Source organism: Bombina bombina, chromosome 3, assembly GCF_027579735.1.
Source record: "Bombina bombina isolate aBomBom1 chromosome 3, aBomBom1.pri, whole genome shotgun sequence".
NCBI lineage: Eukaryota > Metazoa > Chordata > Amphibia > Anura > Bombinatoridae > Bombina > Bombina bombina.
Genome location: NC_069501.1, coordinates 566,856,841 through 567,001,019, shown reverse-complemented (window position 1 = coordinate 567,001,019; position 144,179 = coordinate 566,856,841). Strand labels below are relative to the sequence as shown.

The following is a 144,179-nucleotide window of genomic DNA, read 5'->3' as shown; positions in this document are numbered from 1 at the left end:
CTGGGTACTTTCAGAACCAACTCTTTTTTTTTTACACAAATACAGCTGGATCTTACCAGATCCATGTCTAATTTAGACAGATAAACACAAATTTAAGTGTTTTCCACACAAACACATTCAGACACTTCTGAATCCAACAATATTTTACACAAAAACATCTAGGTCCTTTCAGAATTAACACATTTTGTTTGTGTGTAAATATAGCACTGGATTCAGCAGAAAGTTGGTTCTGGTAGGAACCTGATGTTTTTGTGTACAATAGCTTTGGATATAGGAGTGTCTGGATGTGTTTGTGTTGAGAAGACTTGGATTTGTATGTACCTGTCTAAATTAGACTTGGTTCCAGCAGGATCCAGCTGTTTAGATGTAAAAAAGAGTTGATACTGGTTCAGTTCTAGTAGGATCTATATGTTGTTGTTTTTTTAAAAAATAGCATTAGATCCAGTAGAGTCTGGATATGTTTGTGTGGAAAACATTTGGATATGTGTGTGTCTGTGTAAGTTATCTGTGGATCCGGCAGGATCAAGCTGTTTATCTGTTAAAAAGAGATGGTGCTAGTAGAATCCAGATTTTTTGTGTGAAAAATAGTGATGGATCCACCAGTGTATAGATGTGTTTGCATGGAAAACACTAAATTAGAGATAAATCCAGCAAAATGTGGCTTTTTTTCGTTAAATAGAGATGGTTCTAGAAGTTACCAGATGTGTTTGTATAAAATAGCATTAGATTTAGCAGTGTCTGGATGTGTTTGTTTGGAAAATACCTGAATTTGTGTGTGTGTCTGTCTTAATAGGATATGGATTCAACTGTTTTTCCGTTAAAAAAAAGGCTGGTTCTGGTAGGATCCAGATGTTTTTGTGCAAAATATTGTTGGATTCAGAAGTGTCTGCAAGTGTTTGTGTGGAAAACACTTTAATTTGTATATATCTGTCTAAATTAGATATGGATCCGACAGGATCAGTCTGTTTTTCTGTAAAAAAAAGTGTTGGTTCTGAAAAGACCCAGATGTTTTTGTGTAAAAAAATTGGTGGATCCATAAGTGTCTGGATGTGTTTGTGTGGAAAACACTTAAATTTGTGTGTATTTGTGTAAATTGGAGATGGGTCCGCCAGGATCCGGCTGTTTTTCTGTTAAAATGTTTTGCTTCTGAAAGGACCCAGATTTTTGTGTAAAAAAATCGGTGGATCGAGAAGTCTCTGGATGTGTTTGTGTTGAAAACACTTAAATTTGTGTATATCTGTCTAAATTAGACATGTATCCGGCAGGATCCGGCTTTTTTTCTATATAAAAAAGTGTTGGTTGGGAAAGAACCCAGATGTTTTTGTGTAAATAATTGGTGGATCCAGAAGTGTCTGGATGTGTTTGTTTGTAAAACAGTTAAATTTGTGTATCTCTGTCTAAACTAGACATGGATCCAGCTGTTTTTCTGTAAAAAAAAAAGTGTTGGTTCTGAAAGGACCCAGATGTTTTTGTGTAAAAAATTGGTAAATCCAGAAGTTTCTGGATTTGTTTGTGTGTAAAACAGTTAAAGATGTTTTTGTGTAAAAAATTGGTGGATTCAGACGTGTCTTATTTGTGTGGCAAACACTTAAATTTGTGTATATCTGTCTAGATTAGACATGGATCCGGCAGGATCTGGCAAGATCTGTCAGAATACGGCTTTTACCCACACCCGCCTATCGCATTGTATATCTGCATAAATATCACACATAAATGTGTGTCTGCATTTATGCGTGTGTATCTATCCCTGTATGTTTATGTCTACATGTGTGAGTGTGTTCCTGTATTGCTCCTCTTCATTTTAACTCATACAAGAGGCTACTTTGGCTCAAATGAGTAGGGCCATCTGAGGGGGTGGGGCTTTCTTAAAGGGGCAGGGTCTAGCTCCCCACCATCTTCAATATTCACCCACCACCACCCCTTTACAGTATAACTCACTTTAAATAAAGTTGGGTTTATTTGGCCACCACTTAACTGTGGAAGTTTTTATGTAACCATAGGTATCATTGACATAATGCCAGGGCAAAGGAAATGCCAATGTAAACCAACAGAAGTAAAGAAAAATTATAACAAAAAAGTCACTGCAGCAAGTCTGCAGGAGTAAAAAAAGAAAAAGAACTCCACATCTTCTGAGCCACAGTACAAACTTATGCTCATTTGGTACAAATCAGCTATATGTTTGTGACCTCATAATGACTGGGCAAGCAGCAGCCTCTGTGGGAGCAGAGGAGATCCTATGTGACATCACATATCCCTATGCTACCTGTAACAAAAGCAATCCAGCACATTGCAATTTTAATCGCGATTTTAGGAAAATAACTCAAAGCTAGCAGGGACAAGCCCCCCACCCCCACAAGACAGACAGTTATTCTTACACATCTGATCCTGCAGCCCCTTGCCACTGCCCATCATCTTTCCCTCTTACCAGTGCTGCCTACAGAATAATATACCAGCATTGCCACCCTGAAGTCACTGCTGTGGGTTGTAATGTGCAGCTCCTCACTACACATGTTTTTATTGTGCCTAATGATTCTACTAAGCAGTGAGAATATGAATCTGATGCTTAAAATAGCGCTATATAATTTATCTATAGTGAGAATGTAAATCTGATTGTCAGGGTATCTGTGAATGTCAGTAGACAATACATATATATATATATATATATATATATATATATATATATATATATACACTGCTCAAAAAAATAAAGGGAACACTAAAATATCACATCCTAGATCTGAATGAATAAAATATTCTAATTAAATACTTTGTTCTTTACATAGTTGAATGTGCTGACAACAAAATCACACAAAAATTAAAAAATGGAAATCAAAATTTTCAACCCATGGAGGTCTGGATTTGGAGTCACACTCAAAATTAAAGTGGGAAAACACACTACAGGCAGATCCAACTTTGATGTAATGTCCTTAAAACAAGTCAAAATGAGGCTCAGTAGTGTGTGTGGCCTCCACGTGCCTGTATGACCTCCCTACAACGCCTGTGCATGCTCCTGATGAGGTGGCGGATGGTCTCCTGAGGGATCTCCTCCCAGACCTGGACTAAAGCATCCACCAACTCCTGGACAGTCTGTGGTGCAAAGTGAAGTTGGTGGATGGAGCGAGACATGATGTCCCAGATGTGCTCAATTGGATTCAGGTCTGGGGAACGGGAGGGCCAGTGCATAGCATCAATGCCTTCATCTTGCAGGAACTGCTGACACACTCCAGCCACATGAGGTCTAGCATTGTCTTGCATTAGGAGGAACCCAGGGCCAACCGCACCAGCATATGGTCTCACAAGGGGTCTGAGGATTTCATCTTGATACCTAATGGCAGTCAGGCTACCTCTGGCGAGCACATGGAGGGCTGTTCGGCCCCTCAAAGAAATGCCACCCCACACCATTACTGACCCACTGCCAAACTGGCCTTGCTGGAGGATGTTGCAGGCAGCAGAACGTTCTCCACGGCGTCTCCAGACTGTCACGTCTGTCAAATGTGCTCAGTGTGCCCCTGCTTTCATCTGTGAAGAGCACAGGGCGCCAGTGGCGAATTTGCCAATCTTGGTGTTCTCTGGCAAATGTCAAACGTCCTGCACGGTGTTGGACTGTAAGCACAACCCCCACCTGTTGACAATGGGTCCTCATACCACCCTCATGGAGTCTGTTTCTGACAGTTTGAGCAGACACATGCACATTTGTGGCCTGCTGGAGGTCATTTTGCAGGACTCTGGCAGTGCTCCTCCTGTTCCTCCTTGCACAAAGGCGGAGGTAGCGGTCCTGCTGCTGGGTTGTTGCCCTCCTACGGCCTCCTCCACGTCTCCTGATGTACTGGCCTGTCTCCTTGTAGCGCCTCCATGCTCTGGACACTACGCTGACAGACACAGCAATCCTTCTTGCCACAGCTCGCACTGATGTGCCATCCTGGATGAGCTGCACTACCTGAGCCACTTGTGTGGGTTGTAGACTCCGTCTCATGCTACCACTAGAGTGCAAGCACCACCAGCATTCAAAAGTGACCATAACATCAGCCAGAAAGCATAGGAACTGAGAAGTGGTCTGTGGTCACCACCTGCAGAACCACTCCTTTATTGGGGGTGTCTTGCTAATTGCCTATAATTTCCACCTGTTGTCTATCCCATTTGCACAACAGCATGTGAAATTGATTGTCACTCAGTGTTGCTTCCTAAGTGGACAGTTTGATTTCACAGAAGTGTGATTGACTTGGAGATACATTGTGTTGTTTAAGTGTTCCCTTTATTTTTTTGAGCAGTGTGTATATATATATATATATATATATATATATATGATAAAATAAGTATGCAATCTATCAAATATTAAATTTGAGCATGCTCATTTTATCACTAAATACATTCTGTGTATTGCAAATCTAAGGTCAGACATGAGATGCCTTTTCCTGATTACAGAACATTTGAGAACAAAGGAATTGTTTTTAAAGATTCCCTATCATATCACTAACATATGATCATAGCTGTTCAATACATCTATAGGGTTCAAAAGAGAACATTTGTCTCATTAGATCAGCACAAACCCCTAGGGTGTTGGAGACAAGATTCTCTACGTAAGTCGGATATGCAAACGAAATTCTGAAGATATAGTAATTAGCACAGCCCTGTTAATTGCCCCTGAACCTCAGATACACATCAAGCTGGCTAAGTAGAAACACATGTTACATTGTAACTTTGAAATTCATTTTAAAGTACAACTTATGTTTAAATTTCAATTAAGGTACACCTCAGTATTGTATAAAAATGTATATAATTGGGGATCTGAGATAAAATGCCTGACAATAACATATTAGATTAGTGCTGAATTTAATAAGTAGCTATTTAGTCAATTAAAAAATGTTTAACCAGTTTATTTCAAAATAAATATATGTTTCTTTGTTTTCCATAGATCTAGTGAACACTACATGGAAAAGTCTGATTTGAAGATGTGGTTTCTAAATAAGATACTATAAGCTAATATATAAATGCATAGATGTGGAGCCCATGTCTTAAACACTGTTGAGACATGTATTAATACATAACTATAATACTTATGTATATCTAATTTATAAGATGTGACTAGAAAATGAAATATGTTCCAGTATATCAAATGAGCTGATATACAGAATAAGTCAGATAGACATATATATTTTATTGATTGATATTACTAGAGATATGCTCATGTTTAGTCTCTATAGACACATGTTAAATCATATCAGATGGGATATATATGTTGACCAGATAAGTTTATTAATACAAGAAATTATAGTATATTAAATAAACATTTTAAGGTGAGATATTTAAACTGCAGCAGTATTGGTGGTGAGACTGCATTTCTGGTTATCTGCTGCCACCAATAGTTCAGAAATGGTATGACCAAACAAATTGACTATTATAACAGATGCAAATCCAACTAAGCCAATCAGGGAGGCGTCTCCCAAATAACCAATCAGGGACAAGCTCCGTTAAGGGCCTATCAAAAGACGGCACCGTAGGTGGTATCCAAAAAGGTTCACCAATGATTAGATTAAAAATGTGTGGTGTGTATCACATGATATAACCTCATGCAAGGAGAAAGAAGGGGTCTTTTTGACTGATAGCTTTGCTGCCTTTTGGGACACAGTAACTATAAGCAGAATTAGGCTACCTTTTCATCCATATTGCAAAATACCTCTCTTAATTTATGAGGTGAACTTCAATTTTATCTGGTAACGTATAAAAGGTTATTTCATACTTTTATATTTAAATCAAAGGTATCTTGTTGCTACAGTTAAATTGCAGCTAGTAATTTAAAGAACATACTTGGTGTTTTAAGTTATATCCATAGTCCTGTGTAGTCTTAGATAGTCACATTAATGCTAAATAATATTACTTGCTAGCTAAAGATCTTTTGTATTTTATATCTTTAAGTCAGGCTTATTATTGCTATTTATATATATATATATATATATATATATATAAAATTAGATTTTGCCTTATTGTAGCTAAATAAGAGGTTATTTCAGCTCAGATAAATTGGCATATCAATTGGATGTTAAAGTATTTTGTCATATTGTTTAACTAAGCATTGTTAAGTTAACAGTCCATACTCTGGTATTTTATTGTGGTATTTTAATGCGATTCATTGTAAGGTTAATTTTAAAGGTATATTTTTTATGATCTGTTGTATAGAATATTGTAATGGAATAAGCGTGCATAGTTGATTCAAAGATAGTCTCTACTTAATATATTTCAATGTTTTTTTTGGAAAATTTATTAAAACATTTTTTTATTTTTTTATTAATATTTCAAAATTAATATTAATATTTAAAAAAAAAATCTCTCTTGTTGGTAAAAATTGTATTTGCGTTTTAATTTAACCAAATACTATTCGAAAATAATAATGTCTGTTACTAGAAGTGAATCAAATTAATCTATACTCAGTGTTAACATATGTTCCCCAAAATTACCCCTCACTAAGGGCGATTTCCTTAAGATAGATGTTATAGGCCACATTAAAAAGAGGTGTAATATTGCGGGTGATTTATATGATTATATGGATATGCTTGCAATTAGGGCCAAAAATTTAGCTATTGATAATGGAAGGTGGAATGAAAAAAGTGAATTGTTCCAAGAATTATTAAAAATTAATCAATGCAAAAATCTCAAAAAACGGATGAAATAATACTCAAATCCTGGCCCTAGTAATATGCATTATTGACAAAATGTCCACACTCCTTATATAAAATCAATTGCAAATACAGGGGCTAGAAGATTATATTCACTCATCACGCAAGTGCGAAGAGAGTTTAGAAATGGCCGAAAATAAAATTGTTACATTTAAGCAAGACATGGCCACCTTAGATAAGCATAACCTAAATTTACTAGCCAAAATACAAGAGTTAAATAAACAACTTGCACAAAGCCAGAAAGAATTTAGTGAACTGAAAATGCAGTCTAGCAATAATACGCCCCCTTCTGTTAGCAATGAGGATAATGCAGATACTTTAAAAAAAACCTTAAAGAATTAATGAGAAGTGAATTACAGACCCTTAGGGAAGAGTTTAAACAAAGGATTCCTATCGAGTCAGAAATAAACTTCCCACATAGACAGTCACCTCATATTTTAAATTCAGGGAACTGCTACACTTTAGAGGGGGAGGGCAGTGATTATAGTGAGTCAGAGGGCGAAGCCAGCTACCCAAATAGCCCCCATAATGCTAATATGCGTAAGGGATCTCCCCACAGTAGAATGGCAGATAGGGAACGCTCCAACCCTAACAAGAAGGTATCTAGGAAGACCCAAGATGTGTCTAATAAGGTATATGACACCCCTAAATAATTACTTTCTTAAATGGTGCAGTACCTAAATTTTCCAAAAAGGGAACCACTCTATAGTTGACCACTTAGAAACTTATGAGAATGCTTTATCCATAATGAATGCTAATAGTGAGCAATCAAAAATTAAGTTTCTGCCCTGGGTATTTGAAAGTGAACATCACAAATTCTTTGCTTCACTAAAGGATATAAATGTTCATTCCTGGAGTGAAACAAAACAACAGTGCAAAAAGGAATTTGTTTTTTATCGCACGACCATGGCTGCTAAAGTTACTGTATACGGTTTGAAATGTGGCCCAAATCAAAGCCCAATTAAATTCATTTCTGCACTAAAAAGTGCATACAGTATGGCCGAAGATTACCCCAAATTTGAGAGCTCAGAATTTGTGAATTTATTTTTTGAAGCACTGCCCTCACACATCAAAATGAATCTGGCTAGAGATTTTGATAAGAACTGCTCATAGGACTGGCTGATCAAAGAGAGTACAAAGTTATACTCCATTCAGCAGTCCGGTGAATAGGGGGTTGAAAGGGAACCAAGGCCCAGCCCCAAAATTGTGGCAGAAACTAGGGTGTCACCTAGCCCCCTCAATTTGGAGTCTAAAAAGAAAACTTATGCGGAGGTGGCCCGAGAAAACAGGCCTTCACCAAAAATTTTTACCTCTGCCCCTCCCCCATCCCAGGCCAAGGCGCAGAGAGAATATACTCAAAATGGGGGGCATACCCAGATAAATAATTATCCCCAAAGAGATGAACACCCACAAGGTAATTGGTACCCCCGTAAAAATAAATACCAAAAGTGGCAAAAATACTCTCAGGGTAACCAGACACCCCAAGTAAATAGTGTTCCCCAAGACATTAACATTGAACAAGTTGAACCCCGAAGACAACCACGTCAAAATAGGAATAATAGCTATGATTCTGAGGGATCCCAAGGATCCAGGAATCAATACCCTGGGATATCAAATCGGTCCATGGGTAGAAATATCTTGTCCAATCAAGTGGGCCAACTTAGTATGCAAGTAAGTCAATGGAGTCAGGATTCTCCTAGTGAGGACCTGATCACTAGTCAAAAGGAAGACCCCATTGTAGGCATCTTCTATAAACACATAGACGATCCTGAAAGCAACCCCATCTCAAAAGAGGAAAGTATTGCCAAGGAAGACCTTAGAATCTTAATGAAATCCAAATCACAATTCAAATTACAGGATGGTTTGTTAATTAGAACCTCCAAAACTGGAATCCAGCAATGGGTGGTACCTACAAAGTTCAGAGGTCTCATGCTTCAACATGCCCATGATGCTCCCACATCTGGCCATCATGGTGCTAAATTACATATTAAATATTATGTGACTACGCCTTTTGGCTGCACATGTTGAAGAAAAGAGGGATGGTAATGCCATGGTCAGATAAACAAATTGATTTTATTGGTCCAGTAAGAAGGTCATCAAGAGGTAACAAATACATGTTGACAGTGACATGCCTGTTCACTAAATAGGTAGAGCGCATCAGTGCACCTAATAATAGTGCTAAAAGATGCGCAGCATTGCTCGTCAAACACGTGTTTTCCAGATTTGGTTTACCCCAGCGAATCGAATCCGATCGGGCTACCCACTTCACTAGCGAAGTGATGACCAAAATGTGGAAAATACTAGGGGTCAAAAGAAAGCTCCATATTGCATATAGGGCAGCCTCAAGTGATGGTGTAGAGCGTTACAACCAGTCCATTGTGAAAATTTAAAAAAGTTTGTGAGTGAAACAGGTAAAGACTGAGATGTAAAATTACCTCTAGTCCTAATAGCATTAAGAGCAACTCCAAGTACTGCTACTAAGATATCACCTATTGAGTTGAAGACTGGTAGAAGAATGGTTCTATCTTAACATCTACTGTACCGTACATCAGATCAGAACTTTATAAATGCCGCCAATACAAATCAATATGTAGAGAACTTAAAGGGACACTGAACCCAATTTTTTTCTTTTGTGATTCAGATAGAGCATGCAGTTTTAAGCAACTTTCTAATTTACACCTATTATCAATTTTTCTTTGTTCTTATGCTTTCTTTATCTTTATTTGAAAAAGAAGGCATCTAAGCTTTTTTCAGAACCATGGAAAGCACTTGTTTATTGGTGGGTGAATTTATCCACCAATCAGCATAACAACCCAGTTTGTTCACCAAAAATGGTCCGGCATCTAAACTTACATTCTTGCATTTCAATTAAAGATACCAAGAGAATGAAGACAATTTGATAATAGGAGTCCATTAGAAAGTTGCTTAAAATTGTAAGCTCTATCTGAATAAAAAAATAAAAAAATTGAATTCAGTGTCCCTTTAAGGAAGCACCTGCAATATGCCTTTGCATTTGCTCAAAGGAACATAGAAAAGGCTGCAACTGCCGCTAAAACCTATTATGATCTCAAGACGTCCAAAAAGGAATATGAAATAAATGATAAAGTTTATCAGGTTAAGAAGAAGAAATTTCTTCCATCATGGAAGGGTCCTTTTGTCATTATTGACAAAATTTCTCCAGTTGCCTATTAAATTAGGATACCTAAAAATTATACTTTTATGGATAAAAGGGTACATATTAATCAGTTGCGAACATGCCATCCTAGATCCCAACTACAAGTCATAGAGGGAGAATGAAGTGTCATATCCCCAAATGCACTAAAGAAATATTGTAGTTTAAAGATGCCTAGCTAGCGAGCATTAGGGCTCAAAAATAATGGACTCTCTTCATAGAAGACTGTCTATGATGCATACTGTCAATACACTCACCAAGTACCACTGACTTTAAGCCAATTCAAATACATGTGTCCTACATATATTTAAATTGGAAGGGGGGATTATGTCAGGGTATCTGTGAATGTCAGTAGACAATACATACATATATATATATATATATATATATATATATATATATATATATATATTATAAGATAAAATAAAGTATGCAATCTATCAAATATTAAATTTGAGCATGCTCATTTTATCGCTGAATACATTCTGTGTATTGCAAATCTGAGGTCAGACATGAGATGCCTTTTCCTGATTACAGAACATTTGAGAACAAAGGAATTGTTTTCAAAGATTCCCTATCAGATCACCAATATATGATCATAGCTGCTCAATACATCTATAGGGTTCAAAAGAGAACATTTGTCTCATTAGATCAGCACAATCCCCTGGTGTGTTGGAGACAAGATTCTCTACTTAAGTCAGATATGCAAACGAAATTCTGAAGATATAGTAATTAGCACAGGCCCCTAAACCTCAGATACACATCAAGCTGGCTAAGCAGAAACACATGTTGCATTGTAACTTTGAAATTCATTTTAAAGTACAACTTATGTTTAAATTTCAGTTAAGGTACACCTCAGTATTGTATAAAATGTATATAATTGTGGATCTGAGATAAAATGCCTGACAATACCATATTAGATAAGTATTTGCTGAATTTAATAAGTAGCTATGTAGTCAATTAAAAATGTTTAACCAGTTTATTTCAAGATAAATATATTTTTCTTTGTTTTCCAGAGATCTAGTGAACATTACAGGGAAAAGTCTGATGTGAAGATGAGGTTTCTAAATAAGATACTATAAGCTAATATATAAATGCATAAATGTTAAACACTGTTGAGCCATGTATTAATACATAACTATAATACTCAAGTATATCTATGATATAAGATGTGACTAGAAAATGAAATATGTACCAGTATATCAAATGAGCTGATATCCAGAATAGGTCAGATAGACATATATATATTTTATTGATTGATATGACTAGATATATACTCATGTTTAGTCTCTATAGATACATGTTAAATTATATCAGATGGGATATATATGTTGACCAGATAAGTTTATTAATACAAGAAATTATAGTATATTAAATAAACATTTTAAGGTGAGATATTTAAACTGCATCAGTATTGGTGGTGAGACTGAATTTCTGGTTATCTGCTGCAACCAATAGTTCAGAAATGGTATGGCAGCCAAACAAATTGACTATTAGAACATATGCAAATCAAAATAAGCCAATCAGGGGGTGTCTCCCAAATAACCAATCAGGGACAAGCTCCGTTAAGGGCCTATCAAAAGACAGCACCTTGGTGCGTATCCAAAAAGGTTCACCAATGATTAGAATAAAAAGGGGTGGGGTGTATCACGTGATATAACCTGATGCAAGGAGAAAGAAGGGGTCTTTTTGCTTGTTAAAATTTTGACTGATAACTTTGCTGCCTTTTGGGACACAGTCACTATAAGCAGAATTGGGCTACCTTTTCATCCATATTGCAAAATACTTATCTTAATTTATGAGGTGAACTTCAATTTTATCTGGTAACGTATAAAAGGTTATTTCATCATTTTATATTTAAATCAAATGTATCTTGTTGCTTCAGTTAAATTGCAGCTAGTAATTTAAAGAACATACTTGGTGTTTTAAGTTATATCTATAGTTCTGTGTAGTCTTAGCTAGTCACATTAATGCTAAATAATTTTACTTGCTAGATAAAGGTCTTTTGTATTTTATATCTTTAAGTCAGGCTTATTATTGTTATATATATATAAATATATATATATATATATATATATATATATATATATATATATATATATATATATATATATATATATATATATAAAACAACAATTAAAATTATGGGGAGGCGAAAGTGAGTTTAAAATCCTCCACTAAATACAAAATATAGAGAATGTAACTCATTGTGTAAACCATTTACAAATCTAAACAAGTCAGAAGACTTGCTTTAAACCCAGAAACTCTCTGACTACACTGTTTCCAATGCAGCAAAGGAATCTGGGTAAGATATGCAAATAAGGTTCACAATGACTCACCTTTTTACTTTTAGCCTGCTTTTTAAGACAGACTTCCCTTTATGCCATAGCACTGCTGCATTACACATTGTAATTGTGAACCTCATTTGCATATCTTACCCAGATTCCTTTGCTGCATTGGAAACAGTGTAGTCAGAGAGTTTCTGGGTTTAAAGCAAGTCTTCTGACTTGTTTAGATTTGTAAATGGTTTACACAATGAGTTATATTCTCTATATATTATATATATATATATATATATATATATATATATATATATATATATATATATATTAGAATTTGCCTTATTGTAGCTAAATAAGGTTATTTCAGCTCAGATAAATTGGCATATCAATTGGATGTTAAAGTACGGTCCATACTCTGGTATTTTGTTGTGGTATTTTAATGCGATTTATTGTGAGTAAGGTTAATTTTAAAGGTATATTTTTTAGGATCTGTTGTATAGAATATTGTAACGGAATAAGCGTGCATAGTTGATTCAAAGCTAGTTTCTACTTAATATATTTCAATGTGTTTATAAATTTAAGTAATCTCAAGAATTTAGGAATAAATATTAATTTCAATTGTTTTGTATATACATTTTAATTGGAGGTTGTATTAAAGAATAATAAAAAAATAAATTTTATAAACCTTGTATATACTGACATGATGCTACAATAGCGCTATATGATTTATATATAGTGAGAATTTAAATCTGATGCTACAATAGTGTTATATGATTTATATATAGTGAGAATGTAAATCTGATGCTACAATAGCGTTATATGATTTATATATAGTGAAAATGTAAATCTCATGCTACAATAGCGCTATATGATTTATATATAGTGAGAATATAAATCTGATGCTACAATAGCGCTATATGATTTATATATAGTGATAACATAAATCTGATGCTAGAATCTGATGCCCACCATCTTTCCCTCTTTCCAGTGCTGCCGCTTAGTAGAATCATTAGGCACAATAAAAACATATGTTGTGATGAGCTACAAATTACAGCCCACAGTAGCGGCTGCAGGAAGGACTACAGAATAATATACCAGCACTGCCGCCCTGCAGTTGCTACTGTGGGTTGTAATGTGCAACTTCTCACTACACATGTTGTCCATATCCAGAAGGGGAAGAAGGAGATGTAGACAAGCTCATTCCCCAGCTCGGTGCCGAGCACAAACAAGTAATAGAGCAATGGGTGGCGGACGGTGAAGTCTTAATCCTTCTCGCCCATTAAAGAGTTCTGGCACTGAGACTTCTTTCTGCGGTTCCCAGTGATACCGTTAGTGTCCGCTACAATAGCGCTATATGATTTATATATAGTGAGAATATTAATCTGATGCTACAATAGCGCTATATGATTTATATATAGTGAGAACATAAATCTGATGCTACAATCTGATGCCCACCATCTTTCCCTCTTTCCAGTGCTACCTCTTAGTAGAATCATTAGGCACAATAAAAACATGTTGTGAGGAGCTACAAATTACAGCCCACAGTAGCGGCTGCAGGAAGGCCTACAGAATAATATACCAGCACTGCCGCCCTGCAGTTGCTACTGTGGGTTGTAATGTGCAACTTCTCACTACACATGTTGTCCATATCCAGAAGGGGAAAAAGGAGATGTAGACGAACTTGTTCCCCAGCTCGGTGCTAAGCACAAACAAGTAATAAAGCAACGGGCGGCGGACGGTGAAGTCTTAGTCCTTCTCGCCTGTTAAAGAGTTCCGGCACTGAGACTTCTTTCTGCAGTTCCCAGTGATACCGTTAGTGTCCCCGCACGCCCTGTTAGCCTGGTGACCCGCGCAGCTCTACACCCGCATAGCTGCTGGAAGTGAGCCATGTGACTGGGGTCCTGCAGATAACGGGCCAGATGTCACAGCCCAAGTCTGGCCCCATTCCCGCTCCTCGCAGCGGAATCTTGACCATAGTGGTGCGGCAATTGAAGTCACTGCCACACCCCTCACTCACATGTAGCTGCAGCGGAGCCCTCCTGTAGTGGGCAGGGTTAAAAATTGCATGCTCCCGCGATTTGAAATTGCTGCGATTTAAAATCACAATTAATCGCATCATGCGATTAATCATGCAGCCCTAATATATATATTTTTAACTCCTACTCCTTTGTTTTATAAACGTGGCACAGCATTCAATTTAAAAGAGGTTCTAATAAACAGGCAGTCCATGCCAATCTCTTAGAAATGCCTTCAAGTTACTATCTTTTTACACACTTCTCCAAAGCACCCTTTGTTCTTGCAGTGATGCACACACTTAAAGGGTGGTCCAAAAAGCGTTGTTTCTCTTCACTGCACGACTCTCCCCCTTTCTCCATTTACCTAAATGAACACATTGGAAGAGATATGGAGAGCACCTATATCTTTTGAAAGAGACCAGTATTGAAAAATAACATCCTGAATTGAGTAGTTTAAATATTGTGTGGGATTAAAAAAAAATTACATCTCCTGATAAATCAAAGTGCTTGAGAGTGGGATGGCGAACAGAGGGTGAGGGTTATGAAGGAAAGAGACAGAGAAGACATGGTAAGCCAGCCTCGTCTGCATGCTCCGCTCATTTGTCTCATTAGTTTGAGCGCAATTTTTATAGGCCACTCTAAGGTCCTTAGTGCCAAATACTCAGTGACAACTTTAACCACGGTTTGCAGCCTGTAAGGTAAAACTCATCTGTCTAGCAAGGTGAAACATACTAAATAACATTCAGAACACTACAGTTATGTTGAGTCTACCAAATAATAGGTTATTCTGCAAAACCCAGACTAAAGTAGGAATGTTCATACTCCCTCCACAAGCGAACCCTTACAACCCAACTGATGAAAAGAGCCATCCTCCATTAGCGTAAAAGCAACTCTTAAATTGATTAAACGCTGAAATGCTTTTTATATTTTCTGTTAACAACAAGGAGAGAAAGTATTTTTTTTAAAAAGGCATTTTATTGTGCAGAAAATGGGACTAAAAAATCCTTTATAGTATAAATCACTATAAATAAAGTTGGGTTTATTCGTCCACCACAAGTTTTTACGTAACCATAGGTGTCGCTGACCATAATGCTAGGGCAAAGGAAGTACCAATGTAAACCAACCGAAGTAAAGAAAAATAACAAAAAAGTCCCTGCATCAAGTCTGCAGGAGTAACAAAAAAAGAAAAAGCCCTCCACATCTCCTGAGCAACAGTACAAACTGATACACATTTGGTACAAATCAGTTATATGTTTGTGACCTCATAATGATTGGGCAATCAGCAGCCTCTTTGGGAGCAGATCCTATGTGACATCACATATCCCTTTGCTACCTGTAACAAAAGCAATCCAGCGCAAGCAGTGTTAACAGAGATGTCCTATTCACTGAATATGGAACAGTTGTGAGATACCCGGGAGGATTGTAAATATATATCTTTTTAAAGGGACACTGTACCCAATTTTTTTCTTTTGTGATTCAGATAGAGCATGACATTTTAAGCAACTTTCTAATTTACTCCTATTATCAATTTTTCTTCGTTCTCTTGCTATCATTATTTGAAAAAGAAGGCATCTAAGCTTTTTTTTGGTTTCAGTACTCTGGACAGCACTTTTTTATTGGTGGATGAATTTATCCACCAATCAGCAAGGACAACCCAGGTTGTTCACCAAAAATGGGCCGGCATCTAAACTTACATTCTTGCATTTCAAATAAAGATACCAAGAGAATGAAGAAAATTTGATAATAGGAGTAAATTAGAAATTTGCTTAAAATTTCATGCTCAATCTGAATCATGAAAGAACAATTTTGGGTACAGTGTCCCTTTAACTCCTCCTAATTTGTATTACAAAACGTGCCATGCTATTCAATTTACAAAGAAGTTCTAATAACCAGACAGCCCCAGCGAATCTCTGAGGAATGCCTTCAAGTTGCTGCTGAAAGAAAGGAAATACTTTTTACACACTTGTAGTGATGCACACGCTTAAAGGGTGGTCCCAAAAGGGTTGTTTCTCAGCATTTCATGACTCTCCCCTCTTTCCCTTTCCCTATAAGGAAAAGATTAAGAATTATTGTATAGAAAATTATTACCAAATCTAGGCAAGTATCTCTGCTTGTTTTCACCCGGACCTACTCTGTATACTTTTTTACTAATCCAGCTTCTATCCAAACAAAATGCAACATTTTACAGTTTTTGCTTTTAAAGGGACATGAAACCCAATTTTTTTCTTTCGTGATTTAGAAAGAGCATGTCATTTTAAACAACTTTATAATTTACTTCTATTATCTAATTTGCTTCATTCTCTTGATATCACTTGCTGAAAAGCATATCTAGATATGCTCAGTAGCTGCTGATTGGTTGCTGCACATAGAGGCCTTGTGTGATTGGCTCACACATGTGCATTGCTATTTCTTCAACAAAGGATATCTAAAGAATTGAGCAAATTATATAATAGAAGTAAATTGGAAAGTTGTTTAAAATTACATGCCCTATCTGAATCATGAAAGTTTAATTTTGACTAGACTGTCCCTTTAAGTACTGTTTTAAACCCAGCAATCCCCTTTATGGGGTAGGATGCAGCCAGAAAAACAGTTATGGAAAAAAATGAATATTGGTTTTTGTTTGGATAGAACAAGCAACAAGTTAAAACCTACCTTCTGCTGACGAGAGTAAAAAACTCACTTTCCAGAAGACTGCTGTGCTTAAAATAGTGCTTGGAAGCAAAAACTGTGAGATATTGAATGTCTTACCCAGTGTTCCCTGGTGCATTGGTGACAGTGTATACAGAGTATTTCTGGAATAAAGCAAGCGGGGTAACTTGCCTAGATTTGCTAATTTTCTATTCAATAATTCTATATCACTTACTTTCATATAATGGAGGATTTTAATCTCATGGTTTTATCTCCACCATAACTCAAATGAATGTTGCTTTTTTCCTCTGGAAATAAGCTTCACTAACTCAAAATGGATGTCCAGAGGTGTTTTATTTTGTTGCTGCATCCTATCCCATAAAGGGGATTGCGGTGTTTAAAACAGTACATGGAAGCATAAACCATGAGATATTGTATATCTAACTTACCTAGATTTTCTATTCAGTAATTCTATATCTTTTTAACCCTTATAAAACCTTTTTTAATAATATGAAAAATTATATATTTTTTTATCAATAAGTGTATATACTATATGAGTTTAAGTCTTTATTTTAAAGGGACACTAAACCCACAATTTTTCTTTCATGATTCAGGTAGAGAATACCATTTAAAACAACATTTAAATGTACTTATATTATCTAATTTGCTTCATATTTTAGATATCCTTGTTGAATAATTAACAATGCACATGGGTGAGCCAATCACACAAGGCATCTAATCACAGCCACCAATCAGCAGCTACTGAGCCTATGTAGATATGCTTTTCTGCAAAGGCTATCAAGAGAATGAAGCAAATTAGATAATAGAAGTAAATTAGGAAGTTGTTTAAAATTGCATGCTCTTTCTAAATCCTGAAAGAAAACATTTGGGTTTCATGTCCCTTTAATGTTTTTGATGTGTTTTGACAATTTTTTTTTTAACCTTACATTTTACTTCTCAAATCAAGTGAAATATTCTAGCACAGTTTTGGCTTTTGATTAAGCGCAACCTAAAATTGTCAACTTGCAATATGAGCACTATTTAGCGTGGTCGCAGTATTAATTGAAAGTATAGGTTGCGCTAGAGCGATTTCCCCCACGCTAACCCTTCTCTGGTAAATAAGATTTAACATGGACTATACTTGCAATATCAAGTAACATCAAATAATGCAAAATCAACAATAATAATAACATATAATGATTCTGAATTTCAAAATAACAACAATAAGAATACAATATTATTACAAGAAGATGAATTAGAATTCTGTAGAGATGTGATTGAATTCTGTTATAATCAAATCCAACACAATGATCTTTTGAAAGAAAAGTTTGAAAAATTGCCCAATGCAACAGTTAAATGAAAAATTTGATCAAACAAATGTTTATTTGAAACATATATCTGAATTATTATCATTTATGTCATAATCCCGGAAATCAATAACGGGGATGTTGTGTATGCGTATACGCCTCAGATCCATTTCAGTAAACTTGCAACTCTCTATAACTTGTTATGCCGATTTATCCTGCAATGTGATTACAAAACTAATTATTGTGATATGTTAAAATAACCAAACTGTCTCTCGCTTGATTCTAGATGCTTTCTTAACTTCTCTTCCCTTTTCTGAGAAACTCCTGCACTACCTGAGCAGTATGCTCACCCCAGCTCCCCACTCCTCCTATAACTTAAGGTCCTCCTTTTCCTCTTTACTCTCCATTCCCCATTACAAAAAGGAAGCTGGTCGTCATTGTTCTCATTCAGAGCTCCTCAACTGTGGAATAAACTCCCGGAAACCACCAAATCCTCCAGCAACCTGAGATTCTGAGATCTCTCTATCTTTACGAGCAAATTAATCTTGTAAAGACTGTAATTTATAAATAGACCTAACCTACATTCCTACTGTGTTTTGCGCGGCCTGATGTACTGCCTGCGCTACACAGAGAGGGAAGGTGCGCGGCCGCGCTACCACGCACCTTAGAGGGAACATTAGACCTAACTTGTGTCTGTGTATAGCTATGTAAATATGTAACTTTTTGGACAATGTGTAGTGTATTACTGGCATATCCCAGGACATACTTGTAAACAAAAGAAATCTCAATGTATTTTTCCTGGTAAAACATTTGATAAATAACAATAATTTAGTTAATAATGTATGGTTACAAACTGAAACAATATACAAAAATAAGCAAATAATGTTGAACAGTAAAATGAAAATGTTATTACTGATGAGGTGGTGAATAATGCTAAAGTTGTAAATCCACAAAAAAAAGTTAAAATAATACAAATGAAACATCATGTAATACTTCAGGAAAAAAAGTTGACAATAATGTAAATAGTTTATTGAATGATGAGAATGTATCTAAAAAAGTAAAAAAAATGAACAATGCAATTTAAAAAAAATAATGTTTATAATTGTCAATATAAATATATATTTGCAAACATTTTAAATAATAGTTGTAGTGTTTATTTAAAAAAAAACACAAGTAATAATATAATTTATTATGAAATATAAATTTTAATTTTAGATTTAAAAATATCTAATCATATTCACCATTAAAGATATCATTAAATTTTAAAAATTAAAAAAAAAAAATAATATAAAACAAAAAAATTACAATTTAAAATCTAATAATAAAAAGAGTAATAATTTTTATAAATTTACACATTTATAAATTTGTAAGCTTGAAATTTTAGAACAAAATAATACCTTTAGAAATTTGTATTAAATACTAGAAAATATGGGTGAAAAAAAGGGGATTTTTGTAGACATAACATAATATTAAAATGAGAAACTTTTCTTTGTGACTCTTCCATTGGGAGGTAGAGCTAGCAGGACGTCAACTGCTTTGCGCTCTAGAAGCCTAGAGTGGTAACATTCACCCCAAATGCTGTTTTCCTTGGCTGAGGAGATCTATGCCGGCGTGGCATAGGGAGACAATCTGCCCACATTACAGAAGACACTGTAGCCTACTATTGCTTGCGTGGCTGAAGCAAGGGATTTAACGCCATCAACTCTGCTAAAAGATCTATAGAGATCAGCATCTCCCTAGGACGGCTATTCCATTGGCTTAGGGGAGCGCGTCTCACAAGGTATACGCCTATACAGACGGAGAGCCATGCGGCAAAACCAAGCTGTATACTATTACATGCCAAACGCCAGATATCGCACTGATCACAAATCGGCATTTGGCTGATAACTTTGCCTTGATCCAGGACTCCCTGGTGGCACCAGAGGTCTGTGACACAATAACCCAACAAGTCCAGCCTCAGGTGATGATTGGACGAGGACTTGAATGGTTATCCCCATTGAGGAAGGTGAAAGGTCTGGAACGCTAATCTCTTGATCAGGTCCTGTACACTAGAGTTTGGAGTGAGGAAATACAAAGCCCAAAAATACACGGAGCCTGATAAGGCAGCTATTTTTCCTTTCCTCATTACTAGGAGGGACTTGGTACTATTTGACTGAAGGAATAAGAGCCTCTGGATTCCATCCTTTTACAACGGTGGATCAAGTGAGGTTAATACGGAGCTGATCTCCAGTAACTGTTGTAGAAGCTAGAGCCAGGCTAAACATCTATACTGAAGGTTCCATTTTGCCCCATTTGTAGAACGGCCGATGCTAATGAACCATATACCTGATCTGTAACACTCAGGGAAGAGCAACTGGTGGAATTTACAGGTGGACTGATATGAACTAGCCATATATATAGATATGGCTGGCTGGATGTAGTAAAGCCCTGTGGATAACTATAGCAATAAGGAAGGGGACTGCTCCCATATACCAGAATGGGTAAGAGCTAAGCTACAGCAGGATAGATTAAATCCCCCAGGGAAATATACTTACTGCATCTGCGTGTTGAAATAAAAGGGACAAACTTCTGTGTGTATAGGAAGCGGAGTGCATATCTTCTGAGGGCTTAAAAGCTGGTTTCCCTTCACAATCCATGAGGAGTGAATTCTGATCAGTGTCTATACTATGTATGTATGTATATATATATATATATATATATATATATATATATATATATATATATATATATATATATATACAGTATCTCAAAAAAGTGAGTACACCCCTCACATTTTTAAAAAATATTTTTTTATATCTTTTCATGTGACAACACTAAAGAAATGACACTTTGCTACAATGTAAAGTAGTGAGTGTATAGCCTGTATAACAGTGTAAATTTGCTGTCCTCTCTAAATAACTCAACACACGGCCATTAATGTGTAAACTGTTGGCAACAAAAGTGAGTACACCCCTAAGTTGAAATGTCCAAATTGGGCCCAATTAGCCATTTTCGTCCCTGGTGTCATATGACTCGTTAGTGTTACAAGGTTTCAGGTGTGAATGGGGATCAGGTGTGTTAAATTTGGTGTTATCGCTCTCACACTCTCTCATACTGTTCACTGGAAGTTCAACATGGCACCTCATGGCAAAGAACTCTGAGGATCTAAAAAAAGGTTTGTTGCTCTACATAAAGATGGACTAGGCTATAAGAAGATTGCCAAGACCCTGAAACTGAGCTGCAACACAGTGGGCAAGACCATACAGCGGTTTCACAGGACAGGTTCCACTTAGAACAGGCCTCGCCATGGTCGACCAAAGAAGTTGAGTGCACGTGCTCAGCATCATATCCAGAGTTCTGCCAGCATTGCTGCAGAGGTTGAAGGGTGAGGGGTCAGCCTGTGAGTGCTCAGACCATACGCCGCACACTGCATCAAATTGGTCTGCATGTCTGTCGTCCCAGAAGGAAGCCTCTTATAAAGATGATGCACAAGAAAGCCTGCAAACAGTTTGCTGAAGACAAGCAGACTAAGGACATGGATTACTGGAACCATGTTTTGTGGTCCAAAAAGACCAAGATAAACTTATTTGGTTCAGATGGTGTCAAGCGTGTTTGGCGGCAACCAGGTGAGGAGTACAAAGACAAGTTTGTCTTGCCTACAGTCAAGCATGGTGGTGGGAGTGTCATGGTCTGGGCCACCTGCATGAGTGCTGCCGGCACTGGGGAGCTACAGTTCATTGATCATGAATGCCAACATGTACTGTGAGTTAGTGAAGCAGAGCATGATCCCCTCCCTTCAGAGACTGGGCCGCAGGGCAGTATTCCAACATGATAACAACCCCAAACACATCTCCAAGCTGACCACTGCCTTGCTAAAGACGCTGAGAGTAAAGGTGATGGACTGGCCAAGCATGTCTCCATACCTAAACCCTATTCAACATCTGTGGGGCATCCTAAAACGGAAGTTGGTGGTACGCAAGGTCTCTAACATCCACCAGCTCTGTGATGTTGTCATGGAGGAGTGGAAGAGGACTCCAGTGGCAACCTGTGAAGCTTTGGCGAACCCCATGCCCAAAATGGTTAAGGCAGTGCTGGAAAATAATGCTGACCACACAAAATTTTGACACTTTGGGCCCAATTTGGACATTTCCACTTAGGGGTGTACTCACTTTTGTTGCCAACAGCTTAGACATTAATGGCTGTGTGTTGATTTATTTTGAAGGGACAGCAAATTTACACTGTTATACAGGCTGTACACTCACTACTTTATATTGTAGCAAAGTGTCATTTCTTCAGTGTTGTCACATGAAAAGATATAAAAAAAATTACAAAAATGTGAGGGGTGTACTCACTTTTGTGAGATACTGTATATAACTCTTTCTTGATCTGGGAATACCGCATTTGACAACTGTACTGGTGGAAATTATATGCCCAGGACTAGTGGCTTCCATAACACATACCGGGTAGGAGCGAAACAGTATTCTGGAAGTTCATACATATTGAGACTGTGTGAAAGTTAACCACACATAAAATAGTGATAACTAGCGGTATTGCCAGTACACTGGTTGAATAGTGGTTGTCTAGAGTTTAAATATGGATAATGTTGGAAAAGAATTACATTTTAAACCATCTGCCTAGGAGTATCTATGTTGTTTAATTGCTGTTTGCTTTGCAGGTTGTTGTTATAAATTTAGGTTGAATCTTTGAAGTGAATCGGCTACTAGAATATACCAATAACTCTACTAAATATTCATTGTAATTGTTGTACAAATAATTCCATTGCTACATAGAACTTGCTGTGTGCATAGACAGATATTTAAGCCTAATTTTTGGACGTCTGACAGGACAAAGCTATTAGGGAATCTTTTGTGCACCTGCACATTGCATCTACACTATTTTCACAGTTTGAACTTTATATTTACTGTTGTCACTGTATTTTTTTCCCCCTCTCATAATTAAGTAGACACAGATTTGTTACATCTTATAAAGCATCATTTATAAGGTTTACCACGCTTCTTTTTGGCGCACTACACTAGGCAGGCAATCAGCTGTGCCCCTCAATCTTGCCTTGATACACATGTATATACACACTTCTAGCTATAGTAGTTATTTAGATAATTATTCATCTACTGGTGAATAGTCACTCACTCATATATTCATTCATTTATACTTCTATTTACACATTTATTTTATCTACTCGTCTTTTTTTTTTCTCTACCCTGTCAGACCACAATATTTATGGAAAGATTAATTCCACATGGTAAAAGTAATTCTCCTGTTATGCCGCCCAAACAGCAAGAAAAAAAGACAAGACAAGCACAGTATAGAAATGTCACATGATCGTAGTGAGACTGCTACCCCTAATGTAGATATATCTGAATTAGTCACGCAGATCTCAAAGATGATTATTCCACAACTAGACTTGGTAAAAGCAGAAATTAAACAAGATATTTCTGGGCTAACAAATGAAATAAGACAATTCTCTACACGATTGAAAAAAGCTGAGACTAGGATCTCGTCCCAATCACAGATTAAGATAATGGGGCCTATTTATCATGATGCGAGCGGACATGATCCGATATTGTGGATCATGTCCGCTGCACATCGATAAATGCCAACAGCATACGCTCTCTGCATTTATCATTGCACCAGCAGTTCAGGTGAACTGCTGGTGCAATACCGCGCCCTGCAGATAGCAGGGGGTGTCAATCAACCCGATCGTATTGGATTGGGTTGATTTCCGGCGATGTCTGTCCGCCGCCTCAGAGCAGACGGACAGGTTATGGAGCAGCGGTCTTTACACTGCTGCTTCATAAATTGTGTTTATGGTGAGCCTGAAGGCTCGCCAGAAACTCGGGGCATCAAGCTCCATACGGAGCTTGATAAATAGGCCCCAATATCTAGTTTGCAGTTAAGAATTGAGGAACTAGAAGACCGCTCAAGGCAGAATAACGTTAGAATTATTGGCCTCTCCGAGACTCCTGAATATGAGGATTTGATGTATTTCACAACACATAAGTTACCTCAGGTACTTAATATCCAGCCATCACCGCATACAGTACATATTGAGAGAATACACAGAGTTGGACCAGTGCGGAAAAATTTAGAGGGCAATAATAAACCAAGACCAGTGGTACTGAAATTCCTGAGTTTTCAGGACAAAATGAACTATTTTAGACAATATAGGAAGGCCAATCAGATAATGATAGATCAATATAAAATCTTAATGTTTCAAGATTTTTCAGGTGAGACGCTAACAAAGAGAAGGGAAATGTCACCATTCTGTTCTAAGCTTATCAAAGCTAAGCTGGATGCAAGATTAATATATCCTGAAAAAATTGATAGTTGTGACAGATGGTGAGATAAAAGTTCTCAATTATGCAGCCAAGGCTCTTATGTTCTGTAAAGCACAGGGTTTCAAATAGTTGTATGTATTAAGTTAAGAGTATATCTTTTTAAAGTGAAATGGAATGGTTTTATTCACAATTTCTTAGTTTGATGTATATTTTTTCTTTTTTCTTTTTATGTTGGTTTTTGATATTGTAGATTTCTGTGAACCTGTTAAAAAAGTTTTCTAATGTCAAGATGTTGTGTTTTTTTTTTCTTCTCATGCCTGTATCTCATAAGTAGACCTAATGAAAGTAGATACCCTTAGAATATTGTCATGTAAAGTGGGTGGCATAACCTCTCCAATCAAAAGGAAGGCTATTATTAGACAACTTGGCAAACACAAACCAGACATTGCTATAATTCAGAAAACACATCTGAAGCAGTCAGAGCTTAGTAAACTTAAATCAAAATGGGTTGGAGAGGCTATAGCCACCCCGATGCGAGAGTAGGAAGAAAGGAGTTGCTATCCTTATAAACAAGAATTTGTCCTGCAACATAATATCAACAGAATTAGACCCAGATGCTCGCTTTCAAATGATTAAATTAAGGATAAATAAAACTATCTTTACTCTATGCAATTTATATGGTCTGAACGCAGTGGATCATAAATTCTGGGATACTCTAACATTGAAGTTATTGGAATGTATAGGGCAAAATCAAATTCTCATGGGGTTTTTTAATTTGATCCCGATTCCTAAACTAGATACAATGACTAAACATAATATAATTAGAAAACATAGAAAGACACTTATGTAATAAACTAGGACTCAAAGATATATGGCGAGTCCAAAACCCGGATCTCAAAACATTTACATGTGTAAGGGACAGCAAGCTATGTCAAGGATATATATGTTTCTATTATCAGAAACAATGCTTGGATTGGATAAGAAGGCTGATATTAAATATATTATTTTATCGGATAATGCAATTATCTCATTAGATATTAATATCAAAACCGCTTAATCATCAAACAATTTTAACCTATTTTTCCCTACCTACCTGTCTCAGAATATTACATTTCAAAACTGGTTAAAAGTAAAATGGATGAACTATTGTAATATTAATGCCTCTTATATAGACAAAGTGGAAACATTTTAGGAAGCAGCTAAGGCTGTGCTCCGTGAGATTAGAGCTCATTTAGCATACTTATAAAAATAATTTGCACAAAGAGAAATCCAATTCTTTAACATGGTTAGGAATAGTTACAATGCCTACCTATCCGATCCAAGTAAATAAAATTGAGAAAGAATTTAGGGAGCAGAGAGATATATTTCTATATCAAAAAGCATCTCAAGAGGATTTGAGTCAAAGGGCTTTGTATGGGGGGCATGCAGGTAGGTCTGCAAAGTACCTAGCCAAAATTATTAAACATAAGAGTAAAAATTACATTCTGGCAATTAAAAAGAGGGAAAAGAGGTTTACAAACACAGATAACATCAAAAAGGTTTTCCTAGACTTCTTCCAGAATATTTATAAAGCAGTAGATGTAGATAAGATAAAGGACAAACTGGGAAAATGTAAATCTGCCTAGTTTATTGGAAGGAAACTTGCAAGAGCTTAATAGCCCAATATCAGTGCAAGAGATTTCAGAGGGGATCAAAAAGGCTAAACTTAATAAAGCACCAGGGCCAAATTGCTTACCAGTTGAGTTCTATAGAATATTGCAGGAACAAGTAACTCCCATCTTATATAATCTATTTAATATATATTATGGTAAATCTAAGAAATGTTCACCATACTTTGTGTACTCTAATATATCTTTAATTCTTAAAAAAGATAAAGATCCTGAAGACCCATCCGCCTATAGACCTATATGCCTACTTAATTGTGACTATAAATTAATGACATCAATTATAGCAAATCGATTAAAAATACATCTTGCCAAAACCATTCATGAAGATCAGGTAGGGTTCATGTGTGGCAGGAATCTAGATTGTGAGAAAGGTTATGTTAGTAATAGACCATATGTGGAATAATGCTCAACAAAATACATCTATACTGTCATCTAGCTTAGCGTTGTTAACACTAGATGCAGAAAGTCTATCAATTATATATGCTGGGATCACTTGTTTAATACACTAGAAAAGTTTTGGGTTCTCTATTTATTTTGTCAATTTTGTGAAGTTGATTTATAATGCACCAATCTCTTCTATTATTATTAATGAATCAATAACAGATTGGTTTACACTACAGAGAGGCACTAGACACGGGTGCCCACTTTCATCTTTACTATTTAACATCTGTGTAGAACCACTGGCTATTTTACTTCACAAATACATTACAGGTATTCAAATGGGCAGCCGCAGCTTCATATTTTCCCTTTACGCGGATGATTTACTGATATTTCTCAGTAATCTGGAAACTGATTTGCCAAAACTATTACATCATATCAAATTATTTAGCGCTTTTTCCAGATATAAAATTAATTTAACAAAGTCTGAACTTTTCTGGTTATTTAAACCATTGACTTGCCAGATAAATCATCCGTTCAAATAAACCACCCAAATTAAATATTTAGGAATAATGTTAAGTAAAAACCCCAAAGAATATTACGAACTAAATATTAGGAAGTTGTTTGAAGACGGTAAAAAGAAGCTAAATGAGTAGATAAATCTCCCATTACCATTAACTGCACGCATAATGTTAATTATTTTACTGCCAAAATTATTATTTACTACAAAATGTCCCAGTCCTGCTACATACAGTGATGTGCAGTCACTAGAGGCAGGTGAGGCAGTGCTTCACCTCTCATATGGGCAAAAATAAATATATTTTTTTTTATTGGCTTTAAATAAAATAAAAAAATTGCTATTTTTTTTTCCCCAGCATTTTTTTTTTCACAGCTACATGTTGTGCAATGGAGAGGCACAAGCAGGTCTGCCCACCATTACACAACATGCTGCGCCATCTACTGGATGAAAGTGGTTAAGATCATTGCATGGCCCATTATCTGCTTATTTGAGGCAGTCCCATTTGGGCTGACCCAATCCAGTGAGAGGCATTAGTAAGTGGAATTTAGGGTTGGGGCTGGATGTTAAATCATATAAAATAAAACAAAAACGGAAAAAAAACAACTTTCATTTAGTTTGTTGCTGTCCTGTGAAGCTGACAGCTTTGCTAAAGTGAAAAAGAGAGTTCTGTTCTTCCCCTCTAAGTGCAGTGGAATGTTCCACTGTCACTTCCTGAATCCTTACAGAGCAGGAAAGGGAGAGAGGCAAAGAGAGCAGTGTTTCACCCACATTTTATTGTAGTAAGTGCTGCAGCTGTAGATTTTACTGAAATTGATTCTGTTAGTGAAAATGATAATTTAATGAATGTGGTTTAGTGTTTTGTTGAATTGTGTTCAGATGCAGCTCATTAACAGGGGTGCAGTAAGTGAGCATAACCCAATGCTTACAGTAAGTCAAAGGGGCAATTCAAATTTAAATCCATAATTTAAAACCCAGAGCTTGAAGTTAAGTGTGCAGTGTCCACATTATTTAAATTAAAGTTTTTGACATTGAATATTGCTAAGCCTCCCTTTTTCATGGTTATTTGATTTAAGTAGGTACAAACTCCATATATGTTATGTCTGTTCAGTCAGAGGATGCAGTATCTATTTTTATTTTTCTCTGTGTCTCTATTTATTTAAAGACTGCTGATAACTTGTAATTCACAAAGCAATTGAAAGCTGTTGCATTGTGTTTTTAATATGTGCTGCTTTTATACAAGTTTATATTAATAAAAAGGAGATAATGAGTCATTTAAAAAATATATGTAATTATTGCAGTTAAATGTTTTTAGAAATAATGCCACTGTAAAGTAACTGGTTAAAGACATAGTCAAAGGGAGACATTTAAAATTAAACTTTCATGATTGAGGTAGAGCATGCTATTCTAATAGACTTTTCTAGTTATTTATATTTTGAGAATTAGCATCAACTGTTACTGGCCCCATGTCAGCAAATCAAATTAGTTTTTGAAAGGAACATGAAAGTCATAATTACATTTCCATCATTCAGATAGAAATTGCACACAAAAAAACAAAAAAACTTTCTATTTTATTTTTTTTATTATGTACTTCATTCTTTTGGTATCCTTTGGTGTCCTTTGTTGAAGAGCATACCTAAGTGGGATGTGCACGTGCATATGAACACCATATTGCAGCAGCTGTGTTGGCAGTATTGATAACTTTGTGTAAAACTTCTATGGTAAATTATTTCTATTTTTACATTACAGTAGTGAGTAGAGAAGAGATTGTGTATCATTCTAATTGCTTAGTAACTGGCACTGTGCCACAGAATTGTGTGAGTGTGTATGTGAGCAGAGTGTGTGTGGGTGTCAGTGAGCAGAGTATGTGTGCTTTATTCTCCATGTAATCAACACATTTCCGATGAACTGGTGCTTTAGTGCAGTGCTTCTCAACAATGGTCCTCAAGTACCCCCAACAGACCAGGTTTTCATTATAGCTGAATCAGTGCACAAGTGAAGTAATCAGCTGATCAGTAACTCAGTGGTTACTAACTTGCTCTCACCCATCACCTGTGCACTGGTTCAGCTATCATTTAAACCTGCCCTGTTGGGGGTACTTGCGGCCCTCTGTACATGTGTTTCTCCGGCGTATCATATCTAGTGCCTCACCAGCCTCTGACCTCACTGCACATCACTGGCTACATATATCTGATATCAGAACTTTTAACCAAAAATTGTTCTAAATTTGTATGGAAAGTGTCATATTACAGTTTGTGGACTCTTACCCTATTCAATGCAAACTCCTTCACACCTGTAATTGGATCATCGCTTTTGCTATAAAGCTCACCTTGCAACTCTCATCTTTGCTTGTTATTGTGTCTCCATCGAGCTCCGTGTCAAGCCCCTCCTCTGGGAGTATTACTGATCTGAATCGTTGGCTATTCTGACTGCCTCCTCATCCTCTGCTCCAACTACCTGCTACTTCCGGCTTCGTTGCTGTGACGTCACACGCCGACTGTTCCTCTCGGCTGCAGCTGCTACTGCCACGCTCTCCCTACCCAAACTTACTTTCGTGCAGGTTTGATTTCCATTTGAGTCTTAATGTTCATAAGCCTTATCTCTGACATTGAATATCATTGTTTGTGAATTTGTGAATATCGATACTCCTTATTTACGCCATCCTTATTAAGTTTACCGGAGTCTCCTTGAACATATGATGTTATCCTTACTTTGTTCAGCCACTTTATCTCCATCTCTGATTCAGTATATGCTCAAAAAAGTTATATATGCTAGTTGCTATAATATTTGTCCTTACTTATTTTCACATGCCATATATATATATATGTCTTAAATTTATCCTCATATGAGAAATTGGCAAGATTATCCATCTGTATATGAGGTAATATACAGATGCATTTCAGATGCCATAGAATAAAATTGTAAAATCTTCTGCGAAGTATTAAGTACTTATATGTTCAGTCTCCGCCAACCTGCAGGAGTTATTACAAACATACATATTGTTATGTTAGGAATGAGATCTGCAACTGTGATCCTCATAATCATTAAGTTAACTATCTTTCACAGGGCGTATATGATAGAAATAACAAGCCACAACATGGATCCAGCAGACCTTGTTAAACATGTTCAGGTTCTCACAGAAAGAGTAGAGACACTCACACAAGGTTATAATAGTCTACACCAGGAAAATACAAACTTAAAATTGTATATAAATGAAAAATTACAATCTTTGAGCTCCTCAAATTTAGCATCAGATCCACAACCCAGTCCACCAGAGAAATTCTCTGGAGATAGAAGGCAATACAGAGAATTTAAAAATGCTTGCCTTTTGTATTATGCACTAAAACCAAGATCATATCCCAATGATCACTCTAAGGTGTTAACTACAATTTCCTATCTGAGAGGAGAGCCCCGTAGCTGGGCTAACACATTTTTTGAGACTGATGACCCAATCTTGTATTCTTTAGAAAATTTCTTCAAAGCTATGAGTCAATTATATGACGACCCAAATAAACAACTCACAGCAGAAAACACTATGAGGTCATTGAGACAAAATAAACGACAGGTGGAAGAATATATTACAGACTTTAAAAAATGGTCAAAGGATACACTCTGGAATGACCTGTCGCTTAGAAATCAATTCCGGTTAGGGTTGTCTGATGCATTAAAAGATGAACTGGCGAGAGTTCAGCTACCTGAATCTCTTGAAGATTTAATTAACCTCTGTATAGTTCTTGATAGAAGAATTAGAGAAAGGAGAGTAGAGAGGTATCAGTCAGATCACTCAATAAGAAAAACATACACTCCAAGTTATTCAGAACATAGCATGAAAGTTACTAATAAAGATCCACCTGAGCCAATGGATCTAGGATTTATTAGAGGACCCTTGAACCAACAAGAGAAACTAAGAAGACGCAGCAACAACCTGTGTATGTACTGTGGAGCGCCAGATCACACAGTTAAAGACTGCTCTCAATTGCGCACAAGGAAGGGTAAGCAAATAACTACTGCTAACTGTTTATCAACATATAGTAAACTATCATCTCACTGTCTACTATCTATTCTTTTACAGTGGGACCAACATCAACTACAAACCCAGGCTATCCTTGATTCTGGGGCTAGTTTGAATTATATTGATGTTGATTTTGTTAATCAAAATAAAATTCCATTAATTAAAAAAGCAAACCCCACTGTGTTACGTTTTATTGATGGAAAGTCTATCTCCTCAGGTCCTATACAATACCAAACTATTCCACTAAGAGTTATTTCTAAACAGAACCACACAGAATATATAACATTTGATGTTATACCTTCACCTCTTTATCCTGTAATACTTGGTATTACCTGGTTATCCTTACATGACCCTAATATTATTTGGTCAAACTCTACAACTGAGTTCACTTCAGATTATTGTAAAAAGACTTGTTTCCACTCTCATGTTCTTCTAACAGACACATCCTTTATACCCCCACAATATCAGACATTCTCTGATGTTTTTGACAAGAAGGAGGCAGAAAATTTGCCTCCTCATAGAAAATATGATTGTCCAATTGATTTACTACCTGGAGTGGACATCCCATACGGGCATATATTCCCTTTATCGGATTCAGAATTAGAATTCTTGAAAACATATTTGGAGGACAACTTAAAAAAAGGGTTTATTAAACCTTCTACTCCTCCTGCAGGAGCAGGGATATTCTTTGTTCGGAATAAAGATCATAGCTTAAGACCTATTGTTGATTATCGCGAACTTAATAAGCGCACCGTTAAAAACCGATACCCTCTACCTCTAATTCCTGACCTGATTGAAAGGTTACAAGGTGCAAAATTCTTCACAAAACTGGACTTGAGGGGTGCTTACAATTTAGTTCGAATTAAATCAGGGCATGAATGGCTGACTGCCTTCCGTACCCGATATGGGTTATACGAATATACGGTCATGCCCTTCGGGCTATGTAATGCCCCTGCGACCTTCCAGTTTCTGATAAATGATATTTTTAAAGATTTACTCGATATATTTATAGTGATTTATTTGGATGACATTCTCATCTACTCAAAGTCTTTCGATGAACATATTCAACATGTAAAAGTGGTTCTTACTAGGTTACGTGAAAACCACCTCTACGTAAAACTTGAAAAATGTGAATTTCACACTAACAAGATAACCTTCTTAGGTTACACTATAAGTTCTGAAGGAATAAACATGGAAGAGGATAAGATCTCAGCGATCTTACGTTGGCCGAGACCCACTAACAAGAAACAAGTCCAGAGATTCATGGGCTTTGCTAACTTTTATCGGAAATTTATACGGAACTTCGCACATATAACAAAACCTTTAACAAATCTTACAAAGAAGAACACACCCTTTCAGTGGGGAATTGAAGCACAAACAGTTTTCGATAAATTAAAGAAATCTTTCACTAGTGCACCCATTTTGCACTTTCCAAACCCAAAACTTCAATACATCCTTGAGGTAGATGCCTCGAATGTAGCAATTGGAGCTATTCTCTCACAAAGAGAGAGTTTGGAAAAACCGTTACATCCAATAGCTTATTACTCACGTACCTTGACATCGGCTGAAGAAAATTATCCAATAGGAGAAAAAGAACTTCTCGCTATTAAAAGTTCTATGGAACATTGGAGGCATCTTCTTGAGGCCACTTTAAACCCTATATTGATTTATACAGATCATAGGAACCTGCAGTACCTTAAAACTAACAGGACTTTAACATCCAGGCAGGTACGATGGAATCTCTTCTTTAATAGGTTTAACTTCCTCATAACATACAGACCGGCTTCTAAAAATCGTAAGGCAGACGCTCTCTCCCGTCAATTTGACATATCTCATGATTCTAACAAAGAGGGAACAATTATCTCTTTAGACCATTTCCTAGGTCTTACTTTTGATCAAAAACAACTATTTTCTGCTAAACAGTTAACTGATTCCAATATACCAAAAACAGAACTTCAACTTCAAGATGACGGGTTGTACTACCATGATCATCAAATATATGTACCAGAATCTCTCCGAGAAATGGTGCTTCAGACTTTACATGATTCAGCTCTTTCTGGACATCCAGGTATTACTAAAACACAAGAACTTGTTAAAAGATTCTTCTGGTGGCCATCTTTAGCACAAGATGTGGCTGAATATGTTCAGTCATGTAAGGTTTGTGTTATCTCCAAAAAAGGGAAGAAAGCACCATTTGGACAGCTTCTACCTTTGCCTACTCCAGATCGGCCATGGCAGGATATCGCCATAGACTTTATAGTGGACTTACCTCCAGCTAACAAATTCAACACCATAGCTGTAATAGTTGATTTGTTCAGTAAAATGGTCCATTTTGTACTATACCATAAGCTACCAACCGCTTATGAAACAGCCAATATAGTTTATAACAACATCTTCAAATTACACGGATTACCCAAATCAATCACCTCGGATCGTGGTACACAGTTTACCAGTAAATTCTGGCAAGAACTTTGTACAAAACTTGGAATCACAAGAAGGTTGTCTAGTGCTTACCATCCTCAAAGTAACGGACAGACAGAAAAAACCAATCAGTGGGTAGAACAGTATCTACGATGTTTTACCACTGCTCAACAGGATAATTGGTCAGATCTTCTGATACATGCTGAATTTGCCTTCAATAATACTTATCACAATTCAATAAAGAATACACCATTTTTTGTAAATTACGGCTTCCACCCAAATTATCACTGGGATAATAGTATTCAAAGTAAATGCCCAATGGTTAATCAAATGATTAACACCATTGCCGATACTTTCACCTCAATTAAGGATAACATTTCGTTAGCTAAGAAGAAACAAAAGTTCTACTATGATACACGTAGATCTACCTCTCCAAATTACGCTGTAGGTGATTTTGTTTGGCTTTCAACCCGTAATCTCAAACTCCACTATCCTTCTAAAAAACTTTCATCAGTTTTCATAGGACCATTTCCAATTTCCAGAATTATAAACCAAAATGCAGTAACTCTCAAATTACCAACTAATATGAAGATACATCCAACCTTTCATGTATCTCTGTTAAAACCATATAAAAAGCTCAGAGACCACAATCCTATCATACCTAGTATTCCTCAACTCTTAGTTCCGTCTAGTGAATATGAAGTTCAAAAGATACTTGACTCTAGAAGAGTTGGTGGAGTACTCCAATATCTGATACATTGGAAGGATTATCCTGATGAGGATGACTCTTGGGAGCCTGCTACACACGTTTCTGCACCTCGTTTGGTTGCTTTATTCCATAGAAGACATCCTGACCGACCCTCACCTGATCTCCGGAGGTGATCTTTGGAAGGGGTGTCCTGTCATATTACAGTTTGTGGACTCTTACCCTATTCAATGCAAACTCCTTCACACCTGTAATTGGATCATCGCTTTTGCTATAAAGCTCACCTTGCAACTCTCATCTTTGCTTGTTATTGTGTCTCCATCGAGCTCCGTGTCAAGCCCCTCCTCTGGGAGTATTACTGATCTGAATCGTTGGCTATTCTGACTGCCTCCTCATCCTCTGCTCCAACTACCTGCTACTTCCGGCTTCGTTGCGGTGACGTCACACGCCGACTGTTCCTCTCGGCTGCAGCTGCTACTGCCACGCTCTCCCTACCCAAACTTACTTTCGTGCAGGTTTGATTTCCATTTGAGTCTTAATGTTCATAAGCCTTATCTCTGACATTGAATATCATTGTTTGTGAATTTGTGAATATCGATACTCCTTATTTACGCCATCCTTATTAAGTTTACCGGAGTCTCCTTGAACATATGATGTTATCCTTACTTTGTTCAGCCACTTTATCTCCATCTCTGATTCAGTATATGCTCAAAAAAGTTATATATGCTAGTTGCTATAATATTTGTCCTTACTTATTTTCACATGCCATATATATATATATGTCTTAAATTTATCCTCATATGAGAAATTGGCAAGATTATCCATCTGTATATGAGGTAATATACAGATGCATTTCAGATGCCATAGAATAAAATTGTAAAATCTTCTGCGAAGTATTAAGTACTTATATGTTCAGTCTCCGCCAACCTGCAGGAGTTATTACAAACATACATATTGTTATGTTAGGAATGAGATCTGCAACTGTGATCCTCATAATCATTAAGTTAACTATCTTTCACAGGGCGTATATGATAGAAAGGGACGCAACCCCGTATTGCACTACAAAGACTAATGACTCCAAGACTTGCAGCTGGTCTTGCATTTCCTAACATTAAGCATTATATTTTGGTGGCTCTGCGGAAGTTTGCGATTGACTGGATCATAGAGAAAGAATATGTGACATTCCTTACATGGGAATCCAACCTGGTAGCACCATTTGAATTAAAAGCGCTTATTCATTGCCCTGTAGCAAATTTACCACCAAATGTTTTTGATTCATATATGATTAAAAACATAATAGTAGAGATTAGTCTAGTCCCGTTCATCTCAGAATTTCTCCCAATTCGGGGCAACCCAGAATTTTATCCTGGCCTTACATAGTTGGAAATTAACAACAAAATATAAGCAATTTCAATACCTTGGCCCATACCCTGGGTAATACTTACCAGTGAGACCCCCTCTCCTGAGGGGTGTGAACAGAGCTATCCACTCCCCTCATTTACATAAAAGCCTAAGGAAAACACCACCCCATCCTCCTCCTAGAGATGTCCAGCCAAAACAGGTGAACCAGACAAAGGTAGGGAGCCTGGTAATTATTACCCAGGGTATGGGCCAAGATATAGAAATTGCTTATATTTTGTTTAATTTCCAATTATCTTGGCCCCCTGATAATACTTACCAGTGAGAGAATACAGAGCAATAATTAAAGAAAGGGTGGGAAATAAATAAAAACATTGATACTAAAAATACAAATCCATAAAAATGAAACTGAAGACAAAATCTTCCAACCAAACCTAGCAGTAGCTGCCAGGCAAACAACAAATTTAAAAAATAGAGACAAAAAGTTCCCTATTTTCTGTAAGCCATATAGAATATCTGTACAACCAAACCAAAGATGATAAGTCCACAAGGAACCTAACCTGACAAGAATATGATGAGCCCTCTGGAACCTGCTCATTCTATAACTTATGTGAACACAAAATAACTTAAATAAAGATGGTAGACCTTACAAATGTCTACCCAAAATGAGGACCTTGTAACAAAACAAAGAGAAAAAACAGCTACAAAAGGAATTGAGTCCTCTAGCATAAATCTTAACAGATCACAACCAAGAGGTTAACAATTAGTTAATTTGATACCGCTGCTTATCAGGACTGAATGAAGGAAAAAAGAATGCCAGAGACATTGGTAACAGTTCTCAAGATTATTCTATCATAAAATAATAAGGTATGACAGTACCATGTAAAGTAACTAAAATTCTAAACATCTCCTGGAAAAATGATTTCAACGAGAGACTAGGTAGAAACAAAACTAAGGATCGAAAAGTAAGAACCCAGGATGAAATTGTAAAATTCTAAGTAAATTGGGTATGAACCAAGACTTGAAAAGATTGCATAACCCAGAGATCTAAAGCCTCAGGTGTTGGAGCACAAAGCATCTTATAAAAAGACCAAAACTTTTTAATTAACTTGAGATATAGGGGCCTATTTATCAAAGGTCTTGTGGACCTGATCCAACAGTGCGGATCAGGTCCGCAAGACCTCGCTGAATGCGGAGAGCAATATGCTCTCCACATTTAACATTGCACCAGCAGCTCACAAGAGCTGCTGGTGCAACTCCGCCCCCTGCAGACTCACGGCCAATCGGCCGCCAGCAGGGGGGTGTCAATCAACCCGATTGTACTTGATTGGGTTGATTTCCGGCGATTCCTGTCCACCTGCTCAGAGCTTCATAAATTGTGTTTCTGGCGAGTCTGAAGACTCGCCAGAAACACGGGCCTACTGTTCGGAGCTTGATAAATGGGCCCCATAGTCTTATTTGCAGAATGCCAACAGAAAGCAGAATATCTGCTAGGAAAGCATTATATGTAACCATCCAAAAGGAAAAACAGATCAAGAATTGAAAAATACAAAAAGGTGTAAGTTTACAAGAGTGCAAACAAAACATTAAGGCAAAAAAATAAATTGCAGTTAACAGACACTTTTAGCAGTCAAGTCTTAAATCTAAAAACTCTAAATATGAAATATCTATGGGAGTTTGTCGACCTTAGCACTTGTTCCCAAATTCACCCCCAGGCCTCCACAACAGAATAGAAACAGGCTTGTTAAATAATCAGCTGATATTAGACCTGTGCCCCAAAAAATAAGGCCCACTTAGGGAAGCCAGAGAACAGGCCCGAAAATCAGTGCCCCAGAGGGAACTAAAGTCTGCATGGCAAAATAGAAGTATACAAATAATGTTATCTTTTCCTTAACAATTCCCTGGTAGATAAGAAATCAGGAAAAATAGGGCTTGACATCTGGAATCCTAGGGCTTGACATCTGGAAAAAATAGATATATTGTGAATTTGACAAAAGAAACTAGAAGCCATAGATACTTACAAAAACTAAATTGTAAACTATCTGTTGGAAAAAGCTACTCCCTGCAAAGGAAGTCTGTGCTGAAAACATAAAACCTGAAATATGAATGGTTATCAGAAACTTGCATTGAGCCCGCAAAAATATATAATAAAGTTCTCCTTCAGGACTTACTGACTTCTTGTTATGTCATAGCAAAATGAACAAATTTGACTCTAAGAGGACAGGCTTCTGACAAATTTAAAGTTCTGAATTCACAAAAGAAGAGCTTCCTTTATACAAATGAAAAAGGGAGAATGCAGTAAAAGAAAAGCTAGCTTTTACTAGAAATAACAGAAAATGGAAAATATAACCCCCAGCTATTGAAAAACTTCTTATGAACTGAAATTTAGCATTTAATTTCAAAGATTCTTAGGGTGTGGAAATATATCAGAGCAAAAATAAAAATCTAATTGAAAATGTCTCCAAGTTGGAAAGTTGCTTGCAAGCAGAGGCAGGTGAGCAAATGAATGGGATTCACAAAACATGAAGAGCTGAAAAGGCAAACCACCTCTCTTGCCACTAGTTTGGAACAGAAAATCTTAATCTTGAAAATTAAGAGAAAAATAGGCCCTTGCCCTAAACAGGCAGGTTAATGTTGCAATTGAAACCTGCACCCAGTTATTGAAAGTGACAGGTCTGTAAATAACATGACTAGAAAAGAAGTCCCTGTACCAAAAGATACAATAGCATTACAGAAAAATTGTGTACTCTGGATCAGACCACAAACCAGGCTGCTATCTTCAAAATTTACTCATGAAATAATTCTGAAGAAGGAATCTAAATTTTGATTTTCTTGCCTGTAAAGAAAAGTAGTTTTATTTTATTTATGTTTTCAATTAGTTAACAAAACATATTAAAAACACTAGTTTTGTGCAATAAACATTTTTTAGTGGTGTTACAAACACTTAAACCAAATGTATGTCAAGCATAACCAAGGATTAAGTTCATTTCTGAGACATAATCAGATTAAAAATAGTAGAACCTATTTTACCAGATCTGTGGAAACCATAATTTCAGCAAAATTTTTTAAAATAACTAGTACATAGTTTGTCAGAGAAAAGTGTTTTGTTTTCTGAAAATCTGCAAGAGAAGGTAAAAAGATTGTTAACTTTAGAAAAATAATAGTCATTAAATGCATAGCAGGCTAAACAGTTAAAGCATAGCCAAGGTAAAAACAGACAGAAAATACATCAAGAGTATAAGGGGCATATGTATCAAGCTCCGTATGGAGCTTGATGCCCCGTGTATCTGGCGAGCTTGCAGACTCGCCAGAAACAGCAGTTATGAAGCAGCGGTCACAAAGACCGCTGCTCCATAACCTGTCCGCCTGCTCTGAGCAGGCAGACAGACATCGCCGGAAATCAACCCGATCGAGTACGATCGGGCTGATTGACACCCCCCTGCAGGCAGCCCATTGGCCGCGAGTCTGCAGGGGGCGGCGTTGCACCAGAGGCTCTTGTGAGCTGCTGGTGCAATGCTGAATATGGTGAGTGTATTGCTCGCCATATTCAGTGAGGTCTGGCGGACCTGATCCGCACTGTCGGATCAGGTCCGCCAGACCTTGATAACTAGAGGCCTAAACATTTAAAGCCCAGCCAGAGTAGAATATAACTCTGACTCCCTGCTGGAAGCAGGTACTTTTTGTATAAAACAGTCTGACTATTAAAAACTCAAAACGAAAAAAGAGATAAATGCAAATTATATATTCTAACCCATGTGTAAATAAACTTAAAAACTAAAAAGATTTCATACTCAAAAAACATACTCAAAAAAACATTTATTGTTTATCTTTTATCAAGTACCAACAGGAGAAAATCAATCAGGGTGTGTCTCCTAAATACTCCCTAGATAATTAAAGGCAGGTAACTAAAATGGGGCATGAGTTAAAAATTAGACCAAGGAAAAAAACCTACTGCATTAAAACAGAGAAACAAAAAAGGTAAGAATAAATATTATCAGACTTTTAACAATAGCCTTGAAAAAAGAAAACAAAGTTTCCATCAAAAAACTAGATGAAATACATTTTACGTTTGTAATTGTGCTTAACACATTATATTACCACACAATTAATAGTATACAGTTTGCAGTTAGATAGTCCTGCTTATATTATCACATAATGAATAGTATACAGTTTGCAGTTAGATAGTCCTGCTTATATTATCACACAATGAATAGTATACAGTTTGCAGTTAGATAGTCCTGCTTATATTATCACACAATGAATAGTATACAGCTTGCAGTTAGATAGTCCTTCTTATATTATCACACAATGAATAGTATACAGTTTGCAGCTAGATAGTCCTGCTTATATTATCACACAATGAATAGTATACAGTTTGCAGTTAGATAGTCCTGCTTATATTATCACACAATGAATAGTATACAGCTTGCAGTTAGATAGTCCTGCTTATATTATCACACAATGAATAGTATACAGTTTGCAGTTAGATAGTCCTGCTTATATTATCACACAATGAATAGTATACAGTTTGCAGTTAAGATAGTCCTGCTTATATTATCACACAATGAATAGTATACAGCTTGCAGTTAGATAGTCCTGCTTATATTATCACACAATGAATAGTATACAGTTTGCAGTTAGATAGTCATGCTTATATTATCACACAATGAATAGTATACAGTTTGCAGTTAGCTAGTCCTGCTTATATTATCACACAATGAATAGTATACAGTTTGCAGTTAGATAGTCCTGCTTATATTATCACACAATGAATCGTATACAGTTTGCAGTTAGATAGTCCTGCTTATATTATCACACAATGAATCGTATACAGTTTGCAGTTAGATAGTCCTGCTTATATTATCACACAATGAATAGTATACAGTTTGCAGTTAGATAGTCCTGCTTATATTATCACACAATGAATAGTATACAGTTTGCAGTTAGCTAGTCCTGCTTATATTATCACACAATGAATAGTATACAGTTTGCAGTTAGATAGTCCTGCTTATATTATCACACAATGAATAGTATACAGTTTGCAGTTAGATAGTCCTGCTTATATTATCACACAATGAATAGTATACAGTTTGCTGTTAGATAGTCCTGCTTATATTATCACACAATGAATCGTATACAGTTTGTAGTTAAGATAGATAGCTCTGCTACAATGAAATAAGACTCCCTGATGGAGATAAATTCCCTTCAAATTCTACTCATACATCTTTAAAAAGATCCAGTATCATATAAAATGGGAAAATATATCATATTTTGATAATCTAGAGATTGCAGCATCAACCTTAGCTGGAGCAGCAAATTGGTTATGCAAAGAGTTTTTCCAGGGGGAAAATTCTTACATATTTTTAGATCTTGCAAAAATATTTGAATATATAAATTTTAAAGCGTCAGAAATAGGGGAATACTGGTCTGGTGCAAAACTTGAACTACTCCAACAATGAGGTAACAAACAGTCTGTAGACAAACCGGGTAAATCGTTCCAAAAAGTATATTTTATTTGAGTGAACAACAAAAGGTACACACCACTCCTTGGAGTTGTGTGTGCCTTTTGTTTTTCACTAGAATAAAATATTCTTTTTGGAAGGATTTACCCGGTTTGTCTACAGACTGTTTGTTACCTCATTGTTGGAGTGCTTGTTGTTAATACGGCGTTGGAGAAAGCCGTGGAGGTTTTTACAGTCACAGTTCCTTAACTGCATCAACACTGTCCGGTGAGGAGGAGACTGCTAAGATCAACCACCATCCCGCGAAGTGGGGTCGGTTAACAGTTAGTAACCTGGAGGTGTTTTTACAGCACACAAAGTTTATATGCTCGACACCTTGTAAATGTTTTTTTTATTATCTGCAAGTCACCTGTGATACATGATACTATACTGAAATACACTTGAAGACAGAGGTGGTCTCTAGAGTGAAACATTGTCTATTATCATATACTCGATAAATTGTGTGAATGAGAACACTCCAGCTGAACTTGTTTACTTTAACACCGCATGTTACATTTACTATTGAGATTCATGGGTGCTAGCAGTTGAGGAATTTTGCTGAAGTTTTTCTTCCTTACACATTATTACCCGCCAAACAGACTGATTATTATGGTTGTCTCTATCAGCCAAATAAGTTTATGATATTCTGGTTACAACCATTTTTATTATGGACATATCTTAAAGACAACTATACATTTCACAACTACGCATAGTACCTTGGTACAGTATTAGCTCCAGCTGTTGTTTTATTGGCAAAAGTGAAGGGTAATATTATTATGAGCCTTAACATCACAGGTCGCTAAGGCAAATATAAATCAAAACTTGAACTAGACCAATCAGATAAAAAAACCTGAGATAGTTCATTCTCAATGCCCAGAGAAACTAAAATCCCTTTAAAGGGATACTCAGGTCAAATTAAACTTTCAGGATTCAGATTCAGCATGTCATTTTATACAACTTTCCAATTTATTTTCATTAAAAAAAATATGCACAATCTTTTATATTTTCACTTTTTGAGTCACCAGCTCCTACTGAGCATGTGCAACAATTCACAGCATATAAGTATATGCATTTGTGATTCACTGATGGCTATCACATGGTACAAGGGGAGTGGAAATATACATAACTTTGACATTTGTTAGAAACAAAATCTACTACTTATGTGAAGTTCAGACTAAGTGCTATGACATTGTCGTGTTATTGTGCAGTTGTTAATTATGCAAATCTACTGTGTTTACTGGTCCTTTAATAAATTCAAATTTTTTTGCAGTGTCAAATATTATAGGAAAATCAGATCTAGTGTTTTCCCATCAGAGGCAGAATCAGGTGATTCAGAGAAGCTTCCACCTTAAAGGACCAGTCAACACAGTAGATTTGCATAATCAACACATGCAAGAAAACAAGACAATGCAATAGCACTAAGTCTGAACTTCAAATGAGTAGTAGATTTTTTTCTGACAATTTTAAAAGTTACGTCTATTTCCACTCCCCCTGTACCATGTGACAACCATCAGCCAATCACAAATGCATACACGTACCATGTGACAGCAATCAGCCAATCACAAATGCAAATATGTATATGCTGTGAATTCTTGCACATGCTCAGTAGGAGCGGGTGACTCAAAAAGTTTAAATATAAAAAGACTGCACATTTTGTTAATGGAAGTAAATTGGAAAGTTGTTTAAAATGACATACTCTATCTGAATAATGAAAGTTTAAAGGGGCAGTTCACCCAAAAATGTTCTCCCCTTTTAATTATTCCCAATGATCCTTTTAACCTGCTAGAGTGTATTAAATTTGTTACAAGTAGCTCCTTTACTCCTATTTCAGCATTTGAAACAGCTGATTTAGCCTGTGGTATCGCCACCTATACTGAACAAATTAATACTGGAGTATAGGCTATTGAATAGCCTAAGTATACACAGCCAGCAGAAGAGATTACACTCTCAGTGGGATGCAGGATAGTTAAGTAATAAAATGATAATTTTCCATTGTTCTCTCTATGTATTGAGCTTTGGTGTTCCAGCCTAATAAAAGATAAGGAAGCAAGTCTGTTTACACAAAGTTATAACATAATGAGATCTGATATCACCTTTAAAGGGACATGAAACCCACATTTTTTCTTTCATGATTTAGAAAGAGAATGCAATTTTAAACATCTTTCTAATTTATTTCTATTATCTAATTTGTTTTATTCTCTTGATATTCTTTGCTGAAAAGCATATCTAGATATGCTCAGTAGCTGCTGATTGGTTGCTGCACATAGAAGCCTCATGTGATTGGCTTACCCATGTGCATTGCTTTTTCTTCAAATAAGGATATCTAAAAAATGAAGCAAAATAAATAATAGAAGTAAATTGTAATGTTGTTTAAATTTATATTCTCTATCTGAATCATGAAAGAAAGATTTTGGGTTTAGTGGCCCTTTAAGTTCAACCCATTGTAATAGGCTGTGGTTTCAAAGCACAAAATCAGCTACTTCATATACACAAATAAGCATGAAAATGGAATTTCTCAAATATTGTATACTCTGCAGCTGGTATAACAAGTCATTTAAAATACATTAATGGAAAAACAATTTTACAGTGTACTGTCCATTTAATTTTGACTTGTGTCCCTTTAAATCTGCCCAATACACACTTTACAAAGTTTCTTGTCTTGCCAGCAAGGATAGCACAAAGGGAACAGGTCAGCATAGGCTGGGCTGTATCACTAAGAAAAAAGCACAACCAGCCATGAATAAATAAATAAATAGTATGTACATAAGGCATTCAAGATACACACACACACATAGAAACAAATTATACCTATAGTTGCCCCTGATTTCACCTGGGCTGTAACGGCTTGAGGCTGGAGCTGAGACTAATCATTCTCATCCTCCAAGTTAATGCTGAACACATAACAAAATATATTAAGCCCTCCTGGGCTGTAACAGGTTTGGGGCTCAGGCTGACCTGGATCATTTTCGTTTTCCATAATGAGTACTGCATATATAGTTTAGTTGGCATTTAATATAAAGCCCCAGAAGCTTATAAAAAAAACACATTGATATGAACATAAAATTTGCACTTAAGTTAGGGCATAACACTTCAGTCTGTTAGGGTATCAGGTTGTTTGCCAAATAACGAGTCTCTAGCAGGGAGAAGGAGACGTAACTGTTGCAAACCACACCGTGGCAAGCTTCATGCGCACGCACACACAAAGAGGCAGCCCTCAGACACAGTCCCGTGACGTCCATTACCGATGACGTCACGGTAACATGGCGGCCCCCACAGGGATATTGAAAAAACAAATAACCCACCGCCTTCCGCCAATCTGGGTGACCACGGCCACAATAATCGATGGCGCTAGCTGAAGCAATGTCAGCTTAAACATATAGGCCCAAGAAGCCAAGAAAAAAACACTCATAACACAAGCCCAGAAGGTAATGAATGGAGATGGACTCCTAGCCCTGTCCACCAATTGCAGGCTGGACAGAACTAGGAGGAGGATGGGGTGGTGTCTTCCTAAGGCTTTTTATGTAAATGAGGGGAGTGGATAGCTCTGTCCACACCCCAAGGGGGGCCAAGATATTAGGTTTTTAGAAGCTGGGAAAATAGGGTATTGAAACAGGTCAAACAGTTTCTGCTACCAGATTTGACAATAAGAACGTTTGAGGACCTGATTCAGTTATTTGAATTACCTAAACAAGATTTTTTTGCATATCTGCAGATGAGACACTTTATTGTAGAATTAAAAACTAAATATAATGCGGACTGGTCAGCTGGATCTTTATCTGGTAAGATTAAACAATACCAAAATGGTTTACACTCTATTACACCTTTTTATAATATTGTGAATTCCCATAAAAATGAGCTGCAATGGGAAAGGATTAAAAAGAAATGGCAAAAGCCATACATTAACACACAGGATATTCAAGAAAGCCTGAAATTAAGTAATAAATACTGGGTTCAGACAGCATGGAGAGAAAGTCACTTAAAATTGATTAACTCTGTAATGGTATAAGAAGATGTGTCTGTGTACAAGATGTAATGCCTGTACGGAGACATGTACCCCTGTTTCTGGTCATGCCCCAAGATTAATCAATTATGGGGTAAAATGAACTACTGGATTAATAATACCTTGAGTATGGAATTTAAGACTCTTTCAAAACATGTCTTTTTTTTTTGGTCAAGTACTCACCCATTGTTCAGAATTATAATTTAGTTAACACCATAATTTTAGTGGTGAGGAATCTTATTCTAAAGACTTGAAAAGATTCTCAGGCCCCAAAGTTGAAAGTATTTAAAACAGCATTAATTACACAGTAAACATCATAACAATTTAACGTGAAGAACCCAGGAAACACCCAGCTAAAGCGTTCTTTTTATTAAGCTTTTAGCACTTTTATGGCGTTGTATTCCATCCAAACAGCGCTGGGCTTTAGCACCATTAGGGCGTAATACAACGTCATAGTCATGTGGCTGTCCTGAAGCCAATGGCGCTTCCTGGATCCCGATCCCATAATTGAAATCTCGCGATCGCGTGCACGATCGTGGGGTTTCAATTTTTCTACATCGGAACGTTTTTCCGATGTAGACATTATGACCCTGTTATGAAAGGGTTTAATGGTTAACGGTAATCAGCTCATTCCCTGCTGATATCCAAAAGCAACTGGTTAAACCCTTTATTAATTCAGAATATGTACAGTTAAACATCCTTGCCGGTCATTTCCCGCAGGCCTGGAATGAAAAGAGTTACAGGCATCGGGAGTTTTTTTTTCTTTCTGTTTTGTTTTTTTGTTTGTGCAAGATATCTATAACAATATGATGTACTTTCTTTATTGTTTGTGATTATGAAATGGATTTACATCTATGAATATATACCAGAATGAAGATGTATATACAAAAACCTGAATAAAAATTATATTTAAAAAAAAAAATGAGAAACACTCTCAAAAACTCATTCAATTCTAAATTATAAAATTAAATTATGGATCAAAAAACTAACTTAAAAAAATGCAACCTGTAAATTTTATTTTTGTAAATTCTCACTACAAAACAAAAAATATATATAAAGCATTAGAAAAATGTACAGTTCATTATATATATAAAAAAAACTTCTATATTGACCCTGACATTCAAAAATAGATACTATTACAAAACATTAGAAAACCTATATTTTGCAATAGAAAACAATTTTTATAAAGCTTCCTTATGAAGTTAAAACAATTTACATAAATAATTACCCTAAATTAAAACAATACAAGGCAGGTGAAATCAATCTTATAAAATCGCACCAAACATGGTGAACTATAAATAATTTACCTTTAAGGACCACATTTAAGAAAGACCATGTGATCAGGGGTGTCCACCCGGCATTGCGTCTGGCTGGCAGCAATCCCCTGTCCACACTTACCATTGCGCACTATCGCAAGTGTGCATCCCTACCCACGTTTGGTTGAGTGCAAGCAGGGGCTGAAATCTCCTTGTTGGAAATGTCTGGGGGGATTTACAAACACCGCAAACACCACAAAACAGTTAGCTTGATGTGTTAATATCACTACTTCATGTATTAAAAAACCCTTTAGATCCCAACTATATGTCTTTTTTTACCAATAGCATCTATATTAAGGGGGTGCTCTGTATTGAGTTTATTAACACACAGGTTTTAAGAGTGGTGAAAGGACCAACTCTTATAAAGAATACACTGATAGCACTCTAGGGTTTAGAAAGAACCATACAGCTTGATATCTGGTAAAGGTAAACAATTAGCAATGTGGGATCAAATTAAAACTTAACTTTTATTCACAAAATAAAATAGGATGATATACATTAAAAGCACACTTAGGTACCTAAAGTAGAGAAGTGTGTATTGACCAATGGAGTGAGTTGCCAACCGTAGTTTGCAAAATGTACTATAAGCTGGCTTAGCGGTTTCCAGCACACCTAGGCCTAGATTTAGAGTTCGGCGGTAGCCGTCAAAACCAGCGTTAGAGGCTCCTAACGCTGGTTTTGGGCGCCCGCTGGTATTTGGAGTCAGTGATTAAAGGGTCTAACGCTCACTTTTCAGCCGCGACTTTTCCATACCGCAGATCCCCCTACGCCATTTGCGTAGCCTATCTTTTCAATGGGATCTTTCTAACGCTGGTATTTAGAGTCGTTTCTGCAGTGAGCGTTAGAGCTCTAACGACAAGATTCCAGCCGCCTGAAAATAGCAGGAGTTAAGAGCTTTCTGGCTAACGCCGGTTTATAAAGCTCTTAACTACTGTACCCTAAACTACACTAACACCCATAAACTACCTATGTACCCCTAAACCGAGGTCCCCCCACATCGCCGCCACTCGATTAAAATTTTTAACCCCTAATCTGCCGACCGCCACCTACGTTATACTTATGTACCCCTAATCTGCTGCCCCTAACACCGCCGACCCCTGTATTATATCTATTAACCCCTAACTTGCCCCCCACAACGTCGCCGCAAGCTACTTAAAATAATTAACCCCTAATCTTCCGACCGCAAATCGCCGCCACCTACGTTATCCCTATGTACCCCTAATCTGCTACCCCTAACATCGCCGACCCCTATGTTATATTTATTAACCCCTAATCTGCCCCCCACAACGTCGCCGACACCTACCTACACTTATTAACCCCTAATCTGCCGAGCGGACCTGAGCGCTACTATAATAAAGTTATTAACCCCTAATCCGCCTCACTAACCCTATAATAAATAGTATTAACCCCTAATCTGCCCTCCCTAACATCGCCGACACCTACCTTCAATTATTAACCCCTAATCTGCCGACCGGAGCTCACCGCTATTCTAATAAATGTATTAACCCCTAAAGCTAAGTCTAACCCTAACACTAACACCCCCCTAAGTTAAATATAATTTTTATCTAACGAAATAAATTAACTCTTATTAAATAAATAATTCCTATTTAAAGCTAAATACTTACCTGTAAAATACATCCTAATATAGCTACAATATAAATTATAATTATATTATAGCTATTTTAGGATTAATATTTATTTTACAGGCAACTTTGTAATTATTTTAACCAGGTACAATAGCTATTAAATAGTTAAGAACTATTTAATAGTTACCTAGTTAAAATAATTACAAATTTACCTGTAAAATAAATCCTAACCTAAGATATAATTAAACCTAACACTACCCTATCAATAAAATAATTAAATAAACTACCTACAATTACCTACAATTAACCTAACACTACACTATCAATAAATTAATTAAACACAATTGCTACAAATAAATAACATTAAATAAACTATCTAAAGTACAAAAAATAAAAAAGAACTAAGTTACAGAAAATAATAAAATATTTACAAACATAAGAAAAATATTACAACAATTTTAAACTAATTACACCTACTCTAAGCCCCCTAATAAAATAACAAAGCCCCCCAAAATAAAAAATTCCCTACCCTATTCTAAAATACAAATATTACAAGCTCTTTTACCTTACCAGCCCTGAACAGGGCCCTTTGCGGGGCATGCCCCAAGAATTTCAGCTCTTTTGCCTGTAAAAAAAAACATACTATACCCCCCCCCCAACATTACAACCCACCACCCACATACCCCTAATCTAACCCAAACCCCCCTTAAATAAACCTAACACTACCCCCCTGATGATCTTCCTACCTTGTCTTCACCATGCCAGGTTCACCGATCCGTCCTGGCTCCAAGATCTTCATCTAACCCAAGCGGGGGCTAGACATCCACTGAAGAAGTCCAGAAGAGGGTCCAAAGTCTTCCTCCTATCCGGCAAGAAGAGGACATCCGGACCGGCAAACATCTTCTCCAAGCGGCATCTTCTATCTTCTTCCATCCGATGACGACCGGCTCCATCTTGAAGACCTCCAGCGCGGATCCATCCTCTTCTTCCGACGACTAGACGACGAATGACGGTTCCTTTAAGGGACGTCATCCAAGATGGCGTCCCTCGAATTCCGATTGGCTGATAGGATTCTATCAGCCAATCGGAATTAAGGTAGGAATTTTCTGATTGGCTGATGGAATCAGCCAATCAGAATATAGTTCAATCCGATTGGCTGATCCAATCAGCCAATCAGATTGAGCTCGCATTCTATTGGCTGATCGGAACAGCCAATAGAATGCGAGCTCAATCTGATTGGCTGATTGGATCAGCCAATCGGATTGAACTATATTCTGATTGGCTGATTCCATCAGCCAATCAGAAAATTCCTACCTTAATTCCGATTGGCTGATAGAATCCTATCAGCCAATCGGAATTCGAGGGACGCCATCTTGGATGACGTCCCTTAAAGGAACCGTCATTCGTCGTCTAGTCGTCGGAAGAAGAGGATGGATCCGCGCTGGAGGTCTTCAAGATGGAGCCGGTCGTCATCGGATGGAAGAAGATAGAAGATGCCGCTTGGAGAAGATGTTTGCCGGTCCGGATGTCCTCTTCTTGCCGGATAGGAGGAAGACTTTGGACCCTCTTCTGGACTTCTTCAGTGGATGTCTAGCCCCCGCTTGGGTTAGATGAAGATCTTGGAGCCAGGACGGATCGGTGAACCTGGCATGGTGAAGACAAGGTAGGAAGATCATCAGGGGGGTAGTGTTAGGTTTATTTAAGGGGGGTTTGGGTTAGATTAGGGGTATGTGGGTGGTGGGTTGTAATGTTGGGGGGGGGGTATAGTATGTTTTTTTTTACAGGCAAAAGAGCTGAAATTCTTGGGGCATGCCCCGCAAAGGGCCCTGTTCAGGGCTGGTAAGGTAAAAGAGCTTGTAATATTTGTATTTTAGAATAGGGTAGGGAATTTTTTATTTTGGGGGGCTTTGTTATTTTATTAGGGGGCTTAGAGTAGGTGTAATTAGTTTAAAATTGTTGTAATATTTTTCTTATGTTTGTAAATATTTTATTATTTTCTGTAACTTAGTTCTTTTTTATTTTTTGTACTTTAGATAGTTTATTTAATGTTATTTATTTGTAGCAATTGTGTTTAATTAATTTATTGATAGTGTAGTGTTAGGTTAATTGTAGGTAATTGTAGGTAGTTTATTTAATTATTTTATTGATAGGGTAGTGTTAGGTTTAATTATATCTTAGGTTAGGATTTATTTTACAGGTAAATTTGTAATTATTTTAACTAGGTAACTATTAAATAGTTCTTAACTATTTAATAGCTATTGTACCTGGTTAAAATAATTACAAAGTTGCCTGTAAAATAAATATTAATCCTAAAATAGCTATAATATAATTATAATTTATATTGTAGCTATATTAGGATGTATTTTACAGGTAAGTATTTAGCTTTAAATAGGAATTATTTATTTAATAAGAGTTAATTTATTTCGTTAGATAAAAATTATATTTAACTTAGGGGGGTGTTAGTGTTAGGGTTAGACTTAGCTTTAGGGGTTAATACATTTATTAGAATAGCGGTGAGCTCCGGTCGGCAGATTAGGGGTTAATAATTGAAGGTAGGTGTCGGCGATGTTAGGGAGGGCAGATTAGGGGTTAATACTATTTATGATAGGGTTAGTGAGGCGGATTAGGGGTTAATAACTTTATTATAGTAGCGCTCAGGTCCGCTCGGCAGATTAGGGGTTAATAAGTGTAGGTAGGTGTCGGCGACGTTGTGGGGGGCAGATTAGGGGTTAATAAATATAACATAGGGGTCGGCGATGTTAGGGCAGCAGATTAGGGGTACATAGGGATAACGTAGGTGGCGGCGGTTTACGGAGCGGCAGATTAGGGGTTAAAAGTGTAATGCAGGGGTCAGCGATAGCGGGGGCGGCAGATTAGGGGTTAATAAGTGTAAGGTTAGGGGTGTTTAGACTCGGGGTACATGTTAGGGTGTTAGGTGCAGACATAGGAAGTGTTTCCCCATAGGAAACAATGGGGCTGCGTTAGGAGCTGAACGCTGCTTTTTTGCAGGTGTTAGGTTTTTTTTCAGCTCAAACAGCCCCATTGTTTCCTATGGGAGAATCGTGCACGAGCACGTTTTTGATGCCGGCCGCGTCCGTAAGCAACTCTGGTATCGAGAGTTGCATTTGCGGTAAAAATGCTCTACGCTCCTTTTTTGGAGCCTAACGCAGCATTTGTTTGAACTCTCGATACCAGAGTTAAATTTATGGTGCGGCCAGAAAAAAACCCGCGGAGCGTTAACAGCCCTTTTACCGCCGAACTCTAAATCTAGGCCCTAGTATGTTGCTGGTTACCTTAGATTCCAATATCTTTGAATTGCACTTATAAATGACCTGGTCCCACTATTATACCACACATACACCTCCATAATACCAACTAATATAGATTAGCTTGACCTTTATAGAAAAGCTTGTGGTTTACTTGTAATGGGGAAATAAGTGGAGCCGTTGTTATTGGTTTAAACATTCTGATTGATTACCTACACTATACACTAGTAAGCCGCTTATAATACACTTCATTTGAGCTTATCCATTGACACTTACTTATTGTGTATCTTGAAACCTTATTAACTCCTACCGTGCCATTAATCAGCGGGACTTTCAATGAGTAATCCCAATGTCTCAATGTTATAGTATATAATGCACTCACTTATAGGAAAAGATGATCAATACCATATTGTTACAAATATATATATATATGTAGGTATATTTGTAAAAATATGGTATTGATCATATATATTATACTATAATATAACATTGAGAAATTGGGGCCAAATTATCAAGCTCCGAACGGAGCTTGATGCCCCTGTCCTCCTGCTCTGAAGCCACGGACAGAAATCAACCCGATCAAATACGATCGGGTTGATTGACACCCACTGCTAGAGGCCAATTGGTTGTGAATCTGCAGGGGGCGGCATTGCACAAGCATTTCACAAGAACTGCTTGTGCAATGATAAATGCTGACAGCGTATGCTGTTGGCATTTATCAATGTACGGCGGACATGATACGCTAAATTGTATCATGTCCACTCGCACTATGATAAATTGGCCCCATTGGGATAAAAACCTTATTTTATTTTGCAATATTCAATGTTGGATAATGTCTTTGAAGTATACTTGACATTTCATTTAACATATTGATCTCTAAAGCATGTAGCTATATATGACAGGCATGTAGCTTTAACAGGAGGGAGGTGTGTACTTGGTTTTAATTGTTTAGCCAATAGGAAAACATTACATGATATTTAACCTCTTAAGGACACATGACGGAATTTTTCCGTCATAAAACAATTGAGCAAACTGAAAGCTGTGTCCTTAAAGGGTTAAATGTGAATGGTGTAGTGGAACATAATGCTATGATTACGGCTTACAGCTGAAACGCGTAAGTCAGTTCTCATTACACCACATACTCCTGTATTACGAGTTTTGCATTATGAGCCACTCGGTACTCCCCAAGATAGACATCAATGGAGAGAGAAGGCTAAAAAAAAGCCTAACACCTGCAATAAAGGAGTGTAAAGCTCCGTAACACAGCCCCATTGATTCCTATGGGTTAAAAAAAGTTATGTTTACACCTAACACCCTAACATAAACCCGAGCCTAAACACCCCTAATCCCCCACCCCCAACATCACCGACACCTACATTACACTTATTAACCCCTAATCTGCCGCCCCCAACATCGCCGCCACCTACCCATACTTATTAACCCCTAATCTGCCGCCCCCAACGTCGCCGCCACCTACCTACACTTATTAATCCCTAATCTTCTGCCCCCAACGTCGCCGCCACTATACTAAAGTTATAAACCCCTAAACCTAACTCTAAGTCTAACCCTAACACCCACTAACTTTAACATAATTAAAATAAATCTAAATAAAAATTACTATCATTAACTAAATAATTCCTATTTAAAACGAAATACCTATAAAATAAAACCAAAGCTAGCTACAATATAACTAATAGTTAAATTGTAGCTAGCTTAGGTTTTATTTTTATTTCACAGGCAAGTTTGTATTTTTTTTAACTAGGTAGACTAGTTAGTAAATAGTTATTAACTATTTACTAGCTACCTAGCTAAAATAAATACAAATTTACCTGTAAAATAAAACCTAACCTGTCTTACACTAACACCTAACCTTACACTACAATTGTATGTATGTATGTATGTATTGGGTACTTGTAAAGTGTGGCTAATCACCCGTAAGGGTCTCAAGGCGCTGCTCAATTTTATCGACCTCAGAAGGATGAAAGGCTGAGTGGACCTCGCCGGGGATCGAACCTGCAACCCTTGGGTTGCTACAGAGCTCAACCAAATAAATTACATTAATTAAATACAATTAACTAAATTACAAAAAAACAAACACTAAATTGCACAAAATAAAAAATAAATTATCAAATATTTAAACTAATTACACCTAATCTAATAGCCCTATCAAAATAAAAAGCCCACCCAAAATAAAAATAAAACCCTAGCCTAAACTAAACTGCGAGTAGTGTATCCAGGCGCCAACAATGGAGGCTAAGGCTAAAGTTAGAACTTTAATGTTTATTCAAGACAAATCTTCTACACAATAATGATGCTGTAATAAAACACTTTAGACAAATGGTTAAAATTGTTAGTTAAAAAATGCAAGGATCCTCGCTAAAAAAATGTTGATTAAAAACAATAAACTATATTATTACACTTTGTACAGGGTAAATTTTGGTGATCTTGCACTATATACAGAGTAATCAAATATATAAAAAATGGTAGCTAAAAACAGGTAGCTCCAGTTTACAACAATGATATGTGTGAATGTGTGTGTGAGAGCTTGCGCTCCACACTGGGAACTAAATCCAAGTGGTGATAAGTGTGCTTGAAAGAACAGTCCTGTGGGAAAAAAGTCAAAGTCAATCCTGTGACCAAAGATCAAATGTCAATCCTGTGACCAAAAAAATGTCAATCCTGTAACCAAAAATGTCAATCCTGTGAGGAAAAAATAATAAAAAATAATAAAAAATTGGAAGGAAAAAATAATGTCAATCCTGTGAGGAAAAAGATGGAAAGAAAAGGATCCTGTGAAGGAATAATGCTGCAATGAGAGTCGATTCTTTTAGAAAACTCCACTCCTGTGCAGAAAGGTAGAAATCTTCTACGTGAAAAATATCCAACAGCGTGATAAGTGATATAAAAAACTTTATATAATAGAACAGTGCTATTTGGAGACTGGGCTCCAAATAGAAAGCAAAAATAAAAACAACAGTGGGAATAACAAACAAATACTGCCAATCGATAAAAAACCTGTCAATCGATAAAAAACCTGTGGAGAAAGAGAATATACAATGTGTAGATAATACTTCCAATGTACCCTCCTAATGAAATAGAGCTTACCAGGTCTACGCGTTTCGGCCTTGCCTAGGCCTTTATCAAGACTGGTGGTAAGCTATTGTTTCGGGCCTTATATAGGGGAATCCAAGTTGTAACCGGAAGTGTCATTTGTCAATGACTTCCGGTTTACCGTTGCAATGATTTTCTAAATTTATCTGTATAATTGTTATGAATCTGTTTCCTTAACAATTTTTTGTTGTCTAATGGTATAGATGTCATAAGGGGTTTTTTGGGGTTGTTTCTTGGCGTTTATTTAATATATCCTTTACCTCCGTGTTTGCGATGACGTCACTTCCGGTGGGGAATGCATGACCAATTTATTGCACTAGACGCCTATAGTAATTTTGTGTCCAGTTACTTGTATTATGGTCAATTTGATTTATAATTATTAATCAATATTTATTTATTTTAAGTTGTTTAAGGGCATTCAGTATTGGTTCCGATTTTCGATAATCCCCATTGGCTGTGACGTCATCGCTAGTTGGCGCTGGTGATTGGTTTAGCTGAGCAACTTTATTGAATAGGGGATAATGTGTGTAAATAAATGAATTATCGCTGTTATGTCTTAATTTGTATCCATAAAATAAAAACTTCTTATTGTTTTTATTAGTCCAGATGGTTTCCTGTTGCATTATTCCTTTATGTTATGTGTATCGATATGTTCGTATTAGCGATGATATGCTAAATATTTGTGTATCTAATCGTTGTATGTTACACTTCCTTTATCGAAGGTTTGCAATATAGAAGCGATATAGTGATTATTAGCATATCTGCAGTTTAGAGACGATATGTTCGTATTAGCGATGATATGCTAAATATTTGTGTATCTAATCGTTGTATGTTACACTTCCTTTATTGAAGGTTTGCAATATAAAAGCGATATGGTAATTATTAGCATATCTACAGTTTAGAGACGATATGTAAATCATTTACATATCTTTGGATTCGAAGATGTTTGAGATCGTTCTAATATCCTTTAATGGACTTTGGGGAATTTGATCTACTAATTGTCCTATACTGTCGCAACGATAACTGTAGGTATGGGGGAACAAGGATAGGGGTATGGTATCTTAAAGTGATGCTGACTTATCCGTTTCACTGTCATTCATCCTAGGTTGAATTTGGGGAAATCAGTCTACTAGTTGTCCTTTACTGTCGCAACCCTACCTGTAGGTATGGGAGAACAAGAATAGGGGTGTGGTATCTTAAAGTGATGCTGACATATCCGTTTCACTATCATACATCCTAGGTTGTTTTGTACTCCCATTGTTATTTGGACCCAAACTGTATAGGGACTATTCAATTGCCCTTTCTTGCTATCTGTAGAGGGACTATTAAATTTCATGGAGTAGCTGGAGTGCCATTAGCTGCGATTCGTCCTTCTATTCTAAATTTATATAAATTGTATAACTATGTAGAGGGTTTATTGAATTTCCAAAGGGTGGCTGGAGTGCCCTTAATTGTAATCTGTCTTTCGATGTATAAATGGTATATATACCATAAATTGTGAGAACTATAAAGAGTGTATGGGAGAGAATGATGGGGACTGCAATGTATGTATTGGAGAGAGGGAAGGAGATTATATACATATATATATTGATGAAGTCTTTCAGCTAGCCTCTAGATATTTTATATGGAGGCATCTTACTGGTAAGGACGTTAATTATTTGTTAAATATTTTTTAACCCTGTTGGGACTTATACCTAGAGGGGAGAGACTCAGGATATTCTGGGGCGTAAGCTTTGGAGTTTTTTTGAGAGAGTTTATTAACCCTGTAGGACCTATACCTAGAGGGGAGAGAATCAGGTTGTTCTGTAGGCTAAGATTTGAGAGGAGATGGATGTACTGCCCAGTCTAGACTAAATTAGATTAGATGGGATAAATCTTCTTTATTATTTAATCCTTTTGGATGGAGACAATCCAGATTAAAGATCCACTTTGATTCTGCGGATAATAATTTTCTTGTGTAGTGTCCACCTCTCCAATCTTTCACGATTTTCTGGATGCCCATGTAAGTTAATTCTTTGGTGTTCCCTTTATGCTTGGTTGAAAAATGTCTGTACAAGGCTGTGTCCATGTTTAACTTTTCTATCTGTAATAAGTGTTCACGTATCCGGTCTCTTAGGGTTCTTGACGTCTGGCCTACGTATTGGAGACCACATGTACACTGTAGCATGTATATCACTCCGCTATCTTGACATCTAATTAGTTCTTTCACTTTGTATTCCTCTTTAGTTGTGAAGCTGCAGAGTGTGGTCGATTTCTTTCCATGTTTACACGCTTTACATAGTGGGCATGGGAAGAATCCTTTCACTTCCTTTCCGAATGTATCCGTTATCCCTTGCTTCTTATTCTTTTTTATACTTGGGGCCAGTCGACTCTTCAGGTTCTTAGTTCTTCGGTATATGAATTTAGGTCTCGCTGGTAGTTTGTCACCTATTAAGTCGTCCTCTTTCAGGAGTGACCAGTGTTTCTGGAAGATTTTTTCTATGATGTCCTTGAAACACCATGGGATAATGGCTATATCTTAGCCACATGTGATGTGATGTCACTATACACATGCATACCTCATGAGGAGGGGCTGAAAGCAGTAAAATTCTTTTTGGACAAAGACCCCGAAATCCCGGACGATCATAAAACATTCATCTTAGATGGAATACAGTATATACTAACTCATAACTATTTCCATGACGAGGGAAAATACTACCAACAAATCTGTGGCACGGCTATGGGGACCAGGTTCGCGCCCAGCTATGCGAACCTATATATGGGCAAGTGGGAGAACATCTTCTGGGAGGCTTGCCCGGCGGACGCGGACCTGGTCCTATACCGTCGCTACATAGATGACATTATTATCATCTGGAAAGGTACCCAGGAAGATTTGGACCACACCATTAAAGTTATGAATAACAGCACAGACAATCTAAGGTTCACTCACACTTTGAGCACCACTGAACTCATTTTTCTGGACCTTAAAATTGAAATAAAAGAGGGAAAAATTGAAACATCTACACATTTTAAAAATGTTGACAGCAACAACTACATACATAGTATGAGTTGTCATCACAAGAGCTGGAAAAACAATATCCCTAAGGGCCAATTGTTAAGGATCAAGAAAAACTGTTCTACAGAAGAAAAATGGGAAGAACAGGCCAAAACCATCAAAAGCAAATTTCTGGAAAGGGGATATGATGAGAACATGCTGGATCAAAAAATCCAGGAAATTGACAAAACGGAGAGGAAGGAACTTCTGAAATATAAAAGGAAAATATGTCCAGTGGAAAATGACAGTATCAATGTGGCCATGATCACGGAGTACAGCGAGAACAAGGACATCATAGAAAAAATCTTCCAGAAACACTGGTCACTCCTGAAAGAGGACGACTTAATAGGTGACAAACTACCAGCGAGACCTAAATTCATATACCGAAGAACTAAGAACCTGAAGAGTCGACTGGCCCCAAGTATAAAAAAGAATAAGAAGCAAGGGATAACGGATACATTCGGAAAGGAAGTGAAAGGATTCTTCCCATGCCCACTATGTAAAGCGTGTAAACATGGAAAGAAATCGACCACACTCTGCAGCTTCACAACTAAAGAGGAATACAAAGTGAAAGAACTAATTAGATGTCAAGATAGCGGAGTGATATACATGCTACAGTGTACATGTGGTCTCCAATACGTAGGCCAGACGTCAAGAACCCTAAGAGACCGGATACGTGAACACTTATTACAGATAGAAAAGTTAAACATGGACACAGCCTTGTACAGACATTTTTCAACCAAGCATAAAGGGAACACCAAAGAATTAACTTACATGGGCATCCAGAAAATCGTGAAAGATTGGAGAGGTGGACACTACACAAGAAAATTATTATCCGCAGAATCAAAGTGGATCTTTAATCTGGATTGTCTCCATCCAAAAGGATTAAATAATAAAGAAGATTTATCCCATCTAATCTAATTTAGTCTAGACTGGGCAGTACATCCATCTCCTCTCAAATCTTAGCCTACAGAACAACCTGATTCTCTCCCCTCTAGGTATAGGTCCTACAGGGTTAATAAACTCTCTCAAAAAAACTCCAAAGCTTACGCCCCAGAATATCCTGAGTCTCTCCCCTCTAGGTATAAGTCCCAACAGGGTTAAAAAATATTTAACAAATAATTAACGTCCTTACCAGTAAGATGCCTCCATATAAAATATCTAGAGGCTAGCTGAAAGACTTCATCAATATATATATGTATATAATCTCCTTCCCTCTCTCCAATACATACATTGCAGTCCCCATCATTCTCTCCCATACACTCTTTATAGTTCTCACAATTTATGGTATATATACCATTTATACATCGAAAGACAGATTACAATTAAGGGCACTCCAGCCACCCTTTGGAAATTCAATAAACCCTCTACATAGTTATACAATTTATATAAATTAAGAATAGAAGGACGATTCGCAGCTAATGGCACTCCAGCTACTCCATGAAATTTAATAGTCCCTCTACAGATAGCAAGAAAGGGCAATTGAATAGTCCCTATACAGTTTGGGTCCAAATAACAATGGGAGTACAAAACAACCTAGGATGTATGATAGTGAAACGGATATGTCAGCATCACTTTAAGATACCACACCCCTATTCTTGTTCTCCCATACCTACAGGTAGGGTTGCGACAGTAAAGGACAACTAGTAGACTGATTTCCCCAAATTCAACCTATGATGAATGACAGTGAAACGGATAAGTCAGCATCACTTTAAGATACCATACCCCTATCCTTGTTCCCCCATACCTACAGTTATCGTTGCGACAGTATAGGACAATTAGTAGATCAAATTCCCCAAAGTCCATTAAAGGATATTAGAACGATCTCAAACATCTTTGAATCCAAAGATATGTAAATGATTTACATATCGTCTCTAAACTGTAGATATGCTAATAATTACCATATCGCTTTTATATTGCAAACCTTCAATAAAGGAAGTGTAACATACAACGATTAGATACACAAATATTTAGCATATCATCGCTAATACGAACATATCGTCTCTAAACTGCAGATATGCTAATAATCACTATATCGCTTCTATATTGCAAACCTTCGATAAAGGAAGTGTAACATACAACGATTAGATACACAAATATTTAGCATATCATCGCTAATACGAACATATCGATACACATAACATAAAGGAATAATGCAACAGGAAACCATCTGGACTAATAAAAACAATAAGAAGTTTTTATTTTATGGATACAAATTAAGACATAACAGCGATAATTCATTTATTTACACACATTATCCCCTATTCAATAAAGTTGCTCAGCTAAACCAATCACCAGCGCCAACTAGCGATGACGTCACAGCCAATGGGGATTATCGAAAATCGGAACCAATACTGAATGCCCTTAAACAACTTAAAATAAATAAATATTGATTAATAATTATAAATCAAATTGACCATAATACAAGTAACTGGACACAAAATTACTATAGGCGTCTAGTGCAATAAATTGGTCACGCATTCCCCACCGGAAGTGACGTCATCGCAAACACGGAGGTAAAGGATATATTAAATAAACGCCAAGAAACAACCCCAAAAAAACCCTTATGACATCTATACCATTAGACAACAAAAAATTGTTAAGGAAACAGATTCATAACAATTATACAGATAAATTTAGAAAATCATTGCAACGGTAAACCGGAAGTCATTGACAAATGACACTTCCGGTTACAACTTGGATTCCCCTATATAAGGCCCGAAACAATAGCTTACCACCAGTCTTGATAAAGGCCTAGGCAAGGCCGAAACGCGTAGACCTGGTAAGCTCTATTTCATTAGGAGGGTACATTGGAAGTATTATCTACACATTGTATATTCTCTTTCTCCACAGGTTTTTTATCGATTGACAGGTTTTTTATCGATTGGCAGTATTTGTTTGTTATTCCCACTGTTGTTTTTATTTTTGCTTTCTATTTGGAGCCCAGTCTCCAAATAGCACTGTTCTATTATATAAAGTTTTTTATATCACTTATCACGCTGTTGGATATTTTTCACGTAGAAGATTTCTACCTTTCTGCACAGGAGTGGAGTTTTCTAAAAGAATCGACTCTCATTGCAGCATTATTCCTTCACAGGATCCTTTTCTTTCCATCTTTTTCCTCACAGGATTGACATTATTTTTTCCTTCCAATTTTTTATTATTTTTTATTATTTTTTCCTCACAGGATTGACATTTTTGGTTACAGGATTGACATTTTTTTGGTCACAGGATTGACATTTGATCTTTGGTCACAGGATTGACTTTGACTTTTTTCCCACAGGACTGTTCTTTCAAGCACACTTATCACCACTTGGATTTAGTTCCCAGTGTGGAGCGCAAGCTCTCACACACACATTCACACATATCATTGTTGTAAACTGGAGCTACCTGTTTTTAGCTACCATTTTTTATATATTTGATTACTCTGTATATAGTGCAAGATCACCAAAATTTACCCTGTACAAAGTGTAATAATATAGTTTATTGTTTTTAATCAACATTTTTTTAGCGAGGATCCTTGCATTTTTTAACTAACAATTTTAACCATTTGTCTAAAGTGTTTTATTACAGCATCATTATTGTGTAGAAGATTTGTCTTGAATAAACATTAAAGTTCTAACTTTAGCCTTAGCCTCCATTGTTGGCGCCTGGATACACTACTCACACTGAAATCCCCCTAGGTGGCAGCTAGGTACCACCACTCTGGGCATACAAGGTTTAGTCGGCGCTGAGATATACACTCACATTTACAGACCTAAACTAAACTGCCAATAGCCCTTAAAAGGGCCTTTTGCGGTGCATTGCCCCAAAGAAATCAGCTCTTTTACCTGTAAAAAAAATACAAAAACCCCCCAACAGTAAAACCAACCACCCACACAACCAACCCCCCAAATAAAAACCTATCTAAAAAACCTAAGCTCCCCTTTGCCCTGAAAAGGGCATTTGGATGGGCATTGCCCTTAAAAGGGCATTTAGCTCTTTTTCATTGCCCAAACCCTAAGCTAAAAATAAAACCCACCCAATAAACCCTTAAAAAAACCTAACACTAACCCCCGAAGATCCACTTACAGTTTTTGAAGACCGGACATCCTCAACGAAGCGGCAGAAGTTCTCAGCAAAGCCGGCAGAAGTCTTCATTCAAGCAAGCCGAAAGAAGAGGATGCTCCGCGCCGGATGTCTTGAAGATGGAGCTGCTCCGCGCCAGATGGATGAAGATAGAAGATGCCGTCTGGATGAAGACTTTTGCCAGCTTGGATGAATACTTCTGGCTGCTTGGATGAAGACTTCGACCCGCTTGGATGAAGACTTCTGCCGGCTTCGCTGAGGACTTCTGCCGCTTCGTTGAGGATGGATGTCCGGTCTTCAAAAACTGTAAGTGGATCTTCGGGGGTTAGTGTTAGGTTTTTTTAAGGGTTTATTGGGTGGGTTTTATTTTTAGCTTAGGGACTTTGGGCGGAAAAAGAGCTAAATTCCCTTTTAAGGGCAATGCCCATCCAAATGCCATTTTCAGTGCAATGGGGAGCTTAGGTTTTTTAGATAGGTTTTTATTTGGGAGGTGGTGGGTTTTACTGTTGGGGGTTGTTTGTATTTTTTTTTTTCCAGGTAAAAGAGCTGATTTCCTTGTGGCAATGCCCCGCAAAAGGCCCTTTTAAGGGCTATTGGCAGTTTAGTTTAGGCTAGGGTTTTTAGTTATTTGGAGGGGGGGGGGGCTTTTTTATTTTGATAGGGCTATTAGAAGCAGTAGTTGTTTTTTTTTCTGGCAACCCCCCCATTTTCTGGCCCCCTGTATCATGTGGCAGACATGAGTCAATCACCGGCTATACCCTGTAGAGCTTGTTCACATGCTCAGTAGGAGCTCGTTCCCTAGAAAATGTGTACATATAAAAAAAAATATTTAAAAATTTGATAATGAAAATCAATTGGAAAGTGTATTAAAATTGTGTGCTCTTTCTGAATCATGAAAGTTTATTTTGACTTGAGTGTCCCTTTAAAGTCTTACTTTAGATAAAGCTTCAAATATCCCCTTGTACCCCTGTCTATATCATGCAGCAGTAACAGTAAAAAGGTTATTTTAAAATTAATTTTATAAAAGTGAGTATCCTATGTTTATTCATGCCTTGTCTAACTGGCTACAAAAACTAACAATAGTTAAAGGAACAGTCTACACCTTAGTCATCTTAAAGTCTTACCATAGATTAAGCTGCAAATAGCCTCCTGCAACCCTTTCTCTATCATGCAGCAGTAACAGTAAAAAAGTTATTTTAAAATGAATATTGTTTCTGACCACTTTGAAATGGCAGCCAAGTTCCGCCCACTGATGATATCACAATCTGGGCTGCATAATAGTTTCACTAGTTACAAAAGACTCGCTAGTTGGATTACACAGACTGTCAATGCTATTAAGCAGAGTGGCTAAATGTAGTGCTACCCAGGGTCCTGAACCAAAAATGGGCCAGCTCCTACGCTTACATTACTGCTTTTTCAAATAAAGATACCAAGAGAACTAAAAAAAAATGATAATAGGAGTAAATTAGAAATTTGCTTAATATTGCATGCTCTATCTGAATCATTAAAGAAAAAAAATGAGTTTCATATCCTTTTAAGTTACCTAGAATACATTTCTGTGGTTCAAGCTTTTCTTCAAGTTTGTCAGGAATTTTTATGTTTTTACTATATGTTGTTTTTCAGTTATTTGGGATTTTCCTTTATTGATTTCTTCAATCCTTGGACTAGTAGCATCGAACAAGAAAGAAAATTGATTGGTTGATTAGGTGCCTTTTGTGGACAATATGTTCCCTCCCATTGGTCATTCTCTTCATGGGTTGTTTCCGGTATGTTTTCACTGGTCACCTTTTAGCTGGCCATTATTTTATATGCTCATTTTAAACAGTGGTATTTTTCTGTTTTTATCTGATTTATTTTTTTTCTAACGTGCCCTTCCCTTCTGTGTTCTGTACCCATACCTGAAACATCTGTCACCTCCCTATTTGTTACTGGCAGCCAGGGGTTAATTTAATATTACATTAACCTTTGACCTGTTTGTTTGATATGTTGTCTGATGCCCTTTGTCTTGCATGTCACTTAGCATATTTTTCATATGAATTTACAAATGTCTTTTTAGCCTAAACTTGTATACTTATATTTGGTTTCACTTATGATTTATTCCTCTTTATTACCCCAAGAGGAGTTAGGTCAACTTTTAACATCATCATAATTAACTCCTGATAACTTAACTAATTATCGTTGGTGAAATAAACATTATAATTTACTTAAGCATAAGGCAAAGTGGTAGAACAGGCAATGATCAGGAAGTAATATGCAATTCCAGTGCCAGTAAATTAAAAACAAAAGCAAAACCCACAATGGAATTGTTTTTGTAATGAGTTTACATAAGCACTTTCTGCTCAGTACTAACGGTATTTACTTAGGCTACAAACCTCTGGTAATACACTACAGCTTTGAAGGGAAAGTAACCCAATCTCTGCTCACAACTAGCTGTAAAGATGTAAAATTATTGCATAATGTGCTTTTTAACCAATGGTAATCTCTCTCCCACATAATTGAGGGAGGGATAGACTGTAAGGATTTCTATGCGTCATATGGAACACACCCTGTGGTAATCTGCTGTAAGTAAGGACATTCTCATAAGCAAAGGGAAGTCTCATATTTGGAGAACATCCTTCAGATCATGAAGTCCTTAATGCTTTTACTTCAGCTGGTTCTCATTGGATTTACCTGTGCAGAGACAGGTAACTGTAATTTAGAACAGAGAGTGTGTGAAAGAGAGAGTGAAAAATAAATGTGAGAGAACCGAGTTTACTAGTGTAAGAAAATAGGTAAACGTTATAGAAAAAGAAGATAGATCTGGTGGAAAATAGGAGTGTAAACAAAGACATTAACATAATTGTGTTTTTCTTTCTTAGGTCGTTTTTGGCACATCACAGACTTACACTTGGATCCTAACTACATAGTAACCTCTGACCCAATGGGTGTTTGCCCATCAGCAGGAAACCAGCAAGTGACAAATCCAGGGAAATATGGGCACTATCTATGTGATTCTCCTCGTGCTCTTATCAACCTAGCAATCGATACTATGAAGGTTGTTTTGCCAGACCCAGACTTTATACTGTGGACTGGGTAAGGAAGGGTGTGTGTGTGAGCTTGAAAGGTGTATGCAATAAGAATGAATAAATGTGTGATAAAGTAGAAGGCACTACAGATATTGAGTATAATCCTTTTGTATTTCTCTTTTTTTATGTGCAATATATGAAAGACTAAAATGGTTATTACCATTATATGCAACATCTGAATTGCGTATTTTTATACAAACATATAGGGTTTAATATCGGATGCTGCTTCCGACCCTGATCGTTTCTGGTCCGCCTGAAATGGAAGTTAAGAAGCAGCGGTCGTAAGACCACTGCTTCTTAACTTCTGTGTCAGAGTGCAATCATCCTGATCCGATCCGATTGGAATGATTGACACCCCCTGCTAGCAGCCGATTGGCCGCAAATGTGCAGGGAGCAGTATTGCACAAGCATTTCACAAGAAATGCTTGTGCAATGTTAAATGCAGACTGCGTATGCTGTCGGCATTTAGCAAGGTCCATCGGACATGATACGCTACAGTGAATCATGTCCGCTCGCTCATGTTAAATCTACCCCAAACTCTGAATAGCACCATTTTATTTGCTTAAAGGGACATTCTACACCAGAATTGTTATTGTTTTAAAAGCTAGACAATCCCTTTATTACCCATTCCAACATGGTTATATAAATACACCTTTTACCTCTGTGATTACCTTGTTTCTAAGCCGCTGCAAACTGACTCTTATTTCAGTTCTTTTGACAGGCTTGCATTTTAGCCAATTAGTGCTAACTCCAAGGTAACTCCACGTACGTGAGCACAATGGTATCTATTTGACACACATGAACTAACACCCTCTAGTGGTGAAAAAAATGTAAAAATGCATTCAGATAAGAGGCGGCCTTCAAGGTCTAAGAAATTAGCATATGAACCTCCTAGGTTTAACTTTCAACTAAAAATACCAAGAGAACAAAATTTTTGATAAAAGTAAATTGGAAAGTTGTTTAAAATTACATGCCCTATCTGAATCATGACAGTTTATTTTGGACTAGACTGTCCCTTAAAAATGCAAGGATTGTACATTACATAAAAAAACAACCTTTATCTTTCAGTTTCAAGTTACTTTCAAAATTAATTCTGCTTTCTGCATTTTGATAACTTGTTCTCACTTCATTCTAGCCAAGTTAGACCTGAAAAGAGGCAATGAGTGCTTTGCTATAAATTAAAGGGACACTGTACACTAGATTTTTCTTTGCATACATATTTTGTAGATGATCCATTTATATAGCTCCTCTGGGAGCGAGTGTTTTTGTAACAATGTATAGTTTTGCAAATTTTTAAAACATGCTGAAATTCTGACTCCTAACCAAGCCCCAAAGCATTAGATGTATACTGATGTCTACAGACTCATGCTTGTGCAACCTCTGGAACACATTCTGAGCATATGGTTTTCATATATGTATATATATATATATATATATATATATATATATATATATATATATATATACTAGTCCTAAAGCCTGTGTACACATGCCATTTTTTGCAGTTCAGGGTTCCCACCCCTTGCTCTCTTTCTATCCCCCCTCTCTTTTGCTCTCTCTTTCAACCCTCTCTTTTGCTCTCTCTCTCTCTCCCTTCTCTTTTACTCTCTCTCCCCCCCTCTCTTTTGCTCTCTCTCTCCCCCCTCTCTTTTGCTCTCTCTCTCCCCCCTCTCTTTTGCTCTCTCTCCCCCCTCTCTTTTGCTCTCTCTCTCCCCCTCTCTTTTGCTCTCTCTCTCCCCCCTCTCTTTTGCTCTCTCTCTCCCTCCTCTCTTTTGCTCTCTCTCTCCCCCTCTCTTTTGCTCTCTCTCTTCCCCCTCTCTTTTGCTCTCTCTCTCCCGCCTCTCTTTTGCTCTCTCTCTCTCTTCCCCCTCTCTTTTGCTCTCTCTCTCCCCCCTCTCTTTTGCTCTCTCTCCCTCTCTTTTGCTCTCTCTTCCCCTCTTTTGCTGTCTCTCTCCCCCTCTTTTGCTGTCTCTCTCCCTCTCTTTTGCTGTCTCTCTCCCTCTCTTTTGCTCTCTCTCTTCCCCCCTCTTGTTTGCTCTCTACTCTCATTTGCTCGCTCTCTCTCACCCCCTCTTTTTTGCGCTCTCTCCCCCCTATCTTTTGTGCTCTCTCCCCCCTCTCTTTTGTGCTCTCTCCCGCTCTCTTTTGTGCTCTCCCCCCCCCCCCTCTCTTTTGTGCTCTCTCCCCCTCTCTTTTGTGCTCTCTTCCCCCTCTCTTTTGTGCTCTCTCCCCCTCTCTATTGTGCTCTCTCCCCCTCTCTTTTGCACTCTCTCCCCCTCTCTTTTGTGCACTCTCTCCCCCTCTCTTTTGAGCTCTCTCCCCCTCTCTTTTGCGCTCTCTCCCCCCTCTTTTGCGCACTCTCCCCCCTCTCTTTTGCTGTCTCTCTCCCTCTCTTTTCCTCTCTCTCCCCCTCTCTTTTGTGCTCTCTCTCTCTCCCCCCCTCTCTTTTGCGCTCTCTCTCTCCCCCCTCTTTTTTGCGCTCTCTCCCCCCTATCTTTTGTGCTCTCTCCCCCCTCTCTTTTGTGCTCTCTCCCCCTCTCTTTTGTGCTCTCTCCCCCCTCTCTTTTGTGCTCTCTCCCCCTCTCTTTTGTGCTCTCCCCCCCTCTCTTTTGTGGTCTATCCCCCCTCTCTTTTATGCTCTCTCCCCCTCTCTTTTGTGCTCTCTCCCCCTCTTTTTTGTGCTCTCTCCCCCCTCTCTTTTGTGCTCCCCCCCCTCTCTTTTGTGCTCTCTCCCCCCTCTTTTTTGTGCTCTCTCCCCCCTCTCTTTTGTGCTCTTTCCCCCCCTCTCTTTTGTGCTCTCTCCCCCCTTTCTTTTGTGCTCTCTCCCCCCTCTCTTTTGTACTCTCTACCCCCTCTCTTTTGTGCTCTCTACCCCCTCTCTTTTGTGCTCTCTCCCCCTCTCTTTTGTGCTTTCTCCCCCTCTCTTTTGTGCTCTCTCCCCCTCTCTTTTGTGCTCTCTCCCCCCTCTCTTTTGTGCTCTCTCCCCCTCTATTTTGTGCTCTCTCCCCCTCTCTTTTGTGCTCTCTCTCCCCCCTCTCTTTTGTGCTCTCTCCCCCCTCTCTTTTGGGTTCTCTCCCCCCTCTCTTTTGTGCTCTCTCCCCCTCTCTTTTGTGCACTCTCCCCCTCTCTTCTGCTCTCTCTATCCCCCCTCTTTAGAGCTCTCTGACAGTCTCTCACGGCAGTCCGGTCGGCCCGGCATCTGGCCCCATCCGGCCCCAACCGACCCCACCCGGCTCCGTCCACGTCACACCCGGCCCCGTCCATGTCACACCCGTCCAGCCACGCCCACTCCACAACACGCCAGATCAGTTGGAAGGCCAGGTGTGTTTGTCCTCGCGTGCAGTCTCTACTTCGCAAGACCAGAAGTTGGGTAGGAGAGGTAGAATTTTACATAGATATCTAGCCAGTAGAGGGGTTAATAACAGAGCTATATAAAAAAAATATTTATTTATACCATTTTAATCAGTGGTAAAGCTTCCTACACAGAACAGTATTGCAAACACAGACAGCTCACAAGCATAGAAAGCACAGCCCTGCCAACTTTGAGTTTCATTATTTGCAGTCATTTTTCATAATCAGTGACATCACAGTAAGTGACATCATAGGAAGAGATATCACATGAAGTAACGCCGTATGCAAAAACCGACTTTAAAAAAAACAAAAAACTTTACTATGCAAATAGTTCCCACGAGAATAGGTCTCTACATTCCTACTGTATTGGTTTGATACATTTTGTCTTGTCTCTTACAAATATTGTATCTTGTACTTTTATCATTTGTAAGCATGGACAGCGCTGTGGAATTTGTTGGAGCTTTATAAATAAAATATAATAATAATGAAAATTACCCTTCTAGATTTTGAAGCCAAAGTACTTTAGAATTCCTTTACTTTAGTATTAGTACCAGTAAACGGAAAACAGATTGGATTACTACTAGTCAAAATGTATTAGTGTCTAAATTAAACTAATAATACATAAGCAAATATATTTACAATTTTATTATTCACAATCAATATGATTCTTCCAAAAGACCATAAAAAGAGAAGCATTCTTGCACTATTACAGGTAAAATTATAATGAAACATAAACCATCACCAAATCTATTATGTTTAACTATCCAGCACTTAAAAATCAGTTTTATAAATGATCACTTCCCTATAGAATAAACTATTACAGGGCTCGGCTGAGTGCTTAGAGAGACACAAAACTTAAGTGATCAAATTACCTTAGATCCACTGTCCTAATAGCCAGCAGCAACACTTCGTAAATCAGCCTGGGCTAACCATGACACCCTGAGGGCAGAGGCGCAAGGTAGGAGTGTGGCTTTAGTGTTTCAGATTACAATATATGCAGAAAACTTCTCATTGCAGCTTTTCTTTTATGCAGAGCAGCACCGGACTGGGTGAGCTGTTGGGTGCAAATTGATTTTTTCATTATTTAATCTCACAGTAATCCTTTATATTTTTATACTGTGTTAAATAATCAATATTATTGTCAGAGTAAATAACGTAAAGATACGAGCATAAAAATATATACAGCTCTGGAAAAAAATTAAGAGAACACTGCAAAATTATCTGTTTCTCTGATTTTACTATTTATAGGTATGTGTTTGAGTAAAATTAACATTTTTGTTTTATTCTATAAACTACTGACAACATTATGTAACCATAACAAATGTTTAGTATGGGTGTGGAAGAAATAGGCAAATTCAGCTATTTCAAATAAGAAAAGTAAAGTAAATGAGCTATTTGTAAACAATTTAATACACTCCAATAGGTAAAATAGATAATGGGAATACAATAAAAGGGAGACAATATTAGTGTACACTGTCCCTTTAACAACAATCACTCAGAGAAGGTGCATCACTGAGTGATCAAGCAGAGTACTTGCTGCACGTACAGCCTTACCGGCAGCTCCTCCCCATTAACTTGTGCCACACTTGGCCCAGCTGCTCAGAGGCAGCCCACAGGGAAATCTCCTGGTCTCCTGGCCAATTACCGACACAATAGAATCACACCTCTGCTATAAGATAATAAACATTTTCTCTTCAGCACTGTGCCAAATATGACAAATTAACTATTTATGTATTATGCTTAAATCTACAAACTGGTAATTACGTGGTTAATGTTATACAGGAAGTGCTAACAAAATGCATAAACAAAGGGGGAACCTTGGCGCAATGTGTTCTGTTTACAACAGGAGAAAATAATCAAGTCTTTGAGTGGGTTCCACAATATGTTATATTTGCAAATGGTTTTGTAGTTTTGACTTTAAAGATCACAGCCCTTATTGGGTGGTGTCACTAAGCAATCTGAAAAAACTTAAAGGGACATTAAATATAAATTGAAAGCTGCTAAAACTGAAGCTCTAAAGCTGCAAAACATTTTGCAATGAGTAATGCAGTTTTATTTTATCAACTGAGGATATTGCTAACCAATACCAATCATGTATATGAACATGGTAAATTAAAGGGATACTAAACCAAATTTTTTCTTTCATGATTCAGATAGAGCGTGACATTTTAAGCAACTTTCTAATTTACTCCTAGGGGTCAATTTATTAAGCTCCGTATGGAGCTTGATGATTGGCCGTGAATCTGCAGGGGGCATCATTGCAGCAGCAGTTCACAAGAACTGCTGGTGCAATGATAAATGCCGACAGCTTATATGCTACATTGTATCATGTCCACTCGCACATTAATAAATTGACCCCCTATTATCAATTTTCCTTTGTTCTCTTGCTATCTTTATTTGAAAAAGTATGCAGTATGGAGTCAGCCAATTTTTGGTACAAAACCCTGGACAGCACTTGTTTATTGGTGGCTGAACCAAAAATAGTCCGGCTTCTAAACTTGCATTATTGCTTTTCAAATAAAGATAGCAAGAGAATGAAGAAAAATTGATAATAGGAGTAATTAGAAAGTTGCTTAAAATTGCATGCTCTTACTTAATCATGGGTTCAGTGTCCCTTTAATGAGAATTGTCGTTTACACATAGGCATATAAGAAAGAAAGTGGGAACGTTACCGTTTTGTCTTCAATTTAAAGGGACGTGAAAGTCAAAATTAAACTTTCAAGATTTAGATAGATCATGCAAGTTTAAGAAACGTGTCAATTTGCTTATATTTCTTTTTTCATTTTAACTTCAAAACAATTATTTTGTGAATAGGTATTTTGCAATTCAGTATTTCACTTATAATGTCTCTGTGAGAAGTGGAGCCTTAACCCCTTCGTGACCAGACCACTTTTCCATTTGTTGACCGTCTGGGACCAGGGCTAATTTTACATTTCTGCGGTGTTTGTGTTTAGCTGTAATTTTCCTATTACTCATTTACTGTACCCACACATATTATATACCGTTTTTTCTTGCCATAAGTGGACTTTCTAAAGATACCATTATTTTTATCATATCTTATAATTTACTATAAAAAAATTATAAAATATGATGAAAAAATGGAAAACAACACACTTTTTCTAACTTTGACCCCCAAAATCTGTTACACACCTACAACCACCAAAAAACACCCATGCTAAATAGTTTCTAAATTTTGTCTTGAGTTTAGAAATACCCAATGTTTACATGTTCTTTGCTTTTTTTTGGCTAGATTACGAGTTTTGCGCTATGAGGGGTGCGGTATTAACTTGCACGGTATTGTCACCATTCACTTTCCTACAGCGCTGGTATTACAGGTTTTCATAAACCCAGCGTTCTCAGGCAAGAAGTGAGCGTAGAGCAAAATTGGGCTCCATACCGCACTCCAATACCAGCACCAGTATGAGCTGGTTTTACGTGCTCATGTACGATTTCCCCATAGACATCAATGGGGAGAGCCGGGTGAAAAAAAGTCTAACACCTGCAAAAAAGCAGCGTAAAGCTCCGTAACGCAGCCCCATTGATTCCTATGGGGAAACAAATTTTATGTTTACACCTAACACCTTAACATGAACCCCGAGTCTAAACACCCCTAATCTTACACTTATTAACCTCTAATCTGCTGCCCCCAACATCGCCAACACCTACATTATACTTATTAACCCCTAATCTGCCGCCCCGGACATCGCCGCCACTATAATAAACATATTAACCCCTAAACCGCCGCACTCCCGCATCGCAAACACTAGTTAAATATTATTAACCCCTAACATCACCACCACCTACCTTCATTTATTAACCCCTAATCTGCCGCCCCCAACGTCGCAGCCACTATACTAAATTTATTAACCCCTAAATCTAAGTCTAACCCTAACACCCACTAACTTAAATATAATTAAAATAAATCTAAATAAGACCTACTATTAATAACTAAATAATTTCTATTTAAAACTAAATACTTACCTGTAAAATAAACCCTAAACTAGCTACAATATAACTAATAGTTACATTGTATGTAGCTTAGGGTTTATTTTTTATTTTACAGGCAAGTTTGTATTTATTTTAACTAGGTAGAATAGTTACTAAATAGTTATTAACTATTTAATAACTACCTAGCTAAAATAAATACAAATTTACCTGTAAAATAAAACCTAACCTGTCTTACACTAACACCTTACACTACAATTAAATAAATTACCTACATTAAATATAATTACCTAAATTACGAAAAATAAATCTGTTAGTGCGATGCGGGAGGGCCTCAGTTTAGGGGTTAATAGGTAGTTTTTGGGTGTTAGTGTACTTTTTAACACTTTAGTTATGAGTTTTATGCTACAGCCTTGTAGCGTAAAACTCATAACTACTGACTTTAGATTGCGTTACGAATCTTGCGGGATAGGCTGTACCGCTCACTTTTTGGCCTCCCAGAAAAATATTGTAATACCGGCACTATGGAAGTCCCATTGAAATAAGACTTTACGCAAATTGCATAAGTTAATTTGCAGTGCAGCCAAAAAAGTGTGCGGTGCCCCTAAACCTGCAAGGCTCGTAATACCAGCGGGAGTGAAAAAGAAGCGTTATGAGCCTTAATCTAGCCGTTTGTAAGTTATAGGGCAATAATACAAGTGGCACTTTGCTATTTCCAAACCATCTTTTTTTCAAAATTAGCGATAGTTAAATTGTAACACTGATATCTGTCAGGAATCCCTGAATATCCCTTGACATGTATATATTTATTTTTAGGAGACAACCCAAAGTATTGATCTAGGCCCATTTTGGTATATTTCATGCCACCATTCACCACCAAATGTGATCAAATAAAAAAAACATTCACTTTTTCACAAACTTTAGATTTCTCACTGAAATCATTTACAAACAGCTTGTGCAATTATGGCACAAATGGTTGTAAATGCTTCTCTGGGATCCCCTTTGTTCAGAAATAGCAGACATATATGGCTTTGGCGTTGCTGTTTGGTAATTAGAAGGCAGCTAAATGCCGCTGCGCACCACACATGTATTATGCCCAGCAGTTAAGGGGTTAATTATTGAGCTTGAAGGGAGCATGTAGGGTTAATTTTAGCTTTAGTGTAGTGTAGTAGACAACCCTAAGTATTGATCTAGGCCCATTTTGGTATATTTCATGCCACCATTTCACCGCCAAATGCGATCAAATAAAAAAAATTGTTAAATTTTTCACAAACTTTAGGTTTCTCACTGAAATTATTTACAAACAGCTTGTGCAATTATGGCACAAATGGTTGTAAATGCTTCTCTGAGATCCCCTTTGTTCAGAAATAGCAGACATATATGGCTTTGGCATTGTTTTTTGGTAATTAGAAGGCCGCAAAATACCGCTGCGCACCACACTTGTATTATGTCTAGCAGTGAAGGGGTTAATTTTAGCTTTAGTGTAGAGATCAGCCTCCTACCTGACACATCCCACCCCCTGATCCCTGCCAAACAGCTATCTTCCCTTTCCCACCCCACAATTGTCCCTGCCATCTTAAGTACTGGCAGAAATTCTGCCAGTACTAAAATAAAAGGCTTATTATTATTTTTATTTTTTTAAAATATCTATTCAGCTGTGATGGACCCCCCCCCCCTTAGCCTCCAACCTCCCTGATCCCCCCCAAACAGCTCTCTAACCCTCCCCCCACTACCTATTTGCTGCCATCTTGGGTACTGGCAGCTGTCTGCCAGTACCCAGTTTGCCCCCCCAAAAAAAGTTTTTTTATTTTTTTTTATAAAATATGATTTTTTCTGTAGTGTAGCTGCCCCCCTCCCTCTCCCCCTCCCAGATCCTTTGATCATTATTTCCCCCCTCTCTATCCCTCCTTCCCATTCAATTACATTGGTGGCAGTGGTTGCTGCACGAGTGTGCGCCCCTGCAAGCCCCCCCCATGCTCCCAGCACCCGGCGTGCACATTGCTCATACAGGAACCAGATGCTGGGTAGTGATGGGCCGCTCACCCGCCTCCCTGCTAATGCTCCCACCCACTAACGATCAGCACCATCGCTACCGGTGCAGAGAGGGCCACAGAGTGGCTCTCTCTGCATCGGTGTGTAAAATAAATGGTATTGCAGGATGCCTCAATATCGAGGCATCACTGCAATACCATAAAAGCGTCTGGAAGCGATCAGGATCGCTTCCACCGCTTGAAACCCCAGAGGACATGCCAGAAACGTCCTTGGTCACGAAGGGTATTTTCTTGTAGGACGTTCCTGGCACGTCCTCGGTCGTGAAGGGGTTAAAGGGACACTGAACCCAAAATTTTTTCTTTCGTGATTCAGATAGAGCATGCAATTTTAAGCAACTTTCTAATTTACACCTATTATCAATTTTTCTTCGTTCTCTTGCTATCTTTATTTGAAAAAGAAGGCATCTAAGCTAAGGAGCCAGGCAATTTTTGGTTCAGACCCTTTAACTATGTGTTTTGCAGGGTTTAAACACATAGGTATAGGCAAGTGAAACGATACATTGATCTAACATTTCATTTTTGCATTTCAAGCGGTGGAAGCGATCCTGATCGCTTCCACCGCTTGAAACCCCAGAGGACATGCCAGAAACGTCCTTGGTCACAAAGGGTATTTTCTTGTAGGACGTTCCTGGCACGTCCTCGGTCGTGAAGGGGTTAAAGGGACACTGAACCCAAATTTTTTTTCTTTCGTGATTCAGATAGAGCATGCAATTTTAAGCAACTTTCTAATTTACACCTATTATCAATTTTTCTTCGTTCTCTTGCTATCTTTATTTGAAAAAGAAGGCATCTAAGCTAAGGAGCCAGGCAATTTTTGGTTCAGACCCTTTAACTATGTGTTTTGCAGGGTTTAAACACATAGGTATAGGCAAGTGAAACGATACATTGATCTAATATTTCATTTTTGCATTGGTGTATCCCTTTATGGGAATATATGGATGAAGACACTGTTGGGGGCATAAATACTAGTTCATGAAAGAAAGTATATAACAATTTGAGCTACAGCCTTTCTTGGTGAAGTAGAAGAAGCACAGTTTACAGAGGTATTTTACACCAAAAGCAAGGTAAATATATAGTGAATACACATTACAATGCTGTTATATTTTCAATAATTGAACATTTTATGGAGGTTTACATTTTGTGTCCCTTTAAAAAGTAATACTGAATAACTACATCATCCTAACTGACTAGGATTGCCCTTTAATATGTCTGATTGCAGATTAGCAGCAGCATTATGATAAGATACAGCATCACAAGAACAATGGAATTCATTAAATTAGTACATTTAAATTAATTACCAGGTAAAAGAAACAAATAAAGGGACATGAAACCCAAAATATTTATTTTATGATTCACAGAGAACATACAGAGCTAAATAACAAGTGCTGTGGTATATTTTTCTTTGGTGATCGCGAAAACGCCTCTAGAGTTAAAGGATTACTTTCTGTTATAATTTTTAAGCTAAACAACTAACATATTAAAGTTAATAAACATTAATTAAAACCTACTGACCTACATTTTCTCCAAAACGAAGTTTCATAACGTTATAAAAGTTATATCTTTTATTCACCGATGATGTCACGTTATCCTGCCCACTATTTTCAGCACTGCATGTTCAAAATACTTAAACCAATAACTTTGTGTTTAAAGCGCCATTTTGAAACCTAGGTATTGTAAACGGATTGGTACAGAGCAAAGGATACCCACGGAGTGGGTTTGGAAAACAATTAAATTTGCAGAGAAGATTTCTGATATACGGTAGAGATATGTTAATGAAATGCTATTGATAAAAAGCGTATTTGGGGTAGTTAGTTAGTAACAGGCATAGAAAATATTTACTTACAGTGGCCCTTTAAGCTTTTTGTCCAGTTGCACTAATATTACAAGTTAAAAAAACTTATTTTGTGCAAGCGGTAACCTGACTAGCGCAAAAATCTGAACTTACATAATTATCACGTTCACGTATTCCCCCATAGAAGTAAATGGAGAAAAAAAAGTGGGAAAAAAAACACCCTGGCATTCTCATTAGCGCAAACCCGACATGTAATTATGAATATATTTTATATTCTAAAATTCTTTAACATGTTTGTTTGTAATATGCGCATACCTGATCGCATACTGTAATATGCACAAACAAGATCTCATACTGTAATATGCACATACATGACATGAAAATATTAAAAAATATGTATACACACATATTAATGTTTTTATATGTTTATATATGTCTGTAAATACATATATACACATATAAATACATTAATATTAATCTATATATATATATATATATATATATATAGTGAGGGAAACATTATTTGATCCCCTGCTGATTTTGTACGTATGCCCATTGACAAAGAAATGATCAGTCTATAATTTTAATGGTAGGTTTATTTGAACAGTGAGAGACAGAATAACAACAACAAAATCCAGAAAAACACATTTCAAAAAAGTTATAAATTTATTTGCATTTTAATGAGTGAAATATGTATTTGATCCCCTATCAATCAGCAAGATTTCTGGCTCCCATGTGTCTTTTTTATACAGGTAACGAGCTGAGATTAGGAGCACTCTCTTAAAGGGAGTGCTCCTAATCTCAGCTTGTTACCTGTATAAAAGACACCTGTCCACAGAAGCAATCAATTAATCAGATTCCAAACTCTCCACCATGGCCAAGACCAAAGAGCTTTCCAAGGATGTCAGGGACAAGATTGTAGACTACACAAGGCTGGAATGGGCTACAAGACCATCGCCAAGCAGCTTGGTGAGAAGGTGACAACAGTTGGTGCGATTATTCGCAAATGAAAGAAACACAAAACAACTGTCAATCTCCCTCGATCTGGGGCTCCATGCAAGATCTCACCTCATGGAGTTTTAATGATCATGAGAATGGTGAGGAATCAGCCCAGAACTACACAGGAGCATTTTGTTAATGATCTCAAGGCAGCAGGGACCATAGTCATCAAGAAAACAATTGGTAACACAGTACGCCGTGAAGGACTGAAATCTTGCAGCGCCTGCAAGGTCCCCCTGCTCAAGAAAGCACATGTACAGGCCCGTCTGAAGTTTGCCAATGAACATATGAACGATTCAGAAGAGAATTCGGTTAAAGTGTTGTGGTCAGATGAGACCAAAATCAAGCTCTTTGGCATCAACTCAACTCGCCGTGTTTGGAGGAGGAGAAGGAATGCTGCCTATAACCCCAAGAACACCATCCCCACTGTCAAACATGGAGGTGGAAACATTATGCTTTGGGGGTGTTTTTTCTGCTAAGGGAACAGGACAACTTCACTGCATCAAAGGGCGATGGACGGGGCCATGTACCGTCAAATCTTGTGTGAGAACCTCCTTCCCTCAGCCAGGGCATTGACAATGGGTCGTGGATGGGTATTCCAGCATGACAATGACCCAAAACACACGGCCAAGGCAACAAGGGAGTGGCTCAAGAAAAAGCACATTATGGTCCTGGAATGGCCTAACCAGTCTCCAGACCTTAATCCAATAGAAAATTTTGGAGGGAGCTGAAGGTTCGAGTTGCCAAACGTCAGCCTCAAAACCTTAATGACTTGGAGAGGATCTACAAAGAGGAGTGGGACAAAATCCCTCCTGAGATGTGTGCAAACTTGGTGACCAATTACAAGAAACGTCTAACCTCTGTGATTGCCAACAAGGGTTTTGCCACCAAGTACTAAATCAATTTATAACGTTTTTGAAATGCGTTTTTCTGGATTATTTGTTGTTATTCTGTCTCTCACTGTTCAAATAAACCTACCATTAAAATTATAGACTGATCATTTCTTTGTCAGTGCAAACGTACAAAACCAGCAGGGGATATATATATATAGATACATATCCATCTTTCAACATGTATCTGTATGTTTCTCAATGTTAAAGCCCTTTGCTGCCTTTTTTTCTAACACCTGAGATATATCTTTGAGTCCTTATAACTTTTGTGGGCAATATTTTTTTTGTAATCATTTTTATTAGACAGTGTTAATATGAGTGTAACTGTACTTTGTAATTTATTTTTGAAGTGTTTTGTGCAACTTTTTAGTTTCAGAAAACAGTTAACCACAGCTCTGAGATTGCGGTAAGGATTGAAGGGTAAATCGCGATTGTTCTAGCGCAGTCGCGATTTCGTTCAACTTGTAATATAAGCGCAATTAAAATGGCCCGCGAAAACACGATATCGCTTGCGCAAAAATGTTTGTGCCTCACTTGTAATCTAGCCCTAAATGTTTAAATAACTTTTCAATTTACTTCTATTATCAATTTTGCTTCATTATCTTGGTATCCTTTATTGAAGGATCAGCAATGCACTACTGGGAAAGCTAGCTCAACACATCTTTAAAACCAATGATAGGAGGCATATATGTTCAGCCACCAATCAGCAGCTAGCTACCAGCACACAAGCCTACCTAGTTATGCTTTTCAACAAAGGATACCAAGAGAACTAAGTAAATTAGATAAAATAAGTAAATTGGAAAGTAAAATAGTATGTTCTATCTGAATCATGAAAGAAAAAATTTGTATTTAGTAGCAATGCAAACACAGGCACAGATACAATACTACAGATACTGCACAGAGCTGGGGAAGTGAAGTCTGAACGTTCATAAGGAAACATCTATGTTTTAGCCACGGGCTGCTGCTAAAATAGCTGCTATACAAAAGGTGCCAGGACCTGTATAAATAAATTACTATAAAAATATGTCTTCAGCACTTCTAAGGTAGCCAGTGTCAGTAAATATATAGATTAGTCCTACAGACACAATACCCTGGGGCTGTATGGCCTGAATATCAGGGGTGTCTCAACACCATAAAATCGTAGGAGGCAAAAAGTTGTAGGAAAGGCACTACCTTAAAAATTCTTTGTGGTTTGAGGGGGATGCAGTAAAGAATAAGGGTGAATGGTACCTTCCTGCCGCCCTCTAGAGCAACTGTTGACATATTGCTTTAAAGGGGCAGTAAACACCTGGATATTTTAACACAAATAGTAAAAAAAACTTTGCAATATATTTTCACTATATATTTTGCCTACCTCCCTTCTTTCAAGTATTTTAGCTCAGAGAACTGTGACTTTTTTCTTATTCTCAGAGTGGGAAAAGCACCATACAAGCTTCTCAAGGATAATGCTGTTACATTTATTTTCCTAACTGGCTTTAACTAATAACATCTGCAAAACAATGGACTTCATAATAATATAATGGCCATGACTAGCCTTATTCTGTGTAGACTCAAGCTCAGATTAGCTCTACCAAATAAGGGAAGTGGTGGGGGGGGATTTGGCTATCAAACAATGCAGCACAGTTTGTTTTAAACGTGTTTAGACTTGGCTGATATGTTATTCTATAGAAAGACAAAATAAATGTCTTGTAATTACAAGGTGTTTATTGTCTCTTTAAGTAACTTTCCAGTGTCACCTGTTTTTAACTGCAAAAATGGCACCTTTAATATTCTCCTGCATAGATGGCCACTGACCAGTGCATACATAAAACTTGCTTGCATGTCACTGAAGAGGATGCACTGTGCAGTAAATGTAAGGATTAAAATGGTGAATTACAGCATTATTAATGTATGTACAGTCTATTGGAAAGTTGCTTAGGAGCATAGGTGTCATTATAGTTTGTGTGCAAAGTGTCAGGTTTTGATATCAGCTGACAATTTTTTTAAAGGCCCTTACCATATTTCTTCAGCAAATGGTGCACATAAAGGATGCCCTGTAGCACTGTTAAATACTGCTACTTACAGAAAAATGTGTGTCAGGCAGAAGCAGGTTGTATCCCAATGTAGTAAAGACAAAAGGTCTTGAAAATACATGTGTTAAGTGTGAGGTAAGGCTTGGGGCATAACTCATTAAATTAACTTGTAGGCTGCAGCACTTGCTTTTTTTTTGTAAGTTATCAATGACCCTGTTCAGTATAACCTTATATTTCCAAGGATGGTCTGTTTCCTCTAGAGCTTCTATTACTTGACAATGTGTAGCTGGTTAATAATGTGACATACCGAACACATCTTCATCCATACACATAGAAGCAAAACTGCAACATTTCTTAGAGTATTGTAGTGTACGTGAAGACAGGGACTCTGCCAAATCCCCCAATCGCACTGGTACAAAGTAGATGTCCACAGCACATACTATAAAATTCTTCCTTTATTGGTTAACAGACATCAAAAGCTTTTGATTACAGCTGATCTTCCATACAAAGTTAGATACTCTATATGGGAAATAAAAAACATTGTAGTTCAATCCATATTTAATTTTAACCAAAGCCTGAAGCGCTACCAAGTGATCATGCTTGGATTGACCAATAGGCATACCTGGCAAATGCCCAGTGGGCTGATAATTCCCTTAGCCCTGCCCACCTATTAATTACCCACACTCTGCACATATCACTGCTATGACCCTGTGGCTCTTTCAATCCATTAAAAAAGACAGTACCGGCACTTCCACAAAGTTATTATAATTGGTGTCAGCAGCCTGTGATAGAAGGATAAACAGATGCAGTACAACAAGGTGGGCAGATAACAGCTGAATTTATCCTTATAGAATTAACAAAATGTATAATTTCCAGAAAATGCTGTGGGTGTGAGGATGAAGCATGAGGTTTTAAAATATAACTCAATTAGAGCCTATCTCTACAGTGGGTTGTGCACAGCTGAGCTATGCATACCCATCTAGATCCTTAATTTCCTTTCCGCTTCACTGCCAGCTTAAAATGTCAATAAATAGTCACCAAAGTCCTTCCTCAGCTCATTTATACATCTGAAAATGTCAATAATAAAATTAAATATTTAAGAGATAGCATATTTTGCAGAATACATAGTTATATATTTTTAAATTTTACTTAAAGGTACACTGAACCCAAATTTTTTCTTTCATGATTCAGATAGAGCATGACATTTTAATCAACTTTCTATTTTACTTCTATTATCATTTTTTCTTTGTACTCTTTCTATCTTTATTTTAAAAGCAGGAATGAAAATCTTAGCAGCCAGACCATTTTAGGTTCAGCACCATGGATAGCGCTTGCTTATTGGAGGCTTACATTTACCCACCAATAAACAAGCATAACCCAGGTTCTTAACCAAAAATGGGCCGGCTCCTATGCATCACATTCCTGCTTTTTAAATAAAGATAGCAAGAGAACGAAGAAACATTGACAATTTGGGTTCAGTGTCCCTTTAAGGTCCCATGAAAATAAAATGGTAAATGTATTAAAAATGTTACTGGGTTACTCATTTACAGTATTTCTAACAGCCTGTTTCTTGCGTTGACTTTTAGAGATGACACTCCACATGTGCCCAACGAGAAGCTTAGCGAAGCTGCTGTACTTGAGATTGTTGAATTGCTGACAAACCAAATCCGTCAGGTTTTCCCAAGTATGATTCATGAGGACTTGTTTACTATCACTATATATCTTTTATCTTCATATAGAACATTCCTATATGCTCTTTCAACTCTCCATATAACTGTTAACCGTAATTCTTCATATCTCTCTAAACAACCTCCAGTATAACTGCTTTGGCTTTTCCATATCACATTTAACCCATATATCCCCCAGAAACATCTTCTAAGTCTCCCTATGGCCTTCTTATAACTTTCTCTATGTATATAACCTTTCCTATAATACCTGCTGCCTAACCATAAAAACTCTCCCTATGGGTCTCTGAGCTTGCAAGATGCTGTAAGAAATCTCACCAGTACTATGAACCCCCAGCAGGAATTATCTAAAGGCTGTTTTGTATCTTGAAAACAGTGTGTCTCACAATGTTACTTGTATTTAAAGTGAAGATCAATTTTGACGAATAAGTGCCTGGTTTTTAATAATCCTATTAAAAACAAGGGCGCTTTAATTAATAAAAATTGACATTTCAAGTGTTTTCTTAAAAAATTTACCTTTTAATCCTGAAAGCTTCTCCATCGATTCCCCCGGCCTTCAGAAGTCTCTGTTTATGTCAGAAATGACGAATCTGGCTTCCTCCAATCACAGCGTTCCCCTCAGGGGGATCATGGCCTGAGGGAACGCCGTGATTGGATGAAGCCGGATTCATCATTTTGGACTCGCGAAGAGGACTTGTGAGGGGTGGAGGAAGTGCTGCAGCGACTCTCAGGATTAAAAGGTAAGTTTTTGAAGAACACGCTTGAAATGTCAATTTTGATGAATTCAAGTGCCCTTGTTTTTAATAAGATTATTAAAACCGGGCACTAATTCGTCAAAATTAACCTTCACTTTAAGTTTGTGAAGAAAGTGCATATATATTACAAAATATATACATAATATTAAAATAATCTAAAATGAATAAATGAAATATTGAACTAAAAACAAGCAGTAAAAATTGTATTGTTAAATTATATTTGTAATAAAATAGTTCTGCAAAAAACATATTTTATGGAAACATTTAAATTTTGTATTACACAAGAAAAAAAATGAATACATAAAGTAGAAATAGTAACAAAACTACACTGCACATGCAAAAACAAAAAACACTGTGAAATTCTCTGCAAGATCTGGCGTATCCTCTAAATATTTTCACCCCTGCAGATCTCGCAAGATTGTGTCAAAATATGTAAAACGCCTATTCCCATTAAAAAACACATGCATATGTAAACAGAGGTAATAGTAAGATATTATAGGGTAATCTATATCTAATCTATATATTTTTTAAGTGCACCCCCTGGTAACTTTACTCTCCCTAGCAAATTTTCCTTTTTCAGCAAGCTTCATACTTTCCATAGGAGACAACTTGCAGGCACATTTTTTATATAATTTTTTGAGGGCAGGCCCTGTAGAGAGTCAGCATTTTATTTCACATCTATTCCAGGGAATGGTAGATAAGCCAGCCCTATAACTCTTCCTATGCTTGCTATTTCTCAATACAGTGTTTCCCCCGTAAGTCTTCCTCTTTACGTATATACTATTCCTGCATTATCTGTTATCTCTCAATATTGCTCTATCACTTCATATAACTTCCCCCTTTTAACTCTTCTTCTCTTATAATAAAAATGGTTCATATTAACATGCAGAAATAAATAAGAAACGATAAAGGATAGAAGTTTTCTAAATAGATACATCATGTCACCTCTTACATAATTCTAGCATTTAATGTTCTTAAAATAGCATTAACAATAATATTCTTCATTTAAATAAGGATCATTTTCATCAATAAAAGTAAGTGTTAATTATTAAAGCACTTTAATCTGTCTTATACTCAGCAATAAAACAGATCAAATCAATATAATTAGGTCCAACTATTTCCGTATCACTTGGTTTATCAGTTGATTTAAACGTTACAGTCTTGTATATTCTTTAAAAAAAAAAATGGTATCTGAGGGAAATAAGGTAAAAAGAAACCAAACACAGAGAGGACATTTGTTATTTTAAAAAAAAAAAAAAAAAAAAAAATTCTTACCTAAATAAAAGCCCTCTTTATTTTCAGTCTACTTATAAAGCTTTTAAAACTGTAGGTGTTGTGCTTATCACCCCAAAACTTATTAACTGTTTTTCTCCATGCAAAAATTGGTTTAAAATGTTAAATTGATGATGTTTTATATTGTTTTTGTGTTCAATTCATAATGTAATACTCCATTAATTAATTAGCTTATAAAATTAATGAAAATAAAACGTAATCTAAATTCATAATTTAGTTTGCTTGGTTTTGTAAAATATATTTTATCTAATATTATTCTTTTTTCCCCATATGGCACAATGATAGCTTAGAGCAGTGCATAAACTCACTACAGCTAGTGAGCACTGTCAAGGGTGATTAGGTAAAAACACCTACCAGTGTTTTCAAGGGGTTTATTACTTGCTTGAAAAACTCCCCACATTGTGCTTATGAAGTAATGTTTTAACTCCAAAACAGTTCTTTTTTTTCCCTTATCATTTTAACTCAAAAACAATTATTTTTTTTGTAAGGTTGTTACTTTTGGGATTTGCTCCCTAGCCACTAGGAGGAGGAAAATATTCTCTCAAGAGCACTTCATCTCTCCCACCACACTGGTATGCCAGTCTAAATCTTTGCCTCACAGGAGGTGGGTGAAAAATTGAGGCGCTCTAGATTCTTCATTAAAAGGGGTTCTCAGACTAATATAAGGCACGATTAGAGTATGGGGCAATGACACAATTACTCTTGGTGAAAGAAGCTCCTCACAAGCCTTCTGAGGAAAAAGAAAAAATGAATACTGCCTCGCACTATATCGCTAATATTGCTAGGACTCCCCAAAAAACCACCTAATCTCCCTAAGGGTTAATGGAGAAACATAAAGCAAAGAAGGGGAGCAGTGCTAAGAGAAGCAATAGGGTATCTACTATGGTATATAAATTATTAGAGTGTGATACCAAATAGCTAGTGGGTTCAAATGCTGGTATTTGTTATATCAAATAGTGATCTAAAATGAAATAATTATAGTATGCAAATGAATATAAATGATATGTAAAACAATTAAGTATGGGTAAGAGAATGAGTTTATTCTTAACAATACTGTATCACAATAAAATATTACAATAAAATAATGATATGGATCCGGATCCTCTACTCATAAAAAATGACACTATTGCAATAGTCTATGATGGACCAAGTGGTATAAAATATATAATATAGTTTTTTGGAAACTAAAATGGACAAATAGCACTTGGACACTTTTTATATATATTTCATATTTTTTAGATATCGTATATATAGTTTTTAGATATCTTTTATATTTTATACCACTTGGTCCATCATAGACTATTGCAATGGTGTCATTTTTTTATGAGTAGAGGATCCGGATCCATATCATTATTTTATTGTAATATTTTATTGTGATACAGTATTGTTAAATATAAACTCATTCTCTTACCCATATTGTTTTATATATCATTTATATTTCTTTGCATACTATAATTATTTAATTTTAGATCACTATTTGATATAACAAATACCGCATTTGAACTCACTAGCTATTTGGTATCACCCTCTAATAATTTATATACCATAGCAAATACCCTATTGTTTCTCTTAGCGCTGCTCCCCTTCTTTGCTTTATAGTCACAAGCCTTCCACAGGTGTCACAGGAACAGGTCCCTAGCCTCCTCCTGTTGGGTCATCAAGCTACTCCTGATTTATATCCTCTGCTGTAATGTACTTAGCACTGGATGGTCAATCTAGTGGAAGCTGTCCTTATCTGCAACTGGTAAGCTCAGTTGATTGGGTGCTTGGCACCAAAGTATGACTTTTAGCACTCTGTCAGCCCACAGGCCATTAGCAGGTACATATCCATGATACATCATAGCCAGGGGACATTATTTTAGCAGTCTTTACCTTACTAGACTTCAAATGTTATGATTGTCTATGTATTTTTGAAATTATGATAGGCAGTAGTGACCTTTATTTAGTTTGCACACATAAACTCTTAATTCATGGACTTTTGGATACCCAAAAGATTATTTCACCCCTTGTTAATTTTATTTCACTTTTTCCCTCAGCACTAAGGCGCACTCATGCATTACAGAAAAACGTAAAATTGGATTTTCTCCTTAAATTATAGCACGCATTGGCTTATTTCATAACAGAGTGGGAATCCTATGAGTGCTATTGAGGCACGCTCCTGTATTTCTCTGCAATGGAAATTGATTACCAACAACTTTTTTCTCAATATGACTTTGCACTGGAGGTTATGCAAATGCACGCTACTGTGTGCACATTCATATCGGATTAGCGCTTCTGTATATTAAAGGTTCTGCTGTGAAGGTATTAACAGGTTTTCTAGGCCTAATGAAAGACCACCATTTTTACTTTCTCTGTCAGCACGCTGAGCCATTAGTCCGGCTGATTCTTGTTTCATGTCCTTTGGAGGAGGTCAGATTTTTGCAAATTTTCCAGCGCCAGGGTTTAATTTGCCTATCTGTCTTGTGTGCAATATTGATTATAAGGGTCCATATTGTGTTGCCAATATTTTCCACTTCTTGCCTCGGACTTCAGTGTGATAAGTCCCTGATTATCTCACTTTGTGTTGTCTCCTGTTAATCTATATTCAGTGTTTTTTTTACTGTGATATTCTGTCTGCTGAATATGTGTGTCTATAATGGTGCATTCTTTATCTGTCTCCATTAAATTAGATCCTTTAGATGGTAGATCATCTGATAAATTGTTCAAGTGTGTTTTCTGTAAGATTATTCCAGTAACGCCTCCAGTTCAACTATGCAGTTCATGTACAGATCACCTTATGCATTCTAACTGATTTAATGCTCTCCTTGCCTCGGAAGGAGTCTGTTCTCCCTCAGTTTGTATTGTACAGGGGAGTTCTTCAGATTTTGCAATGCCCCCTCCAAGCAATGGCAAGAAAGCCTCTTACAATATTCTACAGAATTACTTAGTACTTCTGCTTCTCTTAATATCAGAACTGCTAGACAGTTACTTGCAGTCTCAGATACTAACTCTAACTAACTCATCAAACTCTTCTTCTGAGGGCAAAGTACTTTCTGAAGATCAGGAGTCAGTTTCAGATCAATAAGTTGAATCCCCCACTTTTATGTTTAAGATTGAGCATCTAAGAATTTTTGTTGAGGGAAGTATTAAAGGGACAGTATACTGTAAAATATTTTTTCCCTTAATGTGTTTACAATTGCTTTTTTTACCAACTGCAGAGTAAAAAATGTATGAAAATTAGCTTTTTAAGGCTTATTTCTGTATATTAAAGCTCTGATTTTGTGTTTTGAAGCCACAACCTAATAAAATGGGTTGAGCTTGTAGGTATAATCAGATCTCATTACTGTATCACATTGTGCACATATACCTGCTTCTTTATCTTATATCTGTCCTTAAAACATTCACCAGTACTTTGAGAGAACAATGGAAAATCAACATTTTATTACCTTATCTCTGCTATATCGCACTGGGAGTGTAATTTCTTCTGCTGGCTGTGTTTACAAAGCTTATCTATAGCTGGTACGCGCGGCCACAAACTTTCAGAATAGGTGGGGATACCACATGCTAAATAAACAATTTAAAATTCCAATATAAGGGTAAAGGAACTACTTGTAAACGATTTAATACACTCCAGCAGGTAAAGTGGATCATTGGGAAGAAATTAAAGGGGAGAAAATTTTTGAGTAAACTGTCTATTTAAGTACCTTAAATGTACAGGATCCTAAGCCAATAGAAGGAAAATCCATGAAAGGGACAGTGTAGTTAAGATAGTTAAAAAGATAGATAATCCCTTTATTACCCATTCCTCAATTTTGCATATCCAACACTGTTATATTAATACACACATAGAGTTAAATGCTCAAGCCGAGAAGTAACAGTGGCAGTCTTCTGCGCTAGCACTTAGTCTGCTGGGTGCCACCAGTAGCACACCCCTGTCCAGGTGTGATAAATCAAAAGTAGAAAACAGGATCCCGACACTACAGAAATAAAGTAGATGCTGCAGGGATGTTGGATCCCCTTTCCTTTTGTTTTTATTAGGGATTCCGATTTTGCCTTGTATGCTTTTAAACTTTTTCAAATAAAGGAATTTCTACTTTATTTCTGGAGTGCTGGTATCCTGTTATCTACTGTTATATTAATACACTTTTTACCTCTGTGATTACCTTGTATCTAAGTCTCTGCAGACTGTCCCTTATTTCAGTTCCTGTGACAGACTTGCATATTAGCCAATCAGTTCTGACTCATAGTTAACTCCGCGGGAGTGAGCACAATGTTATCTATATGACACACATTAACTAGCAATAGCTGTGAAAAACTGTCAAATTGCATTGAGATAAGAGGTGGCCTTCAAGGACTTAGAAATTAGCATATGAGCCTACCTAGGTTTAGCTTTTAACAAAGAATACCAATAAAACAAAGCAAATTTGATGATAAAAGTAAATTGGAAAGTTGTTTAAAATTGCATGCCCTACCTGAATCATGAAAGTTTAATTTTTTTCTTTATCTTGACACTATTTTTGGAAGTATAGTGTATTTTAGGGTTAAGCAGCATTTTAGTGGAGTAGTTTAATTTAATATTGTACACTTCCCCTTAGACTAATCACACTATGAAACTATTTGACACTAACCTAACCTCTCTTTTCTTTCATTTTGACTAGACTGCCCATTTAAGCAATTGGATTTGATTTTTAAACCATTGTCTAAAACCCCAGAGGTTTTTCCAGTTCCTGAGGTGGTATCCTAACTAATCTAATGGTCCAAGCCTGGCATTCCTTTTAATATATCTTCTGCTTTCAAACGTATGTTCCCTTTAACTTTTGCTAGTGTGGAGCTTTGGGAGACAATTCCAAAGGTAGATGGTGCCATTTCTACTCTTGCTAGAATCACTACTATAGCACCTCTTTTAAGGACCCTATGGACTTAGAGTCCATTCACAGAAAGACCTTTATTCAAGCAGGTTATTTATTTAAACCAGTAATTAGTATTGCTTGTGTGGCAGCAGCTTCTACCATTTGGTCTGACAATTTATCTGAACAGTTTTCAGATAATTCTGTTGATAAAGATTTTCAATCTTGTTTGAAGCATGTTCAGTCAACAAATGCTTTACAGACTTTACAAGCAGAGCATTGTGGCTCAAATCTTGGTCGGCTGACATGGCCTCAAAATCTAGACTTCCAGCTCACACTTTGAAGGGAAAGATTTTATTTGGACCTGATTTAGATGCAATTATTTCCATTGTTACTGGGATTAAGTAAGTTTTTTTCCTCAAGACAAGAAGTCTAAGGAAAGAATAGATCTTCAGATCATTTTTGTTTCTTTCATTAGTCAAGGAACCAATATCCTCCTCCTCTAAACAGAAACAGGACTCTTCTGGACCTTCCTGGAAAGCTAATCCTTCCTGGAATAAATCTAAACAGTCCAAAATGTCTTCCAACACTTCTAAATCTGCATGAAGGTTTGGCCCCTGATCCAGATTCACTTCTGATAAAGGGCAGATTATGTCTTTTTCAGAAGGCCTGGTCTCAATCTGTACAGGCCAAGCTTCAGTCTCTATCCAATTCAACTGTAGCTTTTTGCAAGGAAGTTCTAGGTCTGATAATTGCTACATCAGATGCAATTCCTTTTGATCGGTTTCATATGAGACCTCTTCAGTTATGCATGCTACCCCAGTGGTGCAAGGACTATTCTCATTTTTCTCAAATGATCCTTTTGGATCCAACTACAAAGAACTGTCTTTCATGGTGGATAGAGAACCAGTCCATTTCTCAGGGTGCATCTTTTGTCCATCTATCCTGGACAATAATCATGAAAGACGAAAATCTTTCAGGTTGAGGTGCAGTATGGGGGTCCAGGAAAATCAAAATCCTAGAACAGGGTGAACTCACACTTCTTCAGCGATTAAAGAAGTCTCTCTTATCTTGTCTTGGGCAGAAAACTATCTTTGCACAATTTCTGCCATCCATATTCCAGGAGTGACCAATTGGGAAGCAGATTATCTGAGTTTTCAATCTCTTCATCTGGGGGAATGGTCTTTACATCAGGAAGTGTTCAAACAGATTATAGAATGATGGGGATTCCCAGAGAAAGACCTAATGGCTACTCGTTTAAACAATCAGTTTCCCAGATATTGTGCAAGATCCAGAGATCCTCAAGTGGATTCTCTAGCAGCTCCTTGGTCATTTCAACTAGATTACATTTTTCCTCCAATAGTTCTTCTAAACAGAGCAATATCTCGGGTCAAACAAGAGCAGTCATTTGGAATTTTAATTCCTCCAGCGGGGCCTCAAAGAACTTGGTCTGCGGATCTAATACTGATGTCTAGCCATCATCCATGGACTCAAAAGGCACAATCTTCTTTCTGAAGGTATTTCTATCATCAAGATCTTGAGTCTCTCAACTTGAAGGCTTGGAGATTGAATGCCTAATTTTAAAACAAATAGGTTTCTCAGATAAAGTTATAGAAAGTTTAAAGGGACATGAAACCCAAAACGTTTCATTCATGATTCACATAGAGAATACAATTTTATTTAAAAGTTTCTAGTTTACTTCTATCATCAAATTTGCTTTGTTTCTTTGTTGAAGAGATATCTATAGAGATAGTGTGCACATGCGTGGAGCACTACATTACAGGAAATAGTGCTGCCATTTAGTGTTCTTGCTAATGTATAACATTGTTGCAAAACTGCTGCCATATAGTGCTGCAGACAAATGCACACTACTGAACTTACCTTCCTGCTTTTCAATGAAGGATAACAATAGAACAAAGAAAATTTGATAACAGAAGTAAATTTGATAGTTGTTTAAAATGGCATGCTCTATCTGAATCATAAAAGAAAAAATTGGGTTTTATGTCCCTTTAATTCAGGATATAAAGCCAGTTACTAGAAAAACATATCACAAAATGTGGACGTTTTTTCTGTTTTAGTGTGAGAAAAAATATCTCCAGTAGAATTGCTAGACTTCTTAAATTTTTACAAGAGGGTTTGGATAAAGGCTTATCTGCAAGTTCTTTGACAGGTCAGATTTTAGCTTTGTCTGTTTTATTTCACAGAAAAATTGCAAGATCTCCTGACATTCAAACTTTTGTTCAGGCTTTGGTTATAATCTGTTCAGTGATTAAACCTATTTCTCCTTTTTGGAATCTAAATTTGGTGCTTAGAATATTGCAAATTTCTCCCTTCGAGGCAATGCATTCTTTGGACATAAGTATCTTTCTTGATAAGTTTTGTTCTTATTGGCAATTTCATCAGCTAGAAGATAATGCTATTTTAATGACAAAGATGGATTTTTTTTTACCAAAGGTTGTCTCTTTGGATAATATCAATCAAGAGATTGTTGTTCCTTTTCTTTGTCCTAATCCTCAAAATTCATAGGAATGACTTTGGATGTAGTCAGTGCCTTAAAATTTTATTTACAAGCAACCAAAGATTTTAGATAATTCTCTATTCACTTTATATATTTCTCTGACCCCTGTAGAGGCCAGAAAGCTAAATCTGTTACTTTAGCTTCTTTTTTTTAAATGTATTATTCACAAAGTTTACTTAGAGGTGGATAGGTATCCTCCAAAACAAATTAAGACCCACTCTACCAGATCAGTTTCTACTTCCTGGGCTTTCAAAAATGAGGCTTCAGTTGAACAAATCTGCAAGACAGCAGCATGATCATCCTTACATACTTTTACAAAATTCTACCATTTAGATTTTTCTGCTTCTTCTGAAGATGCCTTTAGTAGGCAGGTTCTACAAGCAGCAGTGTCTGGAAAATGAGTACCTGCCTTTTTACGATTTTTGTCCCGCCTATCATAACTTGTGGACTCCACAGCTTGGTTATTATTTTGCATGAGTAATGGATCGTGGACTCTCACCAGCTTATAAAAGAAAACATAATGTATGCTTACCTGATAAATCCATTTATTTCATGGTGGTAAGAGTCCATGAGCGCGCCCAATCTCATTGATATTTTAAATTTTGGTGACAGTACCATTTTGCACCTGTTTTCCATGCTTTGCCTATTCCTACATTTTCTTTACTATTTCTCCTACTTTACTAAATGTACAACTGGCATACCAGTGATGTGGGAGGGATAAAGTGCTCTTGAGAGTTTTGGGGAATCTTTGCCTCCTCCTAGTGGCCAGGAAGTGAATCCCATGCGTAATGGATCGTGGACTCTCACCACAATGAAAGAAATTAATTTACAAGGTAAGCTTAAATTATGTTTTTGTAAATAGATATTTTGTGATTCTATGTGAGAAGTGGAACCATGAGCTGCCTGTTCTGCCTCAGACTATGCTACCAGTGCTTCTAATTGCACAAATAGAAAGGATCCAATTTCTTGTGTTGATTTCTGCTTCTAATGACCATTCAGTAGCCTAGATTCATGTATACAATTCTCTCCAATGTCAGTTATCTTTTAAAATAGTTCACTGTTAATTTTAAAACACCTGTGCCCTTTAATAGGAACAGTAAATGTACAATTAAGTACTCATGATTCAAATAGATCATGCAATGTTAAACAACTTTCCAATTTACCTCTTTTATTTAATTTGCTTTGTTTTCTTGGTAGCCTTTGTTGAAAAGCATACCTAGGTAGGCTCAGAAGCAGCAATGCCCAAGCTGGGGATTGGTGGCTGCACATATATGCCTCATGTCATTGGCTTACCAATGTGCTCAGCTAGCTCCCAGTAGTGCATTGCTACTTCAATAAAAGATGCCAAGAGAATGAAGCAAATGTGACAATAAGTGATTTTTTTTTTTTTTTAAATTGTATGTTCTATTTTATTTTGGGTTTCATGTCCCTTAAATGAATAAGTTCCATAGAACAAAATAAAATAATTCTGTCTAACTGTAAATAATGTTGGTTGGAAATATTGAACTTATTTACTAAACACATTACTTTTTTTTCTCCAGATACTACAGTTTACTCTGCTTTAGGAAACCATGATTTTCACCCCAAAAGTCAGCTCCCACCACACAATAACTCCATTTACAACAGAATTGCACAGTTATGGAGTCCTTGGCTGAAAAATGAATCTTTAATTAGCTTTCAGAAAGGTATGGTCAAAAACTATTTTTTGCAGTATTTTAATGGTTTTATCTGAATTAAGTAATACATATATGATAGTTATTAAAAACAGAACACTGGTCACCAAGGAAATAAAATGACTAAACTTATTTTATTTTTGAAAATATTTTCTTTTAATAATATCAATAATAATTAGTTATGAACGTCTGGTGCTACCTAGCAAGAAGCATAATTAAAAATGATATATTTTAAATATTTGTATACTTAACGGTGTAAAAATATGTGTTTCATCCTACACTGTACCTACACATACAAACATACAATATCAAGTTTGTTATATGCATAGTTTCCAACTCTCCCGTTTTTACCAAGACAGTCAGAGTTTTTGGCTTCCTGTCCCTGTCTGTCCCATGTTCAGATCAGCCTGTATTTAGTTCAATAATATTATTTTTTTCTGAAACCTTATATGTGATCTTCAGTTATGTAGAAGTTTAGTTTTAGTGTGTAGACAGGTGTAAGTTAAGGGGAGCCATGAGATATATAATACCAGGGAGGGTAGGAAGCAACGTGTGATGAAGCAAGGCATCTCAATAGTGTTACACAGTTCAGAACATTTAATTGCCCCCATTTATGTACTGAGGCTTTGCTTAGTAGAGGTTTAAGACATCAGGGGGTCGATCCGATATAAAGCGTCGCCCGCAAAAGCCGGCGATGCCAATATTTGCGCGGATTTGGTATCACATATACGGCGTAACCTAGAAGTTACGCCCGTATATTTCTGCCGTCGCCCGCAGTTTTTTGGGCCATAGGCAGGTATACCAAACCCGCGCAGTTTGGTATCCAATATGCAGCGTAAGGACTTACGTGGCGAAAATGGAGAAAACTTACTCCATTTTCACCTCGCCACAAAAAGCAGCCGTAAGAAGCCTTACGCTGACTATTGGAGCCCCGTAACTCCCTAAACTAACTAGAAAATAAACCTAACACCTAACGCATGCGCAATGTCTATCTCCCTGTCAACCGCGATCTGCTAAAATAAACCTAACACCTAACGCATGCGCAATGTCTATCTACCTGTCAACCGCGATCCCCGCCATCTACCTTATCTATCCCCTAATCTGACCCCTTACACCGCCGCCACCTATATAAAAATGATTAACCCCTAATGTAAGCCCCTTACACCGCCGCCATCTCTATTAAAATGATTAACCCCTAATTTAATCTACCTACCCCGCCGCCAGCTACATTATCTATATTAACCCTAAGTATATTATAGTTAATATAGGTATTACATTATATATATTAACTATATTAACCCTAATTATATTAGGGTTAATATAGTTAATATAGTTACTATAGTATTTATATTAACTATATTAACTCTATCTAACCCTAACTAAATTTATATTAAATTAATCTAATTAATTTATAAACTAAAATGTTCCTATTTAAATCTAAATACTTACCTATAAAATAAACCCTAAGATAGCTACAATATAATTAATAATTACATTGTAGCTATGTTAGGGTTAATATTTATTTTACAGGTAAATTGTTAATTATTTTAACTAGGTATAATAGATATTAAATAGTTATTAACTATTTAATATCTACCTAGTTAAAATAATTACCCAATTACCTGTAAAATAAATCCTAACCTAAGTTACAAATACACCTACACTATCAATAAATTTAATAAACTACTAACATCTATCTAAAAATACAATTAAATTAACTAAACTAAATTACAAAAAAAAACAAACACTAAATTACAAAAAATAAAAAAAAGATTACAAGATATTTAAGCTAATTACACCTATTCTAAGCCCCCTAATAAAATAATAAACCCCCAAAATAAAAAAAATTCCCTGCCCTATTCTAAATTCAACAAATTTCAAAGCTCTTTACCTTACCAGCCCTTAAAAGGGCCTTTTGTGGGGCATGCCCCAAAGAATTCAGCTCTTTTGCATACAAGAAATACAATAACCCCCCCCCCATTACAACCCACCACCCACATACCCCTATTCTAAACCCACCCAAACCCCCCTTAAAAAAGCCTATCACTACCCCCCTGAAGATCTCCCTACCTTGTCTTCACCACACCGGGCCGAACTCCTGATCCGATCCGGGCGATGTCTTCCTCCAAGCGGCAAAGAAGAATTCTTCCTCCGGCGATGTCTTCCTCCAAGCGGCAAAGAAGAATTCTTCCTCCGGCGACGTCTTCCTCCAAGCGGCAGCAAAGTCTTCATTCTTCCGGCGGCATCTTCAATCTTCTTTCTTCGCTCCGCCGCCGCGGAGCATCCATCCCGGCCGACTGCTGAACTTGGAATGATGTACCTTTAAATGACGTCATCCAAGATGGCGTCCGCCGAATTCCGATTGGCTGATAGGATTCTATCAGCCAATCGGAATTAAGTTAAAAAAATCTGATTGGCTGATTGAATCAGCCAATCAGATTCAAGTTCAATCCGATTGGCTGATCCAATCAGCCAATCAGATTGAGCTCGCATTCTATTGGCTGTTCCGATCAGCCAATAGAATGCGAGCTCAATCTGATTGGCTGATTGGATCAGCCAATCGGATTGAACTTGAATCTGATTGGCTGATTCAATCAGCCAATCAGATTTTTTTAACTTAATTCCGATTGGCTGATAGAATCCTATCAGCCAATCGGAATTCGGCGGACGCCATCTTGGATGACGTCATTTAAAGGTACATCATTCCAAGTTCAGCAGTCGGCCGGGATGGATGCTCCGCGGCGGCGGAGCGAAGAAAGAAGATTGAAGATGCCGCCGGAAGAATGAAGACTTTGCTGCCGCTTGGAGGAAGACGTCGCCGGAGGAAGAATTCTTCTTTGCCGCTTGGAGGAAGACATCGCCGGAGGAAGAATTCTTCTTTGCCGCTTGGAGGAAGACATCGCCCGGATCGGATCAGGAGTTCGGCCCGGTGTGGTGAAGACAAGGTAGGGAGATCTTCAGGGGGGTAGTGTTAGGCTTTTTTAAGGGGGGTTTGGGTGGGTTTAGAATAGGGGTATGTGGGTGGTGGGTTGTAATGGGGGGGGGGGGGGTAATGTATTTCTTGTATGCAAAAGAGCTGAATTCTTTGGGGCATGCCCCACAAAAGGCCCTTTTAAGGGCTGGTAAGGTAAAGAGCTTTGAAATTTGTTGAATTTAGAATAGGGCAGGGAATTTTTTTTATTTTGGGGGTTTATTATTTTATTAGGGGGCTTAGAATAGGTGTAATTAGCTTAAATATCTTGTAATCTTTTTTTTATTTTTTGTAATTTAGTGTTTGTTTTTTTTTTGTAATTTAGTTTAGTTAATTTAATTGTATTTTTAGATAGATGTTAGTAGTTTATTAAATTTATTGATAGTGTAGGTGTATTTGTAACTTAGGTTAGGATTTATTTTACAGGTAATTGGGTAATTATTTTAACTAGGTAGATATTAAATAGTTAATAACTATTTAATATCTATTATACCTAGTTAAAATAATTAACAATTTACCTGTAAAATAAATATTAACCCTAACATAGCTACAATGTAATTATTAATTATATTGTAGCTATCTTAGGGTTTAATTTATAGGTAAGTATTTAGATTTAAATAGGAACATTTTAGTTTATAAATGAATTAGATTAATTTAATATAAATTTAGTTAGGGTTAGATAGAGTTAATATAGTTAATATAAATACTATAGTAACTATATTAACTATATTAACCCTAATATAATTAGGGTTAATATAGTTAATATATATAATGTAATACCTATATTAACTATAATATACTTAGGGTTAATATAGATAATATAGCTGGCGGCGGGGTAGGTAGATTAAATTAGGGGTTAATCATTTTAATATAGATGGCGGCGGTGTTAGGGGCTCACTTTAGGGGGTTATAGATATAATATAGCTGGCGGCGGGGTACGGGAGCGGCGGTTTAGGGGTTAATAACTTTATTAGGTTGCGGCGGGGTACGGGAGCGGCGGTTTAGGGGTTAATAGCTTTTTTATTGTTAGGCTAGTGAGGGGGGATAGCGGATAGAGGGTTAGACAGTGCGGGCTATGTTAGGGAGGCGTGTTAGACAGTGCGGGCTATGTTAGGGAGGCGTGTTAGACAGTGCGGGTGTTTTAAACTTTAGTCAGGTTTTATAGGCGCCGGCAGTTTCTAACGTGCCGCAAGTCACTGGCGACGCCAGAAATTTGTACTTACGCAGATTTCTGGACATCGCTGGTTTGTGAGACTTACGGCACGTTAGCATCTGACGGCGACCTATATGGGATGGCTCGAGTTGCGAGCTGAAACTGCGGGCGACGCCGGTTCCCTCGCTTGCGCCGCAAACTGCGATCGATATCGGATCGCGCCCCAGACTCTTCATGTGCTGGGACTGGAATTCACAGTACAAAAAAAAAAAAATACTGATGCACTGTGGAATTTCTGGGTTTTTTAACATATTGCCAGCAAACAATGCATCTGCAAACATCTTAAAATTACTATTTACCTTATAAATTGCCACCTACTAGTGTTTTATCAAAAGTACAACATAAAAAACATCCTCAGTATATCTACACATATTATGCAGCCCAGCGGCAATAGTAAGCAGATTAAATATATTAAAGGGACATTGTACACTACATTTTTCTTTGCATAAATGTTTTGTAGATCCATTTATATAGCCCATACGGTTTTTTTTGTAAAAAAAAAAGGATAGTTTTGCTTATTTTTAAATAACATTGTGCTAATTTTCAGACTCCTAACTAAGCCCCAAAGTTTTAGAGGTAGGGGGGAGGGGGAGTGTCTACTCTTTCTGCTTTCCAGCCCATTTTAGTGGGTTTCCCAGCCTAATCTTTTGAACAGTGCTTAACTGGGAGCTTCTAACTAAGTTTTTAAAAGGTTTTTATACTGAATTTTTAGATCAGTAACTGTGCATATTATTCTTTATAGTAGTGTCTATTAGATGCAGTTATATGAAAATTGGTGTATACTGTCCCTTTAAGGTAATATCACTGTCTAAGTTCAGGCTGTGCAATATCTATATAATCTTGTGAGCTTTGTGGTATCTTGCTATACAGATGCTGAATGGTTAATAATCTGCTAATTTCTTCTTATATCAGCACATAATGAGGCTGAATTATCAAAGGTCTTGCGGACCTGATCCGACATTGAGGATCAGGTCCTCAAGACCTCGCTGAATGCGGAGAGCAATATGCTCTCTGTATTCAGCATTGCACCAGCAGCTTACAAGAGGCGCCCCCTGCAGACTCGCGGCCAATGGGCCACCAGCAGGGAGGTGTCAATCAACCCGATCGTACTCGATCGGGTTGAATTGTGGCGATTCCTGTCCGCCTGCTCTGAGCTCTTTAGACCGCTGCTTCATAACTGCTGTTTCTGGCGAGTCTGAAGACTCGCCAGAAACACGGGCCCACAAGCTCCATACGGAGCTTGTTAAATGGGCCTCATAGGATCTAATGCAAGTTTGTTTTCATCATTTTTGATTTATTGGAATCGAAAAACCTAGAGTAATCACTACCCCAAACTGAACAACAAGCATCTTTAACACAAGTATTCTGGATCTTGTGCTTTAATTTAAAGTGTTTCCTGCAAATAATTCCTTTTTTCTCTGGCAGGTGGATTTTACACGGAACAGATTGTTAATATAGGAGCTGGAAGCCGTATCGTTGTCTTGAACACTAATTTGTATTATGATACTAACAACGCTACAGCCAGTATGTCAGATCCAGGAAATCAGTTTCAGTGGCTGGACAATATATTAACAAATGCTTCCCAACATGGAGAAAAGGTAAATGCACTGATAGAGTTATCTTTATTTTATGCTTTTACTACGTGCATCTTTCAGTTAAAACTATTACATACTTTATTGCATGCACAAATCTAGTGTACTATGTTTGAAGCATGGGGATGTTATCACACATTATTTTGCTGCAGTGCAGATATGTAAATAAAATTGGTCAACATAAATAAATCATCTTCATCTGACAGATTATAAATGATTTTACTTGCAAAAATAGACAAGACCACTAGGGGCGCTGCTAATGAAATATCTATGAGGGGCTAAATTGTAAAGTGTTCTGCAGTATGTTCAATACTTTACTGGGGTCCAGTTACATTAAGGAAGGACAGTGTAATTTACTTATTTTCATCTTCAGCCTAAAACGATAGATTACTGGTATTAATTGGTCCGTAGTGTGACTCCAGGTTGTATATTGGTTTTCTGTCTCTTAGACAATTAATGTGGAATTTGATTAGGGAAAATTGTGTTTTACCTTTGGCTCTAACCCCAGATCTTTATGCAACCTACCAATACCCCTAGAGGACACTCTTAAATGCACATAAAATGCTTATAGTAAATGTATCACTTTTTCAGTGAGAGCTTTTACTGTGCATGGACATATAAAGCATATCTAGATATGTTCGTGCATAAGCACTTTAAATGGTGTGTCTGCTCACACAACCTTGGTGCCTTGTATTGTGCTGGCAATGGCTCAGTTTACATTATACAAACCACCACTGGCTCTCTGAGCATACATACATACACATATCTAATATGCTAATACACCGTGTATTAATGTGTTTATGTGAGTGTGTATGAATGTGTCTAAGTGTGTGTGTGTATGTGTGAGAGAGTGTGCATGATTGTGAGTCTGAGTGTGTTCATGTATGAGTGTTTTTGTATTTGTCTGTATGTATGATTTGTATGATTGTGTGTGTATGTATAGGTGTATGTGCATATGTATGAGTGTGTGTGTATGCATATGTATAAGTAAGTGTGTGTATGTATGAGTATGTGTGCGTATGTATGTGGGTGTATGTATGAGTGTGTGTTTGTGTATGTATGAGTGTGTGTTTCTATGAGTGTGTGTGTGTGTGTGTGTGTGTATGTATGTGTGAGTGTGTGTGCATATGTGTGAGAGTGTGTATGTATGAGTGTATGTATGAGTGTGTTTAGATGATAGCTTGCCTGAGGCTACCGCTTGTGCGTCACCATTTTCATTTTAACTTAATATGAATATAAAAGTTAGATGCGCCTAAAATAGTGTCAAAAATTGTGATAATAACACTTGTGTGTCGCAATGCAACTGAGTGTATCTTAACAACCAGATAAATAATTACATTGTGATATATATAAATACTAATAATACAGTGCAGTAAAAAAATGGATGCTATGCCGCGTCATCAATCTACGGCTGGAATATACCAGAAATCAAAGCAAAAGTGAGGCTCTAAGTGATCTCTGACCACAAGATAAGGCAAAAATTATTATATTAGCATATATATCATAAAGATACTAATTATTAGATGCTACAAAGTAAATACCCAACAGCAATTACTTGTAGGAGGATAGTTCATATATGTTGAAAGATCTGTAGATTAGACGTAAAGTCCTCACAAGTAATCCTCAGATGTGTCAGACCCACGGATGCGAAACTTCTTCCAAACACTTGACGGCAATTTAAGTACAACGGATCTATAGAAAGAATAAAGCAGAAGAAGGCACCACAATAGTGCTCATCAGTGTGACTAGGTCTCCACGCACGCAGTATATAATCGTACTTACAAAATAAAAAGCACTTGATAAGTGCCACAAAAGCCTCCTGGACCTTTAGCAGCTGTCCAGATAGCTATCCTCACTAAGAACAGCAGGTCTCCCACAGAATCATACAGCCTGGACCCAGGTGATAACACGTCCTTGAGCATCTTCCTCCACTTAAAAGCGTATGGGAATTCCTATACCCTTGAAACACGCTGTGAAACTAGTGGGAAGAGTAACGCTCCAGCGAACAATGTCCAGCGAGAAATGTCAAATGTTATAAAAAGCCGTGAAGTCAAATAGCTAAAAGTATTTTGGGCTTTAATAAAAACACATAAAATATAAAATACACAACGTGTTTCCCGGTCACACTGACCGCTTCATCAGGTGTATATTGAAACAATGAACATTCACGGCTTTTAATGGTCCCACTCGAAGTCTAATCCTGCTCAGAGCGCATCCGTACAAATATACTCTTGGCCAATGAGATGCAAGGTATAAACCGGCTTATGCTTGATAGGACAAAAATGGGGGAGTGTCAAAAAGATCACAATTCTCCCAAATACATCGGAACTCCACAAGTATTATTATAATAGATTAGCCGAAGACAGAGATATAAATAATGTAACACTCTAAATATTTAGCGTTAATAATAAACGCCAATCAAAAGCTACTATACAGTTTGCTATCAATGCCATATATAGCCAGCTGATATATTATAATAAATAGCGAACATATGAATAAATACTGCCCGCAGTATAGTAACTTAAAGTGTATATAACCAAATACATAGTAATAATTTTTTAGCAAGGCCGGATATTTACCAATAACTCATAAAAAGCCAGAGAATTTATAGGCATTTGACAAAGAAATAAAAAATCAATACTTAAATACTTAATACTTAAAACATAAGTTGAAAATAAACCATATGATAGTAAATCCCTTTCTAGGTAAAAATACAATATATGGATTAACACTACTAAAATAAATTGCAGCACAAATCCTCAAATATGCAACAATAGATAACGATGTAACATAGAAACCTAATAGAATATATAAGATTACTCTATCATAATAAATGCACTGATATTGAACCATACATAAGTATATCCCCTCAAGGATATATATACACAATATATGGACCTACAAAATTTGGTTACAGCACAAAATATACCCTATTATGCAACCATAAATAGCGATGTAACAGAGACCTAATATAATAATCAAGGTAAAACTGTCATAATATTCACTCCAAAATATGCACTTAATATATAGACCAAAGATAAACCATTTATCAAAAAAATCGTTACATATAAAATAGGAAGAGAAAATTAATAATGAAGCCTTCAATTAAAAGCTGCCACATCAATATTTTCATTAAGACCAAATGGATTAATAGTTTTCATTTTCCAAATCCAAAAGGTTTTTTCTCTTTGTCGAAGATGGATGAGTCTATTTCTACCCCATTTGGGAATTATATGTTCAATGGGAAAAATACTAAAAATATAAGTCTGTCCCCCATGACAACACACTCCATGTCTGGGGACACTACAGGGAGTGCAGAATTATTAGGCAAATGAGTATTTTGACCACATCATCCTCTTTATGCATGTTGTCTTACTCCAAGCTGTATAGGCTCGAAAGCCTACTACCAATTAAGCATATTAGGTGATGTGCATATCTGTAATGAGAAAGGGTGTGGTCTAATGACATCAACACCCTATATCAGGTGTGCATAATTATTAGGCAACTTCCTTTCCTTTGGCAAAATGGGTCAAAAGAAGGACTTGACAGGCTCAGAAAAGTCAAAAATAGTGAGATATCTTGCAGAGGGATGCAGCACTCTTAAAATTGCAAAGCTTCTGAAGCGTGATCATCGAACAATCCAGCGTTTCATTCAAAATAGTCAACAGGGTTGCAAGAAGCGTGTGGAAAAACCAAGGCGCAAAATAACTGCCCATGAACTGAGAAAAGTCAAGCATGCAGCTGCCAAGATGCCACTTGCCACCAGTTTGGCCATATTTCAGAGCTGCAACATCACTGGAGTGCCCAAAAGCACAAGGTGTGCAATACTCAGAGACATGGCCAAGGTAAGAAAGGCTGAAAGACGACCACCACTGAACAAGACACACAAGCTGAAACGTCAAGACTGGGCCAAGAAATATCTCAAGACTGATTTTTCTAAGGTTTTATGGACTGATGAAATGAGAGTGAGTCTTGATGGGCCAGATGGATGGGCCCGTGGCTGGATTGGTAAAGGGCAGAGAGCTCCAGTCCGACTCAGACGCCAGCAAGGTGGAGGTGGAGTACTGGTTTGGGCTGGTATCATCAAAGATGAGCTTGTGGGGCCTTTTCGGGTTGAGGATGGAGTCAAGCTCAACTCCCAGTCCTACTGCCAGTTTCTGGAAGACACCTTCTTCAAGCAGTGGTACAGGAAGAAGTCTGCATCCTTCAAGAAAAACATGATTTTCATGCAGGACAATGCTCCATCACACGCGTCCAAGTACTCCACAGCGTGGCTGGCAAGAAAGGGTATAAAAGAAGAAAATCTAATGACATGGCCTCCTTGTTCACCTGATCTGAACCCCATTGAGAACCTGTGGTCCATTATCAAATGTGAGATTTACAAGGAGGGAAAACAGTACACCTCTCTGAACAGTGTCTGGGAGGCTGTGGTTGCTGCTGCACGCAATGTTGATGGTGAACAGATCAAAACACTGACAAAATCCATGAATGGCAGGCTTTTGAGTGTCCTTGCAAAAAAAGGTGGCTATATTGGTCACTGATTTGTTTTTGTTTTGTTTTTGAATGTCAGAAATGTATATTTGTGAATGTTGAGATGTTATATTGGTTTCACTGGTAAAAATAAATAATTGAAATGGGTATATATTTGTTTTTTGTTAAGTTGCCTAATAATTATGCACAGTAATAGTCACCTGCACACACAGATATCCCCCTAAAATAGCTAAAACTAAAAACAAACTAAAAACTACTTCCAAAAATATTCAGCTTTGATATTAATGAGTTTTTTGGGTTCATTGAGAACATGGTTGTTGTTCAATAATAAAATGAATCCTCAAAAATACAACTTGCCTAATAATTCTGCACTCCCTGTATGATTCAACAGGGAATTCTTAACATTTCTAGTGTGTTCCCCCCATCTTTTTTTCAGGGGTCTAGAGGTCCTCCCTATATACTGTATTCCACATTTGCACTCCAATAAATATACTACAAAGAAGGAATCACAGGAAAAACGGGATGTAATTTCAAAATTCTCCTTTGTAGAAAATTATTTAAACTTAATCCTATCTCCAGTAGTATATGCACATAAACCACAATTAGGTTGATTGCATTTACAGAACCCTTTTTTACCTGACAACCAGCTATTTACCTTAGGGAGTTTACTGGTGTTCAACTTTTTATATTTCCTCATCACAACCTTACTATGGGCTAATTTATTTTTTAGCGAAGGTGCTCTTTAAATGTACAAATTGGGTATTCATCTATAAGGCTCTTTAGAATTTGAGTATATACCAATGTTTTTTAAGTATATTTTTTTATCTTATCATAGTTGGTGGTGTACTTTGTTATAAATCTGAGATTATTTTTTTGACTCATATCATATATAGGGTCTTGTTTAGAGACTACATCATAGATTACTGTTTTGGACTTAAAAAATTCTGACCTCTCCTTTTTTCTAGCCTCCAGGTAGCCATTTTCAACCAATTTATCTAGATCTTAAAATCTGGTCTTGTTCATCAAATGTATCTAAGTTTGTGCAATTTCTACGAATTCTACAAAATTGGTTGTAAGGAATATTCCTTTTCCAAGCTTTATAATGGTTACTCTTAAAATTAAGGTAACTATTCGTATCTACTGTCTTAAAATATGTTTTTGTAGAAATACGGCCTTCTATATCCCAATATCATATTAAATCTAAGAAATCAATATTTTCTGTATTCATTTTTTATGTAAAGTTAAGCCCCATTGTGTTATGATTGAGGGATTGTATAAAATCCATAGCTGATACTTCAGATCCTTCCCAAATGAATAACAGATAATCAATAAAATGGCCATAGAACACCAGACTAGCCCCCTGGGGTGAATCGTATATTTATTTTTCTTCAAATATCCCCATAAATAAATTAGCAAAACTGGGGGTGAATCTGGTGCCCATGGCCGTTCCCTTGATTTGCATGAAAAATTGTCCTTGATACACAAAATAATTGTGTTTTAACATAAATGAAATGGCCTCAAGTAAAAAAAGCCTTTGTTTCATAGGTAGATATAAATCTCTTGTCAGGAAGTTATCAGTTGCATCCAAGCCAAGATCATGTGCTATGTTAGAGTAAAGTGATGAAACATCACATGTCAACCAGAGCAAATTACGCCCTGCTTTCTCAATCCTTGATAGTTTAGAGATCAAGTCAGGTGTATCTTTAATATAAGATGGAAGGTCCATTACAGATTTTTTCAAAAAATGATCAACATACTCAGACAAATTACAAGTTAAATTCCCAATACCTGAAATAATAGGTCTTCCAGGTGGATTGGTTGCACATTTATGGACCTTAGGGAGATGGTAATAGTAAGCAAAACTTGGAGAGTTAGGTACCAAATAATCTCTCTCTGTTTTTAGTTAAAATCCCTTCTGTGAATCCAGCATCAATTAATCTAATCAAACTTGCCAGATATTGTTTATTGAGATTAAAAGAAAAAGTGTTCTATAATATTCAGAATCTAAAAGGATTCTATCAGCTTCTTTTAGATAATCAGACATATCCTGCAATACTATCCCCCCTCCCTTGTCAGCCTGCCTGATCACAAAATCTTCATTCTTGGCTAGCCTTGACAGAGCTTTCAATTCATATATATTGAGATTAGACCTGCTGACATTAGTGTCAAGTGAGCCAAATTCCACCAAAACAAGATTCTGAAACTGTGTAATGTTAGGGCTAATTACTGCGGGGTTAAAGGTAGATTTAAGCATCAAATTGGAGTGTATATAATCGTGAAATAATGAATTACATAGATCCTCAGGTTCAAAATATACTATGTCCATATTAGGTCTTTCCAGCATATTGTCATGATAGGAGTCTGATTTTAAGAATTTTATTTTTTATCACAGAAATATCTCTGTAATGATAATTTTCTTATAAACCTATTTAGGTCAACGAATAATTTATATAGATTATGGCTATTGGAAGGACAGAAAGATAAACCTCTGTTTAATACACATATTTCTTCATTAGTTAATACATGGCTGGAAAGATTAAATATACCTTTCATTCTCTTAAGTTTCTCCTTTTTGTGGCACTTATCAAGTGCTTTTTATTTTGTAAGTACGATTATATACTGCGTGCGTGGAGACCTAGTCACACTGATGTGCACTATTGTGGCGCCTTCTTCTACTTTATTCTTTCTTAATTTTAACTTGTATGAGGGCAAAAATAAGGCTACTGTTGATTTAACTTCAGCAGTGTTAGAACTAAAATTTTTGAGTTCCACTAGTAATCTAGGACAAAAATTGGTCAACCACTCTCTTTTAATACTTAGAAAGTGTTTAGACCACCTTGATTTTAATTTCATGCAGATTTTTCATATAAATTGGGACCAGGAACTTCTAGTTAGTGGTGATCTAGAAAGTAATGAAGCTCTCTTTAATGCTCTCAGAGGAGAGCGAATATGACACAGAGCGCTGGTAGCAACATTTTTTTTTTAAACACATTTAAATCAAAGTATTCAATTTTCTATGTATTTTACTTTTCATTTGCTTCTAGTTGCATATACATGTATTTTTCTAGATGTAAAATAAGTACATTGCATATTTTGAAACAAACCCACCAGCTTACATTCAGAGAGGAAAAAACAGTGAGAACTTTAAGTATAAAATGCTTATAGAATACATGAAGCTTGTGAGATAACTTTAGACACCCAAGGAACTGCTTCATTAAAGGGACATGCCACCCACATTTTTTCTTTTATGATTTAGAAATTTACTTTCTAATTTACTTATATTATCTAATTGGTTTTATTCTCTTGATATTCTTTGATGAAAAGCATATGCACATAGAAGCCTCGTGTGATTGGCTCACCATGTGCATTGCTTTTTCTTCAACTAAGGATATTTAAAAAATGAAGCAAAATAAATAATGGAAGTAAATTGTAATGTTGTTTACATTTCTATTCTCTATCTGAATCATGAAAGAAAGATTTTGGGTTTAGTGGCCCTTTAAGATTCATTTTGCAATAGAAAAATCAACTACCCTTTGAAATTTGTACCCTTGGTTATCATTTAATTTCGTATTTTGAAATGATATTGTATGTTAACAATTGTTACTGTGTACATTAAACATGGTGGGCCTAATTCTATAAAGCTCTCTGGGAAATTCTTTAAAAATACTCGCCAGTACTTTTATTTCCCTAGTGGAATTCTATAAAGACACCTTTTACCCTGAAAACAGGGTGTCTCGCGACGCTAAGCGAATTATTCTGCATTTTTGTACGGGAAGGAGATGCATACATTACAAAAGTGCACAATGAAAATCGTAATTTAAAAATCACATAATTCAACCATTCACACAAATATACACAGGAAAAAAATGTTTTGTTAGGGTGCATCAAAAATCGTAACAACATTGTTCACCAAAAATCATATTCTGCAAACAATTTTGCTTGATAGATCTCACTGTTGTTTCTCATAAATTTAAAAGTGGTGAGCTTTAATCAAAATACTCAAAACACAAATCACTCTGAAAGGAAAACCTACGCATATGAAAAAAAAAATTGCTTTGAATTAAGTGTAATAAAGTTTAAACATACGCCGGCTCTTCCCGTTTCCTTTGTTTTCCAATGCAAACGTTTACATAGAAGAGAGTTCTCATTATTTCTATGGGAGTCAGTTCACCACTCACAGGGACTGACCTTTTTTTTTTTTTTAGAAGGCTGCCCCTGCGAGTGTTGGACTGGAAAACCACTCTAGGTCGGAAAATGTTTTTAGAATTGGTCCCTCTATGATTTTGTTCTGGATACTTTTATGACATAATTCAAATTTTTATTTTGTAGCGCATATTATTTACTTTGATTAATATTTTTGCATTGTACTTTCAGTATGTTTTATAAAGTGCTTTTGTTTTCGGTCCTACACTGTCCTTTGCAAAGAGAAATGTAGGTTACACTCCATGAGGGACAGACAAATCTTTTTAGAGAACCTTGAACTGGCTGAAGCAACATGTAAATCACTCTGTTGTGTAAATACATGAACATTACTTTAGCTTTAAGACTAAATTGCCCAAATATTGCCATAATGCCTTAATACAGTATCTATATTGCAGGTTTATATTATGGGACATGTCCCCCCAGGACACTTTGAAAAGAAAAGAGGGAAGTCTTGGTTCAGAAATAATTTCAATCAACGCTATATTGAAATCATTAAAAAACACCATGAGGTAATACAAGGACAATTCTTTGGACACGAGCACACTGACACCTTCCGAATGTTTTATAATGACCAAGGTAATTCTGACTTTATGGTGAGTCCTATTGACAAATAAATACCTACCGTGTATTGCCCTTATACATTGTATTACACACCAATAACAATCATATATGACACAAGCTCTTATTCAAAACAAAATCATCTCTGGTGATTTTGCCATCCTTTACTTAAACATTCCAATCTTTTTGAAAAACTGGAACAAGATGAGTTTATAACAGGAAAACATATCTGGTCATTGTAAAAGTAAAACATATTGTCTAATTCAGGGCTTTTTTTGGGGCAAAAAAGGTGCCGGTACCCTTTGATAGGCATTGCCCCTCCTACCTCATATGCCCCTCCTCCACCATGACTACAGTAGCAATAATACTATTCCTGTTTCTCTAACTAGCTCAGAATTTTTTTAAGTTTCATTCATAAGGGCACACTAACAGGCCATAGTTTAAGGATTTTCTTGGGTGAGAGCACGGTAATAGCCATGCTCTAGTTCAGATATTCTGAAAATATGTGCCCTGCAAACTGGAATTTAGAAACACTTAACTTGATGACTAACTCAGTCATGGTTATAGTATTCTTAATGCCTTTGTCATTTGCAAGAGAATATTTAAAAAGAGAGATGGCGCTAATAGCTATGGGCAAAATATGGACAGGAGCAAACACCACATTTTTATTCTAACAACTTAATACAATAATGTTCTGTAACGGAATTGAGATCAAATCTTAGTGTTCCATAATTTTTATTTTAACAACTTAATACAATAATGTTCTGTAATGGAATTGAGATCAAATCTTAAACCTAGATTTGGAGTTTGGCGTTAGCCGTGAAAACCAGCGTTAGAGGCTCCTAACGCTGGTTTTAGGCTACCGCCGGTATTTGGAGTCACTCAAAATAGGGTCTAACGCTCACTTTTCAGCCGCGACTTTTCCATACCGCAGATCCCCTTACGTCAATTGCGTATCCTATCTTTTCAATGGGATTTTTCTAACTCCGGTATTTATAGTCGTTTCTGAAGTGAGCGTTAGACATCTAACGACAAAACTCCAGCCGCAAGAAAAAAGTCAGTAGTTAAGAGCTTTCTGGGCTAACGCCGGTTTATAAAGCTCTTAACTACTGTACTCTAAAGTACACTAACACCCATAAACTACCTATGTACCCCTAAACCGAGGCCCCCCCCACATCGCCGACACTCGAATACATTTTTTTAACCCCTAATCTGCCGACCGCCACCTACGTTATCCTTATGTACCCCTAATCTGCTCCCCCTAACACCGCCGACCCCTGTATTATATTTATTAACCCCTAATCTGCCCCCCTCAACGTCGCCTCCATCTGCCTACACTTATTAACCCCTAATCTGCCGACCGCAAATCGCCGCCACCTACGTTATCCTTATGTACCCCTAATCTGCTGCCCCTAACACAGCTGACCCCTATATTATATTTATTAACCTCTAATCTGCCCCCCTCAACGTCGCCTCCACCTGCCTACACTTATTAACCCCTAATCTGCCGAGCGGACCTGAGCGCTACTATAATAAAGTTATTAACCCCTAATCCGCATCACTAACCCTATAATAAATAGTATTAACCCCTAATCTGCCCTCCCTAACATCGCCGATACCTAACTTCAATTATTAACCCCTAATCTGCCGACTGGAGCTCACCGCTACTCTAATAAATGTATTAACCCCTAAAGCTAAGTCTAACCCTAACACTAACACCCCCCTAAGTTAAATATAATTTACATCTAACGAAATTAATTAACTCTTATTAAATAAATTATTCCTATTTAAAGATAAATACTTACCTGTAAAATAAATCCTAATATAGCTACAATATAAATTATAATTATATTATAGCTATTTTAGGATTTATATTTATTTTACAGGTAACTTTGTATTTATTTTAACCAGGTACAATAGCTATTAAATAGTTAAGAACTATTTAATAGCTAAAATAGTTAAAATAATTACAAAATTACCTGTAAAATAAATACTAACCTAAGTTACAATTAAAACTAACACTACACTATCAATAAATTAATTAAATAAACTACCTACAATTACCTACAATTAACCTAACACTACACTATCAATAAATTAATTAAATACAATTCCTACAAATAAATACAATTAAATAAACTAGCTAAAGTACAAAAAATAAAAAAGAACTAAGTTACAAAAAATAAAAAAATATTTACAAACATAAGAAAAATATTACAACAATTTTAAACTAATTACACCTACTCTAAGCCCCCTAATAAAACAACAAAGCCCCCCAAAATAAAAAATGCCCTACCCTATTCTAAATTACTAAAGTTAAAAGCTCTTTTACCTTACCAGCCCTGAACAGGGCCCTTTGCGGGGCATGCCCCAAGAAGTTCAGCTCTTTTGCCTGTAAAAAAAAAACATACAATACCCCCCCCAACATTACAACCCACCACCCACATACTCCTAATCTAACCCAAACCCCCCTTAAATAAACCTAACACTAAGCCCCTGAAGATCATCCTACCTTGTCTTCACCTCACCAGGTATCACCGATCCGTCCTGGCTCCAAAATCTTCATCCAACCCAAGCGGGGGTTGGCGATCCATCATCCGGTGGCTGAAGAGGTCCAGAAGAGGCTCCAAAGTCTTCATCCTATCCGGGAAGAAGAGGCGATCCGGACCGGCAACCATCTTGATCCAAGCGGCATCTTCTATCTTCATCCGATGACGACCGGCTCCATCCTGAAGACCTCCACCGCGGACCCATCTTCTTCCGGCGACGTCCAACTGAAGAATGACGGTTCCTTTAAGGGACGTCATCCAAGATGGCGTCCCTCGAATTCTGATTGGCTGATAGGATTCTATCAGCCAATTGGAATTAAGGTAGGAATATTCTGATTGGCTGATGGAATCAGCCAATCAGAATCAAGTTCAATCCGATTGGCTGATCCAATCAGCCAATCAGATTGAGCTTGCATTCTATTGGCTGTTCCGATCAGCCAATAGAATGCGAGCTCAATCTGATTGGCTGATTGGATCAGCCAATCGGATTGAACTTGATTAGGGGTTAATAACTTTATTATAGTAGCGCTCAGGTCCGCTCGGCAGATTAGGGGTTAATAAGTGTAGGCAGGTGGAGGCGACGTTGAGGGGGGCAGATTAGGGGTTAATAAATATAATATAGGGGTCGGCGGTGTTAGGGGCAGCAGATTAGGGGTACATAGGGATAATGTAAGTAGCGGCAGTTTACGGAGCGGCAGATTAGGGGTTAAAAATAAAATGCAGGGGTCAGCGATAGCGGGGGCGGCAGATTAGGGGTTAATAAGTGTAAGGTTAGGGGTGTTTAGACTCGGGGTACATGTTAGAGTGTTAAGTGCAGACGTAGGAAGGGTTACCGCATAGCAAACAATGGGGCTGCGTTAAGAGCTGAACGCGGCTTTTTTGCAGGTGTTAGGTTTTTTTCAGCTCAAACAGCCCCATTGTTTCCTATGGGGGAATCGTGCACGAGCACGTTTTTGAGGCTGGCCGCTTGCGTAAGCAACTCTGGTATTGAGAGTTGAAGCTGCGTTAAAAATGCTCTACGCTCCTTTTTTGGAGCCTAACGCAGCCTTTATGTGGACTCTCAATACCAGAGTTATTTTTATGGTGCGGCCAGAAAAAAGCCGGCGTTAGTTTTTCGGGTCGTTACCGACAAAACTCCAAATCTAGCCGTTAGTGTTCCATAAGTATACTAGATTTCCAAAGAAATTAACCCTTGACTCTATATAAGAAAGGAGAGAGGCTTTAGCCTAAAATTCCAAAATAAATATATTTATTAATCCACTAAAAAGCTATACACAAATTTAAAACATTTTTAAAAAACGACAGGAATCTATATTAATATCCACAACAAACATCCCATTCACACACACATGTAGCCTATATATCCCTATAAATAGCAGGTCATAACTGTAGTTCTTACGTTCCTGTATACACAATGTTCTAGCAGCGCTGATAACAATTTGACAAATAGATAAATATAAATGAATATGCCACTGGTTTTCTGGTAACCGGTTCCCTCCGTACACAATTGTATGCCCTTCTGTATGTTTTAGTAAGCAATAATCATCTCTTTAGTCCCTTTGTAGAGGAAAATCTTTAATATGCAAACCAGTCTTTTTTCTATGTTCTTTGTCATTTGCAAGGCATGGGCCTGATTGAAATTAGAGTATTAAAGAAAAGTGTCCTAAAAGGCCTCAGTTTGAACCTCTGTTTAAAAGGATATTGAAATCAAATTTAAATGTTTATTATTTAGATTTAGAGAGAATTTTTTTCCCTTCAGTTATCTAAATGTACATCTTCCTCTTTTGTCTCCTTGGTTAATATGTGTCCCTTTTACATGAGGACATACTGAAGTAGTCTAAGGAGTGTGCAAGGAATATAAAATCCATTTTTATATATACTTAAAAAATGATGCACTCTGTCACAAAATATCTGCACACAAAATACATTTTCTTAGTAACATTCGCAATGTTTGCAGTCTTGGAACATGTATCCCTTTAAAAGCTTCTTGAGTGTTATCTCCTTAGCTGTGGCCTGCGGCCAATTAGAGACAGATTGTACCAGAGTCACATTTTGTTCCTCCATTAAAGGGCCATAATACCCAAATGTTTAAACACTTGAAAGTGATGCAGCATAGCTGTAAAAAGCTGACTAGAAAATATCTCCTGAACATCTCTATGTAAAAAAGAAAGATATTTTACCTCAAAAGTTCCTCAGTAGCCACCTCCCATTGTAAAGGATTTCTAAGCAGCATTTTAGTGTGTCTGTCCTAGGACAGCTTAGGGGATGAGCCTTGTGAACTCTCATATTATTTCACCAATCAGGTAAAGGAAGCTTACTATGAAATCTCATGAGAGTTAAGTCAAATCTCATGAGATCACAGTAAGAGTTCATGACCTCAGCACTGCTGATGCTGATTGGCTGCTGTTAATTTCTTCATTTTTTTTTTATTTTTACCTGCAGCTGGGAGCAGCTGAATTATAACTTTTTACACAGAACTTACTCTGGTGAGCTGAGGAAATTGTGAGGTAAAATATCTTCCTTTTTTACATAGAGATGCTTAGGTGATATTTTCCTGTCAGCTTTTTACAGTTATACTGCATCAGTTTCAAGTGATTTAGCATATGAGTATTATGTCCCTTTAATATTCTGGTTTAACTTTGTGAATATCTAAAGCCCTCTCACAAACCTTCACCACCCTGTCCACAGAGTGCCACCAGCGATGTGCCAAGTGTCACCAGGCACACCCACAGAGGATCGATCAGGCTATTTCCTATGCTGTTCAATCAACCCTGGCTCCCCATGCCTCTCTTTTTCCTTATACATGAATACACTACAGTGGAATTGAATAATCCCTCACGCTACCTCGCCGACTGAACAGCTATTTCCTCCTCACTGCGCGCAGTCTACTCAAACTTGTATACCTGAGAGTGGGTGGAGCTGGAGCTGGCTGATGAGATCACTAATATGTGGTCCAGAGTCATCCACAACCGGTCCACATATTGCCGATGCAGGGCTCCCAGCTGCATGTATGCCTAGCAAATATCGGCTCCTTCCACTTCACTCGACCCCACTCCACACTCAGTCAGTCTCCACCACTGCACACACTAGAGAATCCCCCAAGTGATTTCAAGTCCAGCCGCCAAGCCAAATAAAAAGAATATATTTAATTGACAGTCCGCCCCTGATCTCCCTGCTACCAGCCATTATTCCATGTGTCCTCTGGGTGCAGTGTCAGAGGCTGTCTCTCAACTCCGCCCCTATACACTCCAATGAAAAATTCCCTGTAGATGTCAATTTTGCTTTGAAGAGGTGCTGGTACGGCGTACCATTGCATACCTGCAGAAAAAAAGCCCTGGTCTAATTCATTCAATTTAGATCATAACTGCTTAAAGGGACAGTTTACTCAAAAATTTTCTCCCCTTTAATTTGTTCCCAATGATCCACTTTACCTGCTGGAGTGTATTAAATTGTTTACAAATAGCTCCTTTACCCTTATATTGGCATTTGAAATTGTTAATTTAGCATGTGGTATCCCCACCTATTCTGAAAGTTTGTGGCCGCGCGTACCAGCTATAGATAAGCTTTGTAAACACAGCCAGCAGAAGAAATTACACTCCCAGCCGGATATAGCAGAGATAAGGTAATACAATGTTGATTTTTCATTGTTCTCTCAAAGTACTGGTGATTGTTTTAAGGACAGATATAAGATAAAGAAGCAGGTATATGTGCACAATGTGATACAGTAATGAGATCTGATTATACCTACAAGCTCAACCCATTTTATTAGGTTGTGGCTTCAAAACTCAAAATCAGAGCTTTAATATACACAAATAAGCCTTAAAAAGCTAATTTTCATACATTTTTTACTCTGCAGTTGGTAGAAAAAGCAATTGTAAACAAATTAAGGGAAAAACTATTTTACAGTATACTGTCCCTTTAAAGGGACAGTAAAGACCTTGTAATTAGAAGACATTTCAGTTCAGTTGTTATAGAATTATCAGCCCTGGGCCGGTGCTACCTATAGAGTCATGCCTAAGGACATATATTTAGTATACTGTGTATATATATATATATATATATATATATATATATATATATATATTTCTTGGGCTGCATAGTATGATCTATATGTTGTGGCATAATGGCTAGAATGGGAGGGGACTCCGCTTAAACATAGGGAGGCAAAGAGTGTAAGTCATCCAGAACAGCTAGTAGCAGCTGAAGCCAGTTACAGCAGTGGGACTCACCTCCACCCACAGCCTAACTGGTGTTACTGGGACTGATGGGAACTCATAGGAGCACTGACAGTCCTCCAACTTTTGATATACTGCAAGATATCAGTGAACATCTTCTGCACTATGTATGTTTTATATATGTAATTATCTTTCTTGCTAAAGTGTCATGCATACCTATACATTGAATTGTATAGATGGATAGCGCTGAGGAATATGTTGCCGCTCTACAAATAACCGATAATAATAATAATAGATGGCCATAATTATTATTCAGCACATGACCATTTTCAGTGTATATTATCTTATTATAAAGTGCAGTGTGTTCATTTTTAGTGTATAAATGTTCAATATTATCATGTAACAAAGAGTGTTCACTATCAGTGTATAGGCACCCATCATCATTATACAGGGCAGCCTGTTCTGTTTCTTTATGAATCCTCAACATGATTATACAGTGCAGCATATACTGTATGTTATCAATATAAAGGTTCTCTGTATTAATTATACAGTGCAGTGCAGCATATATGTTATCAGTATATTGGTTCTCTGTATTAATTATACAGTGCAGCATATACTGTATGTTATCAGTATATAGGTTCTCTGTATTAATTATACAGTGCAGCATATACTGTATGTTATCAATATAAAGGTTCTCTGTATTAATTATACAGTGCAGCATATATGTTATCAGTATATAGGTTCTCTGTATTAATTATACAGTGCAGCATATACTGTATGTTATCAATATATAGGTTCTCTGTATTAATTATACAGTGCAGCATATACTGTATGTTATCAATACAGGGAGTGCAGAATTATTAGGCAAATGAGTATTTTGACCACATCATCCTCTTTATGCATGTTGTCTTACTCCAAGCTGTATAGGCTCGAAAGCCTACTACCAATTAAGCATATTAGGTGATGTGCATCTCTGTAATGAGAAGGGGTGTGGTCTAATGACATCAACACCCTATATCAGGTGTGCATAATTATTAGGCAACTTCCTTTCCTTTGGCAAAATGGGTCAAAAGAAGGACTTGACAGGCTCAGAAAAGTAAAAAATAGTGAGATATCTTGCAGAGGGATGCAGCACTCTTAAAATTGCAAAGCTTCTGAAGCGTGATCATCGAACAATCAAGCGTTTCATTCAAAATAGTCAACAGGGTCACAAGAAGCGTGTGGAAAAACCAAGGCGCAAAATAACTGCCCATGAACTGAGAAAAGTCAAGCGTGCAGCTGCCAAGATGCCACTTGCCACCAGTTTGGCCATATTTCAGAGCTGCAACATCACTGGAGTGCCCAAAAGCACAAGGTGTGCAATACTCAGAGACATGGCCAAGGTAAGAAAGGCTGAAAGACGACCACCACTGAACAAGACACACAAGCTGAAACGTCAAGACTGGGCCAAGAAATATCTCAAGACTGATTTTTCTAAGGTTTTATGGACTGATGAAATGAGAGTGAGTCTTGATGGGTCAGATGGATGGGCCCGTGGCTGGATTGGTAAAGGGCAGAGAGCGCCAGTCCGACTCAGACACCAGCAAGGTGGAGGTGGAGTACTGGTTTGGGCTGGTTTCATCAAAGATGAGCTTGTGGGGCCTTTTCGGGTTGAGGATGGAGTCAAGCTCAACTCCCAGTCCTACTGCCAGTTTCTGGAAGACACCTTCTTCAAGCAGTGGTACAGGAAGAAGTCTGCATCCTTCAAGAAAAACATGATTTTCATGCAGGACAATGCTCCATCACACGCGTCCAAGTACTCCACAGCGTGGCTGGCAAGAAAGGGTATAAAAGAAGAAAATCTAATGACATGGCCTCCTTGTTCACCTGATCTGAACCCCATTGAGAACCTGTGGTCCATCATCAAATGTGAGATTTACAAGGAGGGAAAACAGTACACCTCTCTGAACAGTGTCTGGGAGGCTGTGGTTGCTGCTGCACGCAATGTTGATGGTGAACAGATCAAAACACTGACAGAATCCATGGATGGCAGGCTTTTGAGTGTCCTTGCAAAGAAAGGTGGCTATATTGGTCACTGATTTGTTTTTGTTTTGTTTTTGAATGTCAGAAATGTATATTTGTGAATGTTGAGATGTTATATTGGTTTCACTGGTAAAAATAAATAATTGAAATGGGTATATATTTGTTTTTTGTTAAGTTGCCTAATAATTATGAACAGTAATAGTCACCTGCACACACAGATATCCCCCTAAAATAGCTATAACTAAAAACAAACTAAAAACGACTTTCAAAACTATTCAGCTTTGATATTAATGAGTTTTTTGGTTTCATTGAGAACATGGTTGTTGTTCAATAATAAAATTAATCCTCAAAAATACAACTTGCCTAATAATTCTGCACTCCCTGTATATAGGTTCTCTGTATTAATTATACAGTGCGGCATATACTGTATGTTATCAATATATAGGTTCTCTGTATTAATTATACAGTGCAGCATATACTGTATGTTGTCAATATATAGGTTCTCTGTATTAATTATGCAGTGCAGCATATACTGTATGTTATCAATATATAGGTTCTCTGTATTAATTATACAGTGCAGCATATATTGTTTGTTATCAATATAAAGGTTCTCTGTATTAATTATACAGTGCAGCATATACTGTATGTTATCAATATATAGGTTCTCTGTATTAATTATACAGTGCAGCATATACTGTATGTTATCAATATATAGGTTCTCTGTATTAATTATACAGTGCGGCATATACTGTATGTTATCAATATATAGGTTCTCTGTATTAATTATACAGTGCAGCATATACTGTATGTTGTCAATATATAGGTTCTCTGTATTAATTATGCAGTGCAGCATATACTGTATGTTATCAATATATAGGTTCTCTGTATTAATTATACAGTGCAGCATATATTGTTTGTTATCAATATAAAGGTTCTCTGTATTAATTATACAGTGCAGCATATATGTTATCAGTATATAGGTTCTCTGTATTAATTATACAGTGCAGCATATACTGTATGTTATCAATATATAGGTTCTCTGTATTAATTATACAGTGCAGCATATACTGTATGTTGTCAATATATAGGTTCTCTGTATTAATTATACAGTGCAGCATATACTGTATGTTATCAGTATATAGGTTCTCTGTATTAATTATACAGTGCAGCATATACTGTATGTTATCAATAAATAGGTTATCTGTATTAATTATACAGTGCAGCATATATGTTATCATTATATAGGTTCTCTTTATTAATTATAGAGTGCAGCATTTTGATTAGCGTATAGATGCTTTATATATAGTTCAGTGTTGTGTTTATTAGGTAACCCTATAAATTATCATAACTATACAGTGACACTTGTCCAAAATAATAGTGAGTTGTACTTGCCCCTTACTTGAAAGCAAGTACTCCACTGCCGGTCAATGTAATCTATTGTAGGACTTGAAAAATGTATACTTATGGGATAATTTATCAAGATGCATTTGCAGCTTCTGAAAACTAGCAGTTCATAGTGAGTCTGCAACCACAGATTTAAGAAGCAGTCTCTACTTGGTATCGCAGCTAGTAGAGATAAATCACTTCAAACTCACTTGTTATACTAGGGGTAATTGACAGGTCCTGCTCTTACGCAATTGGTTGCCCAATAGCAAGGTACCAGATTGAACAGCAGAACTGTTCTGCAGTCTTAAATTTTGCCAAGTGGTGATTGCAGGTAGACTTATGTTCCTGCAGCTTGATGAATTGTCCTGTTAGACATGCTAGTATCAGTCTAGGTATACAGGGAGTGCAGAATTATTAGGCAAGTTGTATTTTTGAGGATTTATTTTATTATTGAACAACAACCATGTTCTCAATGAACCCAAAAAACTCATTAATATCAAAGCTGAATAGTTTTGGAAGTAGTTTTTAGTTTGTTTTTAGTTATAGCTATTTTAGGGGGATATCTGTGTGTGCAGGTGACTATTACTGTGTATAATTATTAGGCAACTTAACAAAAAACAAATATATACCCATTTCAATTATTTATTTTTACCAGTGAAACCAATATAACATCTCAACATTCACAAATATACATTTCTGACATTCAAAAACAAAACAAAAACAAATCAGTGACCAATATAGCCACCTTTCTTTGCAAGGACACTCAAAAGCCTGCCATCCATGGATTCTGTCAGTGTTTTGATCTGTTCACCATCAACATTGCGTGCAGCAGCAACCACAGCCTCCCAGACACTGTTCAGAGAGGTGTACTGTTTTCCCTCCTTGTAAATCTCACATTTGATGATGGACCACAGGTTCTCAATGGGGTTCAGATCAGGTGAACAAGGAGGCCATGTCATTAGATTTTCTTCTTTATACCCTTTCTTGCCAGCCACGCTGTGGAGTACTTGGACGCGTGTGATGGAGCATTGTCCTGCATGAAAATCATGTTTTTCTTGAAGGATGCAGACTTCTTCCTGTACCACTGCTTGAAGAAGGTGTCTTCCAGAAACTGGCAGTAGGACTGGGAGTTGAGCTTGACTCCATCCTCAACCCGAAAAGGCCCCACAAGCTCTTCTTTGATGATACCAGCCCAAACCAGTACTCCACCTCCACCTTGCTGGCGTCTGAGTCGGACTGGAGCTCTCTGTCCTTTACCAATCCAGCCACGGGCCCATCAATCTGGCCCATCAAGACTCACTCTCATTTCATCAGTCCATAAAACCTTAGAAAAATCAGTCTTGAGATATTTCTTGGCCCAGTCTTGACGTTTCAGCTTTTGTGTCTTGTTCAGTGGTGGTCTTCTTTCAGCCTTTCTTACCTTGGCCATGTATCTAAGTATTGCACAACTTGTGCTTTTGGGCACTCCAGTGATGTTGCAGCTCTGAAATATGGCCAAACTGGTGGCAAGTGGCATCTTGGCAGCTGCACGCTTGACTTTTCTCAGTTCATGGGCACTTATTTTGCGCCTTGGTTTTTCCACACGCTTCTTGCGACCCTGTTGACTATTTTGAATGAAACGCTTGATTGTTCGATGATCACGCTTCAGAAGCTTTGCAATTTTAAGAGTGCTGCATCCCTCTGCAAGATATCTCACTATTTTTGACTTTTCTGAGCCTGTCAAGTCCTTCTTTTGACCCATTTTGCCAAAGGAAAGGAAGTTGCCTAATAATTATGCACACCTGATATAGGGTGTTGATGTCATTAGACCACACCCCTTCTCATTACAGAGATGCACATCACCTAATATGCTTAATTGGTAGTAGGCTTTCGAGCCTATACAGCTTGGAGTAAGACAACATGCATAAAGAGGATGATGTGGTCAAAATACTCATTTGCCTAATAATTCTGCACTCCCTGTAATAGTAAAAAAAGAAAAGAGGTCATCCTGCCTCCATTTTCCTGTGTTTTATGTATTGTCACAACTGTTTAAATCATTATTCAAAGCCACCACTGATTTGCTATGTTGCGTAGGGTTGTCACTTTGGTAAGTTATTTCATGCAAAAATTATCCATTATATCTATTATAATAATAGCAGTCAAGAATGTGATGTGATATAAATAAAACAGCGGCAAAATGTGTTTTCTCATGTGTAGCCAAAAATCCTAGCAACATCCGTTTTGCTGCAATTATTTATTAATATTTGCACTCACTATTTGCCTTATTTGGAGGAGCCAATCTGGGCTATAGTCTGCAGACAATAAGGCTAGCCTCAGCTATAATGTTAGTACAGAGTGCATTGTTTTGCAGTTGTTATCAGTTAAAACCAATTAGGCACATACATGTTGTAGGGTTAGCCTTGAGAAGCTGTCAGGGAGCACTGGGAATTAGAAATTGCTGAATATTCAGGCTTGAATTATATAAAAAGAAAGCAAAATAAATAATGAAAATATATTGCAAAGTTGTTTTATTACGCATAACTAAACACATATACAAATCTCAAGGTGTTTACTGTCCCTTTAAAGGAACATGAATGTCAAAATTAATCTTTCATGGATGAAACAGAGCATTCAGTTTTACAACACTTTATGAAATATATATATATAAAGTAAAAGAAACATTTTCCAAACCGCACAGAAACTTATGCGGAAGATATTGTGTTCCGTTACTATGGTAACAAGTCTGTTGTCATGGGCACTCAACAAAAAAGCTAGCAAGCTAACAATAGAAGCAACCCACCCACTGAAGGTGTCACAATATATCATACACAAATTAACAAAGGAACAGCTCACCCTTGCTGCAAATTAACTGACTTTGGCTAACCTACCATAAACTTAAAGGGACAGTGTAGACCCAATACATAATTTTGATTACTTATCGTTACATACCAGAGAAGCATCCTGCAATTGGTCCCATATATATAAACTTGCAAGAAGTACATGAAACATTTAAATATACATTTGTTAGGTACAAAAAATGGCGGCCAAACTACACCCACCTATTGTATGTATATTTTGGTATGTTAAGTTTCTCCAATCAGGATCGACTCATGAATATGTTTTCCTACTTGCAAATGCTTATTTGTGCATGTGCAATTTGGAATAGCTAACTGAAAAATATTAAAATGATGGTAAATCCTAGTGTTTGTGAAACGCTAGGATTTACCAGTGCAACAAATAAAGGAGACTTTCAGTCATGAAGTATAAAATACTTCATGCTGAACGTTCCTTTATTTGTCTGCAGTGTATGCCGCGCTGAACACCTCAGGCCGCCCACAGCAGAACACTATTTTCTTAATGAGATGATGTTTCCACCTCTTAGCCAATAGCCGTGTAGCCCAGTATTCATTATGCTGTATGGCTAGCTAGCAGGCTATTGGCTAAGATCACCTCACTGAAAAATAGCGTTCTACCGTGGACGGCCTGAGGAGCACAGCACTGCATATGCTACAGACTAGTTAAGAAGCAGCGGTCTTAATAATCTATGATACCTAAATTAGACAGAGTTTATGAAGACAGGAAAGTTCCTTTGACTTTTCCTGTGCCGGTTAAGATAGCGAACATTATTAAGAACGAATGGGAAAGAATTGGTTCTTCCTTTTCCCTCTCGTCTACTTTTAAAAAGTTGTTCCGGTCCCGGATTCACAACTAGGTTTGTGGGACTCCATTCCTAAGGTGGATGGTGCTATCTCTATGCTTACTAAACGTACTACTATACCTCTTGAGGATAGTTCTTCGTTCAGAGAGCTGATGGATAAGAAAATGGAAACCTTTCTGAGAAAGATGTTTCAACATAAAGGATTTTTGTTTCAACCGGCGGCCGCAGTTGCCGCGGTTGCCGGAGCAGCTACCTACTGGTGCGACTCATTGTCAGAACTCATTGAGGTGGAGTCTCCTCTCGAGGATATTCAAGACAAAATTAAAGCTCTGAGAATTGCTAATTCCTTTATCTGTGATGCGAACATGCAAATTCCTTTGGATTTGCTGTCCTAGCCCACCGGGCTCTCTGGTTGAAGTCTTGGGCTGCGGATATGATTTCTAAGTTCAGACTCCTTTCTCTTCCCTTCAAGGGAAAGATTTTATTTGGTCCTGGCCTAGACTCCATTATTTCTGCGGTTACTGGAGGGAAGGGTGCCTTCCTACCGCAAGATAAGAATAACAAGTCTAAGGGACGACAATCTTCTAATTTTTGTTCCTTTCGTTCTGACAAATCCCAACGACAACAATCCTCCTCCAAGCCCGAGCAACCCAAGAGTACTTGGAAGCCGGCTCGGTTCTGGAATAAATCCAAGCAGAATAAGAAGCCTGCCAAAAGCAAATCGTCATGAAGGGGCGGCCCCGATCTGGGATCGGAATGTGGAGGGGGCAGACTGTCTCTTTTTTCAGGTGCCTGGTTCAAGGACTACAGGAATCCTGGAGGTGGTATCTCAGGGATACAAGATAGGCTTCAAATCTCATCAGCCAAGGAGCAGATTCCTTCTCTCTAATCTGTCTACTAGACCAGAAAAGAGGGATGCCTTTCTAGGGTGCATTCAGGATCTATCCTCCTTAGCAGTTGTTGTCCTGGTGCCTATCAAAGAAAAAGGTTTGGGATTTTATTCAAACCTTTTTGTGGTCCCAAAGAAGGAGGGAACTTTCCGCCCAATTCTGGACCTAAAGTGCTTAAACAAATTTCTCAGTGTCCCTTCCTTCAAGATGGTGACGATAAGGTCCATCCTTCAGGAAGCCCAGTTTATGACCACTATAGATCTGAAGGACGCTTACCTTCATGTTCCAATCCACAGGGAACACTTTCAGTTCCTGAGGTTTGCATTCCTGGACCAGCACTTCCAGTTCATTGCCCTTCCGTTTGGCCTAGCTACTACTCCAAAAATCTTTACAAAGGTTCTTGGGGCTCTTCTAGATGTTGCCAGAACTCAGGATATTGCAGTAGCCCCATACTTGGATGATATTCTGGTGCAAGCACCATCCTTTCGTCTTGCAGAATTCTCGGAATCCCTTCTCAGTCTTCTTCAATCACATGGATGGAAGATAAACTTGAAAAAGAGTTCTCTTATCCCAAGTACCAGGGTGGAATTCCTGGGTACTATAGTAGACTCCATATCCATGAGGATATTTCTAACAGACCAGAGATGTTGCAAGCTAACCGGCATGTCTTGCCCTCCGGACCTCCTTGAGTCCCTCTGTGGCTCAGTGTATGGAGGTGATTGGTCACATTGTGTCCTGCATGGACATCATTCCTTTTGCCAGATTCTATCTCAGACCTTTACAACTGTGCATGCTGAGGCAGTGGAACGGTGATTATTCAGATCTGTGTCAACAGATTGTATTAGACAGCCGGTCAAGAGAATCGCTCTCTTGGTGGCTCTGTCCAGATCATCTGTCCCGAGGGACATGCTTCTTAAGACCACCTTGGGAGATTGTGACTATGGATGCAAGCCTATCCGGATGGGGAGCTGTTTGGGGTGCCAGGAAGGCACAGGGGTTGTGAATTCAGGAGGAGTCCTCCCTCCTGATCAATATTTTGGAACTACAGGCAATTTTCAAGGCCATGAAGGCTTGGCCACTTCTGGGTTCGTCCCAGTTTATCAGATTCCAATCAGACAATATAACCTCGGTGGCTTACATCAACCATCAGGGGGAACGAGAAGTTCCTTGGTAATAAAGGAAGTATCTCAGATTCTGGAGTGGGTGGAGGCCCACTGCTGTTTGCTGTCAGCAATCCATATACCGGGTGTGGACAACTGGGAGGCGGATTTTCTTAGCAGGCAATCCTTTCATCCAGGGGAATAGTCTCTCCATCCCCAGGTGTTTGCAGAGATATGCAGCAAGTGGGGGACGCCGGAGATAGATCTCATGGCTTCCTATCTCAATACCAAGCTACCCAGGTATGAGTCGAGGTCAAGGGATCCCCAAGTTGATCTATTAGATGCACTAGCAGTGCCCTGAAGGTTCACACTCATATCTTTTTCCTCCATTACCACTTCTTCCTTGAGTGGTGGCCCACATCAAGCAGGAGCAGGTATCAGTAATCCTGATTGTTCCATCGTGGCCACGAAGGACATGGTTCATGGATCTAGTGGGGATGTCCTCATCTCTTCCGTGAAAGTTACCTTGTCGCAGAGACCTGCTGATACAAGGTCAATTTGTTCATAAAAATTTAGATTCTCTGAGGCTGACTGCGTGGAGATTGAACGCATAGTCTTAGCCAAGAGAGGTTTCTCTGAGAGTGTCATTGATACTCTTATTCAAGCTCGTAAACCAGTTACTCGGCGTATCTACCACAAGGTGTGGAGGACCTACTTATTCTGGTGTGAAGAGCGTGGTTTTTCCTGGCACAGAGTTAAGGTTGCCAGGATCTTATCTTTTCTCCAGGATGGGCTGGAGAAGGGCCTTTCTGCTAGTTCCCTGAGGGGAAAGATTTCGGCCCTGTCGGTTTTATTGCACAAGAGACTGGCTGAGCTTTCAGACGTGCAGTCCTTTGTTAAGACTCTGATTAGGATCAGACCTGTGTTTAGATCTGGGGCTCCTCCTTGGAGCCTAAATCGTATTCTTCGGGTTTTGCAACAGGTTCCGTTTGAGCCTCTGCATTTTGTTGACATTGAATTGTTATCTTGGAAGGTTCTCTTTTTATTTGCTATTGCCTCTGTGCGCAGAGTTTCTGAGATCTCTGCTTTGCAATGTGAGCCCCCTTATCTGATTTTTCATGCAGATAAGGCAGTTTTACATACTAAATTAGATTTTCTTCCTAAGGTTGTGTCAGATCGCAAAACATCAATCAGGAGATTGTGGGGACTTCCTTGTGTCCTAATCCTTCTTCTTTGAGGGAACGCTTACTTCACAATTTGGATGTGGTTTGCGCCTTGAAGTTCTATCTTCAGGCTACTAAGGAGTTTAGAAAATCTTCCTCTTTGTTTTTTGTCTATTCGGGGAAGCGTAAGGGGCAAAAGGCTACTTCGACTTCCCTATCTTTTTGGTTAATGAGTGTCATCTGCTTAGCTTATGAGACAGCGGGACATCATCCTCCTGAGAGGATAAGGGCTCATTCCACTAGAGCAGTAGCTTCGTCTTGGGCCTTTAAGAACGAGGCCTCTATGGATCAGATTTGTAAGGCAGCTACCTGGCCCTCCTTACATACTTTTTAAAAATTTTACAAGTTTGATGTTTTTGCTTCAAGTAAAGCAGCTTTCCCAGAGAAAAGTTTTGCAGGCTGTGGTGCCCTCAGAATAGGGTCCGCCTCTTCCTTTTTGTTCCCTCCCGTTATTCATTCAGTGTCCTCTGAAGCTTGGGTATAGTTTTCCCAACAGTAAGGAATGAAGTTGTGGACTCTCCCTAACTTAGGAAGGAAAACATAATTTAGGCTTACCAGATAAATTCCCTTCCTTCCGGATAGGGAGAGTCCACGGCCCCATCTGCTTTTTCTTGTCTATGGGCGGTCCCCTATTATTTATTTTATTCTTCTGGCACCATTTATACCCTAATGTTTCTCCTACTTTTCCTTGTTCCCTAAGCAGAATGACTGGGGTAATGGGGAAGTGGGAGGGATATTCAAGCCTTTGACTGGGGTGTTTTTGCCTCCTCCTGGTGACCAGGTGTTGTATTTCCCAACAGTTAGGAATGAAGCCGTGGACTCTCCCTATCCGGAAGGAAATTAATTTATCTGGTAAGCATAATTTATGTTTTTTACCTATGTAATTACCTTGTAGCTAAGCCTCTGCAGACTGCCCCTATTTTAATTCTTTTGACAGACATGCATTTTAGCCAATCAGTGCTGACTCCTAGGTAACTCCACGTGTGTCAGCACACAATGTTATCAATATGCAGGGCCGGCTCAACCATGGAACCAAGTAGCATTCAAGGTGGGACAAGTGCATCTCTTCCATAACTACCTTTCCACTTATTGCGTAATTATGCATAAGCATTGGTTGCATGCAGGTAGGCTGGTGGATTTAGTAAGGTAAGCGGACAGGCTAGTAGTTGATATGCTAATCAGTAATGTTACTACTGGATGGGCTTCATTTCATTCTCGCACAATATCTTGAGCCAGCCCTGTCTATATGGCACACCTGAACTAACGCTCTCTAGCTGGGAAAAACTGTCAAAAGGCCCTAGATAAGAGATGGCCTTCAAGGGCTTAGAAATTAGCATATGAGCCTACCTAGGTTTAGCTTTCATCAAAGAATACTAAGCGAACAAATAAAATGTAATAATAAAAGTAAATATTATTATTTGCATGTTATGAAATTACATACACTTTTATTCTGATTCAAGGTGATCCTATCAGCACTATGTTTATTTCTCCTGCAATAACTCCATGGAAGACTACATTGTCTGGAGTAGAAAATGGAGCCAATAATCCTGGAATCAGACTTGTTGAATATGATAGAAAAACTCTTCAGGTCTTAGTAAGTACTGTATGATGTGTTTTACTTGGTATGACACTAGCAGATGGGCTCTGTCTGTCCAATTCTGACTAATGACTGTATTATAAATTAAAGCAAAATCTGTGCAGTGATAAAAACATATTAAAGGACCTTTAAACATAAATGCTCAATAAAAAGACAAAGCAAAAGCAATACAAAGGCACTTTATTTGAATTTCAAATCAGTAGTAGATTCCTTCCTGACAAATTTTAAAGATAGTTTTATTTTCCCTCCCCCTCCATCATATGATAGCCATCAGCCAATCACAAAATACATATACCTATATTCTGCGAATCTTGCACATGCTCAGTAGGTGCTGGTGGATCAGAAAGTGTGTGTATAAAAAGATTGTACACATTTAGATAATGAAAGTGAATTGAAAAGTTGTTTAAAATTGTGTGCTCTGTCTGAATAATGAGAGTTTAATTTTGACTTAGGTGTCCCTTTAAGTGTCTGTTGGTCTATGGTGTCTATTCATATTAAAGCAATGAAAGGGACTTCTTTAACTGGAAAAAAATACACTGTCATATCTCACTGAAGATATATAAAATATATCAGTCCTAAAAATGCTAAAGCTGTGTATTAAAAATCAATATATAATAACAACATTCATACAAAAAATAATTGATAGATCACAATTCATATAAAAATCAAATAGACTGTCCAGAGGAGTCTGTAAGATATTAGTACTTGCGTATGTCCCAAAGTTTTTTCAAAAACAACTCCAAAGGCACAGTTTTCCTATCCCTCTTTAACCTCCTTGTTTGCTGCTGTGTGGGGAACCCTGGTATCTTGGTCCAAGTTCAATGAAGGAAAACTAAAAATACAAAAAACACACAGCGCAGTACGATTCAAGGTAGTGGGTAAAAAAACTTACAACCCTACGCGTTTCATCTGCAAATAACATGCAGACTTCTTCAGGGGTTAATAGCTAAATGGTATATCCATAATCGGTCTTAGCTCTGTTTAAAAATGCCGGGACCGGAAATGATGTAAGGGCTTCCAAGTGGCATAATTCAATTTCCAGGTCTTAAAGCAATACATATTAGATACATAATACACAAAATACAAATGGACAACTTAATAAATAAACACCGCAATAATCAATACAGACAAATGCATAATTCTAGTGACAGACTAATAGCTAGAATGAACATTCATGCAAACCAGTCGTATTGTTCATTTAAACAGGCCATTTGTCCATTCAGGGTCGGCTCCAAGAGGGGGCATTGGGGGGCAATGCTCACCCAAATGGAATGCTGTGCCCCCTCAAAAAATACCTCCCAGTGGTAGCTCTTCACGGCCCATTTTTTTTTTTCTAACAGTGTTTGTTTTCTTTAGTAATTTAGTCATTTGTAATAGTAGATTTAAATAATTTGAGTAGGGTTAGGGTTTTGTAATATGTAATATAGTTAATTTAATTGCTAGTTTAATGTAATTTTAGTATAATAGTTAGGGTAGGTTAATTAATAATTTAATATAGTTTATTTTAATTCTACAGGTAAGTTTTAATTTATTATAAGATAGGGATGTTGTAATTTTAATGTAAAGTTTGCGAGTTGTTAGGTTTAGGGGTAAATAGCTTTATTTAGTTTATGGCAATGTGGGGGGCTGCTGGTTTAGGGGTTAATAGGTTTAGTTAATGGTAGTGATGTGGGAGGCCAGAGGTTTAGGGGTTAATACGTTTATTTAGGTGGCGGTGGGGTCCAGGAGCGGCGGAATAGGGGTTAATACATTTTATTTAGGTTGCGGCGGGGTCGGGGAGTGGCGGGATAGGGGTTAATATCTTTATTTAGGTTGTGGCGGGGTCGGGAAGCAGCGGGATAGGGGTTAATATCTTTATTTAGGTTGCGGCAATGTCGGGGCGGCAGATTAGGGGTGTTTAGACTCGGTGCTTATGTTAGGTGTAAACGTTACTGGTTTTCAACCATATAAATCAATGGGATATCTGGCAGCATCGAACATAAGCTTTAGCTGCTTTCAGACTCCCATTGATCCCTATGGCATCATTGGCCTTCAGGGTGGTGGATTGAAAACCAGGTATGCTGGGCCGGAATAGCCACAAACGTACCTGTTAACTATTTGATAACTTTGAAAAAGTGTCAAATAGTGCCGAATGTGTATTCGGAACATCTGTAATGATGTAAGCATCGATCTGTGTCAGATTGAGACCGGCGGATCATCTGTTACGCCACAGATTTCAGGTCCAATCAAGCTTGCCACAATTACGCTGCGGAATTCCAGCGTATTTGCGGTTGACGGCTTGATAAATATCCCCCTTAGTATCTTTTTTACTTAGTATCATTTGGAATTATTACTGTTGTATCCAAGAAACCTATTTATATAGGATGTCCAGTTTCCTTCTTCCATGGTCTGAAATAAATCACATTCATGACGTTATAAAAAGCAAATAACAATGAATGAGTAACATATATATTGCTTATAATATGTAATTTATTTTCAGAACTAACATATACACATTTGTGAGTAACAACAACTAATAGACAAATTACCTGTTTAAATTAACTATACGACTGGTTTGCATGAATGTTCATTCTAGCTTGATTATTATGGTGTTGTCAATTTGTATTTTGTGTATTATGTATCTACTATGTATCGCTTTAAGGCCTGGAAATTTAAGTACGCGGCTTGGAAGCTGGCTCCCCTTACATCATTTCCAGTCCCAGCATTTTTAAACAGAGCTAAGACCGATTATGGATAAACCATTTAGCTATTAACCCCTGAAGAAGTCTGCATGTTATTTGCAGATGAAACGCGTAGGGTTGTAAGTTGAAGCTTTGTGACATATCTTTGATATCTTCACGAACTATTCAGATTTGACAGCAGACTGAGGCCATTAAGTGGATCAGCATATTCCAATACAGCCACAGAAGTAACTGGGTATAACAGTTTGACATCACAAAAGATTGGATTCCTGTACCGAATATACCCGAATAACTGGAAGTGAGAAGTGGAGCGGGATCCCAGGCCGTAAGCTGTGCATTTTAGCAGGGCTATGCGTGTATTACATTTTTACCCACTACCTTAAATCGTGCTGGGCTCTGTGTTTTTTTTATTTTCATATCTCACTGAACTGACATTAAACTCAACATTAAAATGTTTACTGAAGGAAAATAAAGCATTGCAATATACATTTATTTTTTATTCAGCCTGCTTTTGCTGTAAAATAGCACTCCCTCCAGAAAGGCTGTAGTGACTCCTTCTCTTTAAAGGGACATTAAACACTAAATACATTTTTTAAGCATAGTATTGAGGTTATTCCCCACCGCCTGCTAGTCATGGGTATCGCCATGTTGAAATGTACCTTTTATTGCATTCCAGTGCTGATGTGTTTGCATATGTGCAGTAACTCTTCTTCAGATACCTTCAGTGTAACCTAAGTTCCAACATGGCGGCAGCACCCATAATTAGAGGGAGGTGCATGAAATTTATTTAGTCTTTAATATCCCTTTAAGTATGGTGCCATTTACCTGAGCCTGTAACATTCTACACAGTGATTGATTAGCTATAATCACAAGCTCACTTCCATCTGTTCCTAATTTTCAGCAGTAAAGGACTCCAGGAATAGGGATTCCTCCAGGCTTTTCATGGAGTGTATCCCTCGGCTGTGCTTGAGTTGCAAAATCTTATAAATATTACAATATAACAAAATCATAGGGGTCCATTTATGAAATAGCCGGATGCTGCTTCCGACCCTCTCCACTTCAGTTCCGACTGAAACGGAAGTTAAGACTTAACTCGTCCGCCACCTCTGAGGTGAACTAGACAAAATGTATTACATGTCAAACTAGACAAATATGTTAATCTATTTGCTTAAATATACTTGCCTGCAGAATTGCTGAATCTAATTGGTCATTGTTCCTAGGCACAGATTCATTAGACCCTTTATGTCTGTTTAAAGCTCATACTATGGGCTCCATTTAAGAAGCTGCAAAGCAGCTGTGGAGCCTACAAACGAGAGTTAAGATGTTTGTCTCTGTCCGTCTGGCCTTTGTTAAATGGAGCCAGTGTGTACACGGCACACTCACATATTGTTATCCAGTCATATAACAACCATTAGAAATCAAGCATGAAGAGGAGACAGTAACAGTAAAATAATAACAGATTTATAATCCATACTGTTCTCCCATATTGTAATTATAAAGGAAAATAATAAATAATGAAACCATAAAGAGATGTGTGCTGAAACTTGGTGGAAAGGATGGCAGTATTATTTCCCAAAACAAAACCTGTGGCTAGAGGTTTAAATTAAGTCACTTGTGTGAATCAACAATGAATGATATGAAGGTCTATTATGCTTTCACATTCAAAAATATGTATGTGTGCTTTGGTTGTGGAGTGATCACATAGAATACAACAGATATTTCATATAGTTAACTGTGTTTTCTGTGAAACATACCATTTACCCTGCCATCTTTATTTTGTACCTTTAGGATACAGTGACTTATTATATGAATCTAACTTTTGCCGATGAAGTAACTGCAAAATGGGAGAGGGAGTATCGTCTAAAAGAAGCATTCTTTGTTCTTGATGGATCTGCACAGTCTATGCACAAGGTCCTTGAAAAAATATCCTCTGACCCTAAATACCTACAGAAGTATTATGAATATAACTCTGTCAGCTATGATTTAGGGAGCTGTGGGCATATCTGTAGAGTTAACCACATATGCTCCATCCGAGAAGTGGACTATGCCAAGTATAATGAGTGTTTAAAGACTGAGAGCTCTTCTTATAGGTCTACTCTTGAAATAAGCTTGATGGGTCTTATGATCAGTGTATGTTTACTCCTGTTTTAAGCAGTACTTATGTATGCATAGGTAATGAATACTATGTATCTGAAACATGACAACCTTTTAAACTTATGATTTGTTGCACATTAATTTGAAGATAAATATGTATTTGTAAAATGTAAATTTGCCTTGTCACTGATATTCAAATTCACACAAAATACACAGATAAAGATATATTGCACATGTACAAACACAATACCCAGATAATAGTGCAGAAAATACAGCCAGATATACTCACAATACACAGATATAGGGCTAGATTACGAGTGATGCTCTACCTGTAGCGCACAAGTGATATTGGGGTTTTCTCTGCTTTTTGAGAGCAATTGAAATAGCGCATGTATTACGAGTTGAAAGTAAACACTTTTGCTCGAGCAAACTCATGATGTTGTTCTCAGTTATGATAAAGGTTATGTTTTAAGTATTAGATATGGTGATTAGTTTACTTAATATTTTTTTCCACACAAATTTAATATTCAATGGTGTCAATATATTATATATGTCATAAAGAAATATTTCACAGTTTGCATATGCAATAATATAAATTATTTTATGTTATTGCAGTAAAATGCAGTATAGTAATAAACATACCTCTACAGCCAAAATATACTTTTGTGGTGTGCTTACCCCTTCCACCGTACCTGAAGAACTGGGTCTTACCTCCTCCAACGCACAACTACCGGGCCACTTAGCGGGAGGGGCACTGTTACAGCAATTTGTGTTTAGCGGTTAAGCTTCTCTCACCACTCCCAGCTTCAAGCCACGGGGTTCCACCAACTCAAGTGTTCCCTTAATTCATTCAGCATCCCCAGCTGTTAGGGAAGGTATGTCACCCGATCACATGACTCAGCTCCAATCCAATAACAACAATTCCAGAGCAAATCACCAGCACCAGTAGGAAGGAGAGTCCAGAGCTCAACCAGTCACTGTAGTTCTGGTAATTTTAAATAGTTGTATGATAACAGGGTGAGTCGAAACATGTAAACGACCATCATTACCTGTTAGCCTTGTCACTTGTTTTGTGAGCCTATCGTTATTTTAAATAATGGAAATAAAACTTTGTTCATCACTGTTTGGCACTCTCCTTTTCTTCAATGTGCATTAAATATGTGACCAACAATATAGATTCATAGATCATTTTGGTTTGACATAGCGTGGTTTTGTTTGCATATTATCAACAAGCCATGTTAATGACATTATAATAGGGGACAAGCTACGGAGCTCCATCTCCAAAAACAGATACAAGATTATTCCAATCGCCAAACTTTACGAAACCTATATTTTACAATGGAAAACAATTTGTATATCGCCTTCTCAATAAGGTTAAAATAATTTACATAAAAAGAATTACACCAAATTAAAACAATATGAGACCGGAGAAACCAATTTTATAAAACCACACCAAACAAGACGAACTATAGGTAATTGTACTCAAACGTGCAGAGAGCTCACTGTAACCAGTGGAGATTCTAGAACTTAAAAGTGGGGGTAAAAAATGTGGTGAAAAACTTGAAAGACACAGAACACATAATATATCATATGGAGGTACTTTTTAGAGAATGCTCTGCCCTTCACAGCTCAACCGGGATTCTACACGTACTTTTGGAGGTGTATAGCACCCCCCAGCTCCCCATAAAACTGGCACTGACTGTAACGTATGACAATGTGAGGCCTAAAAAACTTAATATTAATAACTTTTCCTGTAAACTAGACTTACAACCTTGTGACTAAGATATGAATTTGCAATATGCTTGCAATTTCCACAAAACAATTCTGCAGATCTCTGGTTAATTTTATAAATATGGCCCCAAAATACAGTCTAGTGTATTTTATTTAAAAATAAAGATGGCAGCCTTTACATTGCAGTCTATAGGAACTGTGTGTTCCCAGTAAATATATACAGTATATATATGCTTATATACATATATATTTATGTGTTAATATGTATATATACACATATTAACACATAAATATATATAATCATATACATATATATTTACACTTTGCTGCCATCGCTGCGCTAGTTACCCCCGTTGCTGCACTGAAGTTTTGATACCGTCTATGGAAGCACCCTTTTGCGAGCTTGCATTCACATTGTTGTGATCTTGTAATACCAGTGCACATTAGTGTGTGTGCTAGTATTAAACAGTGGAGCGATAATAACGCTTTCTTTAAAGCAATATTTAGCGCTCCACTTGTAATCGGGCCTTTATTTAGCAAAGGTGATCTGAATATAGCAACCACATGAAAAAGAAGGGATTTTGAGAGAAATCCCTCTTTACGCTTAAGCCTGGGAATCAAAAACACAATCTTACTAGTAACCAAAAGGTATTTTTTAAATAAATCAAACATGGAGGGAAAAGGTGGGTAGGTTGGTGTTTCTAGAGAGGTTTACAAAGAAAAACAGTTTAAAACAATAAGATCAGAGAATATTGTCCTTTTACGCTCTATAAGGTACCTGGCAAAACATAAACATAGTAAAACAGTACCAAACACACTGGATTTAGAGATAGTCACCTAGATTACGAGTTTTGCATCATGAGTCAAATACCAGCGTGGCCCATAACGCATAATTTTCCCTAACGTAGCCATTACAAGTCTTGTCGGTATAGGTGAACCGCAAGCCTTTTAGCCTGTAATGCAACGTCAGTCCCGCACTCCTAAAAATTACATTTTTAATGGGATTCCCATAGCGCCAGTATTACTAGTTTTGCGTTAATGCTAAAAAGTGAGTGTTACAGTCTAAAACGACAAGATCTGTAACGCCATCTAAAGTCAGTAGTTATGAGTTTTATGCTACAAAGCTGTAACCAGTGTTAATTTTGTCGGCAAATTTCAATTTAGTCTTAGTTTTAGTCTTTTGACTAAAATGCCATTTTAGTTTTAGTCGTCTTTTAGTCATCTGAATTGTTTTAGTTTTAGTCTAGTTTTAGTCGTCTTTTAGTCATCTGAATTGTTTTAGTTTTAGTCGTCTTTTAGTCGACTGAATCTCAAGTAGATTTTAGTCGACTAAAATCTAAGGGGTTTAGTTAAAGTGTAATGCGTTATTTAAGCATTTATCTATAATTTGCAAACTGATTATATACTCCAGGAGTAAACATAACACCTGTTAATATTTATGGTATTAAGGTTTAAACATGCAATATAGACAGATTTAGCCGTTGTGATATGTAACATCTTTATTAAACTTAAAATTAAATAAAACCAAGTTTCATAAACAAACAGAAATGTAACTTTAAAATATCAAAAAACAAAAGTGTAAACTGTATTGGCTGTATTGCACATATTACCCAATATAAAAACTTTATCAGTTCTCTGTTAATAATTAAAACAAGTATCAAGTAACTCAACACAGCAAAAAGTTTCTGCAGCTAGCACAGGCACAGCATAACTTAAACCATTATTCGTGGGTTATGCTTATTTCTATAGGAAGAATCAATTGATTGTTCACAGATTTGAAAAATTTTCGGCAACAATATTAGCACTGCTCTAGAACTTCCAAACTCATTATATACTCCTGGAGTAAAGGTTTATTAACCTGTTTTTATTTGTGGTATTAAGGTTTGAACATGCAATACAAATTTAACAGATTTAACTGTTGTGGTATATAACATGTCTTTATATATCTTAAAATTTAATAAAATTAAGTTTCGTAAATTTTACAAAAGAGCAGTAATTGGATATGGATTGATTATAACACCTTGCATAAAATGTTTTTGTCAGCAAATTTTGATTTAGTTTTAGTCATAGTCTTTTGACTAAAATGTCATTGTGATTTAGTTTTAGTCATAATCTTTTGACTAAAATGTCATTTTAGTTTTAGTCGTATTTTAGTCATCAGAATTTCTTTAGTTTTATAGTCATTTTAGTCTAGTTTTAGTCTACGAAATTAACACTGGCTGTAACATAAAACTCATAACTAAAGTGTTAAAAAGTACAACACCCATAACTACCTATTAACCCCTAAACACTATATTAAATATATTAACCCTTAATCTGCCACTCCCGATATCGCCGCCACTTTAGTAAAAAAATATTAACCCCTATTCCGCCGCTCCCTGACATCCTCACCACTATACTAAAGTTATTAACCCCTAAACTGCAGCCCTCCAGCATCGCAAACACTATTAAAATATAATTAACCCCTAATCTGCCGTCCTCCCACATCGCCCCCACTATACTTAAGATATTAAGCCCTACACCGCTGCCACTATACTAAACCTATTATCCCTTAAACCACAAGCCCCCCCCACAACAAAATATACTAAACTAAACTATTAACCCCTAAACCGAAAGCCCCCACATCGAAATAAACTAAATTAAAATATTTAACCTTAAACCTAACAATCCCCTAACTTTATATTAAAATTACAATTAAAATTTACCTGTCAAATTAAAAAAACTAAGTATAAACTACCAATTAAACTAATATAATAATTAAACTAAAATTAAACTAACTACCAATTAAATTAAACTTAACTACACATTGCCCCAAAGATATCAGCTCTAACCTGAAAAAAAAAATAAAAAATAAAAAAACCTAATTCTAAAAAAACCTAAGCTACCAATTGCCCTGAAAAGGGCATTTGAATGGGCATTGCCCTTAAAAGGGTATTTAGCTCTTTTACTACCCAGACCCTAAACTAAACTAAAAAAAACACCCAAAAAACCCTTAAAAAAGCCTAACACTCCGGGGGGCCACCTGTCCCACTTCTGAACAGCCGAATAGATTGGCTAGAGGAATCCACCCTCTCACCTCCTTCCCCTTCCATCCACCCCCTCACCTTTTCCCTTTTCCTTCTTCTCTTATTTTTCCTTTCTCTCTCCTCCTGCCTGATTACAACTAAGTAATTGAAGCTTATGCAGTGGAACACAGTATGACCCATTTGGGTACCTCACAGACACTTCCATGGTCCTAACTTGTATAATGTTCCCTATCGTTCTAGAGGTCAACTACACATTAGGTTACAGCAACTCCTGCAAAGATTACAAATGAGCCTTATAGGTAAAGACGCACAGCATAGAATCATTTTCATTATGCTAAACGCATTTTAACGCAGTTCAGATGTAAAATGAGGTAACTAAGGCTCACGCCTCTTATCAATGTTTTACTGTTTTTGTTTTCAGAGAATCATTTGACGATCATTGTTCATTATTCTTTTTCTTTACTCATACTATGCACATGTAATTGAGATGTCTTCTGTTCCCCCCGGTAACCAAATGGAACAAACGTATTTTTCAATACATGTATGTTCAACATTATTACCTCAATAAAAAACTTTAATTATAAAAAAAAAGCCTAACGCTAACCACCTGACGATCCACTTACAGTTTTTGAAGTTCCACTTGAACGATCTTCATCCCGGAGTTGAAGTCCTGATCCAGGCAATGCCCATAAAAATGCCCTTTTCAGGGCAATGGGTAGCTTAGGTTTTTTAGATAGTTTTTTTTATTTTGTGGGTTTGGGGGGTGGGGGTTTGTAATGTTAGTGGGTCTTTGTCATTTTTTACAAGAGCTGCTATCTTTAGGGCAATGCCCTACAAAAGGCCCTTTTAAGGTAGTTTGTGGGGTGGGGGTTTGTATAGTGTTAGGGGGTATTTGTATTTTTTTTTAGCAAAAGAGCAGTTTAACTCAGGGCAATGCCCTACAAAAGGCCCTTTTAAGGCCCCCTAAAATGCCCTTTTAAGGGCCCTTGGTAGTTTACTCTAGATTAGGTTTTCTTATTTTGGGGTGGGTATTTTTTTGTAAAAGGGTATTAGAATAGGAATAATATTAATTTTTTGGGGTAATTTTTTTTTTTTTGTAATGGTAGGTTTTTTTATTTTTTGTAATGGTAGTTTTTTTTTTGTAATGTTAAGTTTTAGTGTAAGGCAGGTTAGGTTTTAGGTTTAGGTTAGGTTTTATTAACTATTTACTAACTACCTAGCTAAAATAAATACAAACTTACCTGTGAAATAAACATAAAACCTAACGCCTAGATTTAGAGTTCTGTGTTAGCCGTCAAAAGCAGCGTTAAGAGGTCCTAATGCTGCTTTTGGCCGCCCGCTGGTATTTAGAGTCGGCCAGGTAAAGGTGTACCGCTCACTTTCAAGCCGCAACTTTTCCATACCGCAGATCCCCTTACGCCAATTGCGTATCCTATCTTTTCAATGTTATCTTCCTAACGCCGGTATTTAGAGTCTTGGCTGAAGTGAGCGGTAGACCCTCTACCGACAAGACTCCTAACGCCCATGGAAAGGCTGTAGTTAAGAGCTTTATGGGCTAACTACAGTGCTCTAAAGTACACTAACACCCATAAACTACCTATGTACCCCTAAACCGAGGTCCCACCACATCGCCGCCACTATAATAAATATTTTTAACCCCTAATCTGCCGACCGCACATCGCTGCAACCTACATTATCCCTATGAACCCCTAATCTGCTGCCCCTAACATTGCCGACACCTACATAATATTTATTAACCCCTAATCTGCCCCCCCCCCCAACGTCGCTGCCACCTAACTTCAAGTATTAACCCCTAATCTGCCGACCGGACCTCGCCGCTACTATAATAAATGTATTAAGCCCTAAAGCTAAGTCTAACCCTAACCCTAATACCCCCTAAATTAAATATAATTTTAATCTAACGAAATAAATTAACTCTTATTAACTAAAGTATTCCTATTTAAAACTAAATACTTACTTGTAAAATAAACCCTAATATAGCTACAATATAACGAATAATTATATTGTAGCTATTTTAGAATTTATATTTATTTTACAGGCAACTTTGTATTTATTTTAACTAGGTACAATAGCTATTAAATAGTTATTAACTATTTAATAGCTACCTAGTTAAAATAATTACAAAATTACCTGTAAAATAAATCCTAACCTAAGTTACAATTAAACCTAACACTACACTATCATTAAATTAATTAAATAAATTAACTACCAATACCTACAATTATATACAATTAAATAAACTAAACTAAATTACAAAAAAACAAACACTAAATTACAGAAAATAAAAAAATATTACAAGAATTTTAAACTAATTACACCTAATCTAAGCCCCCTAATAAAATAATAATAATAAAAAATAATAAAAGTCCCTACCCTATTCTACATTACAAAGTAATTAGCTCTTTTACCAGCCCTTAAAAGGGCTTTTTGCGGGGCATGCCCCAAAGTAATCAGCTCTTTTGCCTGTAAAAAAAAATACAACTCCCCCCCAACATTAAAACCCACCACCCACATACCCCTACTCTAACCCACCCAAACCCCCCTTAAATAAACCTAACACTACCCCCCTGAAGATCTCCCTACCTTGAGTCGTCTTCACCCAGCCGGGCCGAAGTCTTCACCAATGGGGCAGAAGAGGACATCCAGACCAGCAGAAGTCTTCATCCTATCCGGGCAGAAGAGGACATCCGGACCGGCAGACATCTTCATCCAAGCGGCATCTTCTATCTTCATCCATCCAGAGCGAAGCCATCTTCTACCCAGCCGACGTGGATCCATCCTCTTCAACCGACGCCTACTCGCCGAATGAAGTTTCCTTTAAATGACGTCATCCAAGATGGCATCCCTCGAATTCCGATTGGCTGATCGGAACAGCCAATAGAATGCAAGCTCAATCTGATTGGCTGATTCGGATTGAACTTGAATCTGATTGGCTGATTAAATCAGCCAATCAGATTTTTCCTACCTTAATTCCGATTGGCTGATAGAATCCTATCAGCCAATCGGAATTCGAGGGACGCCATCTTGGATGCCCTCATTTAAAGGAACCTTCATTCGGCGAGTAGGCGTCGATTGAAGGGAATGGATCAGCGTCGTCTGGGAAGAAGATGGCTCCGCTCCGCTCCGGATGGATGAAGATAGAAGATGCCGCTTGGATGAAGATGTCTGCCGGTCCGGATGTCCTCTTCTGCCCGGATAGGATGAAGACTTCTGCCGGTCTGGATGTCCTCTTCTGCCCCATCGGATGAAGACTTCGGCCCAGTGTCATGATTCGGTGTACATGCGCTCAGGAAACAGACCCTCGGGGCAGTGGTAGGGATTTGAAGACACCGACCCCTGACCCAGGGAAGAGTATCCTGGACGTGGATAGATGATATTCTATGATTCATAGTTGCTAGAAGTTATTGAAGAATTAATGGAGGGTGCAATATTTGTTTACAATATATTCTGGCTTCACTGTGACTTATAGTTAGTTAATAGAAGTAGCTGCAGGATCCAATGAGAGAAAAATATAGCAATGTGGAATGTTCAGGTTTCAGAGTAAACTGGTAAAAGATTGACACTTAGATGCAAACTAGGTTTGTTGCAGGTTCACAGTACATAATATTATATAAAGCTGTATGTCAGAGTTAAGCACAGCTGCACAGGTAGTTAGACAAGCTGAAAGTTTAGGCATTGTTTGTGCTTATAAATGCAAACTTGGTTTGTTGCAGGTTCACAGTACATAATATTATAAAGAGCTGTATGTCAGTAATTAGCAGAGCAGCACAGGTGATACACAGGTTGCAAGTCTTAGGCATTAATTACTGTTTTGTGCATATATTGAAGAATCACATGAAAGCTTTTAACTGAACATAAAGATGCAGAGTTCTGAATAGCAGCAGGATATTTCAGCAATGACAACTTGTAGCAGAGAAATAGTTATAAAGTTCTGAGTAAGATGCTGTTGTAATTAGAGAGTGATGGTAAGCAAAAGCATAGTTGATTTATAATAAAGTTCAGAGATTGTTAAGTAGCTGTGTCCAGGAAACAGAATGGAGATATTTTTGATACTTGCGGTTTGATGATATTTTGCATAGGTAATAGAAAATGCTGTATCTTGGAATAGTTGCTAAGTTCATGCAGGAAACAGTCACAGACCTCTTTTGTTCAGGATCACAACTTCAATGTTAATGCAAAGCACATTAGACCTGAGAAGGCTTAAAAAGAGGCTGAGGTAATCAGGTGCATGAATGATTAATCAAGCAGGCAAGCAAGCTGAATGTGAATACTGCCCAAATGCAGCAGTCAGAGAAGGAAGTCTTAAAGGGATAGTGACATTAGGCTGAGATATGTTACAGATCGCCCTCCTTAAAGGCGACCTCTGGGCACCCAATACAATCCAAAAGGAGAGGGAACAAAAATGATATGGAGAACCGGTAGTAGGTGTATGGAGGTAGTGAGTCCAATCGGAAATCAAGAAAGGAGGGTTGGAGATCTCTTGAAAAAGTTAAATGACGAAGTAAAGGCCATGTAATTCAGGTATCAAAAGATCTTGAAAATGATGAGAGCAAAACTTGAAGTCAACTTTTTTGTAGTCATCGTGAGAATGCATGAACGTAACATACAATGAGGTTCCTACCACAGAATCATCCTGAGGGTAGATAGGCGGATGTTCTTCATGATAGATGACCATGTACATAGCCAATGAAAAGGCAGCCAGTCCTAGAGATATGAATAGGCTTTCCCCAGCTTCAGAAATAGAGATGCAGTATTCTTGATTGATAACCAGATTAACCACCTTTGGGTCAGAGATTTGAGTATCCGCAGAATTAACCTCTTGGCTGAGGATTAGATATACTCCAAAAGAAAAAGCTATAGCCACTTCTAACGCAATAGCAGGGCTTTCTTCAAAGTAGGAGATAGGAGTGTAGAGTGCAAGATTTGTCCAGTTCTTGCCATCTTCTAATTCAATATGAAATGTCTCCTTACTGGATTCAGAATCAAAAGTGTCCTCACTAAGAACAGGTATAGGAATGCCCACACCAGGGCAAGGTTCAGGAATATCCTCAATAGGATCAAGTGTAGGAATGCCCATGCCAGGGCAAGGTTCAACTATAGAGAAAGGAAAAGAACCCACTTTAGAGCCAGGAACCATACTCTCTTCTGAGCAGAGGGCAAGGCTTTCTTCAGTGTTCTTAAACGAAGAATTAACAAGACCCACTTTACAGCCAAGAACCATACTCGTTTCTGAGTAGAGGGCATGGCTATCTTCAGGATCAAGTATTATTACACCCATTTCTGGGTTAAACAAAGGAATACCCATACCAGGGTCAAAAACAGGAGAGTCCACCTTGATGTCAGGTTTAGTAGTATAATCATGGAAAACAGGAACAGGAATGGGCACAGGGGAATCTTCATGAAGAACTTTTGTACAAGTTTCAGGTTCAAGAATGTCCACTTGTGAACTTGGTTCAAAGTTGTCCTCACAGGATTGAGTATCAGGAATTCCTGTACAGGAAACTGATGTAGTAGAAAATGTAGGTTGGTGCAAAGTATCTCCCAAGGGAAACAATTCCTTAGATGCAGTAACAGAAGAATTTTTAGAAGGTGAAGTGTACTGAAATATGCCACACTCAGGTAGATGCGAAGGAATTGTGACACAAGATTCTGACTGAGAAGTTGTCTGGGGTTCAGCAGGCATACTTATTTGAGTTTGAATATCAGAGCTAAATTCTCCAGGGACTATCTCTGGTAAACTGTTAGATTGTATATCTGGAACAAAATTATCTTTTGTTTCTAGCACAGGATTTATAGACATTGAGGCAGCATGAGTGGGATGCAAGAAATCAATAGTTGGAAACAGTTTTTGTAGTTGCTGTAGAGTCTGAGAAGAGATACCATTAGATGCTTTAAGAACAGACAGATGGTGACTAGAGACAACATCCAGCTTGGTGTTGACAGTGTCATGAGGCAAGAGAGGGTCTGGTACAACAGAAACTAAAACAGGGGAATCAGGCTGAGTTTCCTCTTTGCACTTCTGATTTTCTGTGGGCAGAAAGACTTTCTTCTTCTTCTTCTTCTTCTTCTTTTTCTTAGAGTGCTTAGATAACTGATATTTCTTCCCAGTATGAGGCTTCTTAGGTTGCTGCCATTGTGGCTTGTAGTAAGGTTGAGAACAGAAATCCTCCTCATCACTGGATGCATAATTCTGATGTGATAAATCAGCATAGTAGTTGAGGGGACCTTTACTCCTAACAGCAGTCTGTAAACCAGATGTCTTTTCTTCCAGCTCTGAATCTGTCCAATCTAACGAATCCATGGTAATATCAGAAATAGGAAGATCAGTATTTCCATGAGAGGTTTCATGATGGGAGCTGTCTGTATCATCCATGTTGTAAATATAACAACCAAGGATGTCATTATAGCAAATAGGTTGAGGTTTTGTCTGAGTTTGTGACAAATTAAAGTTGCGCTCATACCAGTCTAATGCCAATTCAGCTGGATCTGTGAAGTCATCCTCCTTGTTGACATATACAGACTCAGAATCAGTATCATCAGGATAGGAATCACAAACAGGAGGAGTAGATGGTATTCTGGAACAGTAGTCCTGTCTCTTTAAATCTTTAAAGGTCTGAATTTTTTCTGCTGAATCTATGAATGCATCCTCTTCAGTTACATAGTCAGACTCAGAATCAGTTTCACCAAAATGGAAATCACGAACATGAGGAACAGATGAAATTCTAGAAAAGTGGTTCTGTCTCTTTAAATCTTTAAAGATCTGAATTTTTTCTGCTGAATCGATGGATACATTCTCTTCATTTTCATAGTCAGATTCAGAATCAGTTTCACCAAAATGGTAATCACGAACATGAGGAACAGATGACATTTTAGAAAAGTGGTTCTGTCTCTTTAAATCTTTGAAAGCCTGAATTTTTTCTGCTGAAGCTATGGTTAAATCCTCTTCATTTTCATAGTCAGATTCAGGATCAGTTTCACCAAAATGGTAACCACGAACATGAGTAGAGGATTGTCTAGAATGGGAGTAATGTGTATCCCAATCTTCTGTTTTTCCTTTAGGGATTGCTTGGGTCTGAGTTATGTTGTAATTTTTTATTTTCCTTTGAGGGTCGGTGCATCCACTACCACTGCAGATCCCTTTCTTAGGCATTAACATTCTGTCATGATCCGGTGTACATGCGCTCAGGAAACAGACCCTCGGGGCAGTGGTAGGGATTTGAAGACACCGACCCCTGACCCGGGGAAGAGTATCCTGGACGTGGATAGATGATATTCTGTGATTCATAGTTGCTAGAAGTTATTGAAGAATTAATGGAGGGTGCAATATTTGTTTACAATATATTCTGGCTTCACTGTGACTTATAGTTAGTTAATAGAAGTAGCTGCAGGATTCAATGAGAGAAAAATATAGCAATGTGGAATGTTCAGGTTTCAGAGTAAACTGGTAAAAGATTGACACTTAGATGCAAACTAGGGCCTAGATTTGGAGTTCGGCGGTAAAAGGGCTGTTAACGCTCCGCGGGCTTTTTTCTGGCCGCACCATAAATTTAACTCTGGTATCGAGAGTTCAAACAAATGCTGCGTTAGGCTCCAAAAAAGGAGCGTAGAGCATTTTTACCGCAAATGCAACTCTCGATACCAGAGTTGCTTACGGACGTGGCCGGCCTCAAAAACGTGCTCGTGCACGATTCCCCCATAGGAAACAATGGGGCTGTTTGAGCTGAAAAAAAACCTAACACCTGCAAAAAAGCAGCGTTCAGCTCCTAAAACCCCTAATCTGCCGCTCCGTAAACCGCCGCAACCTACGTTATCCCTATGTACCCCTAATCTGCTGCCCTAACATCGCCGACCCCTATATTATATTTATTAACCCCTAATCTGCCCCCCTCAACGTCGCCGACACCTGCCTACACTTATTAACCCCTAATCTGCCGAGCGGACCTGAGCGCTACTATAATAAAGTTATTAACCCCTAATCCGCCTCACTAACCCTATCATAAATAGTATTAACCCCTAATCTGCCCTCCCTAACATCGCCGACACCTACCTTCAATTATTAACCCCTAATTTTCCGATCGGAGCTCACCGCTATTCTAATAAATGGATTAACCCCTAAAGCTAAGTCTAACCCTAACACTAACACCCCCCTAAGTTAAATATAATTTTTATCTAACGAAATAAATTAACTCTTATTAAATAAATGATTCCTATTTAAAGCTAAATACTTACCTGTAAAATAAACCCTAATATAGCTACAATATAAATTATAATTATATTATAGCTATTTTAGGATTAATATTTATTTTACAGGCAACTTTGTAATTATTTTAACCAGGTACAATAGCTATTAAATAGTTAAGAACTATTTAATAGTTACCTAGTTAAAATAATAACAAATTTACCTGTAAAATAAATCCTAACCTAAGATATAATTAAACCTAACACTACCCTATCAATAAAATAATTAAATAAACTACCTACAATTACCTACAATTAACCTAACACTACACTATCAATAAATTAATTAAACACAATTCCTACAAATAAATACAATTAAATAAACTAGCTAAAGTACAAAAAATAAAAAACAACTAAGTTACAGAAAATAAAAAAATATTTACAAACATAAGAAAAATATTACAACAATTTTAAACTAATTACACCTACTCTAAGCCCCCTAATAAAATAACAAAGCCCCCCAAAATAAAAAATTCCCTACCCTATTCTAAATTAAAAAAGTTACAAGCTCTTTTACCTTACCAGCCCTGAACAGGGCCCTTTGCGGGGCATGCCCCAAGAATTTCAGCTCTTTTGCCTGTAAAAAAAAAACATACAATACCCCCCCCCAACATTACAACCCACCACCCACATA

The 144,179-nt window shown here is 37.3% G+C and overlaps 1 protein-coding gene across 1 annotated transcript; it reads left to right on the top strand.

Moving 5' to 3' along the window:
• Positions 1–63,876: 63,876 nt before the first annotated feature.
• LOC128651799 (acid sphingomyelinase-like phosphodiesterase 3b) lies at positions 63,877–131,649 on the top strand. Its single transcript, XM_053704784.1, has 8 exons — positions 63,877–63,976; positions 64,151–64,364; positions 80,984–81,081; positions 92,016–92,159; positions 97,757–97,929; positions 107,013–107,193; positions 125,618–125,751; positions 130,224–131,649. Exons 1-8 carry the CDS (start codon positions 63,916–63,918, stop codon positions 130,584–130,586), a joined length of 1,368 nt encoding a protein of 455 aa, XP_053560759.1. The 5' UTR covers positions 63,877–63,915; the 3' UTR covers positions 130,587–131,649.
• Positions 131,650–144,179: the final 12,530 nt, after the last annotated feature.

Coding starts and splice junctions, on each gene's coding strand:
- LOC128651799 (XM_053704784.1), top strand. CDS start 63,916: ATGAAGTCCTTAATGCTTTTACTTCAGCTGGTTCTCATTGGATTTACC. Junction 92,160..97,756: donor TTTAATTAGCTTTCAGAAAG/GTATGGTCAAAA, acceptor TTTCTCTGGCAG/GTGGATTTTACACGGAACAG. Junction 107,194..125,617: donor AATGTTTTATAATGACCAAG/GTAATTCTGACT, acceptor TTCTGATTCAAG/GTGATCCTATCAGCACTATG.